This window comes from Lutra lutra, chromosome 2 (genome assembly GCF_902655055.1).
Source record: "Lutra lutra chromosome 2, mLutLut1.2, whole genome shotgun sequence".
NCBI lineage: Eukaryota > Metazoa > Chordata > Mammalia > Carnivora > Mustelidae > Lutra > Lutra lutra.
The window spans coordinates 153,141,069-153,285,247 of NC_062279.1; the positions used below are offsets into that span (position 1 = coordinate 153,141,069).

At 41.3% G+C, this 144,179-nt stretch overlaps 1 protein-coding gene and 1 long non-coding RNA gene across 2 annotated transcripts; one reads left to right on the forward strand and one right to left on the reverse strand.

Annotated features, from left to right (window-relative positions):
* Positions 1 to 24,466: 24,466 nt before the first annotated feature.
* Positions 24,467 to 82,197, reverse strand: TAPT1 (transmembrane anterior posterior transformation 1). Its single transcript, XM_047718951.1, has 14 exons — positions 81,112 to 82,197; positions 69,037 to 69,167; positions 56,515 to 56,633; positions 45,703 to 45,865; positions 42,852 to 42,987; positions 41,461 to 41,558; positions 41,214 to 41,283; positions 39,921 to 40,001; positions 38,002 to 38,111; positions 36,039 to 36,098; positions 35,592 to 35,660; positions 32,485 to 32,561; positions 28,582 to 28,742; positions 24,467 to 26,604 (listed from the first exon to the last, which is right to left on the reverse strand). The coding sequence occupies exons 1-14, from the start codon at positions 81,953 to 81,955 to the stop codon at positions 26,387 to 26,389; spliced, it is 2,337 nt and encodes a 778-aa protein (XP_047574907.1). The 5' UTR covers positions 81,956 to 82,197; the 3' UTR covers positions 24,467 to 26,386.
* Positions 82,198 to 82,255: 58 nt separating this feature from the next.
* On the forward strand, positions 82,256 to 89,690 carry LOC125093565 (uncharacterized). The gene is made up of 3 exons (XR_007125283.1): positions 82,256 to 82,512; positions 86,933 to 86,996; positions 89,484 to 89,690. It is a non-coding gene; the product is annotated as an uncharacterized LOC125093565 (long non-coding RNA).
* The last annotated feature ends 54,489 nt before the right edge of the window (positions 89,691 to 144,179 follow it).

A 144,179-nucleotide genomic window follows, 5' to 3' on the forward strand; every position in this document is an offset into this window, starting at 1 on the left:
TATTTGAGGTGGTGAATTTTTTAGAACCCAGATAAGCCTGCTGAAATGAGGCTTGGCCAGCCATCAGTGTTCTCAGGAGAGCACAGAGGCAGTTTGTGGAAACATTTCAGTAGATCTTTACAAATTTCCAAAAATAGTGTCCTTTTTCTATGTTGGGAAAGCTGGCCAGTCTTCCTAGGAGACGTGGCAATACTGGGGTGGGGGGGGCGCGGGGGGCGGGCGGTATCCTGCGTCCACTGAATGGAAACAAGCCTGGAGCACTGAGGTGGCTTCCCTAAATTGCTTCTTCCCAATCCTAACCTAGAGGTCAAAGTTCTTTGAGAGGCACAAGATTTATCTCCTAGCCAGGGGACAGTGCGCCCCCGGCCCTACAGCCAGCTGGTCCCTACAACCAGCTGGTCCCATCTGCAGTGGGGAGCCCTGGGAGAGCTTGTTATCACTCAGGTAACCACAAGGGCCTGAGGGTGGGCGGACGCAGACATGGAGCAGCTGCTACTACTGGGCACACAGACTGTGCCCTGCTCTGGAGGGATTCCTAGGGGCCCTCTGCCAGCTGAGGCCTCAGACCCAGGGCAAGCAGGGCTGCCTGGAGAGAGCTGCTTTCAGAGAATCTTCTTGGTCTCTCTCTTTTGTGCTCCTGTTGGATCCTAGAAAACTAGGGACCTGGGAGACCATCTCTTCCAAATGGGGAGACTGAGGCCATGACAGGGAACTGACATTTAGCGGAAGAGCTGGGAGTTACAGTCTATATTCCCGACACCTACTCCTCCTTTAGGGGTGACCCCTCAGGGCAGCGGGCACTCCAGGGTCTCAAGACAGAAAGGGGCTAGATCCTGCTGCAGGGGAAGGTGTGTCCATGCATTTTCCTGAATGCCTCCTATGGTAGTTTCCCAGGACTACTGTAACAAATTGCCACAAACTTGGTGTCTTAAAGTAATGGAAATGTATTCTTTTACAGTTCTGGAAGCAAGAAGTCCAAAATCAAGGTGGTAACAAGGATGTGGTCCCTCTGAAGAATCCTGGGGAGAACCTTCCCTGCCTCTTCCAGGTTCTGCTGGCTCCAGGCGACCTTGGCTTGTGGTTGCAGGGCTCTAAACTCTGCCTCTGTCTTGATGTGGCCTTGTTGCCCGTGTCTCCTCCCATCCTCTTGTAAGACACTTTGCCCTAGGTTTAGAGCTCATCTTAATCCAGGATTATCTCATCCCCAAATCCTTAACTATATGTGCAAAGGCCCTTTCCCCAAATAAGGTCACGTGCGTAGGTTCTGGTGGACATATCTTTTGGGGGTGGCAGATCTGCACTATTCAACTCACTACATCTACCACGTGACGGACTCTGTTCTAAACCCTGGGTGCAGCAGGAAGTGTGACAGGTCCAGCTTCACAAAGTTTATATCCTAGTGGGGAAGAGGGAAACAAACCATGATTTCTTATAAATTCCAGTAGAGAGAAGTGCTCTGAAGCGCACCCTGGAAGGGCAAAGGGGCAGAGATTGTCTGGGTTGGGGAACGTTCTCTTCAAAATAAAGTGGTTGGAGTTGCCCTCTTGCAGGATGCCTGGACACGAGAGGGGGCGTGGTCAGCGCATGTCACTTGCACATGCACAGATCCCCCCCCATCCTGTCCAGGGGCCTGAGAGGCAATAAGGTAACTTAAACAGAGTGAAAACGTAGTAGCTTGTCTTTTGCAGAGCATGCGTTGGAGGAGTCCAGCTGTTTTGGAAGCCTTTGTGGCTGCAAATGTCGCTACTAGTAGTAAGAAAAGAAATGGTAGAGCATTAGGACAATAGATGCGGGAATTTGCAGACTTTTAAGACTGTCAGGGACTGAGTACTGGGAAAGAGGCACTGCATCATCTCCAGCATGCTAGCTAAGACTTATCTTGTCCTCATAGAGTTCCTGAGTCCGCCCAGTCGAAAGCAACAGGCTCTCACGTGTTCTGAAAGGAGGTGGTAGACACAGCCCCACAGGAAGGCCCAGATCTGCCCGAATCTATGACTCTGATGCTCCCCACTCCACATGCCGGAGCAGTTCAGAGGTTCATCAAAGGTGATTTTTTAAAGCCAATTCACAGATTTGGGGAATGTTGTGGTGTTTCTCGTCTTCTCCCAAGGGGAAAGAGAAACAGGGGAGCTCCTCATCCCCAAAAGGGGAGGGGGCCAGAAGAGAAACTTTGCCCGAGGTGAAGGGCTCAGGAAGGCCAGGCTGGTGGCCTTGGACTTGGCGCTGAAGGTCTCTTGAGCTGCCAGTGGTCTGGCCAGGGGGCCATCGCAAGACCAGAGCACAGTGAGCGTGGTGACAAGTAGCGTGCCCTTTCCTGGAGCTGTCCTGGAGGCATAAGGAGGATCGAGGACAGCAAAGGAAGTATCTTGCACTCCCAGAGGCCCATGGGGCCAGAATTGTGGGAGTCTTCTTGTGGCCAAGGGAATGACAAGGAAGGAATCAGTGCAGAACCACCCTGGTGAAAACCTTGCCCTAGGGGACTTGCTTACGGAGCCAGGAACCTCCATGGTGAACCATAGGGCAGGAGGTAAAGAAATGGAAAGGAGCTATGAGAAGTCAGACAGGGAAGGTATCTCACATGCCAGGGGGCCCAGGTGGTGACAGGGGAGGGAGTGAGCAATTGGGATAGCTTTCAACTGACAAAAGTGCTCCCTAAAAGAGAGAAGAGAAAGAGGGCCATTATGGGCTGAACTGTGTCCCTCCAATAGATATGATGAAGTCCTAACTCTCAGGACCTGTGAACATTACCTTGCATGGAAATGAGGTTGTGGCTGATGTATTTAATTAAGGTGAGGTCATACTGGAATAGGATGGGCCCTTCATCCACCATGAGCAGTGTCTTTATAGGAAGAGGGAAACTTAGACACAGACACAGAGAGGAACAGGGCATATGAAGACAGAGGCAGGGACTAGAGCGATGTGGCCACAAGCCAAGGGTTGCTGGAACCACCAGAAGCTGGAAGAGCCAAGGAAGGCTCCTCCCTTAAAGATTAGAGAGAGAATGTGGCTTTGCCCAAAGCTTGATTTTGGATCTCTAGTCTCCAGAACTGTGAGAGAATACATTTCCATTGATTTGAGCCATCCAAGTTGTGGTAATTTGTCATGGAAGCCCTAGGAAATTAACATAGGGACCAACCACTGGACATCTGCCTCAGCAGGTACCAGTGGTCAGATATATCAATAGGAGTCCAATAGGACTGGTTTGTCTTCACATCTTCCGCTCCCCCTGCCTACCCTTTCCCCCCCAATTCCAGAGAAGCTAAACAGCAAGACATATGGGGGAGAGGAAAGGAAAAAGATGAACTGAAGGACACCTCATACCCCATTCTCGATGCTCTCCTGCCTAAACTGGGGGAAGAGGCACTGCTTTGAATGGGAAGGGAGATGAACAAAAGAAAAGAAAGTTCTGGCTTAGGTTGGACTGGAATCTTTTTACTATCTGAATATGACCAGAACATGCTCTAAGATACACTTTGAACGTGGGAAGTTGCCTCAAGGAGCCCAGACGGGGAGAGAATCCACAGGAAACACACAGGTGGAAATATCTGACTGACTTCAACCTCAGCAGGAGCCAAATTGCCTCTCCAGGAGACCGGGGAGTTGGGGGGTGGGAATGGGCAGCAGGAAGTCACCTGGAATTCCCCGCGATCCCCTGGGCTTTTCTGTAAAAGGAAGGAACCCTCAGTTTAGCTTCATGGAAGTCTCAGATTCCTTTTCTCCAAGGACTGAAAGCTAATCTGGAGCCCAGGTCTCTGTGGGGAAATGGTCCAGACTTCAAGGGATTTGCCAAACCCTTGTTCCAGCAACAGCTTCCCTTGGAGGCTAGCTAGCCAGGGCAATGTTCTGTGGTAGGGAAGTGCTTTCAGTGGGGGGCAACTTTGAGACTGTAGATAGTGACACAAACTCCGGGGTAAATAGAGCCAGCCTTCCTGACTGAGGGCTCAGCATTTGAGTTCTTTGTTCCTGGCCAGCTGTGCAGCCTGGAATCAGTGGTTTTACCATTGGGATTAACTATAGGAAACAAGAACCCTCTGGCAGTTTCCAGGCAAAAAAGACACTTAGTACAGGGAATTAGGTGCTTATAAAATCACCTGAAGCCTGTTGAGGAGTGAGGAGCTCTAGACCAGGTCTCCAGGAGTGTTTAAAGAGTAGCTGGGATTTGTTTTAATCAGGGATGGCAAGATATCCAGGCCTGGAAGAGCCTGTCATGAAGTATGTTGTCCTCACGAAGCTCTAGAAACAGGACGCTCAGCACAGGGAAGTACTGGGTTGGTAGGAAGATAGAGGGAGTAAGGGGAAATCTGGACAACAGTCTTTCTCCAAGTTTCCAGGAAATGAATGTGCTGCTAGCAGGCTTGGGATTGGCTAGTGGGCACAACTTCAGTAGACTCTGGGACAGAGGTGCTGGCCCACATGTGTCTATACAAGAGCCCGTACGTGAGTGTCCTTAACAGGAATAGTCATAATGGCCAAATGGAGGAATTACCCCAAATGTCCACTGAATGATGAAGAGAAAAAGAAAATGTGGCCTGTCCATACAGTGGACATTATCCAGCAATAGTAAGAAATGAAATACTGAGGCATGTCACCACATGGATGGAGCTTGAAAATACTGAATTATATCTAAATAAAGCTGTTAACAAAAAAATCATGTAAACTCATGTCCACACAAAATCCTGCCCCTGGATGTTTATAGCAGCTTTATTTATAATTGCCGGAACATGGAAGCAACCAATACATCCTTCAGGAGGTGAATGGATAAACCAGCAGTGCACCCAGACCATGGAATATTTTTCTGTGCTAACAGGAGAAGAGCTATCAGGCCATGAAAAGACATGGGGGAATCTTGAATGCATATTACTAAGTAAAAGAAGCCAATCTGAAAAGGCCACACATGGTATGATTCTAACTAGATGACATTCTGGGAAATACAAAATTACAAAGGTAGTAAAAAGTTCAGTGGTTACCAGGGGTTGGAGGGAGGGAGAGGATGGGATGAACAGAATGAGTGCAGATTTTTAGGGCACTGAAATTATACCATATGATGGAATGGACTATATTCCATATGATGAGATCCATATGATCATGTTCCATATGATGGGATGGACTATAATGGTGGATACTGTTATGCCCCAATAATGGGTCTGTGATTAAAGGAGCAAGACTGATACAAAGCGAAGGTCAAGCAAAGCTTTATTTTGCGCCAAGCATCAAGAATCAAACTGAATGTTCGGGGCTGCACCTCTTACAAGAGAGGGTGACCCTTCTCTGTTTCACAGACTAGCTTTTAAGGGCAAAGGCCATGCGGTCGGGCCTGGCCACGCACAGGTGGCCAATGAGATTGTAACACACACAGGAAATTCCACAGTGATGCTAGGTGACCAATTGAGTTACAATTGACCCTAGTAGACATTTGAACCAGCCTATTACACCTTGATTGGATTGGCGCCCAAAAGGCGGGGCCCATACTCCTTGGTAACCAGGGAGACAGTATGCATCCCCCTCACTGATCGGATGTCTCCACCTGGCCTGACCCACCTTTGTATCTGGGCTTTGTTACCTGAAGCTGGTTTCCCGGACTTGTCTCCAAGTAAATCCCCTGGGGGAAGGGGAGCAGGGACAGTTTCTAAATAGGTCCTTACAGATACATGTTGTTATATATCTGTCCAAACCCATAGAGTGTACAACACCAAGAGTGTGTCCTCATGTAAATTACGGACTCTGGGTGACACTGGGTGTCAGTGCAGGATCATTGATTGTAACAAATGTGCCACCCTATGGAAAATGTTGATAGTAGGGGTAGAGATCTTGGGGGCCAGAGGATATATGGGAACTCTGTACTTTCCGCACAATTTTGATGTGAACCTAAAACTTGTCTTAAAAAAATAAGACTTGGGGCACCTAGGTGGCCCCGTTGGTTAAGCGTCTGACTTGGTTTTGGCTCAGATCATGACCTCAGGGTACTGGGAGCCAGTCCCGAGTCAGACTCTGTGCTTGGCTCAGAGTCTGCTTATCCTTCTCTCTCTGCTCTCCCCCTGCCCGCACTCATTTGCACTCTCTCTCTCTCTCAAATAAATAGATGAATCTTTTTTTTTTTTTTTAAAGGCCTATTTGGTGGAAATGCAAGCTGGTCCAGTCACTGTGGAAAACAGTATGGAGGTTCCTCAAAAAACTAAAACTAGAACTACCATATGATCCAATAATTTCACCACTTGGTATTTACCCAAAGAAAATGAAAACACTAATTCAAAAAGATATATGCACTCCCATGTTTGTTGCAGCATTATTTGTAGTAGCTAAGATATGGAAGCAGCCCAAGTGTCCCTCCACCGATGAATAGATAATATATATAGGTATATATGTATTACTCAGGCATAAAAACAATGAAATCTTGCCATCTGCAGTGGCATGGATGGACCTAAAGGATATCATGCTAATGAAATAAATAAGTCAGAGAAAGACAAATACCATATGATTTCACTCATAGGTGGAGTTTAAGAAACAAAACAAATGAACAAGGAAAAAGAACAAAACACCAGACTCTTAAATACTGGGAACAAATTGGTGGTTGCCAGAGGGGAGGTGGGTGGGGAAATAGGTGATTAAAGAGTACATTTATCATCACGAGCACTGAGTAATGCATAGAACCATTATATTTACACATGAAATGATAACAGCGTATGTTAGTTATACTTGAAAAAAACAAAAATAAGTAAAAGACAGGTATATGAACAGAAAAAAATAAGGCCTATTCTTTAAAAATTGCGTAAGGGAAAGAAATCACTTAAGAGTTTGATCACACATACGTGATCACTCAACAGTTTGACTCACGTATTTGCAGTCTCTGTAAACACTTTTTATATAAACAGTTTCATGTTACAATGTTTAGCCTGTTTTTCCTTACCTAATGTTTTTCCTCACCAATATGCTATAAACGTTTTTCTATGTCGATGAAGTTTTTATTGCATTTTATGATATCTGCATGAAAATCCATCATGTGGATGAACTACAATTTATTTAAACACTCTCAGACATCATTTTAATTTGTGTTAGTATAAATAACACTGTGATAAGTATTACATGTTTTTAGACTAAATTCTTAATGACAATAAAATAGTGAGTATTTATTGAATGCTTAGTAAAAGCCAGTGACTGAGCTGAGTGTTTCACAAATGTCTGGATTAATGAACTCTCAGAGAACCTTAAGAAGCAGGTATTTTAATTAATCTCATGTTACAGATAAAGTAACTGATGTTTGGAGATAGTAAATGACTTGCGTATAGATAAACAGCTAGTAAATGGTCGAGGCAACACACATAGGTTTATCTGATTCTAGAACTTGAATAGTTAATCATTTCTGATGCCTAAACATACCAGATTAGTTTTTGTGTCTTTTAATTTTTTGATGCCTTTTGTTAAATAGCCCTCAAGAAAGTTCATGCTAACAGTCCTCACCAAAAATGCAGGAAAGTGCTCATGACCTCATCCATACTGTATTAACAGTTCTTTGTAGTCTGTGAGCTAAAAATGGCCTCAATATTATTGCTTCTTTTTTTTTTTTTTAAGATTTTATTTATTTATTTGACAGACAGAGATGGCAAGTAGACAGAGAGGCAGGCAGAGAGAGAGGAGGAAGCAGGCTCCCCGCGGAGCAGAGAGCCCGACGCGAGGCTCAATCCCAGGACCCTGTTACTTGAGAGGTTGCGTATTTTTATATTTATTGGCTACATGTATTTATTTGTTCAAGAATCAATTTTTCATGTGTCTTTTCTTTTTCTTTCAATGGGCCATTTATCTTTTTTCTTATTGATTTGCTTAGCAATATCCTAGCTGTCATACACTTTTCAAATATTTTTCACACTTCATGCTTTTTTCTTGTAACTCGACAATTTCCATTATTTCCTCATTGACTTTTAGGCTTAGACTGTAAAAGTGTTCCCTTACTAACTCCTCTAGGCACAAGTACAGAGTCAGTAGGTATGTAGACCAGATAGCTGACATGGCCAGCCAGCCAGCGAGCCTCCTCCTGAAATGCTTTAAAACCAGCCTCTGCTCTTACTTTCTCTCTGCTCAAATCCAGAGTAAATATTCCGCAGTCTTGGCTCTCTGTCACGAAAGGTCAGAAGACATGTCAGATACAGAAGGCCAGTATCCAAAATGCAATGTGGAGCTGAAATTTGGTGTAAAATACAGCACAAATCATAGCAGTGTCCTCCTTGGACATTTGCAAATTGGTTAAATTTTCTTTTATTAAGATTTTTCACATACCATAGGAGTCACTATTTAGAAGTGTAAAATTCAGTGTTTTTTTTTATTCCAGTCCCAAAGTTATACAACCTTCCCCACTATCTAATTCCAGAAATGTTTCCTCACTCCAGAAAGAAACTCCATACCCATTAGCAGCCACTCCCCTTTTCCCCTCAGTCCAGCCCTGGCAACCAGTCATTGACTTTCTGTCTCTGGTTCGCCCATTCCGGACACTTCCTAGAAATGGAACCCTACAGAATGTGGTCCTTGGGTCTGACTTCTTTCCCTTAGCGTTGTATTTTTAAGGCTCACCCATCTAGGCCATGGGCTTCATTCCTTTCTGTAGCTGAATAACTTCCATTGAATGGGACTTTGTCTATCCATTTCATGTGGATGGACGTTGGGTTGTTTCCAAATTTAGGCTATTATGAAAATGCTGCTATGAAGATCCATGTCCAGGTTTTTAGGCAGACGTATGTTTTTGTTTCTCTTGGGTGGAAGGCCAGGAGAGTGGCTGCATCATTTGGTAGCTCTGTGTTTAATGTTTTGGGGGATATGCTAGACTGTTTCCGCCTAGCGCTCGTGCTATTTTTTCATTCCCACCAACAACGCATGACAGGTCTGATTTTCTCCACATCTCTGCCAACACTTATTTATTTTTATTACGGTTAGCCTAGTGGGACAGACTTTTATACTGGGTGGACTCTGAGTCCATTTAAATAAGGACAAGCCTTTTGGGGTGCCTGGGTGGCTCAGTTGGCTGAGTGACTCTTGATTGCCTCTCAGATCTTGATCTCAGGGTTATGAGTTTAAGCCCTATGTTGGATTCCACACCCAACATGGAGCCCACTTCAAAGAAAAAAAAAAAAAAAAGCCTTTTGAGTGGGTGGGTCTTCTAGGGAGCCCACAGTCAGGTCAAAGAATGGCAAGTCTTTGCGAATGATGTTTTGGGAGAATTCCAGCTTCCTTCTGCTCCATCCAGTACAGTTAATTTTTTAAGATGATTGCTGAGCAGGAGCATGGAGGATGGGACTAGAGTAAGTAAAAAATCAGAAATGATATTTTTGTTGAAAATTTTCAGATTTTTAAAACACCTTTTGATGGCCCCAACTGAAACTACTTTTGAGTCAAAATCATCTGTGAGCCCCAGTTAGAACCTTGGGCATAGAAAGAGGTGGTTTGGTGGAATAGTATGGTTTTCAATTGTTTTAAAGGAGGAGAACCTTTTTGTCAGAGAGAGTTCCATGCCCTACCAAAGATGGGACGTAAACTATTTTACCATCCAAAGGCAGGGGCTCCAGCCCTTCCGAATAGACTTGGGCTTTAGCTGTGCTGGGTGCTGCTCTGAGAGGGGCTGAGTTGTGGGGAGACCATGGGCTAGCCAGGAGGGGGTCCCTCTGGGAGCAGCCCCTGGGGCAGAGGTGCTGGAGAGTCACAGAAATGGAACTACTCTTTTTCAGTGGTGCTGGGAGAGGAGAACCTGGCTGGTGAGACCTGCTGGGCCCCAGACCCTCCAGCCTGATGCTCTGGGCCCTGGACTCCCCTGACACCACCCTCTGCACCTCCCAACCCCCTGAGCCTCCCTTGTGCCCCAAACTCCCAGTGACCCCACCCCCCCATGCCTGGACAACCTGGCCCTCACCCTCCTTGACCCCCTCATGCCTGAGCGTTCTGCACCACTCCTGCCTCCTACCTTGAGGGCACCAGAGCTCTGGAGAGGAGTCTAAAGAATTGTGGCCAGATCCTGGGCCTCCCTTGGTTTGATCCTTTGGGTGTGTGCCTCTCACCCCGGGGAGGGTGAGAAGGGGAGTACTAGGGTGGCCTGGGGCATGTGGACTCGACTCTGGCACAGAGGTGGGGACTCTCTGGGATCCCCCTGTTCTCCGCATGGGTGGCCGTCCCTTCCCAGGGATCCACAGGGGTGCTACTCCCATTGATCCCCCGGGAAGGTGATGGGTCCACTGGGGGGTGGGGGACTGCTGGGGCTGCAGTGGGACTTCTGTCTTCATTCCTGTAACCCTACCACTACCATGCCTCATGCAGAAGGGCTTCCTGGAGGGTCCCCATCTGTCCCCAGGCTCTCTTCTCATCACTTTTTCCAGTGCTCCAGCCCCATGAACAATTCTATCCTCCTAATGGATGACATGCTTTCTTCCCCCTCCCCCACCCTGATGTGTAGTCTGGCTTTGCTGGGCGTCCCTGTCTCCTGGGTGGGTCCCTCTGAACCAGGTTCAGTCTCCCTGCTGGATGGAACTAGCTGACTTCCATGCTCCTGCCCTAGAAGGAAGCACCCCAGTCAAAGGGGAGTATTGATTTTTCTTGGAAACAAGCACATCACATCTCCCATAAGGAAGGCATATTCACCTGCTGTGTGCCTTGGACCCTGAGGCTTGAGAAACAAAGGCCTTGGTATTATTGGGGTTTTCGCTCAGGAACCTCTCACTCCTGTCTGAGCCCAGTTTCTACTGGGAGTCTCATCAGCTGGCAACAGGCTCCTGGACTGGTCTTTCATGATAGGCACCCGTCCTGCTGGGATTGTTGCCTGCCGCTGTTCTTCATTCGGCTTCAAGGGCACGGTCTTTGGTAGCAGCAAACGGGGTTGGATTCTCATTTCCATGGCTGCTGAGTGATCTCAGGCGTTCACCTGGCCTTTGTGGATCACAGATACCTCGATTATGAGCCCAAGAGAAGACGGTCCTCTTTGCTGGGAGGGTCAAGACAGTGTGTGGCAAGTTTCCCGCCCTCTCGCGGGCATCCAGCAGGCCAGCAACAGAAGTGGGTTGTATTCTCCGCCCAGCTGGCTCCCTGTGCCCAAGCAGCTGATGTCCGTGCCTTCTGGAAGGGCCCACCAGAAATGCTCGGCCCCTGAACGGCTCCCTGGCCCCATCTGCACTAGGGGCAGCACCAGCCAGCACACACGGTCCTCAGGCCAGGAAGGCTACAGATGGAGCGAAGCAGCCTTGTGGCTCCCAGTGGCACTGAAGGTCAGACTGCCCAGGTTTGAATCCTGCTTCTGCCCTTACTGTATTCCTCTGTACTCGCTGCTTCTCTGTGAGTTTGAGTCTTATCTGCCAAGAGGAGAGGCGGCCGCAGGACCTAGCTCAAAAGCGATCTGGGCGGCGTGACGGACCTCAAGCACCTACAGGACTTCAGTAGGGTCTGGCAAGGTCAGAAACACTCGTAAACACAAATCATAGCCCCTGGGGCCCACGGGAACTGCTCACCGGAGCAGGGTATGAGTGCTCTCGAGAGTTGTAAATGGCTCCTTAAACCTAGAAGCTTGTCATTTGATCAAAACAGCGGAGAGGGAAAATGGCCCTACTCCAGGATGAAACCCAGGGCTCAGGAGGCTGCCTTTGCGAGTCTAGATGGAGTGCGTGGAGAGAAGATTCTAACTCCCAGTTGGGATCCTATTTCCACACCAAGATACAGCCTCGGCTTTTCAAATCAGGTCAGCAGCTTGCTAGGGGGGATTATCTGATGCCTAATTAAATAGTTGGAAGTAAAAGGACTTCTGTGGAGGAAAGACGACAGCACTATCGGGTCATCAGTGTTAAAGTGACAGCTAATTAATGTCATTTTAATTAGGACATGACAGTGATTTAATTTGCAGTGACAGCAGGGTGCTCTCCTTGGGGGTGTGGTAGGACACCCCCAAAGCTGCAGGTCAGAGACCTGCACTTGGGTGCCTCCCATCTCCATCACCAGCCACAGGTGTCACCCAGGGCACATTATCTAACCTTCCCAGGCCATGTTTTCCTTTGCTGAGAGATGAGTATTATTAAACCTACTTCAACCATTAAACAGGGTAATTGATGAGAACACAGTCTAGAAAATATTAGGTCCATCAAAGCGCGATCATTTCTCTTGGCTACCAGGCCTGTGGAGCCCAGTTTTATCAGAGAGGGGAGATTTTTGTCTCTGTGTTCCTTAAGCCTTTACAGACCATCGTTTTCCAACCAGGACTCAAAGTAGCACATAGAAGCAGAGAGAGGACAGCGTCCATTCTAATAAATGCCTCACTGAGTTTCAGGAGGCCTTTTCATACAGGCAATGCAAGGCAGTGAAAGTGATTCTTTGGGATTCTTCTTCCCTCTTAACTTGTTGAATGAATGAATGAGTGAGTGAATGGAGGTTAAAGAGTTGAGATTAGCTTTCAGGAAGATTCCTTTGCAGGGATTCATTCCAGACCACTGCAGTAAAGTGAGTATCACAATAAAGCAAGTCAAATGATTTTTGTCTGTCTCCCAGTGCATATAAAAGTGATATTTATATTATGTTGTAGTCTATTAAGTGTGCAACAGCATTATGTCTAAAAAATGTGTACACCTTAATTAAAAAACATTTTATTGCCAAAAAGTGCTAACCATCATCTGAGCTTTCAGTAAGTCATAATCACATAACTATAACAAACATAATGAAGACATCTGAGGAGGGCCTGGGTGGCTCAGTTGGTCAAGCGTGTGCCTTCAGCTCAGGTCAGGATCCCAGGGTCCTGGGATCAAGCCCCACATCAGGCTCTCTGCTCAGCAGGAGGTCTGCTTTCCCCTCTCCTGTTTGTGTTCTCTGTCTCTCTCTCTCTGTCAAATAAATAAAATCTTTAAAAAAAGAAAAGAAAAGAAAACTTTTGAAATATTGTGAGGATTACCAAAATGTGACACAGACACACAAAGTGAGCAAATGTTTTGGAAAATGGTGCTGATAAGCTTGGTAGAGGCAGGGTCACCACAAACCTTTAATTTGTAAAAAAATAATAAATAAATAAAAACACAGGGGTGCCTGGGTGGCTCAGTCAGTTAAACGTCTGCTTTCTGCTCAGGTTACTGTCCCAGGGCCCTGGGATGGAGCCTGCATGGCCAGGCTCCATGCTCAGTAGGGAGGCTGCTGTTTCTCTCTCTGCCCCTTCCCTTGTTTGTGCTCGCTCTCTCTCAAATAAATAAATAAAATCTTAAAAAAAAAAACACACAGTATCTATGAAACATAATAAAGCAAAGTGCAATAAAGTGAGCTATGTCTGTTCCTACTTTTGCGGGTCTGTGATAACCAGTTGGATAATCTCTGCTCTTCAAGTGTAAGCCAGTCACGAGGGTGTCACAGGACTGAGATCCCTCCTGTCCGACTTCACCTTTATGACAAAGAGGCTGGCCTGCCCATCTGACAGGAGCGGGGACGTTCACGAAAGTCAGTATCAGGAGACTTGGGGATGCACAACTCCGACTGGATGGGGAAGAATCCTTGGTGAAAACGAAGATGCTTTATTTCTGAACACCAAAAAAACGCGAGCAGAACCCTTTTGGTGGGAGGGAATTCTGTGTCCAGTGTAGACAGCTCGGGGGTCACTTCATACCCAGTTCCTGGGTCGTCAGCTTGTTGGGGCAACGGTGGAGAGAAGTGCTTAGTGCTATGTCCCAGAGGCCGGTCACATTCATCAGATGCTCTGTGCACCGTGGGCCCATCGCAGATGACTCCTGTTCTGCAGGACACAGTTGTCCCAAGCCACTTAGCGAGACCGCCAGGTGATGAGTTTAGAGAGAGCCCCGCGGCGGGGGGAGCTTTAGTAACAATGGTACACTTGAAAAGACATTAGGAAAATGTAGTCCACCGGAGGAAAAAAATGCAAACACTTGAAACCCGAGTGTGTCTGGGGAGGAGCCCTGAGTAGGGTCAGCCTGTTGCTGAAGAAATGAATCCTGGTAGGAAAGGCTGCTAGGCATCTGAGCACTCCAGCCCACGGATAACCTCCCCCAAATTTGCCTGTCAAAATCCTACCCCCGAGGTAGGGCCTATGGGAGGTGATTAGGTTATGGGGGTGGAGCCTCATGAATGGGATTGGTACCTGGACTGGTCAGGGTTCTTCAGAAAGAGAGCCCACAGGAGATAAACAGTTATGGGTAAGAGCAGGTCTCCTAGGGGATTTGGCATACGTGGTAATGGAGGGCTCAAAGCCCACAGTCTGCTCTCCCAGCTGGAGAGTGAGGGGAGCCAAGGCTCTAATTCGGTCTGAGGACGAGCCTGGAGGACAGAGAATCTGGTTGATTTTAAGTCTCAGAGGCACCAAGAGGTTCGGGGTCTGACACGGAAGCTCCAGGAGAGAGGGAACTCCCCGTTCCTTTACCTTTTTGCTGCATGTGGCTGGTGCAGGGATTTGGTGATGTCCATCCACAAGTCTACTTAGCCTCCCGAATCGACACTAATGTCTTCCAGGAACACTCTCACAGACACACCCAGAAGCAATGCTTTTCCAGCTGCCTAGGTCCCAGAGCCCAGTCAAGGTGCACATGAAATGAACCATCACGGTTCTCTTAAGGGCAGAGGCCGCAGCGAGGTTGCTTACTCTCCCTCTGCTCTCCACCAGGCCAGGATACCAGAACCCCGCCATCTGCAAGCCAGGAAAGGGGCACTCATCAGATAGCAGAGGTGCCAACACACTGACTTGGGACTTTCAGCCTCCTGAACTCCAGTCTATACTCATTTTGTTATAGTAGCCCACACTAAGATACTAAGACACTCCCTCCCTGAAGAGGTTCTTCTGGAGCCTGGCAGCCAAGGCCCTCCGTGATAGGCCAGGCTCAGCCAGCTTTTCCAGCCAGCCTCCTTCCACACATCCCCGGGCCCAGCCGACATGGTGCTAGGTGCAGGCACGCTTATCCTGCCCTTACCTTCACTCTCACCAGGGCTCTCCTGGTCTTCACCTGCCTATACCTGGCTCACCCTGTAAGGTCTGATGGTGACTGTTATGTGTCTGCCTGATGTCTACCTCCCTTGTATTCTTTGCTAATAAAACCCTGACTCTGTTCAGGGCCAGTAAATTCAGGCAGCTGATGATGATGAATCAGGTGATGTTGGGTCTAAGCCAGTTTTCCAATCTTTGGGACACCATCCATCACAAGAAGGAATCAATTTAGTATGGTATGACTGACACTTAATAAATAGAAGTAGAGGGGCACCTGGGTGGCTCAGTGGGTTAAGCCTCTGCCTTCGGCTCAGGTCATGATCCTAGGGTCCTGGGACCGAGCCCCGCATCAGGCTGTCTGCTAGCAGGGAGCCTGCTTCCTCCTCTCTCTCTGCCTGCCTCTCTGCCTACTTGTGATCTATCAAATAAATAAATAAAATCTTTAAAAAATATATAAGTAGAAAATATTTGAAAAAATCCGAGTAAAGGTAGGCATTGTTTGGTTAAAGTTTACTATTCAAAATGTTGTAAAACACTGGTGTAGGGCAATCAGGAGCCTCGCAGGTCCCCATACCCCTGCCCTATGTCTAGCTAACGCCAAAAAGAAAAACTAAAGATATGAATATGCATGTCACCAAAATGAAAAATATCTAATAAATATATTAAAAATATTTAATCACGTGCTTAAAACTAGGTACCCTTTTTAAAACACTTGTAAAGTTGGCAAGGATTAGGACAGTCCTCCACTCCAGGGCTGGTGAAAATATTCATACAATGTATGCCTCTGGAAGGTAATTTTGTGACAACACATCATAAGTGATTTGCAGCCTTTGCCCAAGTAATTCCAGCTCTAGGAATTTATCCTAAGGAAGTAGTCAGACAAATGTGTAACAAAAAGGAGTTGATTAAAGGAACGATGATATGGCTATATATGGAATTCTATGCATGCATTGAAAATATTTTAAATTGTTGTATGGAAGAATTCCCACCACATGTGAAGGAAATGAAGCATGTTTCAAATCAGCATGTGGAGTGTATTTGAAATATATTTAAATGTGGAAACCTATCTCTGTGTGTCTTTTTGCAGAAACAGTTTGAAAGAACATGCACCAAGTTAAATGGTAAAATTACAGGTATTTCTCTCTCTCCCTGTCTTTTTCTTAATAGTCTTCTGACTTTCCAGCAATGAATGCATATTGCTTGAAGATGAAAAATAAAAGACTTCTAAAGTGAGTGGTATTTGCCATTGCTGGACCCAGGAAGGAGATCCTTTCTCCACCCTCCCTTCTTAGCAGGGGTCCCACTGTCCTGGGCACCTATGACCATATGTTTTGCAAGCACGTGCCTGGTACATGGTGGGGAGCTCTCCCCTTTGGTCCAGGCATGGATGGCATCCGAGCGCCTGGAAAATCAGGGTTATCTGGTTTCCTGGTTGGCACATGGACATCTCAATCCCTATTGTACACACATTGCAGGGGAGAATGGGAAGCCAAGGAACGACGATTTGAAAAGTGTCAGTCATCACATATGTTCTCATTGTTATACCTTGTCATGATTCAGTAGGGAGAAGAAAAAGGTGATTTGGCAATAAGCGGAACCAGAACAATCCATTCATAATCCAAATTCTAAAAATAGCACTCAGCAACGCCAATCTAGGGAGGATTAGAATCATTTGAGAGTCTGGAAAATGTGAACCAAAGGAGGTCAGAAGGAATGGAAAATCGGTTTAGCATACTTTTGTTCGGAAACTCCTTTTTTTAAACATTTAAATTCAATTAATTAACATATAGTGTATTACTAGTCTCAGAGGTAGAATTCAGTGATTCATCAGTCTTATTAAAATTTTTTTAGAAAAGATTTTATTTATTTGAGAGAGAGAGAGAGCACAAGAGTGGGGTGACGGGTAGAGGGAGAAGCAGACTCTTCGCTGGGCAGGGAGCCTGATTCGGGGCTCTATCCGGGACTCTGGGATCATAGCCTGAGCAGAAGGCAGATACTTAACCAGCTGAACCACTCAGGGCCCCAATTCATCAGTCTTAAGTAACACCCAGTGCTCATTACATCACGTGCCCTCCTTAATGCCCATCACCCAGTTACACCATCCCCCTACTCACCTCACCTCCAGCAACTCTCAGTTTGTTTCCTATGATTTAGAGTCTCTTATGGTTTATCTCCCTCTCTGATTTCATGTTGTCTTATTTTTCCTTCCCTTCCCCTATAATCCTCTCTTTTGTTTCTTAAATTCCACACGAGTGAGATCATATGACAATTGTCTTTCTCTGATCGACTTATTTAGCTTAGCATAATACTTTCTAGTTCCATTCATGTCGTTGCAAATGGCAAGTTTCAGTTTTTGATGACTGCATAGTATTCCATTGTGTATATATACCACATCTTCTTTATCTATTCCTCTGTCGATGGACATCTGGGCTCTTTCCACAGTCTGGCTATTGTGGACATTGCTGCTCTAAATATGCCCCTTCAGATCAGTATGTTTGTATCTTCGGGGTAGATACCCAGTAATGTAGTTGCTGGGTTGTAGGGTAGCTCTATTTTCAAATTTTTGAGAAATCTCCATGCTGTTTTCCAGAGTGGCTGTACCACTTGCATTCTTAATAGTATAAGAGGGTTCCCCTCTCTGTGCATTAAAAACCAGGCAAAGACCCCACCGGAAAGGAGAATTACAGACCAATATCCCTGATGAACAGGGATGTAAAAATTCTCACCAAAATACTAGCCAATAGAATGCAACAGCACATTAAAAGGATTATTCACCACAACCAAGTGGAATTTATTCCTGGCCTGCAAGGGTGGTTTAACATCTGCAAATCAATCACTGTTATGCACTACATTTATAAAAGAAAGGACAAGAGGCATATGATCCTCTCAAAGAAGCAAAAAAAAAAAAAAAAGAAAAAAAGAAAAAAAGCATTTGACAAAGTAAAGCATCCTTTCCTGATTATAACTCTCCATCGCATGGGGGTGCTGATGTGGCTCTGCTGGCTTAAGTGTCTGCCTTTGGCTCAGGTCATGATCCTTGGGTCCTGGGATCAAGTCCCACACTGGACTCCGTGCTCAGCAGGAGACCTGCTTCTCCCTCTCTCACTCCCCCTGCTTGTGTTTTCTCTCTCACTGTCTCTCTGTCAAATAAATAAATAAAATCTTAAAAAAAAAACAACTCTCCACATACCTCAATATCATAAGAGCCATATATGAAAACCCACAGTAAATATTATTCTTAATGGGGGAAAACTGAGAGCTTTTCCCCTGAGGTCAGAAACACGGCAGGGATGTCCACTATCACCACTGCTATTCAACACAGTACTAGAAGTCCTAGCCTCAGCAATCAGACAACAAAAAGAAATAAAATGCATTCGAATCAGCAAAGAAGAAGTTAAACTCTCACTTTTTGCAGATAACATGATATTCTTTGTGGAAAACCCCAAAGAAAACTCTTTGATGTAAGAAATAAATCTTGTGTGTGTTGCTAAGAGCTGTCATGTAGGGCTGTGCTGAGGTCTGTGCTCCGTGGACTGGGGAAGGGCCAACGATTCTGCCACCACGGGATCTGGTAAATCTTGGCTCTGTTCCTCTCTAGCCGGGCGACTTGAAAAAAGAGCCTCCTAGCCTTGGTTTCCACATCTGTAAAATGGGGAATTTTCAGGGACATTGTGCAGATTAAAGGAGATACGAATTAATAGGCTTTGTTTGATGGTTTACTGTAGATGTCTAATAGGTGCTGCTTTTAAAATTACTACTATTACTATACTATTACTACTATTATTATCATTGTTCTTTCATGTCCCAGTGAGATGACAACCTATCAAGGGTGCAGGAGAAGGCAGCTTGCCCCTGGGGGAGAGTTTGGGTGCCCTGTGAGACCCCTTCCAGGCAAAACTGCCATCAGTCTGGGACCTAGGCCACCTCTTAACATGCTATGTTTGAGGGAAAATGAACAGTGCACGTACCTCCATTATATTCATAAGGGAAAGTCATGCTCTTTCCTGCTGTATTTTCCAATTAAAGGTGGACAGAATCTGAGAGCGCATGGCTTTCCTTCACCTGCCAACAGCTCCTTCCCTTCCCAGGTCCAACCCAGGAGAGCTGAGCCCAGTTTCCTCCTCCTTCGTATGGGGCCCTCCGTGCTCTCTTCTATGTCCCCTAAAGGAAATATAGTTTCTATCACAGGCCAGTGAGCCGTCCAGGCTGCCCCAGGGAGTCATTTCTGCAGGGAAGCATGTCTGAAGGCCACTCATCACAGCGATCACCCAAAGGGAAGCAGAATCAGACAAAGAAGGACTTGCTCTGCTTGGCAGTGTCAGCATGGAAGAAATGAGGGGCTCGTGTCTAGGCTGAATCCTCTGTTCTGTTCCTGCATCGCCAGGGGAGGTTTAGAGGTTCCTGCAGACGTGCTGCTGCTTTGCCCTTCCCAGGGGGAAGACCAAGAGAGGTCAGTCTGAGGGGCTCCTGGCCCAGCCCTGGGATGACGCTAGGCCTGCCCGAGCCCAGGGTACTCCATTCAAAACAGCCCCCTCTCCAGTCTCCCTGATTCCATGCTGGCCATGCTGCAACCCAAATCAGAAAAAAAGCAATACCCTAACTCCTCATCTGTTCCTTGGACCAGTACTACCCTAACTCCTGTCCCTGGGCTTGGATGACCTGGACCCCAGCCTCGTGTCCTCCAACTCTGCCGAAGTCCCTCCTGTTGACGGAGTTCAGCCTGCTCACTCTTGTGGCAGCAGCTTTGAACTTGCTGCTCTCTGCCTAAAGTAGGTTCCTTCTAGCTCTGACTGCAGCTGACACAGAGGGACCTTCTTGTGTGGGCCACCAGATTTCAAGACGGCATCCTGCCCCTTGCTCATTACCTTGTTTTCTTTATGGTCCCCGTTCCTTTCTGCAAATCCTCAGCCGTCCTCGTGTTTATTGTCTGGTTTCTTCACTGGAATATTGGAATGGAAGCTTCCAAAGGAGGGACCCAGTGTGCCCTGTCCACTGTGTGGCCAGCTCCTCGGACAGGGGGGGTCCTCCATCAAGTGAGTCTGCCACGAAGAGTTTGGAGCTCAGGGGCACCATTTAGTGGACTGTGTGTCCTCTCTTCCTCAGCTTTGGTGATCAAATTTTGGAGTCTCCTGTGATATGTTAGTCCAGTGCTTTGTGATTTTTGCATGACTCATCTGGAAGATTCTAGTGCCGGGGGGTGGGGGCTGAACTTTGAGGGTGTAGTCGGCAGAAGAATGCCAAGCAAGGTTTGAGGAAGATCTAGAAGCCCCTGCTTCTAACCCTGCTCAGTCTTATCAGGCCGCTTGGCCTTGAGTGAGTGACAGCAGTAAAATACACATTTTCAATAAATTGGAGGTATCTGCTTAAGACCAAAATTCTGTTTTAGTCTCTTCAGTCTTTACCTTGGAAAGTGCAGATAGGGTTGTTCTGGGCCCCCTAATTCTGAGATCTAGATCTTAGAAAGTGATGGCTCTAGGATTGGGTTTTCAAGCTTTAACAAGCTTGTGAATCACCAGCAGAGCTGTAAAAACAGATTGTCGGGCCCCAGTCCCAGAGTTTCTGTTCAGCAGGCCTAGGGGGCAGAGAATAGTCTGCATTTCTAACATGTCTGCAGGTGATGGGATGCTGCTGGTCGGACCACACTTTGAGGACCACTTATCTAGGCTGTGAGGCCTCAGGTGATGGGGGTCAACAATTAAGATTTGCACAGTGCTATATCATTTACAACTTGAGAGTCAGATGCACTCTTGAGGGGGAGGGGCAGAGGGAGAGAGAATCTCAAGCAGGCTCCACACCTGATGAGGGGCTCGATCTCATCACCTTGAGATCATGACCTGAGCTGAGATCAAGAGTTGGATGCTTGACCGACTGAGCCACCCTGACCCCGTGTCAGACACACTCTTACTCGTCCCAACAATCCCAGGAAGTGGGTATCATCAAGCCTGATCTACAGATAAGCAGGTTTGCAGTGCACAAGTCCCTGCTTCCAACCCCACACAGCCCGCTGGCCCTCCCCCAGCTTCCCAGAGGGGCAAACATCTTAAGACACCCAACATCCGAAAGGTCACCAAACCCTACATCTGGTATGTCCTGTTCCTATAGCGGGAATGGCCATGGTCGCAGGGTCTCCTGGTCTGTTTCTATCTCCTCCCAAAAGTAGCAATGACCTCAGGCTACTCAATTAGGGAAGGGGTTTAACTTTCTGTTCTGATATGGGCTACCTGTGCAACCTCGGACAAGTTACCTAACCCTTTATAGTTTATAAGTAGCCTTTTCCCTTTTTTTTCCCATTTATCCTCTCATTTGATAGCTCCAATGATCCAACTGAAGAGTGCATGTAAGTTCTCCCCATTGCCTACAGGATCAAGCCCAAGATTCTTGGTAAGGCATTCAAAACTCTCCAGATCTAGCCCCTGCCTCCTTCTCCACTGTCCCCCACCTTAGATTGAAGATCCTGCTCGTATTCTCAGCATGATGGCTGGCACTCGACAGATTCTCAGGCATGTGAGGCCATGCTGTGCTTTCCTCCTTCATCCCTGCCTGGCTCGGCCTTCCTTTACCTCTTACCCCATCGCATTTTTACTCTTTTTCAAGCAGTCCAAGGGCACGTTCTCCATAATGGTTCCCATGTTTAATCATCCAATAAATATTTACTGGTCACCTGCACATGCTAGGAACCATATAAGACAGATGCTGGGAAGCAGTCTGAGTTAGGTGTTCTGCAACCAGTACCCATGTTTACGGCAGCACGTAGTTCACGGGACTAGAATTGCCAAGCCAGTTCAACTATCAGTCTGCCCACTGGACCTTAGAGCAGAGCAGAGCTTATTTACATCTGTGCTTTCCACAGTGACTGTGGAATTAATATGTGTTAAATCAAGCCCTACAAGATATTTATGCATTTTTCTTGTATTTCACTCTATCTGGTTAACCTTGATATTATAGCGATTTCCCAAGTGTTTGCATTCTTATGCAGACATATCTAAAATGAAATAGAATATGCTTACTAAAAATAATTACAGGCAATTCACCCTTCAGGAGCATGTACATTCTACAATTCCTGATCCAGTCTTTTTTTAAAAATTTTATTTATTTATTTATTATTTATTTTTATTTTTTAAAAGATTTTTATTTATTTATTTGACAGACAGAGATCACAAGTAGGCAGACAGGCAGGCAGAGAGAGAGAGGAGGAAGCAGGCTCCCCGTAGAGCAGAGAGCCCGATGTGGGGCTCGATCCCAGGACCCTGGGATCATGACCTGAGCCGAAGGCAGAGGCCTTAACCCACTGAGCCACCCAGGCGCCCCCTGATCCAGTCTTTTTTAAAAGATACCCCCTGTACCCCAAGACTCCCCTCCCCCCACTGCTCTTATCTTCCTCACCTGCCAAAAAGAAAATTGCAAGTTGAGAGCAAAACACACTGTGCAGATACTTACCCTTCTTTTTCATTAAGTATCAAACAACTTCCAATACACCTTTACTGTACCAGGCAGGCTTAAACGGCCCTTTAACTAAGCTGCCAGTATGTGTTATCTTTTCTTATTGAAATTTTGAACAAGCAAACACTGTTGAACATGAGCTGTTTCCTGTAAGCCAACTTTGCAGATCACTAAAACCCTCTTGAAATGCCAATTTCCTTAACAACTTCCTCCTCAATTGTAGACAGGTCTCAAGCAGATTCAATGCGACCCAAACCATCCTCAACGTCTCAGGCACTCACGAACGCCACATATCACACTGAACCTAACACAGGAATATTTCGAGCAATCTCTTAACACAGAACCATTTGCCTCAAACTGGTCCCAGATGACCGTATTTTTGCTGCTCTTTTAATATATTCACTCCTTTGCTTCACTTCTCTGTGCTGTTACACTAGATCCATCGTTCACTCTTCCTGTACAATCTTCCGAGTGATGAGGAGCAAGGCGTTATCTGACCAGTAGAGTGTATGAACCAATGGGAGTTTGCCATTTATGAGCGAATTTCAAGGTTCAATTCAAGATGGCCAAGGGTGCTGGGAGTCTGACCTCTGAATGAGTGGGACACAGCCATCTTTAGCTTTCCCCTACAGAGTACGAATGAGAATCCAGAGTGTTTTCAGGAGAATGTGTTTTAGAGGTCAAGCACCTCACTCCATTTGTGTGAAGATCTTTAAATAGACCCTTCCAGATTCCTTAGTGTATTAATTTAGACTATGATACAGACCTTCTGGATTCAGTAATTTAGAAACAAAGGCGTTTATTCCTCCCTCATGTAGAGTCAAAGCTGAGTGCTCCTAGTGGACAGGGTACTCTGTCCCACAAAGGCATTCAGGGACCCAGGATTCATTCCACTGCAGCTCTGCCATCCTATGGACACAGAGCATGGTTGGGGCAAAGCCACACCTTCTCTGGGTTCCAGTTGGTGGGAAGGGGAGAGAAGGTGGAAGGGTGTCCATGATGGCATAGAGCCCTTTGACTTCTATCCCTTGGTGGGAATGTCTCTAGGCCCACGAGCAACAGCAAGGACTCAGGGATGTAATCCCCAACTGCTCCACTGAAACTCTGTCTATGGAACAGAACAGATTCTGATGGACGGTTGGCAGTCTTTAGTTCAAAAAAAAAAAAATATATATATATATATATATGTATATACATATATATATATATAATTTCTATCTTACAGAAGTACTGTGAAACTGCTACATAATATTTTATTTTACAAAAATACAATAGGAAAAAAATCAGACTTCTATAAAATGTTAAAGAACCATACTTATTTTAGATCTGACATAAACCTAAAAGGTCTTCTGGTCATTAGGCAATGTATCTCCAGGAGATGTTGTCTTACTGACTTGTTTACTACTGGTCTTCCCCAGAAGAGCTGGAGCTGGGTTTACTGCTAATCCCAGCATCTTAGAAAAGCCTCCTGACACATATAAGGTGATTCATAAATCCCTGTTGGAAGAATAGATAAATGAAAAATATCGAAATGCAGTGATTTTAAATGACTTTGCGAACTAATACTCTCCTCTGCTGAGTTAGCAGCAGTGGCAGAAATGTTTTGGGGATCTAATTACAACACATTTCTTCCATGTATACATATTATAATGAGTACACAGTTTCAACAGTGGCCAAAGTACACAAGTACAAAGTACTAAAAAATCTGGACAAGATCCTGAATGATACTTGAGGTTTATGCTCCTGTTCCAAAGGAAAAGCTAATTAGAATCTGACCAATGTTGTGCTTAAAAATTTTTTTTTAAAAAGCAAAGTTCTGTCTTGAACTCGACTCTCAGATGTGAAAAACACATTGTGTGACACTCAAAACACTTGTCAAATCCAAGTGCCTCCATTGGCTGAGAGACAGGAAATGGTCTTTGATCAAGTACCAGCCTTTCCCTCACCAGGACAAAAATCCAACATTTTGCCACCATTAAGACCGAGAGAAGAATTCAAATTAGACAGACTTGTCAGTTGTAAATTAGAAGTAAATTCTTATTACAGAGTGGGAAATTTACGTAAGCAAATATAACAGTAAACATTATTAAAATAAATTCAGTGACCTTTTTAAAAAAGATTACAAAATTGAATTTATTGAGTTTCACACAAGATGCACTTATAAAATTAGTACTGAATGCCATTTTAACAGAAGAAATGAACATCATTCCAAACTCCCAACAGATTCTGCAAAGGAAATGAAATCTTCCGAAAATGACAGCACAATAGTAACAGGATAAATTCAAGCTGAATTGACAGATATACCCAAATCATATTCTTGCTCTGATCAGGGCTACATTTGGCAAAGTTTCTCCTAAACTAGTCCATTCATGTGGACACTGTTCCTTTTGGTGGTGAAGAGGAGATGGATACAAGAATTCTAAAATGGGACTCTGTTGAAACATACACAAAACACGAGTCTTTTCATTTTTAACTCAAAATACTTCCTGGTTTCACAAAAGCATTTCGGTACGATATCCTCTTTTACCCTACGTGAACATTAATCTTCCTATTTCGTTAGTTAATGCAAAACATTAAGATTCACTTCTGTATTTATACAGAAGCCAAAGAAGCCAAAACATTAAAGCGTGCATTGTATTTCACCCAGGAAAGAGATGGATCCCCTAAAATTTACCTTCTGCATATCATATGCCTGAAGTGTCAGCACAAGAGCTGAACTTCAGCATGAAAACATCAAAGGAAATGACAGTGAACAGCAACATCCGCACATTTTGAAATGAGACGCTATAACATTTTTATGAAAATGCAGAAAGGCTTCTCAAGATAAAACTGTGGTGGGAAATGACTTGGCCCATGATGTGGGCCACAAACTAGTAATTAAGCAAAACAGAAATCTTGATCTCAAACAAAACCAAAAAGCACCTTTTGGTTGCTGTTCCCAGCGTCCAAACACACACCCCTCATCCCCTGCAACCCCAACGCCGCGCTCGCAGCCCAAACACGCAGCCCCCAACACAGGCACCGCCACGGACGCTCCACTCAGCAGGACTCCCGTGTTTTTAAGTCCAAGCAAGACGCTGCCCAAACCATTTAGAGTATTCACTTTAAAAAAAACTCTGTTAAAGTTGACACCTTTGGATTTTGTACACTGACAGTTCTTCAGCCCATTCAACACCAAATCCTTTTAACCGTAACAATTTATGAAGCAATTAGTTTTAAAGTGAAACCAGTTAACTATACATTAAAGTTAACACTGCTCTGCTTTTTCAGTATAAAAAAGTGCCTTTTTGTAAGGGTATTTCTATTTTATCCATTGCAATGGAACAATACACAGCTCACATTTTGCTTCAAAAAGTAAACTGAAAAATTATGAAACATTTTCTCCGTGATGCAACCTTCAGTAATGAATATTTTTTAAATAAACTGGCTTAGGGTTTTTTCCTATAAAATGCTATTATTCATCATGAATTATTTTAGGTAGCCTTTTATTCTGATTAATTCAGATACATCTTCAAGGATTATTCTGGTGGTAAGAACATTTATCTTAAGTTTAATTACTTTTTTTTAATGCTTTGGCAGATGAAATACAGTTTGAAAACTGTTTGTGAAAATAGTACGGGACTGGAAAGGTAATGTCATGGGAAAAGCTTCACAGTTTTCCAGGTATATCCTTGTACTGAAGAAGCCTTGAGGCAAAATTCGATGTTCTGGAAGCGAGGACTGACGAAGCAGAGTGATTCTGACGTTTCGCCCGTGAGGCCCGGGGGTGACTGCTCCCTGCCGAGTAGGAGGGGCTCCTCCAACCAGTCAGGTTTCCAGAGTCCAGTCTGGAGGCCGCTGCTTTTCTGCGGCTTGAGCGACAGCCAAACCCCATTACTGGAAGAAAGATATTAAGATTCGCTTTCCATTAATAATTTAAGTTTTTAAATAAATATTTAAGTGCCATTTTTTTGCATCTGTCCGTCCTGGGAGCAGAGCATCTCCTGTCCCGGGACTCTGCATCTTGGGCACAAGAGGCCGCAGAGTTCAGTCGATTCGGTTTCCACAGATTGTGAACCTGTCTACCTCTAACAAATCTTTCTTTGAGGATCTGTGCTTTAATTCAGAGCTTTCCTGTGTTATGTCCTTCTCATCGCCATCTGGAGTGGTCAGAAACTGATCAGAACTGCTTGCCACAAGTAACGGGATGACATTTTCCTTTGGATGAACAGGCTGGCTTGTGACTGAAGCGGACAGGTTTTCTTCTGTGGAAAAACAGATCCAACTAATTAGAAAAGGATTTTCCCCCCAACTTATAATATACACAAACTTACCAAGAGAGTAGTGATAGAAAGAACTGTCCATCATCCATACTTTTAGGTAAAGCAAGTGATCACCAAATAGCCTGGGGCATGTAGAGCAGTCATAGTTTATAATGAAACTCTGAGGCTCCGCCATTTGTTTGATTAAACTTTTACAGAAAGGCTATTACGTGGATCCTATCACACAACTAACACCACTACCTGATTTTGGGAAGATGAGAACTCCCATACAACAAACTCCCTCCTGCATGACCAAGTCCTAATATGATTGTTGCCCGAAAAGTCAGCACTGGCCGCTACAATCAGGACGTCAAGGGGAGACAGACCCTAGGACATCCAACCTCTTCTGTGTAGACACCTTAGCAGCTCTGAGCATTCTACCTACGGGAAGTCCAAAGCAGAGTTCCTTTCACCTGGACCCACTTCTTCTACCCCTTGAGATTTGTTCAGGCATCACCACCTCCAGGAAGGGAGCCTCTCCTGGCCCGTCCATGCCTGTCAACAACCGGCTCCCCTCTCTGCATTATCCACTTTTGCCACCTCCCTGGTCAGTCTGTGAGGCCCTGCAGGCATGATTTCTTATCTCTGTATCTCCAGCATTGTGTATATTACCTGGCACCCAGAGGCTCCACGTACTTAAAAAGAAGCCATTTAAATGAAAAGTCACAAGAACAGATATGGAACAGACAAGGAACTGCCATTAAATGACAAAAACTAAATCAGTGTTCCACTTCTTCCTCCCAATCTTCCAGGCCAGCAACCCTACAATCACCCCTCACTCTGTCTCTCCCATTGTGAAACCTCATCAGCAAATCCAGATCTACCTGGAATCTGGCCAGCTCTCCCTACTCACACCACTAAGCCCCATTCTGAGCCAGGCAACCTCCCAGCTGGCCTCTGTCTCTGGGCTCACTCTCCTTGAGTTTCCTTTCCATAAAGCTGGAGAGTGATCCTTTTAAAACGTCAGCTGGAGGGCACCTGGGTGGCTCAGTGGGTTAAAGCCTCTGCCTTCGGCTCAGGTCATGGTCCCAGTGTCCTGGGATCGAGCCCCACATCGGGCTCTGTGCTCTGCAGGGAGCCTGCTTCCACCTCTCTCTCTATCTGTCTGCCTTTCTGCCTACTTGTGATCTCTGTCTGTGAAATAAATAAATAAAATCCTTGAAAAAAAACCAAAAAAACAAAAAAAAAAACCGTCAGCTGGATCAAGTTACTCCTTCTGCAACACCTTCCTGAATGGTGTCTGGACTGTGGTCTGATCTCCAAAGCACTCTACACGGACACTGAGACCCTTGTCTGAAATGCACTTCCCACCCGTGAAACAGATCCTTCCCACACAGTAAAAGCCACAGTCTGCATGGCAGTAAGGGGGCCTCTCTGACTCCTTCTCCAGTCCCTCTCCCATGGGGTGGGTCCACACCAGCCACCTGGCCTTTGTGGTCCCTCGGCATGCCCAGCACATGCTGGTTTCCACCCTGGGCCTTGGCACATGCTGCTGGTGGTCTTCCTGGGAAGGTGCCCTTTCCTTAGCTGGGGGAGCTCCAGACTCCCAGTCACATTCCCTTTCCAGACCTGGCTTTAGTTTTTTCTACAGCATGACTGCCCCCTCACTTCCTCCCTGTCTCCCCAACAAGTCAGAATCAGTGCTGCCTTTCTTTCCGGCTGCTGTATCCCCTGGGCCTGCCGTGTAGCAGGCGCTCAAGGATCAACTCCTAGACAAGGAATAAATGTAAAAACTCAGAGCACTGCATTAGATGTATCTGTGATGAGATCTAAAATATAAACATTAAAAACAACTCAGCAAAGTGAAATCAATTCTTGAAAGCATTGTGAAACTGACCAAATGGTGATTTACTAAGAAAATTCAGATCATTAACTCTTTGGAAAATGATTCATACAAGTGATGGAAGGAACCAGATGTACCTTGAGCGGGTTTACATTTGTTCTGTGATTTATTAGGTGGTTTGCCTGGTGCGCTGGCTGGAGGGGGATTAAACAACTTTTCTTCCATCTTGGCCTCCTTCACATACTGGCATGATTTCCCCAAAAGCACGATGCTGTTAAGTACTTTCAGGGATATCAACCTAAAACCAGAAAAAAACAAACCACAGTTGGAATTCATCTCAATCACCGTGAACGCCATCTCCTACCACTGCTAACGAGAGGGCACGGGGCCAGGTGAGGAGTGGGGGCCTGGAAGCCAGAGGCCAAAGTCTGGGATGGGCCAGTTTCTAGTGAGGCTTCTTTACATCAAGGGAAAATGCCTGATCAATTCCTCTGTTCTCATTACAACAAGAAATTGTACCACTCAGAAGTTTTACCTGGTACCAAATTATTTAACATTTATTCTTTCACTGCAGAACAAATGTATTTTGTAAATGTAGATGAATAAAAAATAACTTCTAATCCCAGAGTCAAGCGTTACTCACTGTGACATTTGATATACTATGTTTTGATCATTTTTATGATGAGTTTATACTAATCTGTACTTTTTCCACTATTTAGGAATGGGGTCTATTTTACAAGGTAGTAGGGGCTGGAGTTTGGGGCCAGGGCAGATTCTGGATGCCCAAGTGTTGGAGCTCAAATCCTGACTCACTGCTTAGACCCTGTGTGGACCTGGGTGCATTTCTTAGCCACAAATCCAGAGATGATTCCAGTCAGTGCTCAGAATAGTACCTGGAATACAGCAATGTCAACCAATTTTGCTATTTTATTAAATGTTGTTGTTGTTTTACATAACAGTATATTATTATGAATATTTTCCCTACCAGTTAATGTTCCTCAGGGACATTATTTTAATATAATATTTCACTGTTTGAGTTATCATATAACAAAGCCCACTAATGCCCTAAATTTCTGCATATTTGGGTTATTTCCAGTATTTTGTTTCTATTTAAAAGTTTCTAATTAGGAAAACTTAGGTTAAATCTGTATTTCCTTAAGATAACTGTGTAGATAGCTATGACAGAAGTGGAATTTCTGGGGCCAAAATGTATATGACATTTTAAGATATCTGATACAAATCTGGCAAAAAAATTCTGAAAAAATATCCTTCAATCCTTCATGTTGGTATCTTCTCATGTATGGGGGACCTTAAATGATACCCCAGACCCCACTAACAGTGTTACTGTGAATGAAGAGGCGGCTGCTGTCTCTATGGCTGAGGTGAGATCCTGGCAATGACAGGAAACTGAGAATCAGTGGGGGTGAGGCTAAGGAGGCGCCTGGCAGGGAGGTCAAAGAAAGAAGCAAACGGGTTCCTTCATTGCCCCTAGATTCTCCCCTCCAGGAGCTAAGAAAGCAAATATCCAGGGAGGACCTCACATGGATCCACGACCCTAAGGATTTTCACATGCAAAACACTCCCCAATTTACCCTCAGACCCAACTATGCTCGGAACTCCTTACTTATACCTTCCTTGCTTTCCTCATTCTGCCTTGGGGATATCTAACAAGATTTCAAACTTACTAAAGCCAAGCCTGAACTCTTGATTCCAACCCAACCTTCCAAAACACGAAAGAAAACTCCACAAAACCACACCTGCCTGTATTTCTCATAGGCTGCCCTATAGCAGAATGGCAATTCCGTTACCCTCATTCCCTGGGCCCCAAACCCTGCAATCATACTTGATTCCTTTGGTTCCCTTACACCTCACATCCCATCATTCACCCACAAGTCCTGTCTGGCTCTACTTTCAACATATGCACCAGCTGACAAAGTGTTAGCACTCCAACTGCTACCACTGGAGTGGCTGCCATAGTCCCCTGTCCCCAGGAGACCCGTAACCGCTTCCTGACTTGGCCTGAGGTCTGCTTCTTCTCTTGCCGCACTCCAGGCCATTCTCCACACAGCCGCCAGAGTGGTCCTGGACGGAAGCCAGCTGGACCTAGCCCTCTTCTGCTTGGAAGCCTCCAGGGTTTCCTCCTTCCCTCAGCCAGAACCTGAGCCCTTCTGAGGGCTGCCGAGTCCCTTCTGTAACGTTTGGTCTGGACCACTGTGCTCTGGACACCGGGTTCCCTGCTGCTGCTCCTGTCCGGCCTGTCCTATGTCACCTCCTGCTGAACCTGCTATCCTCCCCGGTGTATGCATGGCTTGCTCTCTCTCCATCTGGTCTCCACTGAACACCAGCTCACCAGAGGGGCTGGAAGGCAGGTATTTCAGCTGTTCTCGATCTCCTTACACGACCCTATTTTTCTCCTGATAATTACTACAAACTGTCACCTTACAGATTTGCTTTTCTAGTTGTTGCCTACTTTTCCACTAGAATTTCAGTGCCACAAAGCCATGGCCTTGGTCTTGCCCCGGGACCAGTGCCTGGTGCCTAGCAAGTGCTCACTGAGGCATGCTGGCCACAGGAGGAGGGCAGAGGCCGCTGGCCTTCCTCCTGCAGGTCAGCCATGGCAAGTCTGCGGGGAAAGAAATGGAACCCGGGGCAGTGGGGAGACAGTCCAGCACTGTGTGCCAGAAGGCCCAACTGAAATCTGACTTGTCCACACTCAAGAGAGAGTCCTGGGATGGTGAGGTCAGAGAATAAAGGAGGCTTCAGGGAAAAGGCAGTCTGGGAAAGATTTTGAAGGAGGGGAGGATAATTTGGGCACTACCTTGATATAAAGTAATAAGGAGAAATGAGTGGAGTAGAAAGGTCGGTGAGCAGCTGGGCCTCCATGGACTATCAAGGGGAACAGTGATGAGGTGTGGGGAGAGGGGATGTGAATTTTCAGTCTTTCAGATTAAAGCATGTCCACTTTGGTGAATTACACACACACAACTGTAACTAAACAAAAGTTTTTCAATATTGCATACACATGCTTTACTTCCTAGTTTAGGTCAAAAGAAAAACACAACAATATTTTGCTAAATAAAGATGAGAGCAATTACAGCAACAGCCCTTGATGAGCAACGCACAAAGCCAAGAACTTTGGAGCGCTATGTGAGCATCTGCACCAGAGAAGCAGGATCTCACGGTATTAAATGTCAAACTGAGAGAGGTGTGTGGTTCCTTGAGCTTTAGAATCTGTGAGTCAGTCCCTGTAGTATGAAGAAGGGGCAGGCTCTAGGAGAAATCAAGGCCCTGGACTCCCTGCCTCAACACAATTCCCCAAGTGCTCAGTGTCAAACCACAGCCACCAATCAAGGGACTGATGATGTGGGTTGGGAGATAATGCAGGGACAGAGGTCTGATGGCAAGGGGGGCAACCTGACTCCTAGAACCTGGGCAAAACCTCGTTGGGGAGAGCCCCATGGATTCACTGAGTTAAAGATGTTTTTAAACATAGGAAAATGTCTGATTGTAATGACAGATTTTATTGTGAAAGGAAATAGGAGTGCAACTGAAATCCTAAGCAGAAAGAGCTTTAACTGATTTTGCTGAAGATTAAAATAAAATCTAAAGTGCTATTAATACTAATACCAAACAGCAGCATATTTCACTGACTCTCACCAAGTCACGAACAAATCTGGAGGTACATGTTGTTAAGGGAGCCCTGGGTCAGTGAGAATAGGTGGAGGGTGATTTGGTTGCAATTAACTTCCATTATATCTTGCATATATACTTTATTGTACAACCAAAAACATATTCAAGAATAGTTAATCTGGGGCGCCTGGGTGGCTCAGTGGGTTAAGCCGCTGCCTTCGGCTCAGGTCATGATCTCAGGGTCCTGGGATCGAGTCCCGCATCGGGCTCTCTGCTCAGCAGGGAGCCTGCTTCCCTCTCTCTCTCTCTCTCTCTCTCTCTGCCTGCCTCTCTGTCTACTTGTGATCTCTCTCTGTCAAATAAATAAATAAAATCTTTAAAAAAAAAAAAAAAAGAATAGTTAATCTTACCCCAAATAGAAGAGTATGACACAGGCATAAGACAGGATTCCTTGCACCTTAATTGAGCTTGTTACAACTCTGATGAGCTAGCCAGAAACAAATCAAAACAAACAAAAAACACACAAACAAAACATATAACCACAGAATTATTAGTTAATATTTAAATAAAGACTTCTCCATGCTGATTTCAACATTTTAGTTATACTCCTGTGGGCTTTGTTTAAATCCAAGCAAGTAGTCCTAGGTTTTTCAATTTGTATGAACATCTGGCTGCTTATGAAAACTTCTGAGGTAGACTTGTTCAGGCAAATTTAGGATTCCTGCGGTGAATGTCACGTTCAGCTGCTTGCTGACTCTCTGAAGTCAAGCACTATATCTAGGTTCATTAATGAGACATTTAGTTGTACCCCACAGAGATGCAAATCAGCTGATTTTTTTAAAATGAAAAATCACTCTGGAAAATACAAATAAATCCATCTTGCTGCGTGTGTGCCCATCAGAGCTAAAACCACATAGTGAGCACTTCCTTTATTCTTGCTCTGTCTTTCCTTAACTCTTTTTAGGAACCCACAGTGACTTATGGGAAAGAGAGAGAAAAGGGAGCCTTAGGAGCTTTGTACTGTTAAAAAAAAATGAGTAATATTACAGCATTGTCCCTGGAAGTGTGCTGAATAAATCTTGTGGGTCTGTCACTGGAAAATATTTATACATTACAGGTTCGGCTCAATAATGTGTCTGCATCTCAGGGTCTAGGGGGGCTACCACATGGAAATGGAAAGTCTGGGAAAATAATGGGCCTTATCCAGCAATGTTGCTATTATCAAGTGGAACTCCACTAGAATGTCTTAAATAAATACCATAAGACACATTTTAAACCATATTTTACAAATGCTTTTAGTAAAAGAACAACTGGGTAGAGATCAAGGAAACTGCCACATGTTCACTACAGGTCCACTACAAGAAGACTGATATGGAAGTCCTTGTCTCTGTCACAGGCTCTAATGCAGAGATAACCTGCTGTACAAGTATTTGGGACAGAAGTTAATGTGGCTCTAGGATTTTACTGATTAATAAGAAAGACAAGCCAACTGCTGCATTCAAGGCTTAAATGATTTCATTTTTATCTAATATGTTATTAAGTAATTTTATGGTACATATGTCCAAAGCTTAATTTCCATGAGACATTAATATATCATTTCTTTTACTTTTCCTGGATATGATTTCATTTAAGGGAGAAACACTGCCACTTGTGAGCCTTAAAGAGGCCTCGGAGTATTCCTCAAGGCTCCTAGATGGCTGCCAAAGCTACGGGGTCACTTTGGAGCTCTATGAGTAAAGTGCTACAGGAGCAGACCTGCTGGATCACTGCCTAACTGCACGATCCCCTCTGAAAATGCGGGAGGTTCTCCAAAAGCATTTCACTAATCAATTATTAGCTAAACTTAAATCTTGTGGTACATCAATCATAAAAACTCATTTAAGGAATAAAACAAAGGCCAGAGAAAAATTTTAAAAATGCTAAATTAGAAAATCCATACTAGGGCGCCTGGGTGGCTCAGTGGGTTAAGCTGCTGCCTTCGGCTCAGGTCATGATCTCAGGGTCCTGGGATCGAGGCCCGCGTCGGGCTCTCTGCTCAGCAGGGAGCCTGCTTCCCTCTCTCTCTCTCTCTGCCTGCCTCTCTGTCTACTTGTGATCTCTCTCTGTCAAATAAATAAATAAAATCTTAAAAAAAAAAAAAAAAGAAAATCCATACTAATTATGAATAGAGTTTTCTGGCAAATAAATTACTACTAGTTATTATTTGGCAAACCAGTGCCACATTTAAATCCAATCATTTAACCAATCCTTTAAAAATAAAAACTCAGGCAACCTAGGTTTATCCTTATAGTATATGTATCATGTTTCCAGTTGTAGGTAACAAATGTAGAAAGATTTAACATTTTATCAATTGTTTTAACAATTTTACTCTTTAAAATATTCTGTTTTTCCAAAATTCTAGGAGCTCCTTTTCCCAGAAAAAGAAAGCTATATTATTATATAACAAACAAGTTACTAATAGAATTGAAAACATTTAGGATGTGGTTGTCTGGAGAGTCACAATGAAATTTACATAACATTAAATCTACTAATCTCCCAGCCTTTAAAAAAGGTCAGGCATGCTGGGCTAGATACAGTTGGTATCACTTGCAACTTCTTTATACATGCTAGTTGGCTTCCATGACACTGCATCTACCTGGGAACTCTAGATGTCCTTTGGCAAAAAGACGATTGCATTTGTTTTGATGTGAGACTAGGTAACCAATGAGGAACATAATCAAATACAGGTACGGCCAGCAAATCTTAATTAACAAACATTATTATGGCCTGCTGTGGCTAGTAACTTTTTGCAAGGCTGTTCTGAGCAATTCATTTAAATATTCAAAGTTGGTGACTATTTTTTGGATTGATTTAATACATTTCAGTGCTAATATTTAATATGTATACATATTTTTTCTGAGTATAACAGTAAAAATTTTCATTGTAAAAACTCTGGAAAAATTGTAAAAAGTGACTATAATGGATAGAGACTATGTCTTCATTTGAGTATACCAAAATTTATTTAACCTATTTCATGACTTTCAAATTTCTACTATTATAAATGCCACTGCAATGCATAATCTTGCCTATAAATCATTGTGTGCTTTTTATAACTATTTTCTTAGGATAAATCCCTAGAACTCCAAGTACTGCATCAAAGTATAATACCGTCAAACTGCCTTTTAGAAATGTTGGATAGACTTCTTATACTTCCGCTAATACATGCTACAGTGGTCGCACCAATGCCTACACTAGACATTTCCATTCAAAAAGAAAAATCTCTGCCAAATGAATAAGCAAAAATGAGTACTCTCATTACTAGGAAAGCCATTACATAAACTATCTGTTAAAATTACTCATCTGTTGGACAGCTCAAAATCCAAAAGAATAATACCATAACTTAAAATTTCCTTCCAAGTCATTTACCTTTAGTTTTTGTATCAGGTCTGTCTGAAATAAACTTCTCGATAATCCGTTTGTTAATACTTTATTATAACAGCTATCTCACTGTAGAAAAGCAAAAAAAGTATGAACTTACTAGAACAGCCAGTGGGAGAGGGATGAACCCCATCCTCCGTGCCACAGAGTCACTGTAATCAGTATATGCCTGCACAGAGAAAGGAGAGAAGGATTTACGGCATCGAAAAAGTTCACTTCCACTTACCACCAGCAGATGTTCTCAACAGGTGAGGCTATGCACAAAAAGAGAACCCAGCAACTATTATGTAATTGAGTAAAATGTGGAAATCTAAATGTTCATTAAGAAGTTCTAAATCCAAAGTTGTATAACAGTTAATATGCTACAGAAATCACACCGTATTTAATATTAAGTACTGTCATTATTTTACTAAGTTACAAACATAGTGTCGAGAATAGAGATAAGTAGGAAGTTGCAGTTTATGCAACTTTCCCTTAACCAATATTCCTCGCTAAATTAAACCATTGTTCAGGTAATTTTGTACTATGTATTCAATATAATGCTTACATTTTTCTGTCGACTGCTAACAAGGTCAAAAGCAAGGCTGGCTCTATATTCACTGTAGACCTAAAGACAAATAAAAGTGAAATACTAAGTGATATAGTGCAATGTATAATGTACAAAGACTTAATTGACTTTGTAGGTGAAAACGTTTAATAATTAACCAGGGAAAAGGTGCTGATGGCCAAGCAGACATCTGGATAGTGCTTCTCTGTTTTCCTACAGTAAAGGTAAAACAGCCTCAGCCCCAACTGTTATGTTCACAAGCTTTTTGAAGATTTTTTTTCAAAGACGGATAAATAGTCAATGATTATGATCCTGAGAGTTTAGAATCTGGGGAAGAATGGTTATTTTAAGTAGTATAATACATATAAAATAATCTTTAAATTTTAAATGCACAGTTTAAAAAATTATTATTATGATAATGATGTATCATTCAAACAATGGGTGCTAAGCAAGATGTAAAACTGAGTTCGAAGAGGTAACATTTACAAAGGCACTGGAAACTGTCATTTCACTAAAACTGCACTAAGTACTTGAATCAAGTTTATTAATTTTGCCTTCAGATAATGAGAAAATGATCCCATGGAAAGCCAACCATTTTGTACTGAGGAAACCAAGAGAGTCAACAGTGAAATTACTTGATCAGTGCTTTACAAAAGAGTACAAAATCTTATTTAAGTTTATGAAAGCATTCAGAAACTCTTAATCAAATCATATTCTAGCAATTGCAACCACATTAGATTTCAAATCTATTTGTGGAAACTCCACAGAACGATGGTTGAAACATAAAGCAAATCTCCTAAGTGCTTTCACCAAAAAATATAAGGCTCTTGTCTTCTACAACTTTTCAGAAATCTATAATCACAGAAAAAAAAAATCAATTTTTAAATACAAAATACTTAAAAAATCTAGCCAGAGAGAAAAGGTTTGATAGTCTATGCTTAAAAAGAAACAATGTGATTTTTAGAAGTTTTTTAAGTACACAGACTATGATAGTATTAACAATTTATCATGATTCTGAGTTAGAGACATTCTACTCCGACCTGAAATATTACCCAAACTATACTTCCACAAAAAAGTATGGAACCAGGACTGTTCAGTATTTAAATAACATACTTTCTGTAGTGTAACAATTTTTAAAAATTTAAAACTGTAATTCTAACTTCAACACAGTACTCTTATATTAATAAATGGAATAAACATAGCTTCATTTTACATCTTTATAATATTAAGCAGAAGTCAACATTACTTAAATAATATTAATATTACTTTTTATATTAATATTACTTTCCATAATTACTATTTTTTGTTTTTTTTTAATTTAAATTCAAGTGAGTTAACACATACTCTTGTATTAGTTTCAGGAGCAGAATTTAGTGATTCATCACTTACATGTAACACCCAGTGCTCATCCCAACAGTGCCCTCTTTAATACCCATCACTCACTTATCCCATCCTCCACCGACCTCCCTTCTAGCAACCCTCAGTTTACCTTCCTCTCGGTTTCTATCTTATTTTTCCTTCCCTTTCCCTATGTTCAACTGCTTTGTTTCTTAAATTCCACATATGAATGAAATCATCTGGTATTTGTCTTCCTCTGACTTGTCTTGCTTAGTATAACACACTCTAGTTCCATCCATTGTCACTGAAAGATTTCATTCTTTTTGATGTGTGCATTTGTGTGTGCACCTTCTTTATCCATTTATCAGTCGATGGACATCTGTGGCTCTTTCCCTAATCTGGCTATTACTTATAAAGCTGCTATGAACATTGGGGTGCATGTGCCCCTTCAAATCAGTATTTTTGTATCCTCTGGATAAATACCTAGTAGTGCAATTGCTGGGTCATAGGGTAGTTCTATTTTTAACCTTTTGAGGAACCTCCATACTGTTTTCTAGGGTGGCAGTACTAATTTTCACAGAAGTCAACATTAAACACTGAATTGCTTGCTTATTAAAATACATACATCTGCGGTAATGTCATTGAACTTGGTGATAAAGGCATGTTTTACAATATCCACAGCAGTTTCTGATGCAATCACCATACAGACATCTGGAAACAACACCCAGAGGTGATCTAAAAAGGACAGGGAAAAGGAGACAATTAAATCTCTTACTATGAATAGAACATCTTTTTTTTTTTTTTTTTAAGATTTTATTTATTTATTTGACAGAGAGAAATCACAAGTAAGCAGAGAGGCAGGCAGAGAGAGAGGAGGAAGCAGGCTTCCTGCTGAGCAGAAAGCCCTATGTGGGGCTCGAACCCAGGACTTGGGATCATGACCTGAGCCGAAGGCAGTGGCTTAACCCACTGAGCCACCCAGGCGCCCCTGAATAGAACATCTTAAACCATAATATCACAGGCTGCCATAAAAAGGTGAAACCTCCAGAGCTTAACTATAATGTTGTTAATAAATGATAACAGAGACAAAACTAGCATCCAATTATCACAAGAGCTACATTTTATCAAATTAAAGGATAATTCAATCAACAGCTCTTTATTCTGTATTTCCTTTGCGCTAAACCCTCGAGGGGCAGGACAAAGAGGTGAACAGAGCCTCCAACCTCCTTCATGGAGCTGGCACACTGGTAGGACGGCTAATTAACCAGGTTTGTCATAAAATCCTTTAATTTGATAGCTGCCTATTGTGACAATAAATAGCTAGTAGGGACATGTGCTGAAGTCAACTGAATAATCTCCTCCCCTCTTTATCACTATGAATTAAAGATACTGGGAAATAACTTCTGGAAATGTATTTCCAAGATCACATATCTCATTTAATACCTGTTTCTGGTTTTTCACAGGTACCTGAAAACTAGCAATGAATCAAAATAAATGAAGAAGAAGTTATTAAAAGCCTGGGATGTGCACGGCATTGAGGGTAATAAATAAAATGCAAAGTATAATCTCGGTTCTAAGAATGAGGTTGCATAAAAATGACAGACATGGGGGCACCTCGGTGGCTCAGTGGGTTAAAGCCTCTGCCTTCGGCTCAGGTCATGATCCCAGGGTCCTGGGATCGAGCCTCACATCGGTCTCTCTGCTTAGTGGGGGGCGTGCTTCTCCCTCTCTCTCTGCTTGCCTCTCTGCCTACTTGTGATCTCTATCAAATAAATAAATAAAATTTAAAAAAAAATGACAGACATGAAAAAACTCTCAATTACATAAGACATGGCCATTTCCCACCAACCTCACTCAGCACTGCCAGACTGTGCTCTAATTCCCTGCAGATTTCCACTATCAGCCTGGGAGTCCTATGTCTATCTTAGGACTCTGTATGTGTGCTACAGTGCCTGGCTTTATGGAAATGCCTACTACGTGAACAGATAATGAAAATTCATAGAATCTTAACAACTTCCTATCAGCCTTGATTTAAAAATGTGTAAGTGACCAAATGTACTGTCTTGTATCATATTTTTTTTTCAATTTATCCTTATTCAAAATGCTAAATAAGAGGCAGTGAATGAGTAAAAGACAAATGTTAAGAAAGAACAAAAGTTCTTCTGGCAAACCTTGAAAATGAAAAAAAGCCAACTGCATTTAGATAACCCCAGGGCACTACAGTTAAGAAAAGAAACAAAGAGGCTGCAGTGCTCAGCAGTATCCACTCACCCATGGAGTACACAGCTCTAGACACACTGTGAGGTTTATAGGAAATGATGGGCCAAAGACTACCTCACATGGTAAGGCATTCCACCCACCACCCACCACACCACGGGGAACATGCTCAATCCCTTCTACCCAAACAGGTATCTCCAACACCCTAGGAGCAGAGCAGCTCAAGTTTTTGAAATTCTCTGCAATATTCACTTTAGTCATGTAAAAGAATGATTTTTGGTTCAAGAGTAAAATTCGAAGGCACTGTATCTACTAAGAGTTACGTACCTGGATTCCAAGAAAACTGCTCCATGTTTCTTAGACACACTATTAGCAAAAGCACATAATTCGTGAATCGTTCCTTAATATCTGGAAAAAAATTAAAATATACTGTACTATATATAAATAATACAATATAGCTCATGTACAACTTTTAGTCAGAACATGACGAAAGTATAATTATATATAAATGTCTGCAAAATAAATATACTATTTTATATATAAGATGGTGTTACACTGGTAAGGCAATTATGTCTCAATTCAGGTATGGAAATTCCAGTTTTGTATATGGTTGAACATATCAGTGTTTTTTCTGTTTAAATAGCTGAGTAGTGTTTCACAGCATGGCTATACCATTTGTTTATCTGCTTTCTTACTGAAAGGCACTGGGTTATTTCCAGTTTTTGGCTGCTATGAATAAAGCTCCCGCATTTCTTGTACAAGTCTTTTGTGAAAATGTGTTCTCACTGCTAAGTTACAGAACAGGCAAACATTTAACTGTATAAGAACCTACCAGGGCAAATGCAGTATTTCCCATCAAAGTATGAGAAGACCAGTCAGTTGGTACCCCTGCTAGTTTGCCAGTGGCAGACTACGGGAGCAGCCACTCTGGGGGGTGGGTACTAGCAGCTCATCAGGACTCTTTCACCCCCATTTTCCACCACGGTACAAATGTCAACACGGTGAGAGATAAATTATGTCTTCATATTCTCATGAAATGTTCTTAACTTTGTGAACTTCACTGCAGGGTCTCAGGGATGCCCCTCCAGGGTTCCACAGGCTATACTTTGAGAATAAAGACATTATGCTGCTTTGATTTTTCTAACTATGATACAAAAGATAATGTTTCCAGGGATAGATATTGTGCTTTCACTCTTCTTAGGGTTAGTAAGGAGCCAGTAAGGCATAAATGAAAAAGCTGAGAACAGAGAGACAATCTGAGGTTTACAGTCACAACTCTGTTCTTGACATCTGTGTGGGTGACCTTGGGGAAGTCAAATTATGTTCTCTGTGTGTTAGTTTCTACATCTACGAAATGGAATATCATCTGCTATGAAGAAATTTTTGGATTAATAACAAGCTCTGAAAGAATGGTATGGTGCTATACAACTATCATATTGAAATATTTTGAGATTATAATAACCATGATAATAAGAAAACCTGATAAAGATGTTAGGGGAGTAAGAGAAAGCACAGCTAAGTCAAAGAAGCAGTAGCCCAGAGGAAATGTGGCAGGGAAATTCAGAATAAACTGCAAAATCATACTGCATAAAGCTGCATGTAGAAGCTAAGTGTACATACCACTATTCGACATCTGAAAAAGATTGTTCTTTTCAAACTTCTTGAAAACACTTCCTTTAATTTCAACAAACTGAAATAGTAAACAAAAATATCACCTTTATCACTGTAACAGTTTAAAAATGGACAAGATACATATAAAACTTCCTGGACAGTAAATAACATTTAAAAAATAATTTTATTCATCTACAATATTGCCATTAAATTGCCCATATAACCTCAAAAATATAAAATAAAATCTCATACTTACATTATTAGACATCATGATGGTAAGCAGTGACTTGTTGTGCGAGTTAAAAGCCACGTTGAGAGTTGTTGCTTGAACCATAATAAGAATTGCATGCAAAACTAGCAGCGAATGATGTCAAGGAAAAAGCTTGTCTGTTTTCATATTAGTATATGAAACTATACAATTTATAAAGTGAATAATGGGAGGAATGATTATGCTTTCTAAATCCAGTCTTGCGTTAGTGTTTTATTATCTTGTTAGCTAGAGTTGATACAAATCTCACAGGTAAGATGTACGGGATCCATTCAAAACAAAAGCAGAAATGAGCCTCTGGGCATCTATTCACCTAAACTGTGAGTCTTGGAAGATGGTTATCTTGTTCTTTCTGGACTTCTAGCATTTGGCAAAAGATGTGGGAAACAGGCCCTCAAAAAAATTTCTAATAAGTGGAATAAACTATGGTAAATACTGAAAAAAGAGACTTAGCTGATTTACATTCTAAAATAGAAAAGAACACAAAGTAGAAGTCTGGAAGCAACTGGCTTCTACAGTTCTGCAGGGGGTTGGGTGGGGATGTAAGATGACAAGAAATGTCTGATAATTGAGATTCTTCTTTAGATGTCATTTTTTAAGATATTCACAAGTTGCAGAATTATATTCATATTACACATAGGATAGTTTATTTAAATGAGAATACTATTTTACTCCACATACTTAGAACAAACTTTTATGATTATAGAAATCTTCCCACTGAGCCCCTTAACTTTCCAAGTATTAACCCAATATTTTCAGGCATGACAAATTCAGGGACAGTACACATTCCTGTGAATGAGTCTGAACCCCATATGGAACTTAAGTGAAGCTATGCATGTGCGTGTACAGATGGCTACATACACACATACAAACAGTTTATATAGTAAAGCCTTTAACTTTTCAAAAGAAAAGCTTTAAGAAGCGGTGTGGGGAGCAGAGGAGATAAAACTTCCAAAATTCCTCCCCAAACAATTTCAAATTTTTCCTCTAGATGAACCACATACATTTTAAGTCCTATGTTTTAACAAAAAATTCATAGGCTTAAAGATAACTTCCAAACAATTTCAGTATGGGCATGAAAGTTATGTGGATCTCTATAAAGTACGTATAAATACAAACCTAGCTTCTCAAGTTCTTCCATATAATCAGTCACACTGAGACTAGAACTGTTTTCTACCAGTTAAAGGGATCAAACATACATGAGGCTCTTTAATTCACAATAACTACTATAACCAATTTATTAAAAGAAAGCAGACATTTCACATTAATCTTCAGGACACACACACACACACACACCTTTAAATTTGAAAAATAGCTAGCCGAATAAAATAATGTAGAGTATGTATTGGCTTGAAATTTCCAGTAACTCTAAAGGATACAGACATAGAGAACAGCCATGAAAAAGTGAGGGATCACTCCGATATGGGCTCTTTTTCTTTCTTTAGGTTCCGTTGCTGTCCAATAGAGAGCATCTAATATATCTTGTCCAAATGATGAAAACAGACGATCTGCTACCTAAGGAGAAAAATTATTGGAAAAATGTTTTTCTTTTTCTGAAAAGTGTTTTTTAACATCCCACCTAAATATGTTACTCAAACTCAGATGCAACTCAAAAATACTGGAGCTCTGACTTTTTAAATCTCACTGTAAGGGAAGCCACAAAAGAGCAGTGATCTCTTTATTCTCTGACACAAAGTGAGTGCTCAAAATCTTGCATTATTTGAATTAGACTTTGTCTAATTAGCTATATATTTATAACAAGAAGAGTATTACACAGTGGCAAAAATAAAAGGGAGAAGCACATCAAAATCATAGTCTTTCTGATTTTAATTCTTTAAATTCAGATTCAGGATTCGAACTTCAGTCTTTTAAGACAAATAAACATCATTTGACCCACTGTATTTACACCTAATATTTGTAGGCAGCTGTAACTGTAATTTGTTTTAGATTAATCACACAGTATATAATATGCAGATTTACTTCCAAAAGACATTTTCAGGTATCGATCTCCATGAATAGAGTATGATGAAAAAAAGCAGCACATAAAAAAGAAAGGAGAGTATATATTACTCAGGCTTCGGTTAGAATGTTACATCCACACCCAGGCTGTCAATCTCTGGCTCCCTCAGTCTCTAATCCATCACCCTGTTCTTTTGCATTATGGTATTATCGCTTCCAAATACCTCCTGGTTTACAGTCTCTTTTCCACCTGCAAAACACAAGCTCCTTAAGAACAGGCTTTGCTCACCTCTGGATCTTCAGGGCCTAAGGCAGTGTTTGGCACACAGTAAATTTCGATTAAATTAAATTAAATTGTCAAATGCAGGCGTAATAGTGATCCACTTTTAGGGAGCACCCGACACATGTCTGGTACTGTGCTAAGCCCTGCCTATACACTGCTTCACCGCACGCTCACAATTCCCCTAGCACTTGCATTCACAGATGAAACAGGAAGAGTTAGAGACACTCAGCAACTAGTACCCATGTCCAGGGCAGTGAGTCAGTAAGTGGAAGAAGTGGGGTTTGGTCAGAGATGGTTTATCTCCACTATGCCAAAACTACATCAACAAGTATAGTCTGCAAAACGAATATGCATTCAGCCATTTTGATCAGCAATTTGTGGACCCTTTTCCTTGAGGCCTATTCTCTAATAACAGTGTTGAAGCCACCCTGTAGAGGGCTTTGTAAACTAGGGGACACATGCATTACGTGTTGGGGTAGGGAGAAGCTTGCATCACCTGCAATACCTTAAGAGGAAAGGCAGTGAAGGAGACTGGTAGGCTACAGAAGGAGCGAGATGAGCCCAGGCTTTTCTGTGAGAGGATGACTACTCCGCCTTTCACACTTCACCCACACTGTCTGCATCCTATGTGGTGCATCCTACTTGGGGGTGGAGGGGCAGAGCAAGAGCAAAGGCAATGAGTCTAGAATCAGGAAGCTGGTGTGTGGTTTTAAAACATGTTGGTCAATGAATTTAGGAGTAACTGGGATGGCCAGAGTTCCATGGCTTCTGTGAAGAGATGGAAAGCCCTCATCTACCATAGCAATATAGCCTCAGAGCAGAAAGGCCAGCAGCCCCCTACATCCCTCCTTCTGCCCACTCATTAAGAAAAATCCTTTCCCAGCTAAATTAAAAGATAAGTAGACCTTATTTGTATCCCCAAAAAGTAATAGAGAAAAATGCATGTGAATCTCAAAAGTTTTATTATATAACCTAAAGTAACTATTTTTTTTAAAGATTTTTTATTTATTTATTTGACAGACAGAGATCACAAGTAGGCAGAGAGGCAGGCAGAGAGAGAGGAAGGGAAGCAGGGTCCCTGCTGAGCAGAAAGCCTGACGTGGGGCTTGATCCCAGGACCCCGGGATCATGACCTGAGCCGGAGGCAGAGGCCCCAACCCACTGAGCCACCCAGGTGCCCCTAGAGTAACTATTTTAAGAACTGATTAAAATTCTGCCTATATAGCAAAGCATGTTTTTTTTTCTTTGTGTACCTGCTTATTTTTTGTATGAAAGCAGGTTCTCACATGTTGACTGTTTTAAAGTGAAATATACTGCATTAAAAATATTGAGGTGCCTGGGTGGCTCAATTGGTTAAGCGTCTGCCTTTGGCTCAGGTCATACTCCCAGGGTCCTGGGATTGAGCCTGCTTCTCCTCCTCTTCCTCCCCACTCATGCTCTCTCTCGCTATCTCTGTCTCTCAAATAAATAAATAAAATCTTTTAACAAAAATATTAAGTACTTGGAGAAACTGAGAAACTTATGTTTACTTGCTCTATGTAAAAATTCCAAAGCATTTTAAATGTAAATCTATTATAGCAAATGTATATACAATCCTAACATTTTTTTCATAATTTTTAAAGTTTTAGTAAGATGTATACATGGGTTTCCAATGAATATGCAAACAAATTACCCCACCGTATGATAACTTACATTCTCAAGGGGGTACTAACTAAAAAGTCTCTAGACAGCAGGTATCTTTCTCTCCTACTTGAGGATGCATCATGCCCTGGGGACCAAGGACCAGCAGTAGGTACCATCTCGTGAGAACGAGATTGTCCAGTCTCAGCCCAGAACTACCTAATCAGAATCTGCATTAGATTCTATCCCAATACTAGAGTTGTTGGGTGAGTGTTCTATATCATTGGGCTCAAAGTCTGCACCTTGACCAAACCTGTGCGGTTGGGAGGCTAGGCTGACTGTGCAGGTACAGGAGGGCCTTCACTCACCTCGAGCATATTGTAGATGATGTAGAGCTTGATGACTGACTGCCCCCTTATCAGGTGATACATCATGGAGTAGTCAACGTAGTGCATCATAAAATAGCATATCACCAAAATGACACCCTTCAGAATGTCACACACCTGAGCAGGCTGAAGCAAACGTCTGTCCCTGAAATACATAAGAAGTAATAAAAACATGAGTTTTACTTTACATGCTCTTGAAATCATCTTTACTGGACATACAAGAGCATACAGAGATAATAATGAGAATTCAGTCGCTCTTTTAAGAACTGATAAGTTATACTGACTACTCAACCACGTGAAGTTTTCTGCCCAACAACAAAAAAAAATATGTTAAACCAGAATTACTAGCAGAAGTGGGTCCTCTTAACAAGGGAACACAGAGGGCGGGCATCTGCTGACAACGTGCTTTGAAGCAATGGAGTTCCGGGACTCTAACCTCATCTTGAAGCCCGGCAGCCCACTGGCTCAGCCCTTTCCACACACAGGTAGCACTCTGCACTTTTTATTTACCAGCGGAGCAGGTTTCTCCATGTCACTGCACAAGGAGTTCGTATTTCTATGATGGCGTTGGGGTCCACTGCGTGGATGCGCGGTAATTCATGGAACGCCCTGGCAGATGGCCAGTTTTCCGCAACTATGAACCATGATACCATGTGCATTTCATGCCTTGTATGTGAAAATGTACCCATAGAATAAATTCCTATAGTCGGAGGGTATGTTCCCTCAACAGAAGCAGTGAACTACCCTCTGCAATGGCTGTGCCAATGTTCACATCCACTAGCAGCTCCTGGGGAAGGCTGTAGTGGACATGCTGCAATCCAGGATTTGATTGGCTGCTGGCTCTCTGCCAATCCCACTGTTGAAAATGGCATCTAGCATAGTTTCAGTTAATTCTCCCCTTTAGGAAAGTACATTTCTCTATATATTTATTTATATTTCCTGTGAATTCTCCCTTCCTATCTTTTTCTTGCTTGGCAGGAGCTGAAACTAGTTTTTTCCTAATTACTATTAGGAGAACCACTGCTTACTTCAGGATGGGGTTCAAGACAGTCCACCTCGAAATATGCTACTATAGCATCTTAATTTGAATTAATGTTATGTAAGAAACAGCTGGTGTAAGAAGGACACTCTGACCTCTTCTGTCCCCTTGAAAGTGGGAGCTAAATTCCCTAGGGAATGGCTACCTCCCCTGGACAGAGAAGGCATCCTTACCACCAGAGAGAAGAAATTCAGGGCTGAGAAGGCTGTACAAACAACACTTGTCAGTTCTTCATTAATTTGCTATCCCAAACCTAAACTTCTCCATCTTGTTAATTCTTCACAAATTTACTATCTGTCTTAAAGGTATAAAAGTGTCCTGCCTACTCACTTCTTTGAGTTGCCTATTTTTATGAGTTCCTGTATGTATGAAATTGTATTTTTCCCCTGTGAATCTGTTTTATGACAATCTAATTATTGGACCAGCAGAAGAATCTAGATGGGAAAAAAGGAGAAGTTTCCTCCCTTACACTTCAAGGTCAGAGTATGAAGAGCAAAACCTAAAATTGTGCATGGAAACATCTGATTAAGACACAGAAAAACTACAAAGAAGAGAAGAAATTTATGATTTCTTTCAGTAGATATGAAACCTGTGGCTGGAATGGAAAGCAGCTTGCTCTACTGCAGGCGAATTCCTCAAGACAGGAAATGCTCCATCTTTTGTTTGGGAAGCTTTTATGTAATCAATAAAAAGCCTCCAGCACTTTCTTCAGGAGTTGCAGAATCTCTTCATTCTCACCATAGTGACAATGTTCTAGCAACTACCTAAGGGGGTGAGCTCATTTTCCAGCTGAACCTGGACATTCTGAGGTCTTCACATCTTCTCTATTCCCTAACCACTGTCCACATTCAGATCAAGGTTCTTCTCTTTGAGAGAGCCTTGCAGGGTTCAACAAGGATAGGTCTTCCAAACTGTTAGCTGAAATACTGTTTTACAAAAACAGTGAAACATTAGTTTACAAACGAGGCTTGCAATAGCAGCTCTGTGAGCAGGTGATACAGAACTTCATTCTTGTTTTCCACAATGCACACCACACATCACTTTTAGTCAGATATGAAACTGATCTGTTCACAGAAAAAATACAGGATACTGCAAAAATCCTGAAAAGAGGTAAGTTCTGTGAGAACTAAGTCCACAAAGGTTTAGAAGTAGATGGGAAGACTATATGGGGAAGACTCCCCATATAGTGAGTCTATACGGGGAGACAGGTCAGAATTTGTCTATGTCAGACCTTGTGTCTTGACACCCGCAATATAAACTGATAAACCGAGTAAAATTATTCTTAGCAGCTGAAATTTTGGGGAAAATTGCATCAAGGACAAAGCTGATCAATCTCCATCACCATTTCCCTGTCCCCCTGACTCTTCTCCAGTGCTGTTCCTCTCTCCCAACCCAAGTGGATGCTGGCCCGTTACTCCTCATAGAACCAGAGGGATCTTCACCTCTGTCTCCCAAACACCCAGCCCAGAACACAGATCTCTGCCTAGGGCTATTCCCTCATCAAGGCAATTCTCTGCTCCCACCCTACAAAATTAAAAACAGAAGAGGTAGTACATTTGTTGAGTGGGGGGAAGCATGTCTTTCATTCAAACAACGAGAGGAGGAGGCGTTCTGAACACTCTGGGCTGCTGGCCTGTGTGTGACTCTGTCCCGAGACAGCCGAGGGACAAGCTGGCATCAGTATGGACTACAGCAGCCCTCTCTTCCTCTGAAGTGCGGGTGCAGCTCTGCATATGCCGAATACCACAAATCACCAAGATGCGTGGGCCTTTGTAGTTAGGAACTATAGGTCACACGTTATGAATTAAAGAAAATGATAGGTACCCAAAGTAGGGCAGTATTAATTACTCTGCATTAATTACTAAGGTGACTTTGATAACTAATTAAAGAAAACTATACTTAGAGCTTTTGGTACTAGACTGGCGTCTATTTAGTTAAGCGATCTCAGCAAAGTGATTTTATTTAAGAGACAAAGGCTTTTATATATATCATATCCAATTGTGTGTCTTCATAAACATATACAACAAAGGGCCAATGTGTTAATGTGTGTCTCTGAAGGAACGGTGTATTAACTATAAGACATTGCTGCAAATTAGAGCTAACAAACATTGGAAATAGATATACCCAAATAACACAGTATGGCACATTTTGAACTAAGATGATAAAAATTTAAAATCAAGCAAGCATAAACAACTTTAATTTAGCTTTATCTTGCCTAGGTGTTTACAAACACCTCATGCTACAATTTTTAGTTACTATGTCGCAGGCACTGGTTCGAGGCACTTGGAATATACTCATTTCAGTTTTCACAATAATCCTGTGGCAAGGTACTATATAGATCATCTCAGTTTTACAGATGAGGCAAGGTGCAATCAGGAATATACCCACAGCTGGACAGTTATTAAGTCAAGGGGTGGAGGAGCAGGGATCTGAACCTTGGCAGTCTGGCTCTAGAAGGCATGTTCATTACTACCATCTACCATTTGAGACTTTCCTTTTTGTGTGTGTGTGTGTTTGTTTGTTTTTGAGACTTTTCTTTAAAAGAACTTTTAAATCAACAACTCAGTACCCTTTCTCTTTCAGTATAATTTAATATGATATAACTTATCACTGTGCTGACAGCTCATTTTTATTCTTCATTTCTAAAAAGAGAAAAAAACAGGACCATATTTCACTGGATCCATGGCTCTCCGTGTGCTCCCTGCTCTGGCAAAAATCTCCTTTGCTAACATCCGAAGTGGTTGCTCCAGAGATGACTCTGATTTTAAGGAATATTATTCAAATAAAGAATAAAAGCAGCAGAACTCCTAAGAAACAGACTCTTGTTTTCCTATAAACGTCCCTGTAAAAAAAGGTTGCAAAAATAAAAACTATTTCCAAGGTGGCACCTTAGAAGACATCTGTATGTCTCACAGCATCTCTGAGTAAGAAAAGACCTGACCTCAAAATAAATTCGCAGGATTAAAAGAACTTGAACCAGTCCCAGTATTTGTTTCCTTCTCTGTCAGGATATTTTTAGATGACTATCTGATAAGCATTTCCAACTCCATAAGAAGCTTATTTACAGCCTTGCCAATCAACTTGGAATTGGCTGTCCAACAACAGTTTCACATTCCAGTTCTTCCTTATAAACGTCTGTTAAACGGTAGTTACTAGCAATTCATTTTGCAAATGCTGGACATCTCACATAAACACATGAATAAGTGGAATAAGCTACTGGACAAAGTGAAAAACCCACTAATCTAATTCACAGGTTTGGTTGTGAGTTATGGCAAGACAAGTTAACATTAAACAAGATATTCAGTGGAACTTAAAATATTTTTTTAATTTTCATGTTAAGCCACTCATACAGAAATCACATTTTCTCATTTCTAAGTTTCATCTCTTAGTCATTTAAATACTTCCACTGGATATGTGCAATTGTCAATTAAAGCACTGCTCGTTTCAAAGGGCTTGGAGATTCATGGGAACCGAACAATGCAGTGGGCAGAGATGATCTACTAGGTTTCTTCCTCCTGCTCAGTAGCAGAAGGTAACATGCTAAGATTAAAGTAAAAACTGGCAGCCTAGAAAAAGATCAAGAAAAAAGAAAAGGCAACATAGATGTGTAAGAAAAATGGGATAATCCCTGCCTGGTTGATTTTCAAATTGGTGTAGAAACGTGTCAAGCTATCGGCATGAGATATTTCATTATAAAATACACAGACTGAATCTTTTTTCTTTCTCTTTTAACACTTTTAGCTATTTGTTGTATACATGAAAGAATGTAAAGTAAGAAAAAGTAAAATATGGTTCCCATTTTAAAAAAAGAAGTCCTTTTATAATTTTGAAGTAAATTCAAATAAAGTATTGAGATTAAGATGTTTTCCTTAATTAGAAAATGGTATTTTTGGGGAGCCTGGGTGGTTCTGTCGGTTAAGCATCTGTCTTCGGCTTGGGTCATTAGCTCAAGGTCCTGGGATTGAACACTGCATCTGGCTCCCTACTCGGGGGAGCCTGCTTCTCCCTCTCCCTCTCCCTGCCCACTCCCCTTGCTTGTGCTGTCAAATGAATAAATAAAATCTTAAAAAAAAAAAAAAAAAAAGAAAGAAAACAGTATTTTAAATCTTAAGTTTTCCCAACATATAGTAGAAAAATAATTACTAAGTCCTGAGGCTGAATGATTAAAGTCTTTGGGCTTTAAAATAATTTCAGACTATACTAGGAAAAAACCCAACTGGTTTAATAAAGCTAGGGAGTAATGCAAAATAAAAACTGCTTATATGGAAGGAACTTATTATAAGCTCAGTTGACTGCTACAGCATTAGAGAAAAAGTACTTGCTCTCAAGGTCTAGAGCAGCAAGCGTAATTGAAGATCATTTGATTGAGTGATTTTCCTGTATTAGGTAAGATCATGGTCAAATCTTGCAAAAATGTGGACAAAGCTTTAGGACTAAGTAAGGATAGAGACCACATTTTCCTCAGGTGTCCGTTCTCATTTAAATGTTTACGTCTGCCTCTGCTGATTTTGTTGTTTCCATTATAATATCTGTTTGCATGGATGTCAATTTGGCCAAGAGTAGAGAAGGAAAAATCAGGGTTTACTCACCACAAGGAGTCCCTGTGACACCACATTCCATTCTATAAAGGAAGTGAAAGTGCTCCTCCCTTCGGTCTGATTCACGAGAGAGAAAGAAAGAGAGAAGGTTGTAATGTTGCTACGCTACTTAGAGTGCCATGGTGAGGAAACAGGGGACAACAAAACCTGATTTATGAAGACTCTCAAATAAAACAAATATACTGCTCTCTACATATCACCCACACAGATCAACCCTGGTAAGAGGAAATTGCAAACATACTTGTTTCCCCAAAGAAAGCCACCACGGGCTCTCCCTTCACGTGTTATAGGGTGATATTAAACCATTTAGGGCACAATTGAGGCTTATGTTGAAGAGAAAAATCGTGTGTGTGTATGTGTGTGTGTGAAGTGAATTTCGGGTGAAATATCTTGAAGGAAGTAAGGAAGTCCAACAGGTTAAGAAACTCTCAAGCATTTGAAATTCACCATTCTTCTGAGAGATAAAAGCCTTTCTATGGGGTAAACTCTCAGAGGAAAAAGACACTATTGCCTCTTTAACACAAAGAAGTCCACAAAACCTCAAGTAAGCATTCTAAAGCCTAAAACCAAAATGTGATCAGAAAATTTGTTTGTACAGATTTTATTTGCTCTGATAGTAAAAGAAAAACACTCTGGCATTTATTACCTAAGCCTACTCTACACTTAATACCATCTAAAATATCTGAGCAAAGTTTTCAAAAATAACTCAGTTCTTGGCACCAGATAGCACTATTTTCTCTATAATCTCCCTCAACTTTTAACTCAAATGTTATGGAGAATTCTAAAACACAAAGTGAAGTCACAGGTTTGAGCAGAGAAGATTCATAAAAATGCCAGGTAAATAAAAAATACTTCCGCAATTAGTTATTTTATTTATTCTATAAGCAAACTTGGAAATATGAGATCTGATACCTCTTTAACATAATTAGAGCAGTCTACTCTTCTAAAAAATGAAATACTTTCATTCTTCCAAGAAACACTCGTACCTCATACAATGAATCAAATGAATCAAAATTTAATTCCGATTTCCATGTCATTGAAAATATTCAAGTTTCTTGGATATCTTTCTAAAAATGATACTACCTTAAATGCAAAAGAGGGAAGAAACACAGGGATCTGTTTTTACACAATCTGGATATATTTCTCTATTTACTTTAGTCTCCAACAAAATAGCGGGGAGCGAAGACTTTTCAAGATTGTTAATTCATTAGTAAAAGGCTTTCAAATAAGTATTCCTGAGATTATTAAATTTTTTATGGAAGCAGTGTCCCTTTGTAGGCAACACAAACACACCTACCAAGTCAAAACAATCACCCTGCCAGCTTCTTAAATGAACAATATTTTAAACAGGATCAAAAGCTGGCCAAGTGCCAGTCAGTGGGGTAGTCACAATGAAGGCTGGGTTCTCATAAGGGTGAGCAGGATTCCTCTGGCACTTAGCTTTAGTGAAAGGCCAAGTCCTTGTGTACTAAGTTGTCAAAAGTGGCAAAACCCAAAAACCATGGCAAGTTTACAGAATATTTAGAAATAGGTCCAAAGAATAAATTCTAAAGCAGAAATTCTGGGAGGCTGTCAGTTTTCCAAAGCCACTCACACACGCTGTACCAGACACAACTCTGCAAGCAGAGGAGGCAAGCACTCTACTCACAAATGTGGAAAGAAGGCTACAACCTGACACAACTATTGATGTCATACTGAAACGGACAGTACCAGACACTGAAAAATCATGGTTTTCATGTCAGTATCCTGATTACTCCGCTAAATATCCTTTCCCCCCTTTTGGGGGGGGATAATTAAAAAGAACTAAGAGAGTAGGAACATAATGACTTTCTTATTAAAAAGACACATAGGAATGTAAGGATAAGGGAACAGTTGGAAGAAAAAAAAGACCCACAATTGACTTCATTTTTCTTTTAATTTCTTTCTATCCCTTTGAAAAAATAAAAGTCAGACTGAAGGAAAGAGCACTTTTTGCTTGCTGAAAAAGATGGAACATAGCACAGCTACAGGTGAGACAAATCAACCTTTAATGGAAGTAGAGAATGTTGAAAGAAAAGGTAAAAGAAGGCAGATTTTGGCTATTTCTAAGTAATTTTGTTAAAATAAATGTATTTTTATATTCCTAAAATATTGAAAAGGTCTTAGACATAATATTAGTAATAGCTTTATTACTATAATGTTTCTTGTTATAGTTCAAGTTTTAAACATTTCAAATTTAGTAGTTTTAAAAATAATGCTCAAAAAGACACCGTTTTCTAAATTGCTCTCTAAGAAAATATAAATTGCAATGCACACTACTCTAAGCACAGATTACTCAGTTTTGATAAAGCATACTTAATACTAAGACAGTAAGGCAGTATTTTCTCATTCTGTGTATTCTGGCCTACACTTGCACAGAATATAGAAAGTTGCTAAAGTTCTATTATGTAATTTTAACTGCATTCCACATTATATATACACATCATATATTTATTAGTGACCGCCTAAAATGTAATTTTTCAGTTGGTCCAAACTGCAGAAATGGCACGAATGGTTTTCATAGGACAAGGGAACAGTCTTACATGTGGCGTGACACACTGCCCTCTGGTGTCATTTTAGCTCTAAAACCTTGACAATAGAACACATTTTAATTTTGTTTTGAAACGCTACTCAATTTAGACCGAAAGTATTTTAAAGTAATATACAAAAGCAACCACCTCTACTTTATATCTAAAAAAAAAAGTATCTTCAAATATCTAGAAAAGGTCGGCTCCAGGATCCATCGGCCACTCACAACAAAGCAAATGGGAGGCGAGGACTGAAGATGTGGCAGTTCTCTGCAGCATCCCTTTTAAGTTTTCAGAACAAACAGTCAAAGACTTCTCTCATGCGATTTGGGTGCCCTGCTTCTCCCCAGTGACAAGGAACACTCGAAATGACACAGTTCTAGATGTCTTGTACAATAATCAGATGGGTCTTCAAACAGAGGCTAAAAAGGAACTTCGGAAACACTGACAAATCACCGCTGTCCCTCATTCCATGAGCAGCCACTGTGTACTAACATACCCAGGGAAGGATCCACTTTAGAAGAGAGTTCTTAGGATATATTTCCCTATAATGTTATATCTCATCATGCCAACAGCCATATGTAACACCCTATGTCTTTGAAAGCCATTCACTTAGAGATAGGCTGGAGCACACTGTTGATCAAGAATAAGTAGAAAGTCAATTTAGCTCACAGTGCAGACGTGAACACCTCTATGTGGCATTAGTTACTTTACGTCAGGTAGCTTCACATGGCTCTATCCAAATTTCTATGTGTCCATCTAGGCTATGCAGTCCACATGAAGATTTACATTTAGTGATGTCTTATTAGATACTTTCTCTGGTTTTCTCAAAACTAAAATAACCATAATTGTATTGAGCCGCCAGTGATAAAAGAAAAAAAAAACATATGAGATTTGGCTTTGCTAATGTTAAAAGTATCATGCTACAGATGTCTTAAAAAAAAAAAAAAAAAAGGTTTGCTACTAAGAATAAAGCATTAAAAATTCTCCCAAAGGTATATATACTTGACTATCCTAAAGCTAATGATTATATCCCTAAAAGAGTCTTCCACTTGACTAACATGTAATTAATAAAATATGCCACATAATTCTCTCATTCTGGTAGGCAGGGCTACAGCATGTCAAGTATCACAAAGAACAGTGATGTGATCATGGTTGATGACCATTGTTTTACTCCACGTAATCTGGCAAAGAATTTTTCTCTTTTCATAATATGATCATCACGACCATAAATTCTTCCAATTTATATTGCAAGGGTATCTTCCCTATTGAAACTGTTTAAGGTTTACTTCTAAAGGGACTGTTTGTGTTATTCACTGCTTAGTAAGTATTAAGTATATGCCCATTTACCACTTAAAAGAGAATTTTCCAAGACTTTAGTCATTTAAAAAACTCAACACATAATTTTGTATATTGACCATCAATGTTTTACCTCAGTTTCCATGGTTAAGTCATTGATAATTAATTATATTTTTATTTACCAAAAAATAATCACCTACTTTATAGTTAAATGAAGTTACTTATTATTGTCCATTTCAGCATTTTAAAACTTTTTCAGAATGAAATGTGTCTAGAAAAGTGATCCATGTGAGAAATGTCATTTGGGCAACTACCCTAAGAACTGTAAAATAATATACTAGAGAATGACTCCACAGAGTGGAGACATGTTGACATGTCTGTACAAAAAAAGAAAACTGTAAAACCCAAACTTCTAACCTCAAGACCAATAAAGCATTAAGATTCATGTAAGCTTAACATTTTCATCTTCCTGTTCCTAGTTTTGATAGAAAAGGAAGGAAACTAATATTTGTTCTGGTCTACTGTGAACAGGCACCATGCTGGGTATTCTTTTTACACTTCTCATCTTTGTGGTAGACTAGGCTCAGCTCTCAACATCCCCTTTTTACTGTGATGTGGAAACAGACTTAGAGAATAGAGAAGTTAAGCAGCTGCCCACACCTTACCAGCTAATCAATGTGAGGCTGGGCTGTCTGAGCCTTCCCACCAGGCCAATGGTCTTCGAGAGTGTTCTGCGTTCACAAATCGGAGGGATTCTCATCGGGAATCATTAACTAAGGCTCCCCAGGCCACTAAGACAGTGATTCTTAAATGAGAGGAAGAGGAGCCCCTGAAGTAAGAGCTCCTTAGGAGATTCTGATAACTCCCAGCCCAGAACCCAAGACGATGCCTCGGAGGTCAAGGGACTTCACGAATACAAATATACTGGGCGAGCAGCATAGTAGCATAGTAGCTACCGGGTCCTTGGCTCTTAGTCCCCATGCCTTCCCATTCTTCTACGTGGCCGCCTGCATTATTAATATTACTGTACTGGCCAAAGCAAAGTTCTAGTTCAAAACCATTTGGAAAAAAAGTATGCATGGAAAAAGTACAAATATTATATAAGCACATTATATAATATTCATTAAAAAGATAAACAGCATTAGTTCATGCATTAAGGCGAAAGTATGAATGAAACTGTATAAATTATCCCTATTCTGCAAAATCTATCCAAGTGACTATTTACTTTAACAACTACAAGTAGTAAAATACTACTTTTACGAGTAGCAAAAATAATTTAAGCATTTGAAATAGCTCACAATCTTAAACTTACCTTAAGCCATAGCAAGGCAGAGTGAAGAGCCTGAATAGTGCCAGGAAAACTCTTAAAGGAAGCAGGGTGAACACATACAGAAATGCATCCAGGCACAGAAAGATTCCAAAAACCATGAGCTGGATTTTAAAAGGAGAGAAGAAAACAAAAAAACAAAACGTAAAATAAATATTCTCTAAATAACTGTTGATGAAGGTTTCAAAAGAGGAATTTCTAAACAATGTTGGGGATACGTTCCTTGTAACTTAGCGATGTGAATAACAAGTTAGTAACTGGACGTGGGTACATGTGCCACATTTAATGAAAAGTCCTCTTCAAAGTGCAAGTCTGTAGTTCTTCTCCCAGAGCCTTTGGTTTACCACCCAGAAAAGTCAATTACTCAAGAGATAATCTGCCCTCAACCACAGCTCTGAAACACCTCATATGGACTTCCTCAAACTCTAAAGATACTGTAGAAAATCTTTCAGCTAGAACCTTTAACTCTAACTTGACTCTCAAGGACTTTGCTGTCTCTATGTATCAGAGTGCTTCATGGACAGGAAAGACTGAGAAAGATGCTTAAAATAGTGTCTTTATGCCACAAATGTATAAAATGATTACTAACTTTAACATAATTTCATGTACATTCAAATTTGCTGTACTCAGAAGGCATTATTAATTGGAGAAATAGTTGCTAGCGTCTGTACCTCTTCCCCTTTTTTGTGCACTTGTCCGGTCCTTCCTATTTTCCTATAACATTATACCTTTGTCCCATTAAATGCAGGACTGTATTTCACAGGAGGGTGGAGTCTTTTGATGGCTGGGGAAGTTGCCACACCCAGGCTACCACACTCTGCTACTGCAGGATCAATGACTTTCTCTATGTCTGATACACAAACATGGTATGTTCTACGTGCCCTCCCACAAAACACTCCATGTAACCTCAGGCAATGCAGTGTCCTACACAAATTGATTAAGTAGTTAAAATCCACAATGTTATGGGCAGAAGTGTGTCCACCCAAAATTCCTATGTTGAAGTCCTAACCACCAGTACCTCAGAATGTGACCATGTTTGGATAAAGGTTCTTGAAAGAGGTAATTAAATTAAAATGAAGTCATTAGAGTGAGTCCTAACCGAATGTGACTAGTGTCCTTATTAGATGAGGAAATCTGGACACAGACAGGGACAAAGGAAAGATGATACAAAGACACAGAGAGAAGACACCATCTATAATAAGCCCAAGGAAAGAGGCCTCGAAAGAAATCAACCCTGTTGGCATCATGATCTCGATTCCCAGCCTCCAGAACTGTGAGAAAAGTTTCTGTGGTTTAAGCTGCCTGGTCTGCAGCACTTTGTGACAGCAGCCCTAGCAAATCTTTAAAAGAAAGGACACATTTTATTAACTTTATGCAAGAATGTTTCAAAAGAGTATGTACATGTATGGGCCAGATTTCTCAATCAGAATATAGAGAACCTAACAGCTTTTTTTAAAAAACAATTTGGGTTCACTACACACACCAACAAAAGTACCAAGTCATATGCTACAAACCACTTTCCAGTCTTCCCTCCAAGGCTGCTGGCCAGTCAGGCATCCTGTCTGTCACCAGCATAGCTAAGGTCCTGTATCTGATTCCTTGTTCTACATACAAAGGAGTGCTGTAAAAGACAGCATGGTCCACAGAAAGCTGGTGGCCCATATTTGTTACTCCCCTGTCACCAAGAAGCCTTTCCCTGTTTCCTGGTGGACTGCTGGCTGCACTACAAAGGCAGAAACTACTAGAACCCTGCACATCCCAGAAGGTATCTCAGAGTGTATGCAACAAGAGATCGCGTGCTGGGAAGGAGAGTAAGTGGTTTTGTCTTTCTCCTGACCTTCCACTAGGGATGAGCACATTACTCATTCACCCAACATCTACAAAGCTGCTAATATGGGCCAAGTAACATGCTCAGCCCAGAAGGCAAAAAGCCAGGCAGGACACCAGGATGGGGTTTCCGCACTCACTAAGCTCATTCACATTTTAGCACAGAGCCACCCACACAGAGACTGCTGCTATGACAGAACTAAGTTTTCAAGGAAGAGGGGAGCCCTAGAGAAAGAATGGCCAAACCAAAATGGGGAAATCTAGAAAAAGCTCCAGAGGAGACCCATAAAGACATCTGAGAAGATGAGGGCGACTGCCACATGGAGAGGGCAGACTGGGCAGAAGAGGGAAGAGGCTTCCAGAGGAAGCAGCAGAGCAAGAGCACAGAGGAGGAAAGAAATTATGAAGACTAAATCTCTCTCTTAAAGAAGAACAGTACAGCTACCTTTCTTTGGCTTAGAATTCGTATTCGCATTGTTCATGGTGCACAACAGTAACAGAAGTCTACCGGGCCCTTCTCTTCACACTTTAAAGTAGCCCAGCAAACTAAGTGGGCAAACAATAATCTCACATGGGATGCTGACCATGGATGGCCTGGAGCCATCAGTGTAATAATAGACTGCCACATAAAACCGGAGGGAAAGCAAGTGGCTGTGGTCTGTGGACACTGCAGCTGGGTAGAGAGAAAGCACTCGTGTAGTGAGAACACACAACGCACAAGAAAAGCAACAGAAATATCTTTCAGGGTTTGGAAACATGGGATCATGGACTTGACTGCTGCTCAGATGGTGTCCTTTCTCCTAAGGCACAGGATCCTGCAAATCCATTACAGATGAGAGTGGGAAAATCTCCTAATAAAGTGAACAAGATGGAACCGTAAAAACATTCATTCTTGAAGGAGGCAAAGATACCATACCAGGTGCAGGATGAGCTGGGCACCCTACAGGACACCGCATGGGCATCTCTCAGTTAATTCATGTGCACCCCATGCCACCCCCAAACCGCCCAAGTTTGGAGGGGCCCGACAGCAGTGGCTTCTGTGCTCCATCTTCCCAACACGGAGGAAAAGCCTGCTACTTAACCCTCCTGACAGCTCTTTGAGGTAGTTATTACCATGCCTAGTTGGCATGTGAGGAAACCACAGCTCTGAAGCTGAACGCCTGCCTGCCCAAGGCTGGGGGTCAGAGTAAAGGAACTGGCATTCAAGCCAGAGTCTGCCTGACCCCAGGCCCTGCACTCTCTCTCTAAAGCAGTTTCCCCAGAGCAAAGAGATCTTACCCCTACTTTTACCAGGCATGGGGGTTAACACAATTATCTTTGTGCTAACGCTTCCTAATTTGCCTAGTGTCATAAAAAATGCAAACAGACATTTAATGAATCAAACTTATAAAAGGTAAATAAATTTCACATATTTAGATTTATTGCTAACTTTGAAAATAAGTTACTAAGAACTAAAAGCTTTGGGTGTATATTATGAGCATAGTATGTACTTTCACACCTTCAGTTACTTTGCATGACAAAGCATGATGAAAATATTTCAAGAAAAATCAAACACTGGAATTTATGGCTTTTGCTCTTCCAGTCTGTGCATTTTTGCAGGGAGGAAGAAGACACAATGCTGTATACCCTTCTGTGGGAAACCTTCCTAAGGCTAACACTCATTCTTTGAGTTGTTCCTCTTTTTCTCCTAAATATTGTGCAGCTCTCATGTGGCCGACTATGATAGCTGAGTAAAATGTATGACCAATATTTTAAGAAAACCAGAGTCTTAGAAAAGAAAAAAAAAAAAGTCAAAGTCTTGTAAAGAAGCAAACTTCCCAATTAGGAAGACTCAAGCTCTAACCAGGATCCACCATGAGAAAAACACGCTATGCTTTCAAAAAAACTCAAAGCATTTATATACAGGCAAAAACCCAAAAGAAAGATTTCACCAAAGTAAGATTAACTTTTAGTCTGTGGAGTACAGGTTGATTATTTTCTACTTCCCCTTTATAAAACAATGCTGGTCTCACTAAATTCTCAACCCAATGTAGGGTAGTAACTCACTGTCTGAAAAAACAGGTCCCTGGAGAGGCAAACTGGTTGGAACTCAGTTCCCTTCATGGGCAGCCACACAGGCAGTGAAGACAATTCAAAAGGCTACAGGGAGCTTTGCAGAGAATTTCAGAGTAAGAGCACACTAGGAAGCTCTTTGTACAAAAATGAACGAAAAACACCGAGACACAAATTACAGATATTCAATTTGAGAATACTTCTCTTAAAATTCATTCTCAGAGTAGGGATTTCTTAAAATTTACATGGGCAAATAATTATTTCAAAATAATCTGCTTAATTAATAAGACAGCTCTTGTGACCCTTTAGAATAAAAAAATCTGTAATTAGAAACACCGAAAGGACAGAAATGTCAGCTGGCCTTTCTGTCTTGCAGGAGCTCTCGTCCGGAAGGACTTCGCAAGTTGTACAGGTACTGCGCAGTGCACCTGGGCACTGTGCCCACGGTCTCAGTCCATCCTCCCCTCCACTCTGAGAGGTGAGAAGCACCCTCTCACCCCTGCTCTGCAGTGAGATTCAAGAGCCTGCCTGGTTTGTGAGCAGCAGAGGCAGGGCCAGACTTCAGCCTGCAAAAGACACAACTCTGAAAATGGAAGCACTGTTTCTATTATGACACCTGTTACTCATCCTTCCAGCCTCAACTCTGCTATTCGATTTGGCCTTATACATATATATTTTTTAAGATTTTATTTATTTATTTGACAGAGTGAGAGATCACAAGTAGGCAGAGAGGCAGACAGAGAGGGAGGGGGAAGCAGGCTCCCCGCTGAGCAGAGAGCCCAATGTGGGGCTCGTTCCCAGGATCCTGAGATTATGACCTGAACTGAAGACAGAGGCTTAACCCACTGAGCCACCCAGGTGCCCCTTATACATATTTAAAAAAAAAAAAAAGGAAGAAAAGAAAAAAAAAAAGATTTAACATAGGTTTAAACATCTGAACTTCAATGTTAAGAAAACTACAAAATGGCACTGATTCTATTACATTGGTCCACAAAACATCACAGGCTAGTGAACATTTCCACAACCAACTCTTCCCACATTCATTTTGGATGTACTACTATGATTCTTCATCATTTGAAAGTGACTCACTTCAAAAGAAATAAATAAAAACACCAACCTCTCTCCCTGGAGAATGGAGCAGGGTTTCTTAACTTTTTAAAAATCTGTCCCTTTTAGATTGGGAGGGAGACAAACCATAAGTGACTCTTAATCTCACAAAACAAACTGAGGGTTGATGGGGGGAGGGGGTTGGGAGAGGGGGGTGGGGTTATGGATATTAGGGAGGGTATGTGCTATGGTGAGTGCTGTGAAGTGTGTAAACCTGGCGATTCGCAGACCTGTACCCCTGGGGATAAAAATATATGTTTATAAAGCTGTAAAAAAAAAAAGAAAGAAAAAGAAAAAAGAAAGGATGAATACCCAAGTTTTGTAGCAACATGGACGGGACTGGAAGAGATTATGCTGAGTGAAATAAGTCAAACAGAGAGAGTCAATTATCATATGGTTTCACTTATTTGTGGACCATAACAAATAGCATGGAGGACAAGGGGAGATGGAGAGGAGAAGGGAGTTGAGGGAAATTGGAAGGGGAGGTGAACCATGAGAGACTATGGACTCTGAAAAACGATCTGAGAATTTTGAAGGGGTGGGGGGTGGGAGGTTGGGGACACCAGGTGGTGGGTATTGTAGAGGGCACGGATTGCATGGAGCACTGGGTGTGGTGCAAAAATAATGAATACTGTTATGCTGATAAAATTAAAAAAAAAATTAAAAAAAAATCTGTCCCTTTTAAACAAAATACCTGTCTTCCTTTTGAGATCTCAAAATAAACAAAATTTTATGGCTAAAATTAAAATAGCACAATTGTGGAATATGCCTCTATGAATTACACAAACCATCTCCTGGCAATTCTGAATACCATCTCCTCCGCCATGACCACCACACAGCACCCACTGGTGGGGGCTGGCTGACCTGGAGCAAAGCAGGAAGCAGTGTTTCCCTTTTTTAATCTGGTCTCATAATTTACAAAGCTCAGGTCTCCTGAAAGCCAGAGACCACATCTGGCTCAATTCTATACTGGGGATTAAAGGTCATTAGGAAGGACATCTTCCCCCAAGAATTTATAATCTAGTGAGCTGGACATAGACTGTGCAGTAAGTGCTGGTGAATGTGCTCCAGAGACACTGGAGAAGAAATGAAGTCTGGGCAGGGTGGGCAGGAATAGGGGTAGAACTAGGGACCGTGCACCCAGGGGAGGAGGAACAGAGTTATTAGCAAGGATCTCCCACAGAGAAGATAAGAGGGGCACTAGATTTTGGCAGGCAGTAAGAAGGAACAGAAATTCAAACAAAGAGAAGAGCATGCCCATGTGCAGCGTAAGCGGGAGGCTGTGTGGCCAGAAAGTGATCATTACATAGAAGAGGGACAGAAACCATCTTCAGTAATTACTAAGGAACATATACCTTTATCCCGCGTTCCAGGAGTTCTTAACAAACCCACATGCAGAGACCCATTATTAGAAGAAAGGATTATCATTCTTAGGAGAATACTTTATAAATTTAAAGTTTACAAATGACTGACTTTGAAAGCAATTACTGCTTCAAGGTCATCCCTATAATAAGTTTTATTCACCTGAATACAAAAATTCATACCCTCAGGAAGTCTGCACTCCAGAAAGAGGCCAACAATGATTACCGGGACCCAGGTACCTTTATAACAAGCAACATTGCGTAGAAGTATGTAACCGCAGAAAACAAAGTAATGTGGATGAAAGCCTTCATAATAATCACAATCTACACCTGACATGTATTTTAACATAAGGAATAGATTTCTTAAGAGGCAAATAAAGAAATAAATTAAAGATTTTAATTTGTAGAAAGACTACATACACGGAAAGGTCCTTGGATTTTCTTGCTTCTTTTACAGTCATGTCAAATACCGTTATACCGTAAGCACTTGCCCAAAATTAATTTCTTGACTACTCCCATCAAACCTTGAGGCAGGGACCATTACTTGACATTTGCAAAAAGCAAACAGCGCTGCAGTGGGCTGCGTGTGCCCTGAGGACCTAAGGCACATCTCAGAGTCATGCTGAGGAACAGAGGTGTGGCAGCTGTGGCCGGCCATGATCACACCACCACACCCCTTCTCAGCTCAAACCTCATTTTTTAGGGAGTGATGAGCACACTACAGCAGGCTGAATAAGCAGCGAGGACAGAGAAGAAGGATAATGGTTTGAGTGAGAGATCACAATGGTCTGCTACAGCACAACAGAAAGAGGGAAGAAAAGAGATTTAAAACTCTTTCCAAAGCTAACACAAGAGAAGTTAAGTTACTGATTCAAAAAAATAAACACAGGCCCATGGTGCCAACTTCACAAGCTATGTTTTAACTACATCAGTGAATGGGGTAGAGCCTGAAGTCTTCGGCTGGTTGTCCTAGAACTGTCGCATGGGTCCTATATGTCCAACAGGTAGCGGGGTCCCAGGCCATGAGGCCCTGGATGCCGGGCTGCTCCCCCATCACCTCCAAGCCCCGCTTCTGGAGGGGGCTGCTGGTGCCATTGTTAAATGGGCCCTGTCCTCCAAGAGAGTTAAGAAAGGCTAAGACTGCAGCAGAGTCAGGCCTCTGACTCCAAGCAGGGGGGCAACAAGCCTCAGAACCGCAGGAATATCAGCCTAGGCTGCCCAGATGCTAGATTCTGAGAAATGCAGATCCCCATGATTTTCTGGCTTCTGAGCAGGCTTGTGGTAGGACTTCTGAGTCAGGGATTGTCATAGACAAGAGTTGCCATCGTAAGAAGAACTGAGGGGAATGATTCCCCAAACTCACTTCCTTGAAATTAGCAACTGAGCAGGGTGCCCAAGAAATGGCTGCCATACACGTGCGTCTGGGTAAGTTCTCAATATAGTTTCACCATGAAATCCAAGGACTGTTTTTCCTGAAATAAAGGTGAAATGATGGCTGTGACTATATTTTGTTAACACACACTCACACTGAGAAACAATGAAAAGGCTTTCTGTGATATTTTGAGTAAGTTCATTGTTTTGAAAATGACTTGTGAATTATTTTTTCCAAATACTACCTCCTCTACCCCCACCCTGAACCCTCAAGAAAGCAACTCTAAGTTCCTCCCCTAGGTAAGTACAATTTCCCTTTCTGTGAAGCTTTCCATTTGCTCCTGTTTCCTCTGCTCCTCACATGCAAACTCATTCAGAGTCGTGGACTATCAACTCTTCTCAAGATGTCCCAGTCCAACCACATAGTCTCTGACAAAGAAAGTCAAAGCCCAGGGAAGTTCAATGCCTTGATCGGGCCATTAGCCTATCACCTGCAGAGCTGAGAAGAAAAGTTAACATTACTGAATCTTGACCCCCAATTTCCTGTATCATGGTAAACTTTGTCCATTTCAATAACAGCAATAGTCTATGTGGAAAAATAACAATATCCTATACCCACAGCAATACTTACACCCAACAAATTTAAAGCTTAGGAAAATTTACTAGATTTTTTTTTTAAGATTTTATTCATTTTATTTGTCAGAGAGTTAGAGAGAGAGAGAGAGAAGAGTGCACAAACAGGAGGAGCAGCACGCAGGAGGAGAAGCAGGTCCCTGCCAAGCAGGGAGCCCGATGTGGGACTCGATCCCAGGACCCTGGGATCATGATCTGAGCTGAAGGCAGACGCCCAACCAACTGAACCACCCAGGCGTCCCAAAATTTATTAGATTCTTAAGACAACAAAGCAGTTCCACTGAAGACTAAGAGGTTGAGTTCCATTTTTGAAAAAAAATGTATTAAATAACTCTGGTAATAACAAAATTTAAAAAAAAAGCCAAAAAGCAGAAAATTACAAGGTAAGGAGAAGTCAAAAATATATTTTTGTTTTAGTTCTACCTTTTATGACAAGCAGTTACATAAACATATGGAAGTAATGGAAAGGAAGGAATTTTTATAAAAGTCTTCCTAGTAATCACAACCTACCCCTGACATGTATCTAGCACACTTTTTCCTTAAGAGGTAAAATAAATAAATCAATTTATTTTAATCCAAAGAAAGATTAGGCACATGGAAAGATCTTGAGACTTTTTTGCTTCTCTTATTGCTAATCTATGTTGATCATCGCTATTTGAATTTTTCAGAAGCAGAGCTGTGAGGGGTGACTAACCCAATCACCATTCTCAATCTGTCACTTCCTTTATTGGAGAAGTATCACATCCATTGTCCTTAGTCTCCTAGGCAGCTGGGGATGCCTGTGGAACTCACTCTCGCCAATAAGACACACACAAAAGGAAGTGTGCAGGAGCACATCTGGGAAAGCTTCTAATTCTTTATAAAAGGGACACTCAAGTGGTGGCACTGTCTCCTCTTCTTTTGGGTGATAATGCAGAGGCATCGCCTGAGGTCGCAGCTGTCATCTTTCTATTAAAAGGCAACAAGCAAGAGGACTGAAAGCCAATTTACCAACGATGGCGAAATGGAAACATAAGGACACTGAGTCCAGACTGGCTTCATTAATCAGCTGGAAAAAAAGTGATCTCCTTTCTCTAGACTTGTCAAAAAACTTTTCAAACCTGTTTAAGCCACTGTTAGGTAGTCTGTCACAGATGCAGGTAAAAGCATTCCTAAGAAATCCTCCCAAAGCTAGTTTGCACTGCTTAGTCTGACCACTCACAGTTACCTGGACTCGGCCTCTCCTCCCAGTATACCTGTACTTTCCTGTCCCTAACAGTTTCCCATCTCTGGATCTTCCTAGCACACTCCCAAGCCCTAAAAATGCGGGTGCAAAATCAACCTCCTTTACTCGTTACCTTGCAATGCATTACCTTCGCAATTCTGGAGGTAAGCTCTGCACTTGCACACTGCCGAAGTGCGTGGAGTACAGATGGTACTCAAAACCGACTGAGAAAAATAAAAAATAAGTGAGTAAGTGACCTGTAGCTCTCCAAATTGGTGTTTCAGTGTATTAGGGAATTTTAAAGACTACTTTGGCAAGCATTTCCTTACTATTTCCTGCAGTCTGGGATTCACACAGATGACAAAATTAGCTCTTAATAAGGGTATTGTTCCCATGGGGTGCAGGATAAATTGTTCCCATCGGGTCAAAATGCAGCACAAACACCAACATGACTGCCATGTCAGGGCAGATGGAGAAAACGGGGCCTCGACGAGAACAGGTATCGCATGAGGCTTGGAGGGAAATGGAATGCTAACTCATTTAAAGTGCCTGTGATGTAAATAAATATTTAAATAGCTTGGATGTAAATGGACAAGTCAAATTAGGCTAGGGGCCAGTGAGCACTTACAGGAATTTTCTAAGAAACTGGTGATCCTGTCCTGAGTTCACAAAGTTTCTAAACTGCTGTTGTCTGACCTAATCATATGTTCCAAGTCATGTGCCTGCTGAGATCAGGCTCTAGAGGGCCTGACAGAAAATGTCAGGGTGATAGGGTGTGCTATCTCTTTTGACCATCAGCGAATCCTTCATGAAAGACACACAGTTTACTCTAAGACAGCATGGTTACAAAGACAGAGGGAAGACAAGAGTTCTCCCCCAAAATGCCTGTGGTCAACAACCCAAGAAGGCAGAGAGTCAGAAAAGCACATCCATTGCTGGGTTAGAAAAGTCAAATTTAGCAGCAAGTGAAGCAGGAAAATTAAAAGTCTAACATTAGATCAAAGTGGGACATAGGGGAGCCATGGGAACCAGACCTCTCCCAGTCACCCCTTGCTGTACAGGGAGGCTTCAGATGACAGCTACCCCTTCTATGAGGAGACATCTTCTGGAATGCAACCTGGAGACAAGAAACCTTTCCAAATTCCTCTTGTTCTCCTAGGGCAGGGCATTCCCCAAGTTGCTGAGGTGATGACTATAAAATATTTTAAAACATTTATAAAGGGTTTACCCCATAATTAACATACAGATGAAAAAACTGAGGCAAATGGAAAGAAGTGAATGGCTCAAGGCCTTGCAGCTAATAAATGGTGGAGTGGAGGTGCAAATCTGGGCAGAATGGCTTTAGAGTTCATGTCCTTGACCACTGCACTATCCTGTGTCTCCGTTTAGACTGTAGAGAAAGTGTAGTTCAGAATCCTCCACTGTACAAAGAAAACAATATAGCCCCCACACAGATCACACACAGTGAGTAACAGATCCAGGAAGAGAACCCAAGGGGGGTGTGGGTGCAGGCAGAAAGGGATTTGTGACGGAAAAAAAGAAATGCTCCCCAAGGTCAACAAAACACTCCAAAATTTTATCCCTTCACATCAGAATGAGAAGTTCAAATATGAAAAAAGTGGCAGAGGAAATACTATTATTTTCTCCAAATAATAGTATTTCCTCTAAATAATGGTATTTCCTCTGGCACTACTAGTACTGGAAATACTATTTTGAATATATAAGCAATTTACCTGTTTTGAATGCCAAGTATGTGTTTTTCCACTAAGAAAATTACACAAAAATTCTGGAATTTTTTTTACATTAGTAAACAGGTTCAGTAAAAGATACTCAGTTGACCACTCTCTTGACCTGAAAGTATAAACACTAATTATGTGTTTTATAGCATGTGCAACCTTTGTAGAAGCAAAGTGCTCTTTAATCATCAAGTTTCTCCTCCTGAAAAGGTTACATTAAAATATCATAGCATTTACCAAAAAACAACAACAACAAAAGAATACAGTGTTATACATTAGAAGTATGCTATATCCTACATCAGGGAAAGGTATTAATATATTAGATATTATCAATCAGACAGCAAATTTACTGACATGAACATCTAGATAGCTCCCCAACTCTTGTAATAAAAGCTTGGTGAAACTCTACTCATCACATAAAGGTCTGGGAGACACCAGGGGGAACTCACCCTGTTAGGAGATATTTATACCTGTAATTAAACTGAAATCGAACTCTGCTTTTCTCTACATTTCACTTACTCTGAGATAGTAAGAAGAAATCACTCTAAACTGAAAAATGCGACACCTTTCTGTACATTTTAAGCAATAAAGCTTCTGAAGTGTTGTTCTAAGAGAATAAATTAAATTTCCCTAAATAGGCCCAAAGCAAAAGCCTCTGTAATAGGAAACAGGATTAGAAAATTATTACAATTATGCATGAGCACTGTTAATTCAACTTTTCTGATGTTATACCTCTTAAATACACACAAATAAAACCAAAGTTTTATGACTAAATACTTCCTCTCGTATAAGAAATGCACTCTAATAATTTTCCATTTTTTTCTTTGAAAAAAAAAAAAATCCTAATTGACAGCAACCTACCTCATTGGTTACTCATCCCATCAGTGGTCCCTTAATACACCATTTTTTTTTTAAGATTTTATTTATTTATTTGACACAGACAGAGAGATCACAAGTAGGCAGAGAGGCAGGCAGAGAGAGAGGGAGGCAGAAGCAGGCTCCCTGCTGAGCAGAGAGCCCGATGCAGGGCTCGATCCCAGGACCCTGAAATCATGACCAGAGCCGAAGGCAGAGGCTTTAACCCATGAGCCACCCAGGTGCCCCTATTTCCAATATTTTAAAAACTCAACTCAAGCTATTGACAATTTATTTTCATATAATTAACATGTTAACATAACTTTCAAAATAATGTCTGGTAATAGGAAAAAAATAGTACCTTTTCCAATTCTCTTGGTATTCGCATACAAGTGTATACTCTTTCTCTTCTTTCTGTATACTTGGCCTCATTATGTTCAAGGAAGTACCCTCTGGTTAGTTCAGCACTGAGGAACCTCAACAATGAAAGCTCTACAGGAAAAGAAAATGACACAAAACAAAAAGAACAGTATTTATCAAGAAACTTACATGCTAGCTGGGGCTGTAGATAACACATATATAAAACAAAAAGAGAATAAAACAAAGCAATCTATTATTCTGTGCCGAGAACTAAACAGCTACATACAAATGATCAGCAAATGTTATTGACAAAATTGCTACTCTGTGTGGTATAAAAGGAAAATGACACAGGGATATAAAAGGAATGATTACCATGAGCCAGAATAGTTACAAAACTGTGCAAGAGCCCAGTCCTGGGTCTTATAGGTGATATAGGACCTGGACTGGTAGATATAAGAGGGAATAAAGATCAAGTATATATAAAATGGATAAATGTATATGTCTGTACCTATATATATGATTCTACATATGCTAAAAGAGAGACAAGTCACCTAAATAGGCATTGCTCAGGTCCCAAAACCAACCTGGGTGAACTATACTGATATACTTCTTTCTTCAGCCTCAGAGATCCTGCATAAGTATCTAAATAATGACAGTTCCCTAGGTGAAGGCTTACCAACAGGATAATCATTATACTAAATCATACAAAGTAGAACCTCAACAAGATCTGAAAGACATCCCTTTCCTTGGATTTGTCCCCCTCTTTTCTCTGTTCCTCCAAAACAAATTCACCCAGAATCATCTTGTCTCAAATGAAAATAAGGCCAAAGGAGGTTGAGTACTTTCCCCTTGGCTATAACTGGAGTCTTAGGGATAAGAAGCTGAAGTTCCAACCCCTTCCAAAATGTCACACTTCCCTGAGAGCCCATCACCTAACTGACTTTTCTGGACCCCTGATTCCCATTACCTTCCTATTTTTACTCCCCAAGAGGTCAAGCCCTCTTCCAGAAGTCAGGATACCAAAGGTCTCAATTTGTCCTCTGCTCTGAGCTGGCCCTTGTAGTCCTTTTACTAAATACAGTGTTGGTGTTCCCTCCAAAAAATGACCAAGAGGGAAAGTGGACTTCATTTATGAGTACTGACTCATGGAGGGCATCTTATGTGAGTGCCAGGATTTAAAGTCTGCAGGTATGGGGAAGAGTCTAGTGTCAGAAACACCCTTGAAAAGCCCTCAGGGAGACCTGGAAGGAGACTTACTACCTCCCGGTGGGCCTAAAACAGCTTACTTCCTCCATCACTGAACAGATGGCTAGTTCTCTGAGCATCAGGCCAAATGGTCTACTCATATAGAGAGGTTATATTACACACAAAAAAATACACACATGCATGCATACATTTCTTTAAATTCCAGATTTGTCATCTCTCTGGAGAGTTAGTGATACCATGAGAGTTATCTAGGGATTGAAACAGACGGAGAGAAAAGCAGACTTCCACCCACTCCAGCCTCATGCTGGGCAGGCCAAATATCAAACGCACTGAAAGCATCATGCTCTCAGTGCATTTATGGTTGAAGTCATGGACACCAGAGGTGAACTGTATTGTTTACATATTAATAGATATTCCGATTAGAAGGCCTCAGTATAACCAAATCCATACAGAGTACAATTTTTGATTGGGAAATTTCTAATATATTGTAGGCTGGCTAGATCCAGAACATGATCTGCTGTATGAAGGGGAGAAAAAGAAAGCCTTCTGAGCTGCAAACAAGAAGAGCCAAACCAATGAAAGACAAAAATCATACTCTTGCGGCACCTGGGTGGCTCAGTTGGTTAAGTGTCTGACGTCGGGTCAGGTCATGATCTCAGGATCCTGGGATGGAGCTCCACACAGAACTCCCTGCTCAGCATGGAGTCCACTTGTCCCTCTTCCTCCCCCTCTGCCCATGTCCCTGCTTGTGTTCTCTCTTTCGCAAATAAATAAAACTTTTAAAAAAATGTATATATACACACACACACTCTTACTCAGTTTAGTCTTTTAATTAGAAAGCAAAGGGTGTGTGAGTGTGTATGTGTGTGTGTGTGTAAGATTTTGTTTATTTACATGAGCCAGAGCATGAGTGCGTTGAGCACAGAGGCAAAGGGAGAAGCAGATTCCCCGCTGAGCAGGGAGCCCAGTATGGGGCTCCATCCCAGGACCCTGGGATCATGACCAGAGTCAAAGGCAGAAGCTTAACTGACTGAGCCACATAGGTACCCCAGAAAGCAAAGGAAGTTCTGATTAGCTGATATATATCAATATAGATATCATAAATATCAATCCTTTCATGTAAAACTTAAGAAGTAGCAGGTGTCTCTGAAGGCAGGAGAGACTTCTTACTTACATGCTCACACTACTTTTCACTGACCGACTTACACTACTTCCCACCGACACCAGCGAGCCCCAAAGGTCACTTCACCATGATTCCTGTTCCACCCTCCATCACAGGCACTCCTCTAACTGCCCGACTTTTCAGACCTGGGTGTCTTTGGCAGCTCCTCCACCTCCACTGGACCTGTAAGTGTTTGCCGGTTTGGTGTTCCAGTCACTGCGTCCTAACAAAGCACCAGTTACAGTGAAACACCGGCCATCCCTGAAAGCTGTTATTTGCTGGTGTGTCCTCTTCTTTTTCTTATTCTCCTTGGACAGTCTAAGGTTAAAGCCATCATCTGAACCCTGAAGTTACCATATCTGATCCCGGGAACCTGGACCCATATTTCCAGCTGCCTCCTGGGCAACTCCACCTGGCCCCCTACCCCTACCTTGAATTAGCAAACGGAGCTCAGGATCTTCACCCACAATCTACCCTCTGCAGCCCTGACTTTAGCATGTGCACCACCAGTGACACAGCTCTATGTTAGAAGCTTGGGGCTACCCTCCTCCTCTCACGAAGCCCCACTGACTTGTTGTCTGCGACATTTATTCACTTGCCCCCTCTCTGTATGTCACTCTAGTTTGGTCCTTCTCATCCCCCTCTAGTTCCCACCTAAGCTTCCTGACTCATGCCCTTTTTTCCAGTCTTTCCTCCTTTCAGTCCTAACCCTGCCAGGCAGCCAGAACCAACATGCTCACAGACCAGCTGCAGGTCCCCTTCAATGCTTTCTGCCACCTGCAGGCCAGACCCTACACCTTCCTGGTGGTGACACCAGATCCCTTACAACTTGGCCCCTGGCTATGTTTTCAGTCATGCCTCACACCTGCCTCTGCTGAATCTTTAGGTCACAAATCTCTAGTTACACTACTTTACATTTCTTGCAAACAGGACAGTTGGGTGACATGGTTCATTGGCCCAAAAATTTCCTTCCAGTTTCCCTTAGGAGACCACACACAGGTGCCTGCTCTGTGAAGCTATCCCAAGGTCTTCAGGACAGAATGCAGCCTCTCCCCACTCAGCTGGCATAGTGTCTACCTATTCTGGCACTTCTACCCACCACACTTTTTTGGGCCTGGTTTTGTCCTTTACTTTGCATCCTCAGGGTACAGCACGTCATACGTGTTCAACAAATGCTTGCTAAAAGACTATATGGATCAGAGAAGGAGGAAAAAGTCACAGAGAGGAGAGCAGCAGAGAGAACAAAAACAGGATCAGAAATCAGAAGTGGCAAAAGCAGAGAGAACATCAGATTCTTGAAAAAACAGCCTGTAACTGAGACTGGGAGTGAGTAGCAAAAGAGTGACAAACTATGGCGCCTCAATGGATGCAGCTCCCCCTGAAGATAAGGAGCCTCTAGGCTGTGTGTATGTCTAAGTGACTGTAAAGGGTCACGCAACAGATATCTGAACGTCCACACTAAAAGCACGGGGTGGGGGGGTGCCATGCTGACAGGCACAGCCAGTGAGTGCCCTGGGGTATGGGACAAGGATGCTGGCGTTATCCACAGTAAGGGCAGGGAGGGAAGCTAGGCAGCCTGCTAGTATGTCAACTGTGTTAAGGAAATACAGAAACAGGTTTTCATAGAATTTTAAATTTAAGGCAGCAAATTAAATCAAAAGATTGAGACAGCTATACCCTGTTTACTTAGAAATTATCCTTCACAGTGGCATCTTCCCTGATGACGCAGTTGACTGAGTTTTACCATAATAAGAGTTTTGTTATGATCCATCAGAAAAGCAGGGATTAGTAATCAGAAGAATGGGGTTCTGGCATCCTCTCTATCACACGTGAGTCCTGTGATCCTGCTCAAGTCATAGATCCAGTTTCACGGGAGAGAAAACTGAGGCTTGGAGCAGTTTTAAAAAGCTGCCCAGGGTCCACGCAGGATGGCCAAGGGAGAGGATTTGTATGAAAGCACAAGACAACTGCAAAGCAGGACACAAGGTCTTGACTCCTTACTAGTAATTTCAGAGGATCTGAGGTATTAATTCTACTTTAAGGGTTCCCTAGAGTTTACTGATGCTGCTTCTGCAATTCTGTTTTCATAAACAAACAGTAATGTGGCAAAATAAGTATAATCAACAAACTATCCAACCTAATAACTAATTTTCTGTAAATAAGTCATGTAATACAAACCTACAAAAGTTTCTTAACTATAATACAAATATAGAACGTGGTATGTGAGGATTCTATTTCTAGAAATGCAAGAATTTTAGTTATAAACATCCATTTAAATTCCACAATGGAAAATTCAAAAGTATGCACTTAAAAAATCAAAATGATAAAGACATGCTTTTTGTGCACAGCTCTCATAACTATGAGGCATATTCTACTGTTAGGTCTACTTTGCAGATGAAAAAACCAAGGGACAGAGAGGTTAAGGAGGTTGCCAAGGTCACACAGGAAGAAAGCAGTAGAGCCACGATTCAAAATCAAGCAGTCTATCCTCAAGCACTGGATCTGGCACTGGATTATTTTTTCAATTAAATTCAAGTTAGTTAACATATATTGTATTATTGGTCTCAGGGCCAGAATTTAGTGATTCATCAGTTGCATATAAAACCCAGTGCTAATTACATCACTTGTCCTCCTTACTGCCTATCACCCAATTACCCCATCCTCCCACCCACCTCCCTTCCAGCAACCCTGTTTGTTTCCTAGAGTTAAGAGTCTCTTATGGTTTGCCTCTCTCTCTTGTTTTTATCTTATTTTTCCTTCCCTTCCCCTGTGTTCACCTGTTTTGTTTCTTAAGTTCCACATATGAGTGAAATCATATGGTATTTGTCTATCTCTGATTCATTTCAATTAGCATAATACCCTCTAGTTTCATCCACATCATGGCAAATGGCAAGATTCTGTTCTTTTTGGTGGTTGAGCAATATTCCATCTCTCTCTCTCTCATATTCTCTCTCTCTCACACACACCTTTATCTATTCATCTGTCAATGGACATCTGGGCTCCTTCCATACTTTGGCTATTGTGGACACTGCTGCTATAAACACTGGGGTACACATGGCACTAGATTATTTTGTCTATCATTGTCTCAACTGCTTTTGTAAACAGGTCACTATGTACTTTCTAGAAAACTAGGATCACCACCACCCCCCATCCTCCTCTTTCTGTATTTCACATATAGCACCCTGGGTTTACTTCTTTTTTTTTTTTTTTTAAGATTTTATTTATTTGACAGAGAGAAATCACAAGTAAGCAGAGAGGCAGGCAGAGAGAGAGGAGGAAGCAGGCTCCCTGCTGAGCAGAAAGCCCGATGCGGGGCTCGAACCCAGGACCTGGGATCATGACCTGAGCCGAAGGCAGTGGCTTAACCCACTGAGCCACCCAGGTGCCCCCTGGGTTTACTTCTATGAAGTTAACATTGTTAACTGGTTGGCTCCCGTAGCAGCTGTTTGATAGCAGGCATCACAAATCCTGATCTTCACAATGTCCAGCCTCCAGTGAAGCCTGAATCTGAGAGAAGTGCCTGCATACAATTAACACCATACTGATGGGCTAGGGAATGGGTTTTTTTAAAGATACATTAAAGCAATATTAACGAAAGAACCAAGCTTCAGGAACAAAGTATTTCGGAAACTTTATCTTACCTTCTCCCCCACTCCTGTAAAACTGGCCCTGCTTAAAGGATTAGGATACTTTCACTTTATTCCAAGAGACAACTTAAAAAGTTCTTGCACATAGTACCTCATAAAATTCTCACAACAATTCTGAGAGCTAAAGAAAGCAGATAATGGCGTTCATGTTTTACAAATGAAGAAACTGAGGATCGTGGAGGTTAAGACACTTGTCCAAAGTCACTGAAAGGTCAAGATGCAAACTGGGAACAGAATCTAGATCTCTGACCTCCAAGTCCAGAGTGCTTTCTCCCCTACACCATAATTAGTATGCATCTACCCAACAATCACACAAGAGGAGATAACCTAGCCCTAATCTGACTTCAGCAGACCAGAAAGAACCCTTTGACTCAGACTGAAGGTGAAGGGGCTTACATTGCTCTGCAGCCTGAGCTAGTAAGTTAGCCTTGCTGCTCTGTCAGCTGCTCCCACCTTCCCCAGCCATAGATACACTTTGTAGGATGCTATTTAATCTTCTGTTCCGAAGTATAGCTGTGGTTCACTGTTTTTGTTCTTGTTGTTTTAGACATTGTTCTCTAACATTCTACAGGTTTGTCTGAACTTACTTGTCCTGTGATATTTGGGTATAGCTGCCTGGCTAATTACCTAAGAAGGATATATTGTTCTTTCACCTGTGGATGCCACCCCTCAAGCATTCTGCTAAGTCCACTTCAACTTCTTCCATACTGTGGTGGAATTTTATTCCTTCTTCGTAAAAGTGGCTCTCAATTATTATGCCAAACATCTGTCCTTATATATTAAAAGCAGACTATTTTCCAAATAAAATAATCCAAATGTTTATTTTCCAAACACTGACTTAACTTTTCAGATGTCAACCAATTTTAGCTCATTTATCTAGTTCTTACCAAGAAGAAATGTCAGCATGTCTTTTAAAAATATTTATAACACAAACAAGTGCTTCTACATTAGAAGAACTAAGTTTTGCCACTTGTGAATATTTCACATAAGGAAAATAATACCAATCATACATCCAAATCAGTTCCTCCAGAGTATTTTTAATCGATATTCATCTTTTACTGCAGAAATGCTCTGTGTTCCGGTATCTTAAATTGAGAAAAGTACAGTATAAATTGCTTCCTTCTCATCCTTAAAAGGAGATTATGTTTAACTATCTTCTGGGATAGCTTGGTTTAGAAATAAGAAGCCAGGATATAAAAGTATTAATTAAAAGTAATGAGTAGCCATAAATATGTTTAAATGTTAATATGTCTAAATAGATCTTTCTTAAGATAGCACTGATCATTAAAAAATTGGAAAGTAATACTGGTTAACTGCTGGGAAAATATTATAAAACTCTCCAGTCTTAAGTAATGTAAAATGGTAATAAACTTTACTAACGTTATGTAAAAATATTACATATAAGTTTGTTACACAAACATAGAGGTACATCTCTGTACAAGGCAAATTAGAAATCAATACAATAGTGATTCTATCTTCCTAAGTCAAATAATGGTAAAGGTACCACTCAAGGTTTTAACACCCTCAAAATGCTTCTAAATAGTCTCATGTAGGTAGGTAGAATATTCATGAATTTATACATTTATAGATGGAAAACAGGGACACAAGGAGTAGCGACTCTTTCAAAGGTCGCAAGGTTACAGGGTTAAGGACTAAAAATGGGATCAGAATGTCAATAATCTAACAGTAGGCTATAGTCTTTCCAAAGACCTGTTTCACCCAAGCATTCTTCAAACTGGGCCGCAAAAGAGCAGCCAGGGATGAATTTTGGAGGGTAAACTAGGATGAAGTTAAACATTTTAAAAAGCCAGAATACTGCCCGGTCAAAGACCAAAATGAATAACTTCACCACTTGTTTAATTTACATGTACTAGTTAAATAAAGCAAGTGAGAGTTTTAAGAGCAGAGCAATAGTGTGTCAAAGAGAAGGTAGTTTTACCTTACCTATATCAGGATGTAGGATAAGGACCAATTAAATGAAAAAGTATTCTAATAAAAATAAATTAATTGTAGTAAGAACTTAAAACTTCAATTACACAAAAAATAGGGTGTAGACAATATGAACAGTTAAAACCTTTGTCCCGCTCGAAGTGTTGTGGGAACTATAAAAAGGAGCTCAGTTGGCTTTTTGGGGTTTAGGCTTTCCTCTTGCCTCTGCTCATTCCCTCATAGAGGTAAAGCAAGATGTCTAAAATGGGTAAAGAAAGAGAAAAGCAGCAAAAGAGATCGATAACAAGTGTAAGCTCTAGAGAAGTGGAGAGTCACCATTTAAACAAAAGGAAAAGCACAGGCCCCACAGCACTGATGAAATCAGACACAATACTGTTCACCCACAACCTTACTTTAAGCTCTTTTGTTTCACAAGCAACACCTATCCCTATGCATATTCCAACATCTACATATAGGTATTGTTTTATCCTCACTGGTATGTACGATGCTTATTTTACACCAATTCTTCTACTGTTAAGTCTTCACGGGTACTAGAGTCAACTTAGGTACTCAGATACTGAACCATTTAGTAGCGGAGTCACAACAGAGCCAAAGGAATTAGGCAAGTGGTCTAAGCAAGCACAGAGTCTAAGAGCAATTTAACAACCAAACCAAGCCAAGAACAGATTGCCTAATTCTTAGTTCAAAGTTGACCTGCTAGATGTAGATTCCTAAATGGGAACACGGTAATACAGGAACTCTCCCCCTTAGAACTTTTACAGATAAGTAGAGTGGGGAACGAGTACAAAACTATGGTAATACATACTTATGATCTGCGCTCATGTCAAAAAGGACAATAGAAGTTGGTAGTATTTTTTTTTTTAAAAAGATTTTATTTATTTATTTGAGAGAGGGAAAAACAGAGTGAGAGAGAGAGCATGAGAGGGGAGAAGGTCAGAGGGAGAAGCAGACTCCCCGTGGAGCTGGGAGACCGATGCGGGACTCGATCCTGGGATCAGGGATCATGACCTGAGCCAAAAGCAGTTGCTTAACCAACTGAGCCACTCAGGCACCCTATTTTTTTTTTTTTAAGATTTTATGGTAGTATTTTTAAAAGTAGTAACAAAAGAAGATAGAAGTGATGGATCTGTAATTCTGCACTCTACCCAAAGTCCAAGAACACTGACCACATAAGGCAACAGTGGAATATACAACGAACACTCTGACAGAGAGGAAGAGAACAGGTATGATGAGTGGTGTATCCGTTCGCACTATGTTAAGGTGTAAGTACTTGTACCACAGTTTCAACCCACTGCCAGGCTACATGTAAGTCAAAGTCAGAATTTAGAGAAGCAAGTGATTCAAAGAGTTTGAAATGAGAAACAAAACGAAAGCTTACATGTACATGGTATATGTAATGGCTCATACCCAAATGAATATTTATATGTATCTTCTAAACATATAAATGGACAAAAATAAGTATAAAAAATATTAACCTCAAATACTACGTTTTGAATTATTTTACTTAGATGGGGAAAGTGTGGAGAAGCATCTGGTTTGTATATTCATTCATGGAATCCTAGGTTGTCGGGACAGGCCAACAAACATCTATAAGAACCCTAAATTCCTCGGGAGAAAGGATAACAGGACTTTTGAACTAACTGATGGTTAGGTCACCAAGATGCTAAGATTATGACTTTCAAAGGGAAAAACGAAGGTTGCCCTAAACTGGAGAGGAGGACTAAAGTACCAGAGGTGGCACGAGAATTAAAAAAATGTACAGGTATGTATGGTGATGATGGTAGCCACACTTTGGTGAGCATAGCATAACCTAGAGATGTTGAATCACTCTGCTGTACACCTGAAACTAATGCAACACTGTGTGTCAACTACACACACACACACACACACACACACACACACACACACACACAGAATTTTTTTAATGGACAATTAATACCTTAAGTATAAGCACAGAGCCTTGGAAGACATTTGATTCAGGGAGAAATGCTTCCCACATGACACTAGGTGGTGCCACTTAAAGGCCCTCCTGCCCAGGCCAGCCCCTAGGGAACAGTTTTCTAAACTCTGCTCTAGGAAGGAGAAAAAGGTTACAGAGCAATAGAAAGGGGAAATGCTAGAACAGCAAGGTGAAGCAGAGCCGCTTAGCAGCTTGCATGTTTAAGAATGGCTGAAAGAGTTCTAATCTCCAACCAATGTGGCATCAGAGTTAGAGGGTGGATACCAGCAAGGGCAAGAGCTTTGTGACTAGCAGAGCAGACATACCTGGGGCCCACATGGTACAACACTGGCTGGTGACCTCCGCTGAAATATTCCTGGGATTCTTACCTAAGTCTTGATACCCAAGAGCTGCCATGGTCATCTCTCCTCACACAAGACTGATGGAATTAGGGAAACACTGAGAGCCACCCCAACAACTAAAGCTGGAAGTGTCTCCCGGATAAAGACTTTCTGCAACTAGGTTAAAAGTCCAACTTCCAACAGGTTAAGTAAACCATGCTCACAAACTCATGTTCATGAAGAATGCGTGCGTGGTGTGAAGTCTGAGGAGGTCCATGGTACCAGATACTCAGACCCATCTCGGGAAGGGCCGGGCAAGGGGTGCTGGGGTTATTCCAAAAACCTAACATTTGTGCTCATCAAAAGGCTCCTGAATACTTCATTTTCTGTGTATGCAAACAACAACCAAAAAGGCTTTTATAATATTGGCTTTCCTGAAACTCAGAAATATTTTAAAGCCATTGTAGTGAAACCTGGCCACCCTTGTTTCCATTTGCATCAGAGTGTCTTTAAGGTTGAAGTCCAAGTCAGTAAACAGTTGGCTGAGAGATTTAATACTGTCTTACTTAGATCCTGCCAGTTAAAAAAGTAAATACTCTTGAAAGCAAGTATTTAACTGACAAGTAAACCAAACAGAGTTGAGCATTTTTAAGTGGTTAATTGAAACAGACTGAACAAGGCATAGTCTGTACTTAATTTTTCAAAGATACAGACCTCTTCAAAATCTAACCTGTGTCTATTTCTGAGAATTAGCAAGTCACAGGATCTCACATGATCAACCTTCTGGTGTTTAGGTACTCCTACATTTTCAATATTCAAGTACAATCAATGATACTGTAAGCCTTAGGAGTTAACGTTCATTTGCAGGAACTGAAGGAAATAACAGCTTGTGGAGCCCCTACTGCCCACCAGAAGCAATTTTGGGGGAAGAAATTTAATGGAGTTATAGCTCAGCTGCCGTTTAAAACAGAATTACATAAAAATGTAAATGTGATCACTATACTCAATGAAACACGTATCTCAAAATCTTTTTAAGCCTAATATACAACTACAGTACGAATACAAATGCAACCTAAATTTTTAAAAGGGGATCCCCACATATAAAAAAATAATATTCTAACAACATGCTTAAAATTGGTCGTTGAGAGTAGGATTCACAAAGGCATCTTTTCCTATACAACCGTTTTTTATTTATTTTTTTCTTTTTTTAAGAGGCTTACGTTTCCATTTAGGACAAGTTCACAGGTAACGTTTTGAAGTGATGTTTCTACGTGTTTCTGTTCTGGGCAAAGTACTGAACTTCATGGTCATTAGCACACTGATAGCTGCGGCTGAGGAACACATATTCGGAGGGCAAGTTAACAGATTTCTATGGCTCAAGTTCGCTTAAAATACACAATGAAAAAGCACCTTGGCACGAAAGTAATTAAGAAATCAGCCTTGAGCTTCTCAGTCTGGGGCTCCCTGCGACGTAGGAGGTGCTCGCCAACGACACCGGGCGTGAGCAGAGCGCGGGGGTCTTTCTGAAGGACCCTTCAAAAGCGGTCAGCCGACCCGGGACGAACTTCCCGGACCGCCGTGCGGTCTCTCGGACACACCTGGCCCGGCGTGTGCCGCGGGGACCCCGGTGCCGCGCGTCGACCCCGCCCGACGAGCTGTCAGCGGCTGCCGAGCCATGGAGTTCCAGGAGCCGCGGCGGTTCGCGCACCCAGAGCCCAGGTGGCCCCGGAGGCAGCTGCAGCCGCGGGGCAGGGGCACGGGATCGCACGACGCTCCCCACCACCCTCGGCGCCCTCTGCGCGGCCTAGCGCCGCCCGCCCGCTCGCCTCACCTGCGCGGCTGCGGCGCCGCTCCCGCCGCCGGTCGCTCTCATAAAAGCCCAGCGTCTCCGTGTGCTGAGGCGCCGGCGGGGGCTCGTGGCCGCCGCCGCCGCCTCCCGGCTGCTCCGCCTCACCGCGGCCGTCCCGCTCCCGGCCGCCCGCGCCGCCGCCACCGCTGCCTTCTCCCGGGGCGGCCGCATCGCCGACGCCCGCCATGTTCCGAGCACAACAAACTGTCCCCACCGCCTCCCTCCAGCCTCCGACCCGGCCTCCGCCTCCGGCCGGCCCCCTCCCAACCTCGCCCCGCCCCTCGCCGGAGCCCGGGCCGCTGCCGCTACCGCCGCCGCCGCCATCCGCGGCTCGCCGGCCGGCGCGCACCATTGGCGTCAGCGGCGCGTGGGAGGCCGCCGCCGCCGCCGCCGTCCCCACGGCCGCCGCCATCTTCTTCCTGCCCTCAGCGTGGCGCGCGGTTCCTTCCCGCGCCGCGGCGGGCTCGGCTGTCCGGAACGCCGCGCCGGGCTCCATGCAGCCAGGCCGCGCGGCCGGGCAGAGCGGCCGCCTCCGGGGCTGGGGTCGGGGGCCGGGAGGTAGCGCGCTGGGCGCGGAGGCGGACGGAGGGTCGGCAGAGGAGCCCCGGGGCGACGGTCGCTGCACCCGCTGCCCGCCGTCTGCGAGGCGTCCGGCCGCCCGCCCGGGGCCTCTTTTGCAGGCTCGGTGCCCGAAGTGCGCCGGCGCCGCCTGCCCGGTCTTGGCACCGCCCGCGCGGCCGCGGCAGCGAGAGCCCGGCTCCAGATCCCCGACCCCGGCGAGCCCTGGTTCCATGCGTCTGCTATTTGGGCTCCATCTCTTCTGCATATTTATGATCGCCCGTCACATTCTTTGGCCTCTGAGTTTCCGTTGACGGTTTCCAAAACACTCGGGCAAGAAGGAGCTTTGGGGATGCCGCCCTACAGGTGGGGGCGCGGAGGGGAAGCCCGAGGAGCCGGGTGCCTCTTGCGCTTCAGGCACCCCCGGACGTAGTGGGCTGTTTTTCGGAATTAGGGTTGGGGTACGGCTCTTGGCCGCACCGGTGCCCCTGCTCCATCACCTGGGCGGCCGCTTTACTTGGCCCGTCCTTTGCGGCTCTCTGGGGAGTTAACTAGGCACGAAGCGCGGTGTCAAGACCACCCACGACAGGAATGGTGCAAGTGAAGATGCTCCAGTGAAGGGGCCAAAGGGCCTTTGTCACCTGCTTCCCACGTGCTTGCTGCATGCTTTATTTAGGGTGACTGTGGCGGGCCGATTTGCCAACTTCAGAACCAACCTGTGCCTGTTACCCTCTTGATTAGCAAAAGGGGAGTTGTAATTCTTCCTCTAACATTAAACTCTCCGAATTTCTCCTAGACCTAAACTTGACAGCCAGATATAAACAGGTATGAATACAGCAAAATTGAGCTCTTGTTGATTCATCAGAGAACCTTGAGGGTTCTGCTGTCACTAGTTGAGTACCTACATTTGAAGAATCAGCAAATTTAACGGTAGGGCCGTTGGGGGCAGCATGCGGAAAGCAGCCACCTGTCAGTCTGACAGCAGGGTAAGAGCCCAGATAAGGGACCAAGATGGAATAAAAGGCCCCAGAGGTGGGATCTGACCCCTCACCCGCCCTGGAAAAGGAGGAATCAATCTTTGGAACATCTTTACTTCCCTTCATAAAAGCAGTTCACAGGAATACAATTCCAAACATTTCCTGTGACCGTCCTCCCTGTAATGCTGTTGTGTTATAGTAAAAACTGAGCCTTAATCTATCAAAAACAAATGCTCTGGACAAATCTTCAGAATCATTTTGAAAATCAAAAGGTACTGAAAATGTTATGGCCTTTAAGATTCCTTATAGCTCAAATTCTGTTAGTCTCTGATTTTTTATAGTATAATACCACCTCCATTCCATTGCTTACTGATTTCAAGAAGAAAAGAGACTTTTATTGCTTGTTTATGTCAGTTGTCATTTACTGCCTCACTGTATTGATTGGCTTATTGCCCCTGCATTTAACTCAATAGGAGCTGGAAAGGAAGGAATCTGAAATTCTGTTTCTTAAGGCAGCCGGTCGTAGGAATGGATTTTCTATATCAGGCCAAAGGAAAAACACCATCCAAAGGCTGCCTGTCTTTTTAAAGTAGTCAGCAAAGAGGAAGGGAGCCGCTGTGTACGGTCTAGGTGCGAAGGTGTCACACACTGAGGAGCAAAATGAAGATGTGAAGACTGAGGGACTTGTGGCTCTGATCAGTTGGATCTTTTCACTGGAGCTGTATTGTTTGATCTAATACTTTGTGAAACAGCATAATTTCAAACCCATTATGAAGTCAACATTGTACAAAGCATTTTGAAAACAATATTGAATTTTTTTCACTTAACACTATTCTTCCCTTGTATCGATTTTGATGATTAGATAATCAAATCTCCCACTTTAATACAAAAATTTATTTTCTATGGGTTAATTCAACCTTCTGCAACTTAATTCAGTATTCAGGAAAGGCTGTTTTCATATGGATATTCTAAATCTTCAAAGTACTAACTTACAAATAATCTCACATAAGAAACGGTTACACAGCACAGAAGAACCAGTTCTCCAAGGAAAATAGATAGCAGTTGAGCTATCATGTTTTTTTACATCAGTTGTAAAAAGGCCTAGATTTATAATACCACCTTTAGAAAGCAATAGGAATATTTTAAAACCTGACAACTCTCACCCTTAAAGAGACATCCAATTACATTCTGAATTAAGGTACAAGGGAAAAACAGGATTTGGATGACAATGAGGTATAGTAATTTAAACCATTCAGCAAACAGTGAGCTGGTGTGCTGTTCACATGTCACTGTCCCAGCTGCTGCTCAAATAAATAACTTTACTAATGGGAAATACTTTGAATGGAGGAAAGTAAGGAGCAAGAACAAGAAGTTAGGGAGAATCTTACATGTAAAAGAGAAGGGAAAAATTCAATAAGCTAAGAAAACTTTCTTAAGAAAGGAATTTATGTATTTAAACTTATACTTTAATATGCATGCATAATTGATAATATAAAGTTAATTAAGAGCTTGTAAAATTGCTGCACATTTTTATTTAAGTGTGTATTCTTCTACTTTCTGGTTGTAATATATATCATGTGGCTATTGTGTTTTAAAGATAGCCAAGCACAAAATACCAATTTTAAAAAGAATGGAAATTTGGTGAGGAGTATGCACAATTTTATTCTATTTTTTAAAGATTTATTTATGAGGAGGGAGGGGCAGAGGGAGAGGAAGGCAGAAACTCAGGCAGAGTTCCTGAGTGTGCATATGGAAAGGGTTGTGGGGGGTGTCTGCTCAATCCCACAACCCATGAGATCATGACCTGAGCAGAGACCAAGAGTCAGAGGCTCAAGCAACTGAGCCACCCAGGTGCCCCAATATACACAGTTTATTTTTTTTTAAGATTTTATTTATTTATTTGACAAACAGAGATCACAAGTAGGCAGAGAGGCAGGCAAAGGGAAAGGAGGAAGCAGGCTCCCTGCTGAGCAGAGAGCCCTGTGTGGGGCTAGATCCCAGGACCCTGAGATCATGACCTGAGCCGAAAGCAGAGGCTTTAACTCACTGAGCCACCCAGGCATCCCAATATACACAGTTTAAAAAAATAAATTGCATTACTCCATATTTTAGTACTTAAAGATAATAATTTTGATTTTGTGACTAAACAAAGTAAATTGAACCCATTGTTCATGAGCCATGGATTCCAGCTCCAGAAAACTATCTTATGAAGTCTGTAAACTGGTTCTCAGTGCCTTTCATTGGTAAATGGGGCAATATCTATCTGTTCTATAGTAAGAGAAAATCAAACAAACAATTTCCCCTTTTCTTTTTCCTTGGTGCTAACTCTGAATGTTTCCTTTCATTTAAACTTAGTAGGTTTTACTTTTCAACTATAAAGCATTTCAGTTCAATAGCGCATCATATATATCCCCATGAGTATGTTTGAAATTAGTTCTATATACTTTTCCTGAGTACCAAAAATATCACGTATTTTGATGACTTACAAAGATCCTGAATCAAGAGAAGGCCTATACTCTCTCTGACTCTCCAGTTAAAGAGTCTTTTGACCTAAGGTAACACAAATGACCTCTCTATACTTCATTTTCCCCACTACAGCGTACTGGACTAGAATACCCTGATGGCCTCTTCCAAAATGTTGGGATAACATCCTTGCAAACCCTTTTTCAGACTCTTGGACTCTTGGATTAAAAATAGTTTGATATACCTATTTTATGAAGATTTATAGGGAAGTATGAAACCCTTATTTACAGAATGACTTTATATTTTGGCCTAAAATCTGAATGCAGGGAATAAAATGCAGTAATTTTATTGATAACACATCAAAGACATGTAAGTCTTTCATGTACCTTCTTTATGATCCGTGCATTAGTTCTGCATCCCTTTATGAGAACCCATAGTCTCTCACTGACCTTTCCAGTCCTCACTACAGGACTCAGAGTAGAAACCCACTTTAAACAATTTTCCCATATTGTACCCATGCATACCTCAGTCTAAGAACACTGCGTTAAGGTGGCACTTAACAGCAACCAAAATGGTATTTGAGATGATTACTGTCATACAGTTAATTTTGATAGTATAGATTTAACCACTGGATAGATAACAGTTTAAATTAATTTTGTATTTCTCAGTCAAAAATGTATTTCAGTAGTACATGACTTTTTCTAAATCATAAATGTCACATGTCAAATTTGCAAAATGTCTTGCTGAATTTAATTCATCATTTTTTATTCAAAGAGAAAAGAAAGAGTGGATTTAAAAAAAAATCAGAGCAGCTTTACAACTGATGTTCTAAAGAAATAAAATAGAGTACTGGGCGCAGAGCAAGGCTTGCAGCAAATTTATGTGAGGTTATTGAATCTCTGAGTTTAAGTACTAAGATTTCCTATCTTCAGCAGTCACTTTTGGACTGCTATTCATTAAGTTTTATCCTGTCTGGGATTTATTCCGTGCATTTCTAAAGGACACCAATGCAGTTTGTTTCTGGAAGATGTAGCACAAATTGAATAATATACCTTTGATTCTAATGTACCTGTTAGAAGATAACTAAAACAGTCATGAGCAAAACCTTATTTCTGAAAGCATTTATGTAGCAGGAGAATACAGGACTGAAACCATTTGAAATAGGCCCTATTCAAAAGTGTTATTTTGGTAAGAGGCATGTTTTATAAAAAATATTCTGTCCTAGAGACCTAAAAGTAGGTTATATTTATGTAATAAAGTTGTGTGAACACAAATCCATACTATATCGGCTAATGGGACCTTTTATTCATGATCAGATAAAAGGATTAGATTTTAAATTTCTGGAAAATCCCAAAATACTGCTGAAAGGACCATAGTGATGACTTAGCAAGCTTTCCATTCCAGATTTTTCTCTTTGAGGAGAAAGCACATTGTTCATTTTTCATTATACCCATAAAAAAGTAGACATGCTGTGTTTAGAATTTTTTTAATCATTAGTCAGTTAATTGACAAAATCTATTTGTAGAGTGAACTTGGACTTTCCAGAATTTTTTTTGATAACTGTTAAAGCCCTTTTTTTATAATTCTGGCTGGCAAAGCCTTTATTTTTAGAATTCACCCGGTAAAGGTGATTTTATTTATCATTGAGTTCATGTTGGATTTTGCCTTTCAGAATTTTTATTGTCCTGTTTTCATTGTTCCCTGGTGGTGAGTTATTAATTGCTTCTTTTGGCCACTTATCAAATAGTTTTTGATAATCAGAAGATTTTACAAAATATTTAGGATACATTTTTACTTTTTTCTAGTGTTTCTGGTTGAATTCTCATGGATCAAGATAAGAGTAACTTTTTCTCTTTACTTGGATGTCCGGTAAGTTCCTTTGGGCTGTGATCATTCATTCCTGCTCTTGCAATTTGCTTTCGTTCTGCTCATTCATCAGGATTTCCATCCTCATATTTTGTCTACTCCTTTCTCCTTTCTGTTTCTAAGATATTTAAAAGTAAGTGGACTCTCTGAGTCTCATAAACATATATATATATATATATATATATATATATATACATATATATATATCTTTTTTAAGGTTGATTGATGTGTGGGGGGGGGTGGGCAGGGAGCACAAGCAAAGAGAGAGGCAAAAGGAGAGGGAGAAGCAAACTACCCCCTGAGCGAGTAGCCCAAGAAGGGACTCAATTCCAGAATCCTGGGATCATGACCTGAGCTGAAAGCAGATGCTTAACTGACTGAGCCACCCAGGAACCACTAAACATCTGTTTTTTAAATTTTATTGTTTCTTATGCAAACCTAAGTATTTCTCTCTGTTTCATCTTTGTTACCAAAATGTATTACAAATGCATAATAGATTTTCAGATTCTCAAAATTATCCTCAAGGGTTTCTGGTTTCTAGGTTTTAGAAATGTGTTTATCTGAGTTCAGAGCCTTGGGTTTTCAGATTGCTCTTTTATATATATCTACTATAACCTTTTCAATATTCTATCTATCTATCTATCTATCTATATTCAATATCTATATACTATAACCTTTTCAATATTCATAAATAAGTTTATGTTTATATGAAAAATCCTTCTGTTGTTTCTGACATTTTCTAATTTAGTATCAATTTCAAATAATGAACAACTTTTACCTCTTACCTTCAATATGGTTGCTATAACTTAGGTGAACAGTTTTGTGAAGGCGAACAATAATGTGGCTAATTTTTCAAAATAGCAATAAAAATAAAACATATATTTTGGCTTTAGCAAACATTATTATCTTGGGACAGTTCTGTCCTCCTAATTATGCTTTGTCGAGGCTGGTACTAACATTAATTCACATTCCCCTGAGCATGCGTCCACTGATGACAGATATATGCTGCAGTTAAAAATCTGACATGTATAATTCATACAGAAATATCTGATTGCTAAGAAAAGTGAGACTAATTCAGGCACTGATCATTATTTATCATTTCTTTATTTTCTTTTTTAAAGATTTTTTTTAGAAGAGTTTATTTATTTATTTATTTATTCAACAGAGAGAGAGAGAGAGAGAGAAAGAGACAGTGACAGTGGGAACACAAGCAGGGGGAGTGGGAGAGGGAAAAGCAGTCTTCCCATCAAGCAGAGCTTGATCCCAGGACTCCAGGATCATGACCAGGCAGACGCCCAATGACTGAGCCACCAAGGTGCCCCAAATCATCTCTCTATTTTCACTCTGATCTTTCATCCATATACTTAGATATGTCAACACATCGATTGTATAAAAATTATTCTCTAGTGCTATGAACGATTTTTAAATATTCAATTTTATTGTTCATTATGCTGGAACTTATGGTCTGACATGGTTAGATATCCTTTTTCTAAACAATATGAAGTTTCATGCAATTTTATTTTATTTTTACAAGCTTTATATGCTCTTTCACAGTTTCTAGTTTATCAACATGGACAATAAAATCGATCTCATATTAAGTAATTAAAGGTACAAAAATAAATTGATGTCATTGACTTTGGGTAACTTAGTGTCCATTCTAAATCTTCTGCTATTTTTTTACTTCTAACATTTTAATCATGTTTTACAGAGAAAGCCTAATTGGTGTGATGCAATCTCTTCACTGGTATTTTACAGACAGTGTTCTGTTTTATGGAGAGTATAAATGGGTTCTTTCTTGAAAGCTAATAATTTTCTTTGTATTAAAGTTATATATTTTTTAAAATAACATATCAACAAGGATTTTTCTTCTGAGTCTGTAATTTTTAAAACCAAATATCCAGACAGGCAGTGTCTGTTAATCCTTCAGGGACCTATAGAAACACACAGGTGGATTCACTCATGCAAACATTTGTTTCTAGCTAACGGATGGTTTTCTCAAAATAATCTATTTTTGCGTGTCTGCATCAAAGTAGGTAAAATTTTCGTCTGGGTCTAGACCCTAGAATTTAGTCCCAACTGATGCCAATAGACTAGCAAAAGTCTTCGGTAGAAAGACAGCAGAGTAAAATGGAGAAAGCTGTAAATTTGGAGCCCAGGGGCTGGAGTTAGGATTCTGTGCTGCTGCTTAAGAGTGTGAAACCTGAGATGAGATCCAGGTCTTAGTTTCTTGATCCATACAGCAGACAGCAGGCTAGACTGTCTCAAAGTTTCCTTTCACTTCTAAGATGATGAGATTTTAGGTACTTCATTATTTTAGGCTAAAGTTGAATGTGGACTTGGCTTAAGTTTGTAATATTTTTCTTTGGATGAATTCCAGCATCCTGTTCTAAATTGCATTGTTTACCCTAAGTCGCTTACCTTTCATTAACATACTTTCTTACTGCTTATTCAACAAATATTTGTTGATTTTTTTTTTTTTTAATGTGCCAGGTACCGTGCAAAGCCCTAGAGCAGTGAAGATAAATGAGATGTGTTTCCAGTCCACAAGTAACGATACTGCAGTGTGGGAAGGACCACAGTAAACAAATGAATGAGGTGCCAGAGTCGTTCAAAGAAGAGACTGGGCAATTCTGCTTTGGGGGCAACCAGGAGAGCTTAGAAAGAAGTGGCATTGAATGGGTCTTGGAAGATGTGTTTGCCAGGTGAGAAATGGGGCTGAGGGAGGTAACAAAAGGGCCTCACAGACAGATGGAGGAGCATATATAGAGTGAAAAGGGAGGAGGATCCATGTTTGAGTGGAACTTCTAGACTGATTCAGATTCTAGGGCTGAATCATAGGGAACAAATGGGGGAGGCAGGGCATTAAATAGATGGAAGAATGTGCAAGAATGGCTGAAGTAGAATGAGGAATTAGGGGATGAAAAAGTTGATATCAATACCTCTGGGCCTTGTTCACAAGTTGAAGAATAACCCCCCCAAAAATTCTTTTGAGCCTCATATATAGTGAGATTTGCTTTCACTACTACTCATAATTGTTCAGTAGAACAATTAGAATGTTAGCCTGTATCTATTGGGCATTTATTACGTATTGTCTTTTTCCCAATGTCCAATTCCAATATCTAGTTAAGAAGTATTATCAACATTGTTTTTTTTTTCTGAAAATGTATCTTAAATGTAACATTTGCAGAACAAACATTTTTTTAAAAGATTTTATTTATTTATTTGAGAGAAAGAGAAAGAGAGAGAGTGAGAGAGAGCGCACATGAGCAGGGGTGGGAGGGGCAGAAAGAGAGGGAGAGAGAGAAACTCAAGCAAACTCCCCCCTGAGCAGGGAGCTGTCATGGGGCTCAGTCTCATGACCCTGAGATTAGAACCTGAGCCAAAACCAAGACCTGGATGCTTAATTGACTGAGCCACCCAGGCACCCCGCAGAACAAGCATTTTTTTTTTTTTTTAAATTTGTTTGGTGTGGCTATAAGGCAAAGAAATCTTTTTTTTTTTTTTTTTTTTTTTTGACAGGGAATTACAGATATATTGTAATGATACTCAAGGTATTCTCCACATGTAGAATATCCCATTTCACCTCAAAATTCCAGATTAAGTCATTTCAATGTATTGAAGGCATAAACTGGGATGATGAGTTGGAAGCTACTTCTCAGAAACTTTACACGGTAGGTTGTTTGAATAATTATAAATGTCAGAAAGAAAGCGCTATTTATTAAATCTTATGTCTGAGTCTCATCCCTCTCCCCCCACAATTATGGGGTGGGGTAAGAACTGTGTGTCAACTTGGAATCAGACTGTGATTTGAGCCATTTAATTTAGACACTTATTATTTTAATGTAAGTGCTTTTGCTTTGGCAGAAAGCGTACAATTTTAATTAGCACTTGGAACACGGCGGAATAGGTTGGTGAGGTACAAGACATGGAGAAGTACGTTTCTGAGGGCCTGCCCTAGAACTCTGGCAGAGCCCGGGAGAGACGCAGCATCATGCTCGCCGCTTCTGAGAAATCATCTCACTGGCACTTCAACTCTTATACATTTAATCACTTCAGTGTTTGAAATCTTGAAAAATTGACATTGGCAGCTTTGCCATCTGTACTACACGCAAAGAGAATATTAATTTCTTAAGCTTATTCGATGCAGCAACTGATATATAAGAAAACTGAACTCATTTTCTGCATCTGCCCAGAATTCACTTCCCAGCTTTGCCAGTCAAGCTCTGACTCATCCTTTAAACCCTAGTTCTAATACCCCCTCACAGTCTTTCCTGATCCCCTCCTCCATTTCCCCCATGGCCGTTCTCTTTTTCTTTATATACCCATAGTCCAACACTCTGTTCCAATGGTTTTTTAATGCATTATTCTCACCTGTTGGCTATCAATGCCATATTTGTAGGAACTGTTTCCCCATATCTGCATTTTGGTTGCAAGCAATTAAAAAGCACCTCATTGTGGAATAAAAAGAACACACACTTTAGAGTTAAATTCATGAGTTAAATCTTGACTGCTTCTTACTTGCTGTAGGAACTTGGACAAGTTATTTAACTTCTTGGAGCTTCTTTAAATAAGGGTAGCGATACCTGCTGTGCAGGATCGTTGTGCAGCTTAAATAAGATCCACTAATCAGTTTAGCAGATAGATTCTATTACATGTCAGCCACTGTACTTGGTACTAAGAATATAATAATGAATGAGACATGATCCTGCCCTGACAACTTCATAATTTAGTGGAAGAGACAGATGAGAAAACAGACAATTGCAATTTAATTCTTGAAGGATGAACAGAAATTCATTAGCACAGGGCTTCTAGGGGTTGGGGTGAAGGTAGCAGGATCTGGTGTGGAAGGGAAAGGATATGCATTGTGTTTGAGCCAGAGAAAGTCTGGCAAGTCAAGACACAGAGAGAGGCTTAATATAGTAGCAGCTATGGGGTTGAGGCAGGAAATGTATATACCACGAGGAGGCTTGCTAGCCAGGCACGGGATGGAGGGAACCTATAAAGAACATAGGATCAGATTTGCCTTTCTGAAAGACCTCCTTCCTAGGCAGCCTGTGGAGTGGTTTGAGATAGTCAAGGCAATCAGTATGACCATTAAGAGGCTGTTGCTTAGCGGTGATGATGGCCTCTCACAGCAGGAATTAAGAGTGGGAATGGGGAGATAGAATACATTGAGAGATCCTTAGGAGCAAGAAAAGGCAGGATGTGGGGGCACCTGGGTGGCTCAGTGGGTTAAGCCTCTGCCTTCGGCTCAGGTCATGGTCTCAGGGTCCTGGGATCGAGCCCCACATCGGGCTCTGCTCAGCGGGAAGCCTGCTTCCCCCTCTCTCTCTGCCTGTCTCTCTGCCTCCTTGTGATCTCTGTCTGTCAAATAAATAAAATTAAATTAAAAAAAAAAAAAAGAAAAGGCAGGATGTGGTCAGATGTGTTAGGACAAAGGTGGTAAGAGGGAGAGGAGTCAGGGAGAGGAAACAGAGGAGAGGTGTGTGGTGTATGAGGAAGGAAAAGTGAGTCCAGTTTGGAAACGAGTTTTAAGGACCCATGGAGAGTATGGGACATTTTGACTTCATCATTTGGGGCTCCTATATATTTTTGCCCCTGCTGGTTTTTTATTCTTGAACATAAACATTTCTGTTAGGATGATACCAACACGGATGAATTTTGTGGCAAAGATTTATTCCAGGGTGAATTCCATTAAGGCAATTTAATTCCTTGGTCCATGTTCTAAATAGCATATTTAAACTATTTCCAGGTGTTTCCACTCTGATGTTTATTTTACCAACATTAATTCCATCAGGATAAAATCTTTCTTGTGTACAATTTACAAGGAAGTGTGTTGATTTTTCAACTTCTTTTTCATAATCGTTGTGAAATTTGTACTGATTATAGCTTTTCCATGGTATATTTTCTTTTATCTCTACTGTTTTTACCATGTCAGATTGTACACATACATGTAAAGCTTTTATCAGTTCTTTTTAAATTTTTTCATTAATTTGTGAGCAATAATTTCTATAATTTTTTGGTTTTGCTCTTGTCAGCTATAGTTTACATTTCTTTTTATCAAGCTAAAATTTTCCTGAAGTAAATTTTGCCGTTTTAAGTTTACCAATGATGTGTGATTCTCAAGTCAGCTTTTCATCTGTAACAAATTTTACTGTGTATCAGTTTGGCCCTTGTCAGTTTCATTTTGATCCTTAAGATCGAGTTGCCTCAAAATGACAGGATCAAAATGGCATACTTCAGCCCATTGACAGCCAAGTAGAGATGTCTGGGAAATGGGATATACCCATACAGCTTTGGTGCTGTGGAGAGAAATCAGGGATCAAATATAAATATAAATGGTGTTGAGGCCAAGGGAATAGGTAACATCTCACCAGATGGTTGTAGAGCATGAAAGAAGAGCACTCAGGAAAACTTGGCAGAACACCAACATTTGGGAAAGAAATGACCAGAGGGGGAGTCCGTGAAGGAGAAGTAGGAGGTAGGAAGAAGCTTGCAGGAGGCATTGTCATGGAAGTCAAGTCAGGGAGTAAGAGTAGTTGATGATGAATGCAGCAGAGGGCATGTAGGATACATACTGAAACATGTTCTTTGTATTTAGCATCAACAACATCATCACTGTCCTCAGTGATAGCCACCTCATGAGTGGAGAAATACCCAGCTAGATGTACTCACAGAGGAGTGAGAAGGAGATGAAGAAGTGGAGACAATTGTCAGCCAACATTGGCTGTAGGAAGGGAAGTTTGTTTGCTTATTCATTGACCGGTTTATTTACTTCCTTTTAATAGAAAAGAGCTTCGAGCATGGTTAAGCACTGATTGTTGAAGGAAGAGGATGAACATACATGAGAATGGGAATGGGATCCCCAAAGAGCATCTTAGCACCTGTCATGCTCTTTGGGGATAGGATCTGATATCCAGTGAGTCATCAGCCATGTGCCCCACAAGACATAGCCATCATAAATCAGCCCATCCAACTGGGCTTCTACTTTGGTGTGCTAATTAATCCTGATTTCTGACTGGACTCGGAGCTCTACCATGAACTATTTTATGTACTTACTTACCACTTACAGTTCTTAGTCAGGAGGATCTTAAGTATTTTTTCTAAGTCCACAATAAGATCACCTGCCCTGACTCTTGAATACTACTACTTTTGAGAATGTTCTGCTGCTGCATATGGCCCACGACATAAGAGATGTTGTGATATCCTTGCTCTACAGTTATGAGGTGGGGGTTTTTACCAGATCTACTTACCTCTGTAAGTAGATAAGGGCAAATAAAACAGAAGAAACGGCGCTCTACAATGACCCCACCCATTCCCTGCTCCTTTCATTTGTCAGCATGTATTATGGCAAAACTTGGGTTACCTCCCAAATAATGGGGCAGTAGCCAATGCACACACCCTCTTTCCATCTGTTGAGCTCCCATCTAGCCATTCATCCACCTCTTCCCTTCGAATTTGTTGGGCACTTATTAGCACCAGGCACTATGGTAAGCAGTGAGGTTACAATATGAAAAGACAATGTCCCAGCATCCTCAGAGCTCACAATCCAGCAGGTGAGTTAGTTGTTGTTGCAATACTGTGTGAAAGGTGGGCAAGGTAAAAAACCGGTTCATCTAGGTATGCAGGGACTGGTAGAGTGCCTTAATTTTTTTTTTTTTTTGTAGACTCTATAGCAATCTTATGAGGTATTCGACATATGAAAAGTGCACTTCTTATCCCAATGCAGTTGTTTCGCCTGCCAATTCACACAGCTCTGAAGGTTAACTTTGTTTATGAAGGTGGTTAGGTTCCAAGCCTGTGATTACCATAAAGAAAACCCATCTACTTACGTGGCAACCAAGATCAGCTCCTAAATTTGCAGGACATTAAAGAAAGCACATTGTCTTGGAATCTTTTTCTATTTTTAGCTAGTATCCCCTTCCACCCTGTCCCCATCCTCCCGTGCTGACCCCTACTTTTATTGTTTGCCTTCAGGACAAAGTGCAGGACAATTTTGTTGGCTGTTCTTGAGTCAAGTGTATTTGTCTGACCTCTGTGGCATTTAGTTCTGGGCACATGAATTAAATAAAGGTGGACTGAGTGGTCATGGTCTGCATCCCTCCCTGACAAGTTCTCCAAGCTTCTGACTTGGCTTGCTTGGCTGTTTTCTGACCCACTGACAGGATGCTGTCTTTGGGTCCCAGCACCGGCACTTTGATTGTGGATGGGCCACTGAAGTGGGTCAGCCAGGGTCTGGGGGAGCCCTGGGAAAGCCAGAGATACCCTGCTTTTGTTTCTGTGCACCAAGCTGCTATTCTTTTTTTTTTTTTTTTAAAGATTTTTATTTATTTATTTATTTGACAGAGAGAGATCACAAGTAGACAGAGAGGCAGGCAGAGAGAGAGAGAGAGAGAGAGAGAGAGAGGGAAGCAGGCTCCCTGCTGAGCAGAGAGCCCGATGCGGGACTCGATCCCAGGACCCTGAGATCATGACCTGAGCCGAAGGCAGCGGCTTAACCCACTGAGCCACCCAGGCTCCCCCAAGCTGCTATTCTCATGGGGGTCTAAGCATGTCTAATTAGGTGGAGAAAGAATCAGAGGTACTGGGCACACATTTCATCTCCCAAAGTGAAGTGTGAAGTAAACAGTACGGTAAAATCATCTGTAAGCCAATATACGACTAAGTTTACATCACATTATGGCAGAGTGTTGGAAAAAGAAAAGGGGGGGAATCCCTCACTCTGCCTACACCCCCACCCCACCCCACCCCCGCGGCCACCATTCTCTTTCTCTCTGTGATGTGTGTTGTAGTTCCTGGATCTTGTCCTCTGCCAAAGAATGTGTGGGCGCTCATTTAATCTTTGTTCACTGTCCCTGAAGCTCCTTCTGCACAGTGTTTACACATAGTAGGTCACACTCTGTTTCTGTATCTTGCCTGGAGCACAGGACTCGGGCTGGGTTGCTCCTGTCCCCCCTTCCCAGAGGGTCCCAGCCATTTAACCATCCCTGGCACAAGTCTTCCTGTCCCTGCCTGGAAGGATAGCTAGACCTTGTTGTTCTCAGGACCCCAGATGTCATTTCCTACTTCTTCCTCATCCTTTCCTAGGGTGCGGTGGGTGTGGGGTGGTGAACCTTAGCTAGACAGGCTCTTATCATCTACCCCTCCACATCTGCTCCCCAGTGAACAAGCAGCTGCCTCCTGTTCCAGTGGGGGCGGGGAGCGGGGTGAGAGGGAGGAGCACACCCACACCCAGAGGAAAAAGACACCATTCAGTGTGATAAAACAGCATCCTGCCACAGAAGCAAACTGCTAAATAGCCTCTCCCAAATATTTAGAAAAAATATTTTTAACTGAAGAAAGTATCAGTGAATAACAAAGGTTTCAGGCAAGACTGAGGGAGAAGATTTTGCAGGCTGGGGAAGCAGTGTCTTGTCTACAGGGTTCCTCCCTTCCTGTCCTCTTGGCCCTTCCTCTTGGCCATTCTCACCCCAAGTCAAACTGTGTCTCCTTCTCTGTCCATTCTCCATCTTTTCCCTGCTGCTGTCCTTCCCTCCCATATGACACCCATCTTGTGGGAAAGCCAGTTAGAGGCTTGACCAGGCACTCATAGGTTCCCCGACTTTGGGAGTTTATTCAGAGGGCCGAACATTGTGGTTTGATTTCTCCTGGGGGATTGCTTCTGGAAAGTAGCTCCTCCTAATTTCTGTATGAAATATTTTCATTGCCTTTTTTTGCATGTAATTTTATGCTTTGAATATGTATAACATTTATGTGATTCTAAAGTCAGAATTATATCGTTATACGCGGGGCACTCTAGTGTCCATCCTTGTGCCCTCCACCCTGTTCGCCTCAGCTGTCTACACGGAATTATCTTGTTTCTGGTTTACTCTTCTAGCACTTCTTTTTGTAAATATAAGAATACATATATGAAAGGTGGCATATGACTTAGCAGTTTGTACCTCGCTTTTTCAAATAACAGTTCATCTTTGTATCTGTAGATAGGTGCATAGGAAACTTCCTCATGTCTTAAAGGCTGAATATACAGAATCGTGGGAACATATCATAGTTCATAAGTCTCTTACTGATAAAAATTTGGATTGTTTCTATCCTGCTGTTATAAATAATGGCACAATGAATAGTCTTCTTTATCTGTCGCTGACTTTGTTTTAATAAAAACAAATAGTGCAGGCAGAAGGGCAGGGAGAGAGGGTAAAAGGGAGAGATGAAAAGAGAGCGAGAGACACTTGACAGTCAACTGACTGAGCCACCCGACTCCTTTTGGGTTTTTAAGGCTGCTTCATTACATAGGCGTAGTTGATTAATCCATTGGCCATTGGTGACTGACTCACCTTTAGCCCCTCTCCCCTCCCTGGCAGTCAGGGGTGGGGAGTAGGACTGAAAGTCCCAACCCTCTAATCATATGTTTTTTTCCCCCTCCCAACCAGCCCCCATCTTTAGGCACTTTCCAAAAGACACCTAATTCATATGTAAAAAGACACCTTTAATATTCTCATCACTTAGGAAATTCCAACAGTTTTAGGAACTCTGTGCTAGGAACCAGGTGAAGACCACATATCTTTTTTTTTTTTTTTTTTTTTTTTTTTTTTTTTTTTTTTTATGGAATCACAATGTTGCACATCTTCCTGGAGAAGACACTTTGATAGAACAGAGGACAGTTCCAGAGTGATGATACCCAGTTGCAGAAGATGGAGAGGATATCTTAATGTGGGAGGGAGGAAGGAGAGACTGAGAGCTTGTCACACATTTCCCAGTGGTTCACTAGATGTCTCCCAAGCTCTCTAAACAAATGTGGCATACCTTCACCCCTGAAGCTGTTGCACCCTCTCTTATGAATTCCAATCCCTTCTCCTTGGTTCACTGACACTACAAAACATGGTTAGTTGTCCTTATCTCTTTGCCTCACCTGTACTGACCCTGAAGACATCCTTTGTTTTGTACCCCAGCTATCCCAGCTACTATCGCCCTAGGAGAGTCCTTCTACGTGTCCCTCCTGGAAGATTTCAGCAGAGGGGGGCAGAAAGGCATGTGGACTCTGGAGTCAGACTCCCTGGGTTTCCTTCCTCACTTTGTATTTACTAGCTTTGACCCCCTGGCAAGTGCCTTAACCTCCTGAGCTTCCGTCTCCTCCTGCCACTTGAGATGTACAATAGCATTTGTGACCTTCAGTCATAGTGAGGATTAAGTGAAATCAAATGTGGAAAATGCTTGGAACAGTGCCTAGCATGTCACAAATACACAATAAGCATTAGAGAAATTTCAAAAGCCTCCTAACTGGTTTCACTACCTTCTCATTTCTCTCTCTCTTTCCCTTTCTCTCTCAGTTTCACTATTCTCCACATGCTGGGCAGATTGCTCTCTATAATCCATACGAACAAGGCACTTCCCCCCAGAACACTGTTCATGATGCTTTGGACCTCCTCAAGACTCCAGGTTATCTGCCCAGTGTCACCTCCTGTCGTGTCTCTGCAGCAGTCTGCTCACCTGGTCCTTGCACGGCTATCTGGGTCCCCATCTCTGTGTCTTGGGGGCTCTTCCCCTGGGATATCCTTCTTTCTCTTTTCCTCCTTGGTAATCCATCTCCCATCCTTCCAGACACAGGTATGATGTCATATATGCTGTGAAAACTTTCCCGACCTCCCCCTCCTCAGCACCAAGTCGTGTTGGTTGTTTCACCTTCTGTAGTCCCATGGCAATTTGCACACCCTCCAACTTAACCCAGCTGCACTCTCAGTGTGAATGTGCACCCCACGCCACCCATGCCCCATGAAGGACAAGTCATCCTATCATGCATACCTTGGTTTCCGCAGGATTTCCTCTTGATGGGATATCTGTATACCTGTTAGAGGAAAAGAGACAATAGGCCAAAAATGGAGTTACTTGACATTTGCCAATGTCAGCAAATCAAGGCTTAATACCTACTCTAACTGCAATTCCAGCTTCTCCCAGGAATGTGATCCTTACTCAGTCAACCTGGACTTACCTGGTCAGCCTTAGTGAGGTGATCCACACGATAGACCCTGGCCCTTCCCCCAAAGGAAGCTTGCCCCAAATGGTCCAATCTATTAAAACTTCCTTTTCGGGGTGCCTGGGTGTCTCAGTGGGTTAAGCCTCTGCCTTCGGCTCAGGTCATGATCCCTGAGTCCTGGGATCGAGCCCTGCATCGGGCTCTCTGCTCAGCGGGGAGCCTGCTTCCTCCTCTCTCTGCCTGCCTCTCTGCCTACTTGTGATCTTTCTCTGTCAAATAAATAAATAAATAAATAAATCTTTAAAAAACAAAAACAAACAAACAAAAAACCCTTCCTTTTCTACCCTGTTCTGCCCATAAAAGTCTTCCATTTTGTACACTTTCTCAGAGCTCTTTTTGCTCCCTGGATGGGATGCCGCATGATACATGAATTGCTGAATAATGCCAATTTGATCTTCAAATTTACTCAGTTGCATTTTGTTTTTTAACATGCCTTCCCTCACGGCATCACACATTCCTGTGTGCAGCACTTGTTCTGGTCCCTAAAAGAATTGAGGGAAAAGTTCTTTGTTTACGGATGAAAGTGCTTAAGAGGGCACCTGGGTGGCTCAGTCGGTTAAGCCACCGCCTTTTGCTCAGGTCATGATCCCTGAGTCCTGGGATCGAGTCCTGCATTGGGCTCCTGGCTCCATGGGGAGTCTGCTTCTCCCTCTGACCTTCTCCCCTCTCATGCTCTCTCTCACTGTCTCTCTCTTGAATAAATAAGTCTAAAATCTTTAAAAACAAAAGTGCTTAAGAAAGAAAATGAAAGAAATGAGTCTGGAGAAGGGCAGATTTTCAAGAGTTGAATTATCTGCTTCCTGTGCTTTGTCTTTGCTTTAAGAGTTTTCAGAAACATTTTAAATAAGCCAACTGTCAAACTCTGGGAGGTTCCTGCACCCAGGATTTGCTGTCTTTTTCCTTTAGTGCTTATTTCCTTCCCTGGGAAACAGTGAAGAGAGGACAGGATGAAATATTATAAAACCACTAAGTAGATATATTTTTATTCTGTCCTGTATAGAGAAGAGGGGAACATGCCCTGCAGTTGTCCATTCTGATGCTGCTTGTTTTAGCAACACAGCCCTGGATTCAAATCTAAATCACTGCTGTTCTATGTTGAGTCATCATTCTCCTTCAGGAGGAAATCTACTAAACTGAACTGTGTCAGGTTGGGTTCCCCAGAAACAGAGTCTCAGACAGGGATTGCTGGAAATGTGATATATTGAAGGAATGCCCTCAGGAGAGGGGAGTGAGAGAAGAAAGCCCTGTGTGGAGATGGCCTTGCCAGGGACTAATTTGGGACTGATTCCCTGGGCAGATCTGGAGCCTGAACTGCCCCATAGAGCTGGTCCCCTTTTGAGACAAGGATTGTGGTTTTCTAAGCCCTTGTGTCTGTGAGTCATTGTCCTCTGTCTTCTCTGAAGGAGGGATGGTAGAAGCTTAATCTCCTGGATGAAGTAGCTCCCTTTTGGTTGAGCACCAACAGCATCCATGTTGCCAACAATCTTGGACAGAGGATAGCTCAGAGGATGTGCTGAGCACCAGAAATGACTTCACTGGAGTACCCTGGAGAGAGTGATAGGAGGATGAGGAAAGTGTGTGTGTGTGTTATATCTGTCTATGTACGCTTGTGTCAGGGGAGGGTGGCCACAGAGTTTCCCAAATTATATGGTATTGGGGCCCAGACAGTATTATAAGAATATTTAAGGGATGGTGACCTCAGAAGACACAAGGACTTAGCAGAAGATACTTATTTTTGATAATGTAGGGACTATTTAAAGGCCTATGTTCATATCTGGATCTAGCAGCAATTGGCTGTGGCTGCATATTATGCTTTCTACCTAATTTAATTATTTTATTTGGAATTTCCACCCTGGTTTTATTAAGTTTAACACATATAAATTAGGCTGTTCCCAAAGGGAAGAGGGGAGTTACTACAGGAAGCTCTGAATTGAGTGCTGTCTTCCCTGTGAGCTAGACAAAAATGGGGTGAGTGTTGGGCTAGAAAGTTCTTATTCTTATTTGAAAAAGAAAAAAGTGAAATACAATTTGAAGAATGACACAAAGTTTTAATAATCTCTCCCACTAATCTCAAGCTACGTGGATGGGACTCCTTGCATAACTTGGGTGGTGTACGTAACTAGAAATCTCCAAACATGACTCCTTGGCCCTCCCAGAGATTCTAGAGCTCCTTAAGTAAGTTCCTTTTAAGAACAGATGGCCCCAGAAAGCTGGAGGACTTGAAGACGTACATATGGCCAACTTTGTATTTTTACGTATTTAAGGGTTTTTAAAAGACCATGGCTTGTTAGTTGACTGGATATTTATGGGTCCTGTAGATATTTTTATTGCCATCGGAGGGCCCAGTATTATGTTTCTAAAGTGTTCTTCTATCTGGGCATCAGTGGATATTCCTATCTCTGCAGTCATCATTTTCTGAATGTCTGAGTAAGATCTTCCAAGAATAGCATTATACATGGTGAAAGGGCTTGCATGGGCCAAGCTTGAACACTTTTCACTCTGGTATTATATTTTATGTGTGCATGTATGATTGAAGTCTATAGATTCAGAAGTTTCAACAGCTCCTTAAAATAGTCTTTGACAAATCTGTAATTATTAGCTTTTCTTCTTTTAGAATTCTGGTGCAGAAGAAAGAATAAACAGTTAATTGAGAAGGTTCATTCATTTGGGTTCTGGTTAAAGTCAGAAGGTTCTAATCTTAATTCTATGGACCCCAGGAAATGATCTTATAGACCACCCATGAAACAACAATAGTATTATTTAAAAGTATTATCAGAGAAGTAATTTTTTAAGCAGATATAATGATGTAATATACATATGTATGCACTTATAACTACAGTGAGCTAAACTTTATATAAATCAGTTATATATGTGTGATAGGGTACCTGGTATGGTGGAATTTTTATTTAAAAGTGAACATTGAAAGTCAATTTGGAGCTGCATCTTTCACACAAATGTAAGAATTGAGGCATGTCTTGACTTTGGAAGATGATACACAATAAACTTAAAAAAAATATGTTGCAAAAAACTTCTTGGTTTAAAGAGGTTTAGGAAAGAAATGGATATCTGTGCATAGGATCCTAAAAGTGAAGAAAGGAAGTCATCCACCCATTCGACCAAATGTTAAAATTAGGATAACCTGCCACAGTGGACTGTGGTCATCCTGACCAAGCTGTGGTGACCAAAGAGCACAGAGTTACCCCAAAGGGAAATGCACCACAAGAAAAGTGGGGTCTGGCAATGATGTGAGTTCCACACAGTACCCCCAAGTCATGGGGAAGAGCTCCATCTGGCATATTAAGAAAGTGAGTTCAGAAGATTCACAGGTAAGAGCCAGCAGCAAGAGAACTTGCATGCCATGACAAAGAGTTTAAACATTCCATGTTGTGCCAAGGCCACCGAAGAGTTTTAAGCAAGACAGTGGCTTAGTTTTTGCAGTAGAGAGCTCATTTTAGAGATCAATGTGGAGGCTGTATTTAAGAAAAGCAGGAATAGAATCTGGGAGGCTGTTGACATGCATGGTTCAAAGGAAAAGAAGAGGGTCTGTATGAGCCAGTGATAAAAGGAAAAGATTCAAGTAGGAGGATGTAAAGCTGTCTTGACTTGGTAATTGATTGGCTCAGGGGGAGCAGTGCTTAATTTGTTTGCTATTTGTACTCTTTATTACTATTAGAAAAAGTGGGGATTGGAATAAATGGCCAATTATTCCCTTCCTGATCATTTGTTTCAGTTGTTTGTCTCTAAAAAGAAAATGATGAAGATGGGGCTTTGATTAGTTCCACTTACTTTCATAATGACTATGGTTATCATTTCCAGCTTATTGAATGGAGTCATTGTTTTAATTTGCATAAGTGGCATTTGGATATGCAAAAATCCAATTGCATTAAAAGCTAGGTATCAATTGATGTAAGAGAACAATTATCTAGATATGGCCATGACATTAAAGGGAACGAATGTCTGACTCGAGAGTCTGCCAACATTTCCATTGAGTTAATCCCGGCTGCCAAAGATTGATGGAAGGGAGACACAAAGAAAAGTATAGATGGTCTTAGCGAAATGGTACCTATACAGATTAGAAGAACGAAGGGTATATCTTTGTTGTTGTTGTTTTGTTTTTAACAAAGTGCTTAAAATTAGATAACCAACAAGTTTTTTGTTATAAAACAGTAACAACAACAATAACCTAAAACATTAAAATGATGTATATTGTAAAAACTAAAAGGTATCCTTCACCACAACCAGCCAGGACCTGGGTGGGTAACTACTGTTAACAGGTAGGTGGGTATTCTTCCTAGTAGAAAGTGTTCTTTTTTTTTTTTTTTAAAGATTTTATTTGTTTATTTGACAGAGAGATCACAAGTAGACAGAGAGGCAGGCAGAGAGAGAGAGAGAGAGAAGCAGGCTCCCTGCTGAGCAGAGAGCCTGATGTGGGACTCGATCCCAGGACCCTGAGATCATGACCCGAGCCGAAGGCAGCGGCTTAACCCACTGAGCCACCCAGGCGCCCCCTAGTAGAAAGTGTTCTTAAAGAGATTCTGGAGCCAGGAATATACAACAGGGAAAGGACTATCTCTTTAATAAATGGTGTTGGGAAAACTGGACAGCCACATGCAAAAGAATGAAACTAGACTACTACCTTATACGACACACAAAAACTCAAAGTGGATTAAAGACAAAAATGAAGACCTGAAACCATTAAACTCTTAGAAGATCACACAGCGGGTAAGCTCTTGACCATCAGTCTTGGCGATGATTTTTTGGCTCTGACTTCAAAGACAAAGGCAACAAAGGCAAAAATAAACATCCAACTAAAAACCTTCTGTGCAGCAAAGGAGGTCACCAACACAATGAAAAGGTAACCTACTGAATGGGAGAAAATATTTGCAAATATCATATATATGATAGGGGTCAATATCCAAAATGTATTTTTTTTTAAAAAGCTCATACAATTCAATAGCAAAAGCCCAAACAATTCAATTAAAAAATGGGCAGAGGATCTGAATAGGCATTTTTCCAAAGAGGACATATAGATGGCCAACACGTACATGAAAATTTGCTCAGCATCACTCATCATCAGGGAAATACAGATCAAAAACAATGAGATGTCACCTCACACCTGTGAAAATGGTTATCAAGAAGATAAGAGATAATAAGAGCTGATAAGAACATGGAGATGGGAAACTCTTATGCACTGCCAGTGGGAATGTAAATTGGTGCAGCCACTTACTTATGGAAAACAGTATGGAGGTTTCTCAAAGAACTAAAAGTAGAACTATCATATGATCTAGCAATTCCACTTGAGTATTTATTCAAAGAAAATGAAAACACTAATTTGAAAAGATATATGCACTTCATGTTCATATTAGCATTATTTACAATAGCAAAGTTATGGAAACAGCCTAAGTGTCTATCAATGGATGAATGGATAAAAAAAGATGTGGTGCACATGCACACGTGTGTGTGACACACACACACACAGACACACACACTGGAATACTATTCAGCTATAAGAAAGAATGAAATCATGCCATTTGCAACAGCATGAATGGACCTTAAGGGCTTCACCCTCAGTGAAGTTAAGTCAGAAGGAGAAAGACAAACACCGTACAGTCTCATTTATATGTGGAATTAAACAACAACAACAAAACCCCAACCTCATAGATACAGAGAAAAGATTGGTGGTTGCCAGAGGGTGGGAGCAGGGGGTGGACAAAAAGGATGAAAATGGTCAAAGTTAAAGATTTACCATTATAAAATAAGTTCTGGGGATGAATATACAGCATAGTGACTATAGTTAATAATGCTGTATTACCTGTTTGAAAGTTGCTAAAAGAATAGATCTTAAAAGTCCCCATCCCAAGAAAAAAATTTTGACAACTATATACAGTGATGAATGTTAACTAAACTTATTATACTCATTTCACAATATATAGAAATACGGAATCATTATGTTGTACACCCGACATTAATATAATGTTACAGGTCAATTACACTTCAATTTAAAAACATTTTAAATAAATAAAAACCAAACATTTAAATTGACAAAATAAAGGAAAACACACACAGTGATTTCAATGGGTTCAGAAAAAAATCAATGGGTAAAATCTATTACTAATTCTGCATTCAGAATCTGCAAATAGGCAAAACAAAATGAGATGAGAGATTCTGTTCATTTCACAGAATCTAAGACTGTAGCACATCCTTCATCAAGGTAAACTTTGACCTATTTCCTTTTCTGATAAAGTGTCCTTGATGATTCAGGTACTAGCTTACTCCAGGGCTGAATTCTAGAATTGCCGTTGGCAAGAGAAGCCGTCACATTGGGACAGTTGTCAGTGAGAATAAAGGAGACAGGACAGAGAGCCAGGAGAAAAGGGTCACGTGAAGGTTGAGCACAAAAGGCAGACGCCAGGCATGAAAATAGGACAGGCTTGGGAAGGGAGGCTTGGAAGTCCACTTGCTCTGCCTTCACTCTTGCTGGACTCCTTGTCACCCTCACCCCAGCTGCTGAGTTTTACCCCCTGCCTTTTATTTATTCACCCAAAGGTCACAAAGGGATCCTTTGGTCACCACGTTTGATGACCTTTCCTCCATTTTCACCCTCCTTAACCTTGCTCAGTGTTTGACACTGCCAACCACAGTGGCCTTCACAAATCATCCCCTTTCCTTGGCAACAGTGACAATGTATTCTTCCAGTTCTTAAATGTCCCTGATGTCCATCCTGATGCCTCCTCTTCTATTTCTTGAACTGTGGGCTCCCCCTACAACTCTGTTATTTTCCTGCTTTTCCTTTCTCTGTAATTTCTCTGTCATGAAACAGGAATCTGCATCTGTGGCTTCAATGATCAACCCTATGAGGCACACTCTGAGATATTATAGATGCGGAGAGATATAAGAATATGAATCTGGTCTTGACCTTCCTTGGAGTTCTGATCTGTTTTCTGTTACCTTCTAGACATGTGCCATTTTTATCACAAACTCACATCTCCAAAATGGAACTTGATCTCTTCTCACCCCACCCCCAACCCCTTAGTGTGGTTCCAAGGGTCCTTCATGGTCTATCCCTGCTTACCTTTCCAGTCCCATCTCCTGCCACTCTCCCACAAGCCCATCCCTTCCCAGTCCTACCTACAGAACTGCCATTGCTCAGATGTCATGCTACCAAATCTCTCTATGCTGATAACTATGCTCTCTCTACCTGAAATGCCCTTTCCCTGGGCCTGGATTTTTCTCCCAAACAATCCTTCTTTAATCCTCCAAACTTCTCTCAGCTGTCACCTTCTTTAGGAAGACTTGCTTGAATTCTTGGATCCAGTGCCTCATTTCTGTCTCCCATAATCTATCCTAGAATCTGTTGATATAGTCCTTATCCCACTACACTGTATTTCATTTTTTCCTTGCTTGTAAACGGTGAGACCTTTGGGCTCTGCACCCATAGGGCCTAAAAAAGTGTTTCATGGATACTGCATACTTAATAAATACTGGATATATAGAAGAACTAGTTTCTCTTACCTGGCTTTTCTATTTTTTTAAAAAAGATTTTTCTTTATTTATTCGACAGAGAGAGATCACAAGTAGGCAGAGAGTCAGGCAGAGAGAGAGAGGGAAGCAGGCTCCCTGCTGTGCAGAGAGCCTGATGCGGGACTCGACCCCAGGACCCTGAGATCATGACCTGAGCTGAAGGCAGAGGCTTAACCCACTGAGCCACCCAGGCGCCCTGGCTTTTCTATTTTTGATGATGGTAAAGCCTTCTCAAATTTATGTCTCTAATGTTGACTCCTCTCCCAAAGTACAGGATCATAGCTTTCCTTTGCAACATCTCCAGGTTTATCAAAGACAACAAGCTCTAAGCAAAGTTCTTGTTTCCTTTGTCTACCATTCCCCATCTCAGGAAGGACACCGCTATTTACCCAAATGCTCAGGGAACAGACCTTGGAAGCATCCTTAACCTTTTTTTTTTTTTTTCCACTCCACATCAAATCCAATGAAAAGTCCTCTAAGGTTTATCTTACCATAAAGAGATTCTGAGGGGCGCCTGGGTGGCTCAGTGGGTTAAGCCGCTGCCTTCGGCTCGGGTCATGATCTCAGGGTCCTGGGATCGAGTCCCACATAGGGCTCTCTGCTCAGCAAGAAGCCTGCTTCCCTCTCTCTCTCTCTCTCTCTGCCTTCCTCTCCATCTACTTGTGATCTCTCTCTGTCAAATAAATAAAATCTTTAAAAAAAAAAGAGATTATGACTATTTTTCATCTTCTCTAACAATATCACATTAGTTCAAGTGACTATCATCTCGTACCTGGACTCCTGCAAGTTCATGCTTGCTCCTCTACAAATGATTGTCCACAAAGACCAGAGGCCCTTAGCCTGGCTTACAAAATCCCTTGGGATTTGGCCTTTGGCTCTCTCTCTCTACTCATTTCCTACCACTCCTACCTTGTGGTCTCTGCTTTGCCTGCACAGGCCTCCTTGCTGCTTCTTGAACACCTCAAAGCAGGTGTCTGCTTTGAGGATTTTCCTTTACCATTCTTTCTGCCTCAAATACTCTTCTTCCAGAACTTTGTGTGGCTCTCCTACTCACTCCTGTCTGGTCTTTGCTGAGAAGTCGCTTTCAGAAAAAGGACTTCTCTGATAGCATTTTCTATAAAAACACCTGTTTGACCCTCTATCCTCTTAACCTGATTTTTTCCCTTTCCTCCCTGAAACTTTGTTTCTTCAAATATCTATTGATGATTTCTTTTCCCTACTATATATGCTCCCTGAGGATAAACTATTTGTTTATTAGGTTCTGTGCTACAGCCAGCATCTGGAACAATTCCTGGCATTATAGTAGAACCTCAGTAAATATTTATTGAATAAATTAATCATCGTTGTTCTTGAGGACTTCAGGTCATCTCTAACTGTCCACTTGCCTTCCTTCCTATTTGTAGTCACCAAGGCCTTTAGAGTTTTCCTTGAACTTATTCAATTAATATTTATTGATGATGTGAAGTGTCTATCTTAGAGTATGCCTATCATTGAGCTACTTATTTTTCACAGTTGCTGGATCATATGAGGTAATTAATGCACTAAGAGTGTTGTAAACTCTAAAGCATGACACAAGCCATTTGCCTTCCAGTCGCACTGCCATGATACTAATTAATGTTACTTCTATTTCCAACCCGTACAGGAGCATCTGACTGATATTCCTTCTTCCAAACACTCCCTAGATAATATATTCTGAACCCTGCTGCCCACTTAATCTTCTTAAAGCATTGCTATAATTATGTTCTTCTCTTACTCAAAAACTTTGACTGCTTTCCAATTCCTGACCAAATAAAAGAGAAACTCTTTGGCTTGTAATCAAGATCCTCCACAACCTGGCACCAGACGGCCTCTTCACTGTCTGCCTCCAGTCCCCAATGAAGCTTTGGTTTTCAAGTCCCTCTAGACCACTCACTTTTCCTAGGCTCACTTTTCCTCTCTTCTCCACTCACACTCTCCCTCCGTTGGAAGGAAAGCTGCCTGCACACCTTCCCCTGAAAAATTCACCCGTTGCAGCCCCGGAGCATAAGAACACCATGATGCTGCCCTCCTTGGGGTTTTCCACTTCCACGGTAATCTTTCTCCACTATCTGCATATTCACAGCATTTACCTTTTTCATTTACCTCTGAAGGGGCCATTCTTATCCTTCCTCCTACTTTGCCTTAAAGGAGGAAGGAAGGAAAATGATGCAAGGAACACTTGTGGCATCTCTCTCCTCTTTTACCAGCCTGATTTGGAAGGCAGGGAGGGTCTGATCTCCATTTGTCCAAGCTTCTCTGACTGTTTGTCCCTTTCTTCAAAAAGAGGCCATATGATTCCTTCTTTGGGAATCTGCCTGCCAACAATAGCTCATGGCTCCTGTTGCATATGGTAGGGTTCGGAAGACAGGTTTTCATCTTGCCTTTCTGAGTTGGCAGGGGTGAGGGGAGGCTTGGAAAGCCTACATTTGCTACAGGATAAATGACATTCTCCAATCTAGCCTTTCTGAATTATAAGGCTTATGTTTTGGTCTCCGTGTATCTGACTGTACTTCTTAATTAGCTCTGAACTCTGAGAAGAAGCAATTAATTATCACCCTCCCTTAAATTCAAACATCACCCACATGACCCTTTTTAGTACAGGTATTTATGAACTCCTTTATAGTACAGATATTTATAATGTCTTATTCAGATTTGTAACCCAATACCATAAGCATATGGAAAGAAAGACAATATCATATACTATTATTCTTCCTAAATCTCTTTTGACTTCAGATTCATGGCCAGAATTTATTTGCAAGGAGGTCGTAATGAGGTAATAAATTTGATACTAAAAAAATAAAGTATAAATGATGAGAAATGGGCAGTTTGCTGTTGGAATTTTGGCTAATGATGAAAGCTAGCTATAATGACAAATTATATTTTATGACAAATTCCTTCCACTATAAAGAGCAACACTGGACACATTTCTGGGGGACTTACTTTGAGATGAACAAAAGGGTCCTCTGACTATCAGTTCCATTGACCACCTTCAACTATATAAGGAAGAACTTGGGAAGATGCTTAAAATGAGATTCACAGGTATAAGAGCATCATGGCATTTTCCTGCTCTTCCCAACTCTGGGGAAAGGGGGAAGGGCTTCTTGCCTGAAGCCCAGTTAGGATGGTCCTCAAAACAAACCTCGTAAGGGAGAATGTCTGCCAGGAGGGAATATTGACTTCTCACCCCTGAGATTGGTGTCTTCTTCTTACCTAAAGAATTGTGAACACGTGGCCAAAGCTGCCTGAGATGGCAGATGAGGACTTAGGGTAATAGGGGGACTGGCCAGGACTTCTAGAATTTGATAGAGCAAGCACATCCAAGTGACCCCAGTAAAGGCACTCAGACTTGAGTGGTCTTAATACAATCATACTTAGAGTGGATGTGAAGGCACTTGTGGGAGAAAAATTACATTAATACTCATGCAGGGCTTGTCCAGGACTAGGGAGGGTACATGGATTATTTTACTCATTTTCCCAATGATCCTAAAAGTGGTACTTTCATTTCCATTTTACAGATGAGAAAATAGAGGCATGAAGAAGCTGTTTATTTGCCCAAGATCATAGGATTAGCACTGTTTATAACTGGTGTTTAAGGAGGCAAATCCTTGTATATACTTCTTTGGCTTCAACACCATCTACCTATTGACAATACACAAATTTATTACTTTCAGCTCTTATCTCCCCCCACTCTCTTGAACTCAAGTCGTGTATATCCAGCTCCTTACTTGATATCCACATCTGGGTCTTTAAAAGACAATGGAAAGCTAATATATAGGAATTGAAAGTTCTTGATATTAAACTATTCCCATTTCTGTCCTCCCTATACTTTTTTTTTTTTTTTAAGCAGGCTCCCTGCAGAGCAGAGAGCCTGATGTGGGGCTCGATCCCAGGACCCTGAGATCATGACCTGAGCCGAAGGCAGAGGCCTAACCCACTGAACCACCCAGGTGCCCCTGTCCTCCCTATACTTAATCCAGATCGTCCCTATCCCATACACCCCATTCATGTAGGCCTTGAACCCATTGATTTCTTTTCATTTCTACTGCTAACTCCTTTGTTCATGGCACCTTTACCTCCTTGCCTTTATTCTTCCCTCTTCAGTCCTCTCTGCAGTAGATATAAAATTCTTTTCATTCCCCTCCATTTGTCTTACATTTCTCTGAGAATAAAAGGCAAACTCCATACCATGAAGCCTTGCAAGGCCTGTTTTCTCCTCCCCTCCCATGTCTCCCCCCATTTCTCACTGGTTGTGAGCAGGGCCAGCCTCCTTTCTGTTCCTCAGGAGCCCTAGCACTTACTCTTCTCTCTGCCTAGAATGCTCTTTCCCACCATTTTGCATGGCGACATCATCCTCATCCTTTAGATCTCTGCTCAAGGTCACCTTCTCATTGCTACTCTTAGTTTTTTTATCTCTTCCCTTGTTGCCTTTTTTTCATAGCCCTTCAAACAATTGTAAGTATCTTGTATATTATTTTTTGAGTTGTTTTTTGGATGCATTCATTTCCACTTTCTTCCCCCAACTAGAACATAAGCTGCCCGAGAAAGGGACCTTACTTACCTTCTTGTGCATCACTGTATTCCCAGAATCGAGCACATTGCCTAGTATATAAAAGGTGCTCAGCAAATATTTGTTAAATAAATGAATTAATATTTCAGTAAATGCTTGTTATATGAAGGAATAAAGAGAGAACCAGGTGTCAGATGTCATATTCTGGATATGGTGACTTTGTAACCAGAGAAGGTTGGAAAGTATACTGTGGAAAGTATGATAGTTATCATAACTAAGCGGACTGCCACTTTTGGAGATACTTAAAAGGTACCACATATCGCCCATCCTTGTTCCTATATTCAAGCAATGTTTTCTATTTTCTCATGTTTTAGGCACTAGGTTAATGACTGGGGATAAAATGAAATAGGCACATTTCCTCTTCCAAAACTTTGGTGAAGCATTCCTCTCTGGGCAGGAGTAAAGATAATTGGGGTGGGGGTAGGAATTGGAGCAAATCTTCAGTAACCTCTCTGCTCTACAATATCTACAAGATGCCCAGTTTTTTTCATCTTATATAAAATGCATAATAAAAGCATAAAAAGAATCTTTGAGGAATAGCAAAATTCCCATTCTTTAAAGATAAGAATTAACAATGAGAAATTGGAGCAGAGTTTCAGCTAGAGATCAGTTAGCTGTTGGGATGCTAACTTTCCTCATGTGAAATGTGTAAGTTGCCAGTGTTAGGGCTAAATGTTAGAGCTTAATACACTTAGCCATTTAGAAATGATAACAGCCCTGTTACGCAATACTTCTGCCAATATCAACTTGTAAAGCGAGGGGACATTCAAGAATGGAGAGCAGTGTGGTTGGGAAACCTTGATGAGTGCCGTTACTCTGTTCCTACCAACTCATTAGCCTTGAGGATGTTACTTAACCTTTTCAGTGCCAGTTGACTCATCTAGATATTGGGGATTTTAAAAAAGTGTATATCTCATGACATTGTTGTAGATTAAATTAGTTAATCCATATAAAATGTTTAGCATAGTGCCTGCCATCTAGCACACAGAATAATGTTAGCTAATGTTGATATGACTGGGGGGAAATTACAGTACCATCGACATCACAAGGTTGTCATGAGGAGTGATTGATGTTTGTCTGTGTATATGTGTGAATATCTACTGTGGTGTTTGGAACAGTAAGAGTCTGTCAAGAGTTGTTGGATAAGCTAATGTATTGGAAAAGCTACAAAGTGCGAATTGTTGTAAAAATACTTTTGATTCTTACTTTATTATTTTTCAACAAAAATAAATTAGTTAAAAATATTTGTATGAAAAAATAAAAAGGATGCTCAAAACTTTCCCTGCCAACCAGGTATGATATTTAGCATATTTACTAATCAGTAGGGTGCAGGTTTGTTCAGAACCAGGTGTAGCCAGAAGTCATCTGTTCCTGATGCTTCCAATCAATCTTGAGGCAAAATTTGTCTCCTCTGAGAGTCCTGGCTCTGCCCCCTACCTTTCACAGGATAGGCATTGAGTGTTTTGAAAATATGTATTTTACACACACATTATATATCCACACGTGGTGAGAATACAGAGTTGTTACTATCTTTGTGTTACTATTTGTCCCGAAGTCTTCTCCTTGCTAGTTTAACATCTCAACCCACAGTTACTCCTCAGCTGGCAGTCATTTTGCCACCTTTGCAGCTTTTCCTTGGAAATAGATAACTAACAAGAACTGGTACTCCTTCACGTTACCATATGTGATGGTTAATTTTATGTGTCAACCTGGCTGTGCCACAGTGCCCAGATATTTGGTCAAACATTATTCTCAATGTTTCTAGGAGGTATTTTTCTTGGAAAAGATTAACATGGAGGGCGCCTGGGTGGCTCAGTGGGTTAAGCCGCTGCCTTCGGCTCAGGTCATGATCTCAGGGTCCTGGGATCGAGTCCCACATCGGGTTCTCTGCTCAGCAGAGATCCTGTTTCCCTCTCTCTCTCTCTGCCTGCCTCTCCATCAACTTGTGATCTCTCTCTATCAAATAAATAAATAAAATCTTTAAAAAAAAAAGATTAACATGGAAATAGTGGACTCTGGGTAAAGCAGATTGCTCTCCTTAATGTGGGTGGGTCACATCCAATCAGTTGATGGCTTTAATAGAAGAAGATTGACCTTACCCATGCAAGAAGGGATTCTGCCAACAGATCATCTTTGGCTTTGAGCTGTAACTCTTCCCTAGGTTTCCAGACTATTGGCCTTCCCCATCAAATTTTGGGCTCACCAAGCCTCCACCATTATATGAGTCAACTCCTTAAAATACAGCAATAGATGGATGAGTAGATCAATAGATTTAAAGATAGATTATGATGATTAGAGAGAGACAGATAATAGAGCCAGAGACAGAAACTGAGACAGAGAGACAATTCATTGGTTCTATTTCTCCAGAAAGCCTTGGCTAATATATTTTATGAAAAGCACTTTCATATAGGCTATGCAGTAGGTGGATTATGAAAGTCTTTTGTGCAATCAACTCATACATCCTTTTCAAACTTCTTTCACCTGAAAAGGACATAAACATTTGTGATCCCTCCTCCACTTCTCTTCATTAATTTCCAAACTTCAAACCCCATAGCGGCCACTGACTTTTCCTGATATCTGGTATGTCAATATAGATCTTAAAAGAGTTACACAAAGATATGCTAAGCCTCAATTCATTAATAGCACCTGCAAAAAAAATAATTAGTGACCAGGAACTTGTTTATTCCCCAACTTTCTCTCTGATCTTCAAATAAGTTGCTTTTATTCAAATAATGCAGGCTTTCTAACCTACCAGTTATAAATATTATTACTAAAGTGGATTTGAAATTCAGCATCAAATCTGCAGAGAATGGTGAGGATTCTGTTGGAATAAAGATGACTAATAATGTATTATCAAGAGCAGCAACAGCTAAGGCTGATGCAATTGGCAAGTCACCCACGTATTTCCAAAAACAGACCGCCTTGTTTAGATCCGTGATGTAATACTATCACCCTTCTGACGTGGAACTCTCTGGGTCTACTCTTTGACCCAGTTCACAGACAGCATTACTCTCAGGCAAACAACCCTTGGTTAGGATGAGAAGTGAATAGGAGAACACTACATGTTGGCAGTATTCTTTTTCTCCTTTCAAGTCTAGTTTATGCAGGGCTTAGTTTGGGGACAGAGCTGCTTCAGATCATAGGCACCTGTCAACCCAGATTTTAAAATAGCAAAATTGCTTTGGGTTTGCTGGAAAACACCTGTTACCTGATGAGAATCCTGCCACCCCATACCACCTCTTCCTCTTCTCTGGTCCTTACTTGGAGCTGCTCTTGAGGCCTTCCCACAATAATGTTTCAGTAGAGTGGAGGTCCTCAGAGCCCTACTTTGGAGTTAGTGTTGGCCTCTCTTCTGATTGGTCAGCATCTCTGGTGAGCTTGCTTTCAGCTCCTCACAGCACCCATTGTAAGCTTTTCCTTGGAGCCACAATCCAGCCCCATCCACCTTACCTGGCTATGCAGAGACAAAAGACCACTAACTCTGTAACACCCTCTCAAAACACCTCTAGGTTCAGCCCTTTTTCTTCCCTCTTTTCTATGAATTAGTTTCCTGGATTTTTCCCAAGGCCAGTTTCCCTGCTTAGATGCCTGATCCTATGTTTGCCACCTTCTCCAGGTCCTTGCTCATTTGGTGAAAATAAATACATGATGTTTTCTGCACTTACTATTTTATGGCAATTAGGCTTTTTGGTCCCAGGGTCTGCTCTGCTAAGTTTAGGGCTGACAGGGCTTTTATGTAATTCGGATGATTGATATCTATGTATTTATGAAAGCTACATTGGTATGTTCGGACTAGGGCAGCTATTAGAATGACAGAAAGAAAAACATAAAGCTGAGAACAAAAGATTAAAATGTGAAGCATTTGTAGGTGGAGAGACTGAGAATTCTTTGCTATTTGTATTGAATCTATATAGATCATAGGTATTTTATCATATATTCATATACATATATATATTCTGTTTCTTTTTCTCTGGCCCAACCCCCACTAATATTTCTCCACCCTCTGGATTTTCAGCTCTTCCATCAACTCTGTAATTGGTTCCCTATATTCAGTTCCTTCTGTATGGAAGAGTGGGTTTTCTTCCTCTGCTGAGCCCTCACGGGTACAGCATATTTGAAAGAAACTTTTTGAAGGACATTGGTTAGAGTCTATGCCGATAGTGCTTTAAAAAATTGAGGGGGGTGGAGCACCTGGGTAGCTCAGTTGGTTAAGCCTTCAACTCTGGTCATATCTCCAGGTGCTGGGCCTCAAGTCAGGCTCCCTGCTCAGCAGGGAACTGCTTCTCCTTCTTCCTTTGCCTCTCCCTCTTCACACGTGCTAGGTCTCTCTCTTTCAAATAAATAAATAAAACCTTTGAAAAAAAAAAAAACAACAACCTTGATGTGGGTATATAATTAATGCTTGAAGAGAGTTTTACAATTTGTAAAGTGCTAGCACAAATTATATCATTTAACGATCTCTTCCTATCTATCTGAGGGAGCTGTATATTCGAGTGCTGCCCTTCACTGAAGACAATGAGCCACAGAGAAGTTCAGTAATTCAACCCATGTCATGTATCCGGGAGGTAGAGGACTTGTAGTTTGAGCCCTGCTTCCTGACACCAAATTGGGTATGATTTCTAACACTCCTTGTGACCACAGGAATGGCTGCTGAGTGTGGGATTTGAGAACACAGACTATTTGTATTAATGTGGGCAAGTTATTTACATTATCTGTGCCTCGTTTGCATACCTATAAGATAACAGATTCTATTTAATGAGTAGATTTTGGGGGCTAAGGAGATCACGTGTATAAAGTACTAGAAAATTAATTGATAGCAGCACCTAATAATTCCACAAAAAAAGTTAGCTATTATAGCCATAGTAATAGATGTCATTTCATACCACATAAGATTTGCACTGAAAATTTGTTTGATGAAAGGTCATTGTTAGCACTGTGTGGTCAGTGGAATGGTGGCTGTCCATGATGTTGGTCACCAGTCTTGAACAAGATAAAATTTTGAAACTTTGATATCAATTTAATATTGCTCCAACATCCAACAATATAATCAGGGAGCTCATTTTATTTCAATTGTATCATTTTGATTTACAGAAGTTTCGGCCTGTGGTAGACTGGGGAAAGAAATTTCCTCTACCACTGGATAGTCTGGGAAACAGTGATATAGGAAAACTCTTTCATCTTAGGGGACCCCTAAGATTTAAGCTACCAAAGTCAAGAGAAAAGGAAGAAGTAGGAGTGAAGAGCCAAGAGGAGCATGGGATGAATTTTGAAAGGCACTCAGAGGTTTTCAATGGAGGTAGATGTCAGGAGATGCTTTAAATCCCAGGTCACAGACTAAAACCCTCTAAGCAGCCAGATGGGTAACAAAAATGCATAAATGTGTCTAAAAATAGTCCTCTTTATTTTCATTTGAAATGTGTAGGAATATTTTTCTTGTTTTTCTCCAATTATGTGGCCTTTCTTCCGATTGTTTTCTCAATTTTTAATGGCAATATTTGCATAGAAATAGTTCAATTTCCTTTAAACTCTCTTCTGAAAAAGTAGGGTGTTATGCTTGATAATAAATGACAAACTGACTCGCAGCCAAGTGCACTGTACAAGATTCTGGTTTCTGCCTTGTATTACACCATCTGGGTCATCTCTGGGACTGTGATTATGATGGGTCATCACTTTCATGATTAGGTTATGTCATACAGCACACGTGACTTTAAGAAAGGGAAAGTAACCTGGGTGGGGCTAAACTAACTAGGTGAGTTCTTAAAGGGGACTGAACTACTTTGGAGGGAGATCAGAGGCATGAGTGGGATTTGAAGAGGTAGGAGATCACGTGGTGAGAGGTGCAAAAAGCCCATAAGAACTGAGAGAAACCCTGCTCAGAACCAGGAAGAAAATGGAGAGCTCAGGCCCAAAACCACAAAGAAATGATTCTGCCACAACCTTAGGCTTGGAAGAGGATTCTAAATTCCAAATGGGAATGCAGCCTGGCTGACATATTGATGTTGGCTTTGTAAGACCCTGAGCAGAAAATGCAGTCATGCCCGGACTGGACTTCTGACCCACAGAACTGTGAGCTAACTTGTGGGTGTTGTTTTAAGCTTCTAAATTTGTGGTGATTTGTTTCATGACAATAAAAAACAAATGTAGCTAGGAAATCTAGATAGCAGAGTCAGAGGAAAGGAAAAACACTGAAGAGCTCTTGTTTGGTCCAAAAGGAGTAGCCACCATTTTATCCCAGTCCCACGTTGCATGTGAAAATATGGACTCCATGTTGGCAGATTTTCTGTATGCTCCAGATAACCCAGGGATCTGGATTCTTGTAGGGAAAAGCGTGAATGTGAATACAGGCATTTCTGAAAGCGCGCACACACACACACACACACACACACACACACACACACACACACACACACACTAAGGCCAAGCAAAACACACTCATGCCCTGAATTTGCAGAATGACAGTTTGCTAGGTAAATTTCTCAGTGGTGTGGGTATGTTTCCCTAAAGTTTTGAGTTTCTTTTCTAGATCGTTAATCGCCAAATAAAATTCAAGGTCTGACATTGGAAGCAGCTTTATTATAACTGGTTCTTAGTATCTGAAGAAAACTTTCTTGGCTGGGAAGTCGGTTTTCCTTTCCTTTGGTTTAAATGTAAATGAAGAAAAGATGTCTCAGAGAATCCAACACTTCTAGCCGAATTATCCTGTAGTCTCAAGAATTTGTGCTTAAAATAGAATGTGTGAATGTGTGGAGTAAAATAATGCCTCTAATATATCCACGACTCTTTAAAGTTAAGCTGAAAACCTCCCAAGTTCTTTATGTTGTTTTAGAGTCTTTGTGAGTTTGACATTTGTTCTTAAAATAGCTTTTTATTTCATCACCTTGTAATACTATTATTTGTTATTACATGCTGCCCTCTAGTGAAATAGCAGAATGGCTGTGCTGGTGATTTCAGATTTTGTGCTTTTTGCATCTGAATTTTGGTGAAGTATTACGATTCTCCCAAATTACAGAAAACTTCAGACTATAAACATTGGTATAGGAAAGATTTCCTATAAATAGAGGGTCTATATAATAGACATTTTAAAGTCTTTTTTTAACAGACAGAATGTTACTTTGTTAGATTTTTGGAGGACTAAAATAAAATTCAAAGCATGTTAAATATTTTTAAAAGTCTTATACTTAGGGGCGCCTGGGTGGCTCAGTGGGTTAAAGCCTCTGCCTTCGGCTCAGGTCATGATCTCAGGGTCCTGGGATCGAGCCCCGCATCGAGCTCTCTGCTCTGCGAGGAGCCTGCTTCCCTCTCTCTCTGCCTGCCTTTCTGCCTACTTGTGATTTCTCTCTGTCAAATAAATAAATAAAATCTTTAAAAAAAAAAAGTCTTATACTTACACATAGCTTGCTTTGTCTTGAAAACTGGTATGTTTCATTTGTTAGAGATGTGGAAGTTCTGAAAAAAAAAAGAGGAAGTTTCTGGAAAAAAAGTCTTCATTAGTTTGAGTATTTATTTGAAGAAAAGTGTTCCAGTTCCACCAGGCTCCACCCTAGAATTTTCTAATATTCATACCCTTGCCATCATTCCTGTGTTCCGTTCTGGGGATTTGTTTGTTTAATTTCTCAGCAAAGTACTTAGGATTCGAAGTTCCCAACATGAAAAGCAGGTCACCTATGCAATAAGATTCATAGACTCCTAGCATTTCCCTCAGTTAGAAGAAATGACCTCAAACTTTTACAAAATGTACCTCCCTCGGTTTATAGGATAAACATACACCCAAATGGGCCATGTGGTTTCCCCTGGTCTCCAGGCTTCTTCACAGCTGAGCTGAGCTAAGCTGAAATATCTTGATGGCCACTGAGCCTCCTAGATACTAGGATGTATTCCTTGTTTTGGAGAAGAGAGCTTGATAAGGCTGGGCTGGGATGAGAAAGAGATGCAGTGCAGTAGCAGGAGCGAGATGACCCTGGTCAGAGAGGAGGCCTCAGCTCTGCAGCATCTAGGATAGTCTGTGGTCAATGAAGAAGTGTGTATTATAGCAGCATCTTATCCACTTAGCCTTGCGGGTCCCCGTCCTCATCTCCACCCAGGGCATGCAAAGCAAAGAGAGAAATGACTGAAATTATGGGGCATGCATCTGCTATCTCTCACAAGTGGGGTTGGCCTCAGCAGAGGGATGTTGAGCTCACAGACTGACAGCTTGCTTGAATGGGGTTGGGCCCAAACTACCCTCATTGACTCCTGAAAAGCCCTTTTCTATACAAACCAAAATTTTTAAAAAAGTAGTTAAAAGCAATTTAATATTAGCCTAATCATTACTAGTAATTATGGATTGTTAATATATGCTTAAAATAGATTAATAGTTGATATTAGCCTTTTCACAGCAGTAAAATCACAGAAGGTCATCACAGACCAACAAATCAAACAATTCACTGGGAAACTAAAATAGTTCTGAAATCATCTGCAACAACCAGCATCATTTTCAATATATTTAAACCAACATTGAAAGAATTTCAGGGCAAAATGACAATATTCTTACTAATCATGGAAGAGTTTGACATATCTCTTTTTAGAATCTGATAAATAAGGCAGGCAGATTTTTTTAAGGATTAAGGAGATTTGGACAATACAATAAGTAGGCATTAAAAAAACCCTTATACCATCAGTTAAAGAATAAATATATACAAAGCCACAAATGCCTGGTCTCAGCAAATACCTGAAACAAATACACTATAGCCTTTGTTGTTCCACTAAATGCAGTCATGTTAGCAATCAATACTATAATAATCTCTATAGTTTTAAAAATGAAAAAAATAATAATTAATGTGTATACCTCAAGAACAAATTATAGTAAAATTACAAAATATTTAGAGTTGAATAACAATAAAAATGCTACAAATAAAAGATAATAGGCTTTAGTGATTGCAATACTTTAATTTATGTAATTAATACATTTATTAGACAGAGGAAGAAAGGAAAATTACAAATAAAGCTATTTAATTCAACAAGCTAGAAAAAGAGTGGCAGAATAAACCCAAAGCAAGAGAGGAGGGTAGTGCCAAAGATAAGAACAGCTGCCCACCACCTAAGATGACTTATTGTAGAAGATGATACCACCCCTTGTGTCCTACACAGGACTTGGTGACTGGACCACCTTTTGGGATCAGAACATGACCGGGCAAGCTTCTCTTCAACCACCACTGTTTCTCTGAATCAGACATGCATTGAAATATGCCAGTGCCTTGACTATATCCACCATTGCCACACCTGACCCGAGACATCTGAGGGCACTGGGGAGTCTTGAATGCAAAACACAGTGTGTGTTGGAGCCTGGGAGGGAGACCCGTGGACTCATTTCCTACTGTGATTGCCAGCTGGGAGCTTAAATGTTTCACTCAGAATACTGAGAGAGGCATTATCTTCAAATCCAGGACTGTGTAGAGGATTAAATTTACTAAGACACCAGTGGGATCTCAAATATCCCACGGATGTGGCTCTTGGGATGTGGTTCAAGGTAATATGCATCAAACTCTGGCCACCTTTTGAGAGCCTAATAAGCACTCTGGACAGGGCTGGGAGTGAAAGACCAAGAGGCAGCAGCAGCAGCAGAAGAGGTCCTGATCGATCCCTTCTAGGAGGGGGGAAGGCAGGAACGTGTCCCAGGGCTGGGCTTCCTTGGAGGTCATCTGAAACCCTGTAAGGGGCCGAGGGCACTTATGGTCATGGATTGGAGACTTTGCTGTCAGACCAGCAAGCACCTGCAGTTTTGCCATAGGACTTGGGTTGACCTCCCTTCTGCAATTTTATTTTTTGGCAGGGTTTGGGGTGACCTTGGGAACACTGGTGCCACATTGTCTTCCAACTCTGATAGTCACTTACCTTTGGTGTTTTTGTAACTGAATCCCTTTCCAACTGGAACAAGGATGCTACAACCTATGTACAGTAGGCTTTAAATAAAGTTCTAAAGGAGCAATTCTGGAACAAACAAATAAAACAAAACCAAAAATAAACAACAAAAAAAATCCCACCAAACTTGAATAATGGCAATATCATGGGGATATTTGTATACCCAGGGGAACTACTTTGGATGCTACATAAAACCTTGTACACAGATGCCAAGAAAGTGTATTAAGTTATTATGTTTTAAATCTTATTTAAAATAGCCTACCCACATAGGCTATTTTTTCAGAAATCTTAATAATCACATTTTACCTACTTATAACGCTTGCTGATATCAGGATCTGCTCTAAGACATCCACACATACAACTCATTCTGCTAGCAATCCTAGGAGGAATGTATTCTTGCTCTCTCCATTTTCCTTGTAAGCAACTTGCCCAATGCCATACAGCTATCCAAGTGGAGAAAGTAAGGTTCAAACCCACATGGTCTGTTTTGGGAGCTTGGTTCTGAATCAACTACTTACACTGCTTCTGATGATGTCAGGTACTCACAGGATATTCCCAAATTCAAATTGATACAAGCAATCTTTAGAAACAGCTCCAATTTAGGTGAGGACCATGAGCTTCTCTTCACCCCCCTCCACTGAATGCCATGTAGATCTTCCATTTCTCAGGAGAAGTGTATCAGTTAGGGTTCCTTTTCGGAAAGCCACAGAAACAAATGCTGGTGATGATCATCTAGAAGGGGATTTCGTTGGAGGGATTCCAACAGGCAGATATCCTGTCTACCGGGGGGAAAGGGATGGGGAAGTTGCTGGCATGGCTCAAAATTCAGACACGGGTGCTGGGATAACAGGTTCCATTCTGTATGAGTCTTGGGAGCATAAATCTGATTTTCCAAGTTCAGGTCCTGTGTCCTCCCAGTGGCTGTGCAAAAAGGGGAGTGAAAGGTTTGCTGAAGAAGGCTTTGGGCACTTCCACTGGAGATAAAAAGTGTGGAACTTACAGGGTAAGGGAAGGACCTCATGAGCTACCACAGCACAGAATGGGAGAGAGGTGAGCGTGAATGGGGAGGAAGAGGGAGTCAGAAGAAACTGATTTGAAAATAATCATAAGAGAACAAGTAGGTGGTAGTATAGGACTTAAACTTGGTTAATGGAAGAGAGCCTGGGGAAAAAAAGCAAGGTTTAGGAGGATGACAGAACAGGAGTTTTCTTTTTCTTTGTTTTCCCCTGTTCTTCAGATTCTGAGCATCACCTCCCGCCCCAGGTCTCTTTGGGCAACTCTGAGAGTTACAGCTTGTCTATTTCCACGTGGATCTTCTGGCCTGAAGACTCTCAACTCTTGACCCCTCCTCTCAAATCCTAAATCTCATCTCAGTATCATTTCGTTCCCAGTGTTTTTAATCCAAAATCATTTTACATTTGATAGAGACCACAGCAAGTATCGTTTATCTTTTTAATGTAAATGTAATTTCTGAAGCAGACCATGCCCCTTGATTATAGGCAAAATCAAACCTAATATTAGTTTGGATTTATTTTACTGTTAATATTATTTACCTCCTAAAAACAGACTAACCCCAATTAGCATTGTGAATTGTCTGCCCTGTAATGACCAGATATCCCATTCTATTGCATTACTGAAATCATTTGCATAGTAATTATGGTTTAGCTGTATGCGTAATTGGAATTGTTTCCCTCCTGGTAATGTTGTGCAACGGTCTCTCATTAATCACATGGAAAACCTTGCCAGATGGCAGAATTAAGGAAGTACAGTCATACACTCCCACTTAAACTCGTGGTCATTTTAAGTTATAAACCAATGATTCAGTTTGCTCCATTGTCTTCCCTCTGTTGTTTAGTTTTTAAACCACTCATGCAATGGAAAAACAAATTTAAATTGCAAATATGATAAGTCTATAGAAATTTTATTTGAAAATTCGAGTGTGAATTGCCTATCTTGTTCCTCCCCTCTTGTAGATTTCTCCCTCCTCCAATAGGACAAATGAAGCTTGAAAACAAATATCATAGGCTATTAAGGCAATTGAGACATACTTATCTATTCATGTGTGTATACTCTGTGTTAAGTAAACTAAATGTAGTATAGGAAAACCTGGACTTGCATAACCAAACAAAACAAAACTGGAGATGTAGACTTCACTTTATAAAAGGATTCTTTTAAAAAAAATCTTCAAAAAATATTTTCAGGGGCACCTGGGTAGCTCAGGCATTAAGTGTCTGCTGTTGGCTCAGGTCATAATCCCAGGGTCCGGGGAGGGAGCCCCCACATCAGGCTCCCTGCTGAGTGGGAAGCCTGCTTCTCCCTCTCCCCCTCTCCCTGCTTGTGTTCCCTCTCTCACTGTGTCTTTCTCTGTCAAATAAAAAAAAAAAAAACCTTAAACAAATATTTTCAAATCCTAAGTGCCCCCGTACAATTAAAATATCATTTAATTTGTAATTTTTAAAATTTTTTTCAGAAAGATTAAGTCAGTGAAACAATCTAAATTCATGTACACCCATATACATGTGTGTGCCCCCAAGCGCACACATGTCCATATGCATATATCTCACTTAAATATTGAAGGAAGATGGTATAATGGAAAGAACGCAGGTGTGGAACTAGGCAGAGCTGGTCCAGCTGTGGTTGTGACTCCATGTAAGTCATTCTATTTATTTGAGCCTAGTTTCCTTATCTGTGCAATGACATTAATGATAATCTATCAGTATTAGCTGGGATACAGCTTGACACTTGTAGCAGAGACCTCAAAGCAGAACGTAAGACAGAGGGATGTCATGCATCTCACAAACAGCTTAAGTCAGAAACTCATGCTCCCTCTATCTTGTTGTTCCTCATCTCTGAGTGGTGGAAGGAAGGAAAGAAGGAAGGATGGAAGGAAGGGAGGGAGGGAGGGAAGGTAAAAGCACCCCTAGTTTTGAACAGCCTGCCTGGAAGTTGCACAGACCACTTCTGTTTACACCCACTGGAGAGAACCTGGTGATGTAGTTATATCTAGCTGCAAGGGAAATTGAGCATCAACAGCTTTCCTTTGTTGTTTTTGGTTTACTTTGCCCTCGTTCACTTTATGCTCATTTAAAACTAGGGATGGCTCTATTACTAAGGAAGAAGGGAGAATGGATGTTGCAGGATGCTTAGGAGTCTGCCACCCCATGCCGTGTGGTAGTTTGGAGAATTCAATGAGATAACAATGCCTGATGCAGTCCATATTCAAAATGCATACCCATATTCATCACAGCACTATTTGCAATGGCCAGGAGGTGGAAGCAGTCCATTGGTGGGTGATGGGCAAACAGAATCTGGTGTATACATACAAGAGACTTATTCAGCCCTGAAAAGGAAGGACATCTTGACACATGTTACAATGCGAAGGAAATGTCGTGGACATTATGCTAAGTGAAGTCAGCCAGTCACAAAAAGAAAAATAGTATATGATTCTGCTTATACAAGGTATGTGGAGTAGTCAAAATCATAGAGACGGAAAGTAGGATGGTGGTTGCTGAGTGCTGGAGGAAGGGGAGTGGGGAGCTGTTGCTTCATGGGGACAGAATTGTCATTTTGCAGGAGGAAAATAGTACTGTGGGTGGATGGTGGTGATGCCTGCACGTCAGTGGAAAGGTACTTAAAACCACTGAGTGGTATACTTCACAATGGTTATGAAGTAACCACTGGGCCTCATCTCAGCTTTGATTTGCACCGTAGAACTCTCAGGCCCTTGTCACTTCCATATCCAGCTCTTTGCCACAAGGGACCCATAGCAGACAATTAGCTCTCAACACAGCTCCCTCCTGCATCCTTCTTTGAGGATGCATGGGGACTCTTGTGTCCCATTCTCACTATATGGAAACTGAAGACATTTCCATCTTGGCTTTTCTGTACAGTATCAAATTTATCCCCTTTGCTCCTCCTCGATATCTCGACTTTGATGACAATTAAACATTTCAGACCTTACCTGGACACCTGATCTTCTCCCTAGAGCTGCTCTACTCCCATCTTTCCCACCTCAGATACTGTCAGCGTCAATTTCCAGTTGCCTATGGCCAAGGACACTGGCGTCATCTATGACGCCACTTCCACATCCAGTGGGACAGAAACTTAGGCTGGCTCTATCTTCAAATGTTTTCCAAGTTCAATGACTTCTCCCCACTTTACGGCAACACTCTGTTGGAGCTACTGGTATCTTTTGCCTGGATTACCAAAGTAGCTGCCAACACTTAGACCCCCTTAGAGTCTATTCTTCCCATAGCGGCCAGTGTCATATTTAAAAAAAACCCTACTGAAGACCATTCTATATAATTTACTTAGGTATCACACTTATATCTGTCTCTCTCAACTGGAAAATAAGCCTATGAGAGGAGGGAATGTGGTTTTATTCCTGATATATTGGATCAGTGTCTGTCTGATGTGCTGAAAGGCACTCAGGGATTATTTTTTTCAGTGGTGTTTCTGGGGCATCATGGGAGGAGATTTCTTCCTAGAGCCCCACATGTAAGTGTGGCAATGCACCCTGCTTTTTTACTATCTCCTCATTTCTTGGATGCATCTTCCCCTCTCCCAGCCAGAGCCCAGGGAGGAGAAATGAAGACACATCTGTCTCTTTGACAGCTATTTCCTGGATGGGACCAGAATGGGAGGTGGTGGATGTTTTATTCTCCCCCCTTCTTGTCTCTTAGGACACCATTTGTTATGTCCAATCCAGAGATGGCCAGTATTGGTCTTTTAAATTTCCTACATCTCATTCTCTTTTTTCTTAATCTGGCCCCATGGCTAAATTTAGTGATGAGTAGAGTGAGTCACAAGGGTTCAGGCTTATTAAATTTAGGCTGCTCATCCTGAAATGGCATTGTTTTAAACTGGAAGAAATGTAGAGAACTCAACTCATTAGTTGCAGTTTTGTATCCATTTGGGTGCAGAAGACAGGCATTAGACAAAACGAAGTTACTTTTCCCGCACATCTGAGTCCACACTAGTACCTGTGATGCCCCGTCAGAGACAGGGAAGGAACATAAATGAGCGAAACAAGCAGAATGTAAAAGAAAAGGCAGTGATGACAGTATTTGGGAACTGAGAACTCATTCTGCATCTACACCTAAGGCAAGAACTACTGCTCAAAAGATCCATCCAACAAGTACTAATTTTCCACAACTTGCTGGGAACAGTCTTAGGTACAGGAATATGAACCCCACGGGATCAAGACCTGTGTTGGGCTCTGTGCTCAGGAAGGAGTCTATTTGAGATTTTCTCTCTCTCCTTCTGCCCCTTTCTCTGCTCTCGCTCTCTAAAATAAATAAATAAACAAACAAACAAACAAATAAATAAATAAAACAAACCTTAAAAAAAAGAAAAGCAGTTCTACTTTAGTTCTGTATTTCCTAGTTATTTGAAGAAGTCTTCAGCTACCTGGAGCTTAAACTCCTTTTAAGTGATGCAGCAATCTTGTCACAGGACTTGACCAGGGAAACCTTCACCTTGATGATTTACTGGAAGAAGCAGGGGATGGATGTTATGGAGGTAAAAAGTTAGACTATCTCCAGGACACAGTTAGTAAAGAGTAAGAGAATTCTGATTCTAGATCTCCCTGTTTTCTTTGGCCTATTATTCAATAATAATGTTGAAGATGGTATTTACATATTGGGAAACCATTACACCAAAAGTATGGAATCTTAGCTTCCTGTCCTGGATTTCTGACAATTTGCCTGTGAGATCTTAGACAAATCTTGTCACCATTCAGGACCTCAGTTTCTTTACCTGCAAACTGAATGAATTGTAAGAGGAGACCTTGGATACCCTTTGTGATTCCCAATACCTCTTTATTTACTTCCTTTTTTGTTGTTAGACAGTATGTTCATGGAGGGCAGAGGTCACATCTGTCTTGTTCACCATTTTATCCCAACCACTGAACAACAGTGGAACATAGTATGTCCTCAACTAATTCTTGTGGGATACTTCAATTCTGGGTCTATCTGCTTCAACTGCCATGTTGTCCTCGATCACTTGTCTCTAAATTCCCTTCATTCTTTGGTTTTCTTGGGACAACTATCAAATAATAATGGAGTGAGTTCCAGTAATGCTGTCAAATTGATTCTTTCTACTTTAATCTTGGATAACTGCTCTGAGCCTCAGTTTCCTTACTTTCAAATTGGTAAGACCATTCCCACCTCAAAGAGATGTATTGCTGAGTAAATTTGATAATGAATGTGAAAATGTTTTGGTAACCCCCCCAAATTATACAAATATGAGTTATGATTATAACAATTTTGACTATTGAAAAGTTCTTGGCGTAAACAGTGAGTTCTAGGTCAAATTTAATTTTATACCCCTTAATAACAAGCATCTTGAATTATTACTGAGAGGTAATGATGACAGCAGTCTTTCTTCCTTAAATAAAAAATGGTTACTCCTTCAGGCAGAATGTGAGCACTAAAGACCATAAATAAATAGTTTCTTCTTAGTATCCTAAAATATTAATGAGAATCACTAATATGATTTTTCATTCAGAACAATTGAAAGAAAGTGAAAAATTCTAGGCTGGGTCCTGGAAAATGAAAGAGAAAGAAAAATCAGTCATGTTAGAACAAGTAGAAAATTACAGAAATATGTAGAAAATTAAGCATTATAAAAGACAGTACACTGTAAAAGCCATTGGCAATAATTCAGCTCAAATAAATAAAGAACAATGATGTTACTGATAGGTCATATCACCCTTCATGTCCTGCTAACATTTCAGATATAGAAAATCTAAAAAAAAATCTGAAGAGGAATTAGAATATATTATTAACAAATGAAAAGACAGAAGGAAATAATAGTGAATCTGAAAAATCTTTTATATAGGATCATGAACTTCAAAAATTACAGAGATATTACCAAATGGGAAAATCCAAGTTTTTGAACGTAGGTCTAAAAATTAAGGCTGTATCACAGAAATATTTGTGTAAGACAAAGTGGATGAGAAAATGTCATGTGACATTAAGATGACTTTTACTATTGGTTGTCTTATTTGTAAGAAAGAATTGATATATAAGAATCTTATTTATATATAATTTTCAAAGGGAAGGGGCATCAGAGTATATCAATATATCCAAATTAATGAAATAGGTTTACCTCTAAGAAGTCCATAAAATAAATTTTCTTATATTGAATATCATCTTTTAGTGCTTTCTATTATGTGACTGGAGACTCATCTTGACTAAAGGCCAAAAATTCACCCAATAAATACCGTTATTCCACTATTTGCTGGGAACAGTCTTAGATAAGGTATACAACTGCAAACAAGATGGATGGGACTTACTTTCCAGAAGCATCTTGCCTCATTCATTCGGCCAATTTGTATTGGGTACTTAGTTTTTGCCAGGCCCTGGAATCGAAGGAAAAATGTCAGACATGGTGCTAGCCCTCTGGGCACTTATAGATTAGTGAGAACAGCAATTGCTATCAACAGCCTTTACTGTTTACCATGTGCCAGACATTATACTCAACAAATAACTTTTTATAATAATCATCACAGCACTTTGATATTAGTATTACTTGATAGATGAGGAAACCAAGACTCAGAAATGATTAAACAACATGCCCAGGTACTATAGCTAATAAGTCGCCAACCTGGGAGTTAAACCCACATCTCATTGACTCAAAGTCTACCCCCCTTAACCACTCCACTGAACCATTTCCTGCTGCTGGAACTGTTTCTAGGAAACACGGAGAAGTGAGGAGAACTATGGTAGCGGATACAATTATTGGCTAAGAAGCACTTCACTAAATCCACAGGCGAAGAAGAGAGAGGAAAGTCAAGGGATGGGTCTTTGGGGTCTAACATTTGTTGGACATCTATTAGCTTCAAACCGATTTACGTACAGTTTCTCATTTAATTCTTTCAGTATCCTTATGAATCAGGTAATCTCCTTTGATTGATATGGACTTGATTATTTCAGGTAGAAAGGCTTTTGACTAAAAAATTCCGAGAAACTATCAAGGGTGAATGCAATGAATAGGAGTTTGTTTGCCTCACACTGGTTTGGTGTTGACTCAGGAGTTCAGCAATGGCAGGGTTGACATCTGGGTAATTCTTTCAGGCTTTTCTTGACAGTTGCAAGATGGCTGCCACAGCGTCAACCATTATGTCTGCAACCAAGGCAAGAAGAAGGAAAAAGGGACGGACTAGATTATTATTATGTTTTTAATTGGAAGAGCAAAACATTCTCCAGAAGCCCCCTCAAACCTCAGAAGACTTCATTTACATGCCAGAACGTTGTCACATGACCACATCAAGCTGCAAGGAAAGTTAAGAGAGTGAGTATTTAGCCTTCCAACCATACTGTGCAAGACAAAAAAGGAGATAGGGGATGAAAGTAAATACCGGACTGGCCAAATAAGAGTGTCTGCCAGAGTGTACCAGGGCTGAAGTAACTTGTACAATATCATATAGCTATTCACATGCACACCTGCTGGCTTCCAAAGTGTGTGATTTCACTAAGTCGCCAGTCCTGGTCAGACTCTCCTCCTAATCCATGGACGTGCCTTATGGGGAAATTAATAGACCAGATAAGCCCTAATACCCATTCATTCCCTGGCTGTGGAGTCACAGTGATGGAGTTGTCCATGAAGGGTCTACAAGAGCAGGTGTGGGAACTGGTTTAGACAAAGGAAGTACCTGAGGTGGGAGTGTTCACCTCTTCGAGGTGTGTGCCCCTCATGCAGGTCTCTGTTATCAGTAACCAACTTTGCAATCCAAGATGATAATTGTCAGAATAGGAGAGAGAAGGAGACAATTAGGGAGAAGATAACAGCTAACACCTATTGAACACTTAGCATTAGACCTCATTGTTGTCCTATTGTCATTGCCATTATTCCATTTCTTTTTCTTTTCTTTTCTTTCTTTCTTTCTTTCTTTCTTTCTTTCTTTCTTTCTTTCTTTCTTTCTTTCTTTTATATAGGAAAAAAGAGAGACAGACTTCCAGGGGTCAGATAGCTGGTACAGAGTGGAAATGAAATTCTAACCCACCATCCTAACTACTATGAATTGCTCAGCATTTTCCAAATGGGGGAATGCTGGAGGTTCTGAGACACCTTACCGATCAGGGAGAATATCTCCTCTAACTTCTCACCAGATCCTGAATCTCCTTCAACTGCAGACAAATCCTGCCATGTCTATATTGCCATGTTTATATTGCCTTGTAATTTCATGGTTTTATTTGATTCTTAAAGCAATGTTGGAAGTTGTTTCAACAGAAGTGATATGCTGAGTGAAATTAAGTCAGTGTAGCAGGATCACACAGGAAATAAATACTGGAGGTAGAACTGAAACTCAGGCCATTAGATTGTAGGTGCTCTTTCTACTCTACCAGAGCACCCAATGAACCTAAAGATTAAATACAAATACCCACGAGAAGGTCAGAACAATACAGACACGTGTTGTTTGAAGTAGAGTGTTGATTGAAGTAAAAGTGATCCATGACAAAATGGGAGTCAGGAAAGACCAGACACCAAGCCTAAGAAAGAGGAGGATAAGAAGGTGGTAGAAGGAGTAATACTGGAGACACCAGAGATAGATTTTGCCAACTTCCAACTTTTGCTAGAAAAGGTATGAATGAATGCCTGGATCAAGGATGGCATGTGTGTGTCCCACCACTTGCCCCTTACATCTGATGGCAGGCATAACTATTCAGTTTCAATCCCAGTATTTTCATCAACATGGAGCTGCAGGCAACTGCTATCATTCAAGTATTATTGTGTGAAATTACATCAAGTTGCCATCCCTACCCTGAAGGGTCAAAAAATAAAATTTGCAGGGTTTCAGTCAAGAAAAGAAGCTCAATGTGGTCAAGAAAAGAAGCTCAATGAGAGAAATCTTGATATATCCTGAGAATACTCAGGCTTTTTACTAAAGTAGCTAAGCCTTGGTTTCCTCATCTGTAAAATGGAGATAGCAGTACTCACATCAGAGGGCTGTTGGAGGTATTAAAACTATAATCCCTACATAGCATTTGGTGTGTGTTTTTTTATATTATTGTTACTAGTACTCTTATTATTATTACTAGCTATATTTATTATTACTACTCATATAGTTACCAGGTGGCTACTGATTCTCAGCAATATCTCTAAGTACACATATGAGAAGAAAACAGAATCTATTCTCTAATTTGGTTCCCAACATAGAAACAAATTCATCCATCCATGCGTCCATTCATTCATCACTCATTCATCCATTCGAGTTAGTGGGTACCTGCTATGTCACAGATACCTTGTTCGACATGGGAAATACAGTGAATAGACTGGTTGGAGTTCAATGCCTTTCCTACAATTAGCTTCAGGGGAATACAACTGTGTAACAGACTGCCGAGTAGGATTTTTCCTTACCCTCTGTTGTTGGTAACTAGGACCTGAGACTGAAAACAAAAAAATATGGAGCATGTCCCATTCTAAAAAGAGCTGCCAATCATTGATTTGGATCTGATGTTTCCAATCAGGGATTATGTAGAGGGGGGCAAAAACTTATTGGTCATGCTTCACCCTTTGACCCAAGTGAAGGGCTGTTGGCTTTGCTCCGAGAAAGCCATTTGTAGGGATCAGAGGTATCTGCATGAACTGCCATGTGGCTTCCTTGCCAGTAGCTTGTTGAAGTGCAGCAGACTCTCCAGGCCCCCCAGTACAGCCATCAGAGTGGAGTGGACAGTAGTAAAGAGTTCTTGGGACAGCATGCCAGGTCCTCTGAAGGATGTTAATTGTTTTTTGCTTCTATATTCCTGAAGGCAGGAGAATCGCTAGAGCCCACCATACCAGCAGGACAAGTACCTGGGAGGAAAAGAATGAGAGGGACACCTACTCCAGTTTCCTCAGACGATGACCCTGAGAAGAGGGACCCATAACCCTTTTGGCTCCACGTGAGGGAAACAGATGTCAGAGAATAAGGCAGAGCAGAGGGACTCCCTGGGTGGTCAGTAAGAGGATCCTCACTCAGAAAGGGGGCTGGGAATCTCTTCCCACAGTAAGTGTGTCTCTTCTCTGCTTTCCACCAGCCTCAGGAGAGCAAGTCAAAACAAGGGAGCCAAAAGGAGCTTGTGTTTCAGGGCTAACCACAGCTCTCCTGCTTTAAGGGCTCTTAGATTGAGGAGAAAAGAGTAGCTCATGCCCCAAACTTCTATCCTAATCCCTTATGTCACCAATCTAGGCTGAGCTGCTTGGTGGTGAGGAGATGAGATTTTAAATTGTGTTTAAGTCTGAAGTTTTAAACTACTCTGGACTTTTAATAACCAAATATGTCTGGAAAGTTATGGATTCTGCCCAAGATGACCTGAATATTTCAAAAGAGTTGAAATATTCAGTTATAAGAGTTATACATTCTAAAGAGTATAATTTAAGCAATAATTGTAGAAAAATAAATGTTTTATCTTTTTATTTTTATATCCCACCTAGAGGATACTTCTGGTTAACTCATATATTGAGCTGTATATCGAATTTCTGTAATACCAAGGATCACCTGTAGGTGGAACTGCACACCTTTCCCAGAACCATATCCTTTTGCTTGGGAGAAAACTTGGAGCAGAGGTTGCCAAATCTGTTTGCTTTTGGGGGGGATTTCCTGAGAGACTGTAGAAGTATGGATTGCTAAGCACCAGAATCTCAGAGATCCCATTTCAGGAGCTCTGCAGTGGGTCCCAGCGATAGAGATACAGTTGGTCATAGGCTATGTTTGAGAATCACTGACATCAGAGGGCTTCTAGCTTCTAACCTTGGGTCTGCCTTTGGGAGACAGATCACTAATTCTGCCTGATGAGTTTACTTTTAATTCTCCATGAGCAAAGGATTTGTTATTTATGTTTCTTTCACGAGACCAAATGCTGTCCTCAAAAATCTTTTGTGCTTGCTTTTAGGTTTCCATAAATTGGGGCTGCTGCTTCTTTTTTGGTTAAACCATAACTTTGGTTGTTTTGGATGATAAAAGAAAGTGTAAGACCCCAGAGACTGAGGACAGTCAAGGAGTTTTATTCTTCTTTTAGTTCTTGTTAAATAAAACTTCCGAATCTGTACTGTTCCTGCTTTCTACCAGAAGGTGGTATGCGACAGTAGAAAAGATATTTTTATGTTTCTACATGGTTAGGACTTTCTGAGTAAAGAAATAAGACTTGGTTTAAAGACCAATCTGGGAAGTTTGATTGAATAGCCAACAGACCTCAGGAAGGATTTAGAAACTTGTCTTTCTCTGCCTTTATGCCTCAAAGGGGAATAAAACCTTGTTATAACTCCAATTGTCTAACCTACTCTGAGGAAATACTTATTTATATTTTGAAGGGTACAAACTCAGGAACTTTCCCCTTCTCTTCCCAAAGGGAATACTTAGACATTAAGGAGATTGGGTTTCTCTTCTCTCCGGAGTGGAGGGGGCAATATGTATTTAAGCTCTCAGCTTCCTATTTTCAGGGCTCCTCCCCTGCTGGCGAGGGTCTCATTGTACCACCTCAGAAGGGGGAAGTATTGGGGCATGAGGAATGGAAACAGCTATTGCTGCAAGTCATAATGATTGTCTTGATCCAGAAAAGTCATGTTTGCATTCAGGATAATATAAATAAATATAAATATAATATGTTTATCATATTTAAGTATGTATACTTATAAATAAGTATAAATATTAAAAGCTGATCAGCTGGTAATCTGAAGTGTTAGGGCTCCTGAGATGACATTTTACTCATTGAAGGGAACAATGAGCAGATGGGTTGCTCAGACTTATGGCTGAGCCTCTGTACACAATGGTGTAATATCTAGTGTAGGAGTGAGATGGCAGAAGAGGGACATGTTCTCACTTTTTTTTTTCTGTCTCAATCAGCAAAGAAATAAAGAGCCCACTGTGATATCTAATCACTAATCTAATCTTTCTTTGATTTTTTTTTTTTTGCATTTTATGTTTATTTGGCATGTAGGCATATAGGAGTGTGCTGGTAACTGTTTAACAACTAACTCTCTGGGGAAAGGGGTGGGTGGGGAAGCCCCGGTTTATAGTGTTTGCCAGTATCTGTGGTGTAAATACTCCTACCATGGTTGATTTCAGGCTGCCAAGATGTGTCAACCAGCTTGCAAAATTCCTGAAAATTTAACAATAGGCTCTCCCAAGCTGATGGGAACCAACTGTTTCACACCACTGACATATGGTAAAAACAAACAAAATAAAATGGAACATATACATAAAAGAGCAAGTAATAAAAGAGAATTCCAGATAATATATGTGGATGGTCCCCCTTCAAGACTTGAAGTTTAATTGCTACTCCCCTTCCTTGCTACCTATCCAACATGGGCTACACTCAGTGACTCTTTCATAGGAATAGCATAAGGAAAGGGAAAAATAGTGTCTTAACAGTAGAGAAACATGGCGAACACTAGTTTAACCAGGTGGTGAAAGTTAATATCACCATGTCATGTGTTAAGTGTCATGCAAATATGTACCCCCTAATTTGGTGTAATTAGAAGGGTAATTCACATCTTTAGTTTCCAAAATTAAGCCCTCCTTTTCAAAAAAATATAATCCCTGTAATCCCAGGCTAATCATGAAAAAATGTGAGACAAAGTCAAATTATGGGACATTTCATAGACTATCTGATGATCCTCCTCAAGACTTTCAAGGTCATGGCCACCAATGAAAGACTGAGAAACTGTCACAGACCAGAGGAGACTCGGAAGATATGACAGCTAAATGCACTGTGGTTTTCTGGATTGGACAGTGGGACAGATAAAAGATATTAATTTAAAAAATGATGAAATCAAGATTAAGTCTGGAGTTCAATTAATAGCAATGTACAAACATCAGTCTCTTGGTTTTGACAAATACACACTGAAAATGTAGCATGTTCACAATGAGAGAAACTGGCTGAGGGGTATACAGGAATTCTATGTAATATTTTTGCAACCTTTCTGAAAATCTCAAGTTATTACAAAATAAAAAGCTATGCTAAGTTTTTTGGTTTGTTTTTAAAGCAGCATGACAGGGGAGAGATGGATGAACAGGTGGAGCACAGAATTTTTAAGGCAGTGAAACCATTTTGCATGAAACAGTGATGGTGGATACATGTCATTCTATGTTTGTTCAAACCCATGGAATATAAATGACACCCAGAGTGATCCTTCATGTAAACTGTGGACTTTGGGTAGTTGAGACCTGTCAGTGTAGGTTCATCGATTTTAACAAATGCACCATCTGTGGGGGATGTTGACAATCGGAGGTGGGTGCTTTGTGTGCAATGCAGACAGGTTATGTATAGAAACTCTACTTTCTGCTCAATTTTGCCATGAACCTAAAACTGCTCTAAGAAATCGTCTATTAAATAAAAACAATAGCCAAGCAAGCATGATTTCTGAACAGAAAGCATTTTTAATGGCATTATATATATTTTCCCTCACTGTAGGTATATATGATCTGAGTGGTAGAGCATATATACCTACAGCGAGGGAACATAGAGCTCCTTTAAGTTCTCTGCGAAACTAACAGAGATACCATGCACACTCATCTTCACACCATGATAAACAGACACTACTTCATGTTAAATCTGGTGAGAATTGAACTGTATATGAGTCCGAACCCTGGTTGACAGAGAAGAACGGAGGCTTGGTGATCTGCTCAAGGTGAGTCAGTTAGTGATAAAGGCCGGGCCTTGGGAATCTTGTCTCCCACCCCAGGGATCCTGTCATTACATGCAGCTGTTCAAAGTGCATCACAACACAAGGAAGAGCCACAACAGAGCTGTCAACTGAATAATGCTAAAAAGAAAAATGATTATCTCCATGGCACGTTAACAAGCTTCTTTTTGTTTTCAACAATAACAATGTCTGGGAAACCATCATTTATCAATATTCTGTCTCTTCTATAGCTGCTTAGTCTTTCTTGAGCAAAAATCTTTAAAATATACTTTAAAACTTTGCTTTTAGCTTCAATTACCTACCCACCTGCCTCCATTTGGGTGGACTATAAAATCTCCCTTTATTTCCCTTTCCTAATTCAGAAATGGCTGGTGAACTAAGGGTTGGCTTGCATGCTGAGGTTCTAGAAAACAATTTCAGGCAGAGGATGACTGTGTAGATATCAAATTAGCACAGACTATGTTTCCTCCATTGAATGCATCCATTGAAATGGAAGAAGCAACAGAGAAGTTAGTGGCTCTAGGAATGTGAATAAAAACTATAATAAACTCCCAGAGAGAAAATAGTGGTTAGGCCACAATATGGGGGGAAAATGGCAGTTCACATGGACAGGATAAACCCTGCAGATGAAGGGAGTTCTTTTGTCTTTATTTCTCACATATTTTCTGCCAATGTAGATCAGAAACCCAGTAGCATAAGCTCAGCCCTGGCTAGAGACCAAAGAGAAATGACACTTATAAGCAGTCGGGGCGGGAAACAAATAACAGGTGAGAGCAGACCTATCAAGGAGTACATGATTTGATTATAATATTGTAGCACTCAGGGCACAGATTCTGACAGGTTCTTTGAAGACTGTGATGGGTTATGGTTGTCTCAAAATTCATATGTAGAAGTCGTAACCCTCACTACTCTCAGAATGCAACATTATTTGGAAATAGGATTATTACAGATGTAAATAGATACGATGAAGTAATACTAGAGTATAATAAGCCCCTAATCCAGCCTCCCTGGTGTCATCATAAAAAGGGGGAATTTGGGCACAGGCACACAAAGAGGGAGAACACCATGTGAAGATGAAGGCAGCTATTGAAGGGGGTACTTCTATAAGCCAAGGAATGCCAAAGATTGCCAGGAAACTACCAGAAGCTAGAGGAGAGGTACAGAAGAGATTCTTCCTCATGGGTCTTAGAGTCCTGCCCATGTCTTGATCTTGGATTTCTAGCTTCCGGAACCATGAGACAATAAAATTCTGTTGTTTAATCCACCCAATTCGTGGTACTTTGTTAAAGCAACCCTAGGAAACCAATACAGAGGACAGTGTTGTCTGGTGAGGGTGGCAAATAGGAGAGATTGAGAACAATGTGTGATTCCAAAGATGTAGCATTCTAAGGTCTGGTCCCCTCTCCTCCTTAAACTCACCAGGAGAGCAACTAAGACTGGACTTTAGCCTCTCCTCCTGGTTCCAATTACCCAGGAAAGTTATAACAATCCACATAACAGATCGAACAGTGTCATAAACTATTAGAACTAATAAGAGATATCAGTAATATTAGCAAAGACCATTCAAGACCTCTATTATCAGTAATTTAAAAAAACTAGAAAATATAATGGAAAATAACATGATAGCAATAAATTCATAGCACATCTAGGAATTTACTTGACAAAGAATGCATGACACTTATAGTGAGTAAAGTAGAAGACAGAGACAAATTTCTGAATATAAGACTATACTATATGTTCACAGATGGAATGACTTAAAATGGTAATGGAATCAAATCTCCTAAAATTAATTTATAAATTAAATACAATTCAGAAAAATTCCAGCATTATTTTTTGATAGAGTTGAAAGACTAATTCTCATATTTGTGGCTAATATCAAAAGTCGTTAATTTTTGAAGCGGTGAGTAAATAAAGGGGAATTCCTTAGCAGATATGAAGATAGACTATGAAGCCATGGTAACAAAAATGGTTCTGGTACAGGAATAATGTATTATTACAATGGAACAAAATGGAAAGTTTAGAAGATCCATATCTGTCTAGGAACTTGATATATGATAGAGATGACAAGACAAGTCAACAGAGAAAGGGCAGCTTCTTGAGTAGTTGATCTTGGGAAAGGCAAAGTGAGATTTCTACCTCACACCATACACAAATTAGATAATTTGAGACTTAAATGTGGAACATAAGACCTGTAAGATAATGAAAAAAATAGGAAAATTTTTTAATGGGATTAGTATCTAAGATATACAAAGTACTCCTGCAAATCAACAATAAAAAGTCATTAATACCAACACAATGTTTCAGACTTGAGTAGGGGAGCCACAATGGGAAACTCAGGTGACTCACAGTATAGGGAAAGATTTCAACTTCACTCATAGTCATAGAAATGTCCAATTTAAGCAGCAACAAGACACTGCATTGTAGACAAAAATCAGATTTTCAGAGAATATTAAGTTTGACAAGGATGGCAAGGAGGTGAGGAAATAGGAGCCTTCACATTTCAGGTGGTGGGACTATTTTATTAATTGGATCAACATTCTAAAGAATGATTTGGCAAGTGATATGGCAGAACTCAGCAAGATATTATGCTTTTAGTTATAAAATAAACAGAATTTTAATTAAAAAATGAAATTCTGAATAGGATTTTTTTGCACAAATGACCCTACAGGACATCAATGAATTTATATCAACAGTAGTGAGCACCTCCATGAATGGGGGAAGTCCAAACTCATTCTTCTCTGGATATGTGGTGTGGAAGAAAGGATGTATCCTCTGGAATTAGACCTACTCCAACTTCAGTACACTTTCTACTGCACCATGGACAACTTGCCAGTGCTGTTAAAATCACAATTGTCATGAGACTGAAACCAGCCACAGCAGATTACTCTTGCTAACTGTTGGCTCAGACTGAAAACCCATTCATAGACCTAAACAAAATAATGCTTTAAAAAATTACTTTGATAAATATTGTTAATGCAATAATGCCTCTTGGGTAGGGGCATCTCAGTATCAACCGAGAAATGTCAAAGATTGGACTTATTAGAACAAAACACTGATTCATCTTTGTGTCTCTAGTACCTAGCTCAGTTCCTAAAATTTAGGGACTTCTTAATCATTTTTTTAAATTGAAAGACAGGAAAAGCCACTTGCTTCCAAAAATCACAGGAAGACACTTTGTGGAGAGAGTGACCTCAACTCTTTTCCTCCTCTGAGGGTCTTTTTATTAAAAAACCAAACCAAACCAAACAAACAAACAAAAAATCCAGCAAACATATTTGGACCCCCAGCTGTGTGCCAGGAACTGGACCAAGTGAATTACATACATGACCTTACTGAATTCTTCCAAGGATTCACATGTAGGATCTATCAGATTACTGGGTACAGATGAAGAAACAAGACTTGGAGACTTTAACTTTGCTCATGGTCATATTGCAAGGCATAGAGTAAAAAATTAAACCAAGTCTTTCAACTTCACAGATATTAAAGGAACAGCTACAAGGTAGAGCCCTCCCTCTGGTATGATAGATGCTGAAAAGATAAATAGAACGTGGTGTCTTTTCTCAAGAGCTTACTCTCTACTTAGTCATTTGTAAACTGTGGAAAGTCTGAAATATTTTATGCAAAGAATATGAAAAAAGTTCTGAGAGATAACAAAAGGAAAAGTTTAGTTCTCTTTGATTAGGAAATGGCTTCCCAAAGATGGTGGCAAATGAGCCAGGTGTTAAAGGTTCTGAATTTGAATGTGTCCAGAGGCATTTTTTGAGAGGCAGTTAGTTAAGCTAAAGGGCAAGACATTTAGATCAGGATACCAAGGGAAGCTGGAAACGAAGGAAGGAAGATAGAAGAGGACATGGATATCTGAGATGCATCTTCATAGATGTGATAGCTCCAAGTCTGGGACTCCATCATGTCACTGAAGGTAATGCTGCAAAGCCAATGTTCCAAATGTGGAGTCAGGAACTTTGTGAATCCCCTGAATTTTTGGGCAAAAATGTATATGCATGTGTGTGTGTGCGCGTGTAACAGAAAGAGAGTGGAGAGGGAAGATGTGTGGAGAGGAATGGTGATATGAGTGTTATTTTCTGAAGAGAAAGACCACAGTCCATAGGTAATCATTATGGATTCTCTATGGATTAATAATCTACAAAAAGGTGAAGAATCTTGGCACATAGAAGGAGAAGGCAAAGATAGGATCTTTGGAGTTACGTAAATAATGTGGATTCAGTGAAGGAGGCTGGAAGGAAATTGTCAGAACCGTGAACATCTGCTATTACAGAGGGCCAAGAGAAAAAAATAACTTGAAGCATGGAATGACTGGTCAACCACTCCTAGCGAGGATAAGAGATCAACAAACATATTGGTTCTCCCAGGTGTGATCATCTGTGCTTTCCTGGGTTACCAGGAAATATTTGCTGCTTTTAATGGGTGCTTTACATGATTAGGAATAATCAAGCTAATGCAATCACGGCTGAAAAAACAAACTCTATTTAAAAATGCTCCACAAGATGGCACTATGGGCCAATAAGAATATTCACTGGGCCTCCTCAAATAAAGTCTGTTTACCTTCCTCTCCTTTTTTCTTTATCCTTTGCTAATATACTGCAGCCTGATCCCCTGCATTATTTGTCTATTAAAAATACTGGCATTTGGAAATAATATTCGTAATTTTCACAATTCCCACTTACTCTTTACGTAATCATCAGTAGACTTTGGAAAGCCTTAATTTGAATCTCAGTTCTAATGCAGGAAGTTGGATCTAATCTCTAATTTACTAAAAACCCTCAGAAGGCTGTGTGTAGTCATTGCTGGCATTTATTGGTCCCTGGGGAGCCTTGAGATTGGGAAAGACAGGAGGGAAATAGGAGTAAAAGGAGAGAAAGGGCTCTCAGTTTGATCAGAAAAGCAAAGAACACAACATGATTGGCCCGGCAAGGGAGTAAAGCAGCCAGGAAATCCACGAAGCTACAATGTCGCTTTCAAGAAAAAGAATTTCATTATCCTCATGTACATAGTTGTTGGGACTTTCACTTAAAACCCATGTTTTAGAAGTTGTTATTATTGTGCAGAAAGAACAAAAGGCTTGAATTAGACACCAAGAAGAAATATTAAAATTTATTGTTTGACCATAGAAAATCATAATACGATTTTATATTGAATGGCACAACCAGTTTATGTAGTGCTAGTATACCTCCATCATCTTGTATACTTCTCAGAACCACCTAGTGGGTGGGCATGTAATCAACCCCACTTCACACATCTGGATGCTGTGACTCAGAGCGTTTCAGAGACTTGCTCAAGGACACTCAGCCACCAAGTGGGAAAGTGGCATGAAAATCTAGGTCTTTAATTTCCTTATCTGTGAAAGGAGCTAATGACACTTACTGTTATAAAGATGTATTAAACCTAAGACATAGTAAAGGTCTAGTCAGACAGTCAGTATACGTTAGCTAGTTTCATTATTTAGAATTAGTTAAAATGCCTATTTCTAGTGATATATACGTTAAGGATCTTTGGTTGCAACAACAGAAACCAATTAACTTGCTAATAATCTGCTAAATTACCTCTCGTTAAACCATGCCCCCTCCCCCATTGTGCAAAAACAGAATTTATTGGAAGAACACAGAATAGCTGCAGAATCAGAGGAAAAGGAGATAAGCCTGACTTTGCAAGTACGGGAGGCAGGAGATATCAGGATTGACCCACTTTGGAACCTGTGTGCACTCCATAACAAGTGGAAGCAAGGCTGACACACAGCCCTGCCAGGTGAGGGCAAGGTACCTGAAGGGGAAATTGGGGTACTGTCCTAGAAGAAGAAATAAATACCCAGCAGGGGAAAAAAAAAAAAAAAGCAACTGATGTCATTGCATAGAATATTTCTAGAACGAAGGCCTTAAACACCACTTTATGTAGAGCTAATGCTAATTGCCTATATTTACTGAATGCTTACATACCAGGCACTATTACATTTACTTACTTGTTTAATCCTCTGATAATCCTACAAGGCAAGTGGTAGTATTAGTAGCATTTTACAGGGAAGGAAACTAAGGACCAGAAACTACTTGACCAGAGTGGCAGGGGTAAGTTTCAAACTCAGCTAGAGCTCATCACACCAGAAAACAACAGTCTTTAGAGGATGGTGGTCAAAATAAAATACATTGTTATTAGATGGAAACACAAATTGCTGGTATTTAGCTATTTTGTGCCTGGAAATACAGTGGTTTCCTATGACTTCATCTTATACATGTATAGCACTTAGAACAGTGCCTGGAATATAGTCACTGTGCAAGGACACTTCCCATTATTATTAGATGATCCTGCCCATCTACGGTTTTTAGCTTTTAAAAACCAAAATTGAGCAGGGACATTATTATTGAAATTGGACTGGGAGTAAAAGCCCAGGAGGGTGTCCTTTGACTGGTGTCACATTGAAGTTCCCCAAGAAAAGAGCTAAACATTGTGCTCATTCTTTTCCACTTAATGATCTCTGTGTATCTGTACTGTTTGCTTCTTGTCTTTCTTCTCACATGTCGGTTTTTAGCATATGCCTTGGGACTGGGATCAACACAGCAGCCCATGCAGAAGGTTGGGCTTCATCCTTTGGGGCTTGATCCCCTCTCCCTCTCCCCTCCCTCCCTCCCTGCTTGCCCTCTCAGCTCTGCTACCGAAACTACCCTGAAGAAATCTGTGTGACCCAGAGCTGGAATTGTCTCTGGGAGCTGCTTCGCTGAACCTTTGAGCTGTTTATCAACAAGGAGGAGGGGCAGCTAATCATACTGTTGTGAAAAAAGTGGCAGGAGATGGCCCATGCCAGGAGGATAACTGCCCCAGGCAACCCCCAGGGAGAACTCGGGTTCTCAGATAAGGTGGGACAATCAATGACTCTCCAATTCACTACAGATCCACACACTACCTCTGCAAGAGAAAAATAATTCCTGAGCACAATTCCATGCTTCTCCTTCAAACACAAGCATTACTGTAATCTGCCTGAAGAAGCAAGGTCACGCATAAGCCAAGGGTTACTTATTTTCTGGAAGGATAAATGAGGACTTGTTTTCAGTGAAACTGATTTCCAAGAAGCATGTGTCTTCTTGACTGCTGACCCACTTCCGGATTCTATCCTGGCGGCTGTGCTTTCGAGAATTTCATCAGGGTACCTTCCTGCTGTGAGTCCATGTTGGAACTTACATGGTCTTTAAAAGGCACAAATAGCTGCATTGCATAATGTAACCTGATGTTCTGACAACCCCACTTATACTCAGGCTAAATTTAAAGGTCACCATTGCGGGGAAATAGTGGCAAGAGAATGAAAGTGCCTTAAACACGAATTTCACAGATGGTTTCTCATTTTGAGAGTCTTGCACTGTAAAATAGAGACCAAATTGCCAGTGAGCTTAACAAAATATACAAGCATAGAATCCAGTTCTTGGGAACAAGGTAGCTTTAGGAAAAATTGTAAAATATGTAGACACAAGTGTGAAATGGTTCAAGTTTGTCTTAGATGTCCTCTGGAAGATCATTTTTTCTTTCCCCTTATATTCATCAAGACTTGGCTAAGCCCTGTGAATTGAATGGTACACAAGACAAATCTAAATCCCTGCCTTCACAGAGCTCTCAGCTTATCAGGAAAAAACATACAGAAACATAACAAACATACAGAAACCACAGTAAAGGGAGAGAAGGTTATAAAAGAAGAAATTGGGAACATTTGAGAAGAAGAGTGTGGACAACGGTATGGACAGCATTTTCCCCAGGGAGGTGATGCTTTAGTTGGGAACTGAAGGATGAGCAGGAGAAAAGCAATTTAGAAGAGAAAGGATAAGGCAGATAGAGGGAATAGCATATCTAGAAGCTCAGAGAGGAGAAAGAGCAGTGTAGCTGACACTGAAGATCATCTAGGGCAGGCTCAGCAAATTATGGCCCACAGGTCCATAGTCCAGCCTGAGGCCCATTTCTGTAAATAGAGTTGAATTGGAATGTAGCCACATTTACCTGTTTCCTTATCGTTTATGGTAGCTGTTATTCTGCAGTGGTTCAGCTGAGTAGTTATGACTGAGAAAGTATGGCAACCAGCTCATAGTAGGCACTTAATAGTTTCTGTTCTATTACTGCATTCTTCTCATTTTGCCAACGAGAACATTGACGTGAAATACGTTAAGGGGGAATAGAAAGTTCCTATCTTCCTAGGAAGGGGTTCATTGTTCTTTGGCCAGACCCAGTTTTAAACCCATCCTAATTGATCAATAACCATTTTGCATGAGCACCCACAGTGCTGAAAGTCATTAAGTCAGCAACACTGTCACACAGGCATCCACAGTCAAACAATTTTTGACCACAGTCAAACAATCTGTGAACACCCATCTGAAAAATCCATTGATCTCTGAATTCTACTCTTTCCAAATATCTCTATATATCTCCAGCTCTCAGCTTTGCTTAGAGAGATCAGACCTTACAAGCTGTTACTTTTGGAGATGCCCAAAGTGAGAAATGTGCCTGAATTTTGAGCATTTGAATCTACACATGCACATAT

Coding starts and splice junctions, on each gene's coding strand:
- TAPT1 (XM_047718951.1), bottom strand. CDS start 81,955: ATGCAGAAGAGATGGAGCCCAAATAGCAGACGCATGGAACCAGGGCTC. Junction 42,988..45,702: donor TCATCTACAATATGCTCGAG/GTGAGTGAAGGC, acceptor TTTTCTCCTTAG/GTAGCAGATCGTCTGTTTTC. Junction 41,284..41,460: donor CCATCATGATGTCTAATAAT/GTAAGTATGAGA, acceptor TTACTATTTCAG/TTTGTTGAAATTAAAGGAAG.